This window comes from Thamnophis sirtalis, unplaced genomic scaffold (genome assembly GCF_051295495.1).
Source record: "Thamnophis sirtalis isolate CommonGarterSnake01/CBP01778 unplaced genomic scaffold, rThaSir2_p1.2 scaffold_11, whole genome shotgun sequence".
NCBI classification, from domain to species: Eukaryota; Metazoa; Chordata; class Lepidosauria; order Squamata; family Natricidae; genus Thamnophis; species Thamnophis sirtalis.
The window spans coordinates 69,863,266-69,992,130 of NW_028261391.1; the positions used below are offsets into that span (position 1 = coordinate 69,863,266).

General features: G+C 40.9%; 2 protein-coding genes and 1 long non-coding RNA gene across 5 annotated transcripts; 1 reads left to right on the forward strand and 2 right to left on the reverse strand.

Moving 5' to 3' along the window:
- Positions 1-35,695: 35,695 nt before the first annotated feature.
- Positions 35,696-70,639, reverse strand: LOC148043691 (uncharacterized). Its single transcript, XR_015698087.1, has 3 exons — positions 70,585-70,639; positions 68,777-68,989; positions 35,696-35,763 (listed from the first exon to the last, which is right to left on the reverse strand). It is a non-coding gene; the product is annotated as an uncharacterized LOC148043691 (long non-coding RNA).
- Positions 70,640-70,714: 75 nt separating this feature from the next.
- PPP2R2D (protein phosphatase 2 regulatory subunit Bdelta) lies at positions 70,715-104,476 on the forward strand. 3 transcript variants are annotated; one of them, XM_087725989.1, is made up of 10 exons: positions 70,715-71,214; positions 71,372-71,485; positions 88,990-89,087; positions 89,831-89,996; positions 92,353-92,465; positions 94,112-94,289; positions 96,046-96,210; positions 100,105-100,274; positions 100,363-100,454; positions 102,356-104,476. In XM_087725989.1, exons 1-10 carry the CDS (start codon positions 71,208-71,210, stop codon positions 102,633-102,635), a joined length of 1,383 nt encoding a protein of 460 aa, XP_087582115.1. In that variant the 5' UTR covers positions 70,715-71,207; the 3' UTR covers positions 102,636-104,476. The 3 variants fall into 3 exon arrangements, with proteins under 3 accessions (XP_087582115.1, XP_087582116.1, XP_087582117.1); XM_087725990.1 differs by having other exon boundaries at positions 70,716-71,214; positions 71,375-71,485; XM_087725991.1 differs by lacking the exons at positions 70,715-71,214; positions 71,372-71,485; positions 88,990-89,087; positions 89,831-89,996; positions 92,353-92,465 and adding an exon at positions 92,998-93,111 and having other exon boundaries at positions 94,110-94,289.
- Positions 104,477-108,467: 3,991 nt separating this feature from the next.
- Positions 108,468-120,294, reverse strand: BNIP3 (BCL2 interacting protein 3). The gene is made up of 6 exons (XM_087725992.1): positions 120,106-120,294; positions 115,485-115,662; positions 112,655-112,739; positions 110,917-111,023; positions 110,652-110,801; positions 108,468-108,887 (listed from the first exon to the last, which is right to left on the reverse strand). The coding sequence occupies exons 1-6, from the start codon at positions 120,131-120,133 to the stop codon at positions 108,836-108,838; spliced, it is 600 nt and encodes a 199-aa protein (XP_087582118.1). The 5' UTR covers positions 120,134-120,294; the 3' UTR covers positions 108,468-108,835.
- Between the last annotated feature and the right edge of the window lie 8,571 nt (positions 120,295-128,865).

A 128,865-nucleotide genomic window follows, 5' to 3' on the forward strand; every position in this document is an offset into this window, starting at 1 on the left:
AATAAATAATATGAGGTGGAGCTTGCAATGACGTTTTTTGCATTTGACCTCTCTCTCTGCAGATTCTGTACCGGTTCTGCCTTCCAATTTCCTTCTCTCTCCTTCCAAGTTTCCTTCTCCCACAAAAGCACTTTTCTATCCCATATCATTCCAGAACTTTCCTGGGATCTCCCACTTCCTGTTCTGACAGAGCCGCGTGGCATATCAGGGTTATAAGTCCAAAATGCAAATCTCTACGGTGACTGCAAATGTTTTACTTGCAAACCTGAGAATCGTTTTAGCTATCTCACACTGCACTCTGTTGCACTCTGGCAGCACTGCAGGCTGTTTCTCATATCAGATCTGAGGCAGTTTTCTTATCAATAGCTGTCATTTAAGTACAGGTTGAAAGTAAGCCCCCCCCAGGTGACATTGAGAAACCAATCCCTCCCCCCAATAATTTCCAACACAGGATACAGCTGATCGCTAGCTCTTTACAAATAGACTCGGTGCAGCATGAGATAGCAAAACCCCCACCTTTCTACAGCTAAACTTTTCTTCAAAGGGATAATTTTATTTAAGATCTATAGAGACAGAAATTGGGCCTGTGTAATTAATTGGATGAGATGCTTCTTTTGCTATCTGAGCATCCATCTCGAGAGGAGTTTGAAGTAGTTACGTCAAGCCTTCAAGTGATGGTGGCTGCTTCACAACTCAAGGAAGGGATCAAAAGATGTGCTTGGCTTGCAAGAGATGTGCGCTAATTGAACTCCATCGATAAGGAATTATCTACTTATCCAAGGTTCAAACAATCAGTAATTTAATTGTTAATACAAAGTATTCGTTTTACATTTCCTGCAATCGTTCATCTTTACATAGATGTCACTTCCATTTTAAAAACTACAATTTACATCTGTGATATAGTGGTGCTGGTTTCATTCTGTTCTAAATTTAATTTTCCAGTGGTGTCTGCTACTTTTAAATAATTATTTTTAAAGTCATTGATGAATCCAGAGGATAGGGTTTTTTAATGCATGTTATATAAATATGTTTTTAAAGAGGGCAACTGGGTCAATGTATTTATTAGTAAGGATTGCATTATTTTACTTATTTCACTGGTTAAAGGCAGTGACTTGCAAATATGCTGGTACTGGCTCCTCCCTTTGAGAAAAGTGATGTATGGGAATTAGCCATATATATTGCTTTGCTTCATTTCCAATCTTGGTAGGGAAACAAGCAGAATATAAAACAAATATACTCAGGGAATTTCATTTTGGTCCAAGTAAAAACCCAAGTAAATAGATGCTATAAACAAACATAACCAAGAATAAATCATATAAGCTTATTTCAGAGAACAACATTTATCACTATCTGATGATCCAATATGCATTCAAGGAAAACTTGGCAACTGTCAAAGTAATTTTATCCTATTAATCAGACAGAATGATATTCAGGCAGAAGAGACAGAGCTAGAGGTAGAAGTAAAGAGACAGATAGATACACACACCCACACAACCATTTTTCAAATTTAGCAAGTTTAACATATGTGAACTTTTACTCCAGAATTTCCCAGCTGTGAAATTATCTCTATCATTCATCCATCTGTCTGTCTGTCCGTCTGTCTGTCTGTCTATCTATATATCCATCCATCCATCCATCCATCCATCCATCCATCCATCCATCCATCCAACCAACCAACCAACCAACCAACCAACCAACCATATCTATCTATCTATCTATCTATCTATCTATCTATCTATCTATCTATCTATCTATCTATCTATCTATCTATCCATCCATCCATCCATCCATCCATCCATCCATCCATCCATCCATCCATCCATCCATCTATCTCCCAAACAAAATCCTAGTTACAACAGATTATAATACAGGTTGTAGTTTCTACTGCCGAACAATTAGACACAGCACCTCTGAATATGATTGTATATGTACGAGTGTGTGTATTTAAAACAAATATACTATATAAATATTCTCTCTCTCTTTCTCTCTCCCTCTCACACACACACATGCACACAGAGAGAGAAATTGTTGAATTAAGACATACTGATGATATCATACCGCAATATACTTTACTCACCCATTGACGTAAATCTGTGCAGACTATAGTCCTCCTAATTGTTAGATTGAAAGAGGAGTCATACTGGATCCATTTTTGTCTTAAAATATTTTTAGAATGATGAAAAAGACTTTCTAAAGTGAAGGTGCTTTAACTTGGAAAGTACTAATGTAATTGCAACCCACATGAAACATTCTTACATGTTGACTGATCTGATAATGGTTTGGAACTCTATCAGTACATTTGAGACTCAGCCAGGGGGCCTGAAAATGAGATTTAAAATTTGAGATGGATTGATTCCAGATAGGTAATTTTTTAAGATGGTTCCACTTGTGTTCCATATAACAGCTGGATATGAGAATAGGCTCCCTTCTCTCTTTTATTAGCAGGAGGTACAAATCTGGTCTTTTCATACTGGGGGGGAAAAATTGAATGGCAGCTGCAATCCTTTTACTATTTTACATAATGAAAATTAAATGTGCACTGCAAAATACTGGTGAGTGGAGGATAACATCAAAAACGTGGCTTATTTCAGCATTTGGTCATTTAAGATCTTATAGTTTAGCAAGTCCAATACTGCTATATAATTACTTAATTTTAAAAATAAACTATCAAACTTCAAGTGAAAATATTTCTCAGAGCTGCTTGGTATTCAAGTCAGTGTACTATAGTAAATTGGATTGGGTTATTTGAGAGACCGCCTACTGCCAATTACCTCCACTAGGCCGATACGATCCCATAGATTAGGCCTCCTCCGAATTCCATCAGCCGGCCAATGTCGGCTGGCAACTACCCAGAGGAGAGCCTTCTCGGTGGCTGCTCCAACCCTCTGGAACGAGCTCCCCGTGGAGATCTGGACCCTCACCACCCTCCAGGCCTTCCGCGTAGACCTTAAAACCTGGCTGTCCCAACAGGCCTGGGGCTAAAGATTTCAACCCCACTCGAATAGTATGACTGTTGTGTTTTTAATGATGTATTGTTTTCCATGTTTGTGACTCGTTTGTCCTCCCTCCCCTTGAGTTGTGAGCTGCCCTGAGTCGCCCCAGGGAAAAGGGCGGCATACAAATAAAGCATCTCTCTCTCTCTCTCTCTCTCTCAAAATTATGGCTAGAACAGTAATATTTGCATAGGGCAGGGATGTCAAACTCAAGACTAGGGGGGCAGATCTGGCCTCTGTGGTACTTAGGTCTGGCCCACTGGGCAGCCCAGGAAACAGTGAGGGACCAGCCTGCAGTTCCTCTGCCAGCGAGAATAGAGCTTCAGGTCACTCTTGCAAGCTCCGTTTTTGGTGACAGGGGGTTGCAGGAGGGCGTTGCAGCTGACAATGTTCAAACACAACCCTGATGTGGCCTTCTATAAAATCAAGTTTAACACCCCTGGCATAAGGCAACGCTCCATTCATTGCTAAGGGTCCTGTAATGCTCAAGGATTCCCACCAGCCATTTTACACCCAGGACTCACATTCACTGTCCCTTCAGCACTTCAGAATAACGCTATTCCCAACAAGAAATCTTCTTGTTGATCCACTAGCGCCACATATTCTAAAGTCATTATAGCTATGACAGAACAAAGAGGATTGATAGAGGGGGAAAGGGGAGGGATTATATGTATTAATTCTAAATTCCAATTTATTAATACTTTTTGCCTGTTCTTTTATGGCAGTCAAGCAGAAGTCTTACCACCCTACAAGCATTTTGGGACAGCTTTTTGTTTCTTTCTAAACTCCTGTGACCACAAGTTCTTTATTTGAAAAAAACAAACTCCTTTTTTCAGAAACCTGTCATTTAGATTTAACAATTAAAATAAATTATCACAATTAACCACTTTCAAATTTGCTCTTTTCAGATTTGTCCTTTGTTTTTTCCAAGAAAATATGGCCACCATTATCTAAGCAGACATCATCAGATTTCAGCTCTAGGAAGAATTTTGATTCTGAGTCTCAGCCCTTGGAAAAGGAACATTTTTTTATTGATGTTGTGTGCAAATTATTTCTTCTTTCTTTATTTCTTCAGAGTGAAAAATTATCTTTTTTTCCTGAATATTTTTTGTTTAGTTTTGTTGCTCTTTATGTGTATGATCTTAGTAATGTATTTATGAACTTTTTTTTATTTTATTATGAACTTTATTTTATTTTATTATGAACTTTATTTTATCAGCACTGTGTGTTCTTCATTGATTAAGTCTATATTCTATATTTCTTAATAATTATTACTGAGGAAAGAATATCACGTGTTCCCTAATGATGAAAGAAAAGATAATACCACTGCAGTGTAATATAACTTCAGGTAGCAGGGTGTTAAATAAAGTTAAGTTATGGGATGGTCAGTCTTAAACATTTGAGAGATTCAGAAGAAAAGAAAAAAAGGAGATATGGGATAAGTCAAGAAAAATCATTCCACTAGCATAAGTGGGGTTGATTGTGTGACAGGGAGTCTCAAATGAAGATAGATAGATAGATAGATAGATAGATAGATAGATAGATAGATAGATAGATAGATAGATAGATAGATAGATGATAGATAGATAGATTGATTGATAGATAGATAGATGATAGAGATATATAGATAGATATATGATAGATAGATAGATAGATAGATAGATAGATAGATAGATAGATAGATAGATGATAGATAGATATACATACATAGATAGATGATAGATAGATAGATAGATAGATAGATAGATAGATAGATAGATAGATAGATAGATAGATAGATAGATAGATAGATAGATAGATAGATAGATACTACCTAATTGCAAAACAATGAATGATTCTATGAAATATACTTTAGAGGGGTATCTTGAAAAACAAGGAATTAAACCTTTTTCTTCTCTTAAGTCACACCTATTTCTCTAGTTTGCACTAATAATTTGTTAGGAAGCGACTAAACTTTAAAAAAAAAAAAAATCAATTAATTCCCAGAAGAGGAGATAGCACAGAGTTGACTAAACATATAAGCAAAGAAGTTTCTAAATTATCTCCAAATATTATTTCTTTTTTGGGCCCGGCTTCAAGCAGCTGTCTGAAAGGTGCCTTTAAGAGTAGGGGGAAATTATTACTGTAAGTATCAATTTTAAGAATATCCACGTGGAACTCAGCCTTCCTGACTTCAGTGAGACTTTTTCTTAATTAAGCGGGTAGAGGCTTGCATCCCAATTTCAGAAATGTCAAGAAAGACTTGATAGCCAGTTCAGCCATATTCTTTGGCTCCAACAACACCTACTCTCTAGCAAGATCAGCGGATAAACAGTATTCCAGCCTGCTTTTCAAGACGGTCTGAAAAGAAAAAAGGAAGGCGTGTGCCAAATACCATAGTAACTAGTATAAATTGCTAGTGGATGACAACAAGCCATCTAAAGGGTATTGAATTGAATAGAAGACAGAATATTGAATATTTGCCAAGCAAAAATTGCTTCCAAAGTTCTGCTGACTCACAGAGGAAGGTGGATTTGCCAAGTATTTAATCTTGGTTGATTTTTCTGCCTCCGAATGATGCTCTTCCCCCAAAGGAATAAAATGGGAAGTAGATACATCATCCGCAGACTACTACTATGGTTGAGAGGCCTTCAGTAGAGGCCCTTAGCAAGGAAAAAGAGTCTGAAATAATTTCCTTTCCTGTCCAATTTGTGGTGATATAGTTAAGCTAAGACAATTTTCTAATCTCTGCCTCAGAGAAGGTATTTCCACACCATTTTACTTCCTGCTAGATGTCTTGAAGGTTCTTAGATTGCTTTCATAGCCCGTTGCTTTTCTTCTTTTCATTGACATGCTTCCTATACTGTTTATATGGAAGAAATTCACATTTCCTATCCCAAGTTTTTTTTAGTGAACTACAAAGAAAGATTGAAATTCTGTAGTTCCTTACACACACTTTGCTCTACGTAGTTTGTCTTTAGGAACCTAATGGAAAATTTTAACATCTACAATCATTTAGAACAGTGTTTCTCAACCTTGGCTACTTGAAGATGTCTGGACTTCAACTCCCAGAATTCCCCAGCCAGCGAATGCTGGCTGGGGAATTCTGGGAGTTGAAGTCCAGACATCTTCAAGTTGCCAAGGTTGAGAAACACTGATTTAGAAGATCCGTTTTATAAAGAAAGTACAATGCAGCATCTGAGCAATTATTAAGTGCAATCAAGGCTACATCTGCATAAAAAATATCCATAATCTCTCCTTGTGATTTGACTCTATTTTTAGACTTCGTTGTTTATTTAGATTTTCAAAATGCAAATATTTATATGCCTGTAAATGTTATGACCTTTCCTGAAATAAGAAAGAGCCAAATCGCACACAAAAATGGATGATCAATTTATACTTTGGATTCAGAGAAAGCTTTCAGGAAAGGGACTAATATATTCTTGAAGAGTTTTGATGCTGTTGCTGGGCTTCAGTCATTATGTTGTTTCCAGTTCTTTTGGCCCAGTGGACTTCATATCATCAGAATTGATTCCTAGTAAGTGCCTCTGAATTTTTGAAAGCCCATGTTAGTATTTTATTAGATTCAGAGGGCCCTGTCCGTAACTCTAAGCAGCTTACATCTATAAAAGTAGAAAAGAGTAAAATGCATGTATGTATGCGTGGCACGACATAACCGCGAACATCAAAAGCGCGCCGACAACAGCGCGGCGCTAAAACCACGATGTCAAAAGCGCGCCGTCAACAGCGCGCCGACAGAAGCACGGTTTAACTTAAGGTAAGGTTTAGGGTTAGGTTTAGGGTTATTTTTAGGGTTATGTTACAGTGCGCTTCTGTCGGCGCGCTGTTGTCGGCGTGCTGTTGTCACACGGTTTTGACGGTGCGGTTTTGTCACTGCGCTTTAGTCACACGTGCTTTAGTCTACCGCGGTTTTGTGGTGGAACCGTATGTATGTATGTCCAAAACAAATAATCCACTACAACAGGGGTGTCAAACTACTAATGGCCTGCTTGCGGGATGTGTCACACACTGGCCACACCCACCCCTGGTTTAGCGAAGGGGGGGGGGAGTCATGATACATAACGTGATGACTTCACACATAGGTTTGTGTTGTGACTCAGCAGACGTCTTCTGTGAGTCTTTTCGGGATGCAAGATTAACACTGCAGCTGGGGCTGGTTAGTGGCGTCTTCTGGGGATAAAAGGACGGATGGTGCCACACCCTGGTTGCAGGAGTCAACGTTCCTTCGTTCATTCATGCATTCAGTCATTCATCGGTCGTGGTTTGTTTGTGATTTGCTTTCTGTAACCCTGATTCAAGGAGACACTTGGAGAAGTGCATTGCGTTGGAAGAGTTTTGTTTTGTATTCTGTTATCTGGTCAGAGACTTTATTTCTGTTTATTTTGGGGCTCGCAGCCAGTCTGAGCCGAGGACTGATAAAGAGAGTTCCTTTTAAGTTTGTTGGCCTGTCGTCTGTTAATGAGCGGAGAAGGGGGGACAGGACAGGTTTGACATCCCTGCACTACAACAGCAGAAACTAACAGAGATTCAGCAACTCCATTAACCTCAGATGTAAAAGCAGAGTCAGGTTTTCGGAGATTTATGGAACAGCTGCAAGATAGGAGCAGTAGAGATCTCCAGAGAGCAGCTACTCCAGAGGGGAAGCACCAACCCCAGTGACGGAATTCAGTCACCTTGTCTTTCCTTGCCCTCGTTGACGTTTGCTTCAATTTTCTAAGCAACCAGGGCTTCTCCGTTGACTCTCACTTTGCCTGTACATGCCTAACACATTTAAGCTTCAGCTCTCTGACTAGTACTTCCAGGGAGCAGTCTAGCTTTATTTCTTCTAATATCATTTTTTTTCAAGTATTCCCTACAATTTTCTCCAGTACCCAATCAAAAGGCATTGATTTTTTTTTCCCCTTTGGCATTTCTGATGGCTCAGCTTTTTCCGCCTTCTGCTACAATTTCAAAAATTATAGCTTTGACAAGATATACCTTTGTTGTTAACGTGATGTCTAGATTTGTCTCAGTCGTTCTTCCAAGTAGCAGATGTCTCTATTTCATGGCTAGTGCCATCATTTCTTTAAACTTAGAAAGAGAGGGCACTTCAGCTTCTCCTCGGCTTCTCTGCACTGGGTGGCTATTACTGGCCGACATACTGTTTCTTTTTCAGTATTAAGCAACAGATTGGGTTTTCTGCTCTCTCCTCTTTCACCGCTGATAAGAGATTCCTTAAGTCTTCCTTGCCTCCAGCTATCATCTGCATATCTGATGCTGTTCCTCCCAGCAATTTTAATTCCATCTACTATGTGTTGTAGTCCAACGTTTCTCATTAAAAAAACAATATATATAACCATGGCACCCTCTTTTCCCACTTTTGACCCACTAATTTCTTTCTCACTCCATTCACATTTTTGCTTCCTGCTTATCAGATAAATAACTGGAAGAAGATTGTTATATGTTTTAATGACTGTCTTCAATACAAGCATTTGTATAATCAGTACAGGGAAAACAGACATCTTTTTGCAACTCTGCTACTTTTTCCATTTTTCAAGACACGTTAGCAATGCCCTCTCCCTTTCCTGAAATGCAAATTCAATGCCAGGCAGTTCCTATTCCAGATACTGTTGAAGGCTGGATTACAAAACAAAACCATTAACATCATGATGAATGTATCTTACTACTCATACACCTTTAAATAAAGAACAGTATTAATGTAACTTTTTTCCTATTTTTTTCAAATTGCGTCCATTTATTACCTCAGTAACTGTTAAAAAAGCTATTAAAAGAAAATTGAAATCGCATAACTCCATATCTCTTTCTTCTCTCTTAATGAGGTAAAATGTCATGCGATCAGACTACATAGTCAGTTGATTAACTTATCGTGTAAAGGACTTTATTTCTTAAATGTAAACTACAGAATGGAAGAATGTATCAGTAGAGATACCAGTGGCTAGTTTAGCTTATTATGAGTAGCTTCATCTCATAACTTGTGTCTACATCAAACACAGGGAACTGAAGAACAGGTGACTTTTTTGTGTGGAACACAAAACACCTGAGCTTGAATTGCTTCTCCAAAGCTCCAGATAGCTTTGGCTTCAGATTAGTTTTCCTTAAACCAATTCTTTTCCATAAAAGAAGAAGGAGGTGTTCAACATCTTTCCTCTGCTTTCGCATTTATTCTTTTCTTTTCAGGGGTGTGTGTGTGTCGATTTCCAGTTTTCTTTGTTATAATTTTTCACTAAATTTTTGGTTCTAAGTTCTGCTTTGCCACCACTGCACAACTTCCAGCTACTGAATAATAAGTGCCAAGATATTTCCCATTTTTTTTTTTTTAGTAACTGAAAATCTTGTTTTTCTTGCAGTTCTGGAGGTGAGCACCATCCCCTATAGTTAGGAATGATTAGTGGAGTAAAATCCTCAGGAGCTTCTTTCCTTCTGCTCCCTTTAGCTAAAATCATTTCACAATTAATTCTCCCAGTGGGCAAAGTGGACTTTAGAAGGATATTTCTGGCCCAAATAAAACATTGGTCAGAATTTCTAAGGAACATCCTGCCTAGAGAGCGGCTTTCTATAGCCAGTCAGAAGAATATTTCTGGCAAACGGTCTCTACGCCTCTTAAAGTCATGAGAGATGCATCCTATATTGCCTCTTTAGTGGTCAGTATATGCACGTGTTGTAATATATGGACTTTATAATGTTACATTATCCAGCTAGGAAAATTATAGATCAAGATCTAAATTAAATTTTTACTGGTCTTCCCATTCTGTTCACATGGGTGCCGAAAGAAAATGTTTCCCCAAAAATAAGACAGGGTCTTGTTTTCTTTTTAAACCCCTGCCCCCAAATAAGCACTTGGCCTTATTTTTGGGGAGGTCTTATTATTTTGGGGGTACAGGAGGCGATGAGCATGGACACTTCATGGCTGCTGCTGTGTTGCAATATTTTTTGGGAAGGCTTACTTTTGAGGAGGGCTTATTTTAGCACATGCGCTCAAAAGTCTGATTGGGAGGTCTTATTTTTAGGGAAACAGGGTACATACATAGAAAATTAATGGCAGAAAAAGACCTGGTGGTCCTATTGTGTCTCTCCTTTATTTTGTTGTTTTCGTTCGTTTGTTTTCTTTTTAATTAATTTATTTATTATTTTTATATTTTATTTTCAATTTTTGTTGCATGGTGGACATGTGTTTATCCCAACAATACTAAAACTCAGCTACTGATGCCTGACCCACTTCCCTACGCCAGAAGTTGGTTCCAAGCTCCCACGGCTCTTCCTGTGAAGTCATACTTTTTAGCAGACTTTTGAATTTCCCTTCTGTCATTTCAGCCTACACATAAGAATTACCTAGGTCCAAAGATAAGTTTCTGGAATTAAAAAAAGAGAAGGGTTTTACTATCTTCTGACTGTATACATACAAGAAATTCGTGGCAATATTGTTCAGGAAGAACAATAGGAGAAATATTTACAGTTTTGAGAACTAAATTTTGGTGGCTAGTAGAGTAATATTGATTACTCTGTGCTGGAGCTCTTTTCGCTCTTACAGAAATTATTTGAGCTGAAAATCTGATCATTAAGCAAATCTTGTTTTTTCTGCTATAAAAAAACAGAAATTCAGAAGTGGGATTCTTTTCCTATTAGTAGCAGATTTCCTTTGATTAAACCAGCTATGTCTACACCCTCTCTTAAAAGCCTTCAAAAAAGAAAGGTCATTCTTCTGATGCTTTACTTCACTGCATAAACACACTTACATTATTCTTCATAACAAATTGGCTCCATTTCTGGCTGAAGCCTTATATCTTTCCTTTTTTTTCATATAGCCTTCTTGTTATTTTCAGTATCACTGCAAGCCAGATTTTATTCTTTTATCTTCTTCGCTTCATCACACTATTTATTGTTGTGTCTTTACTTCACTACTATTTATTAACCTAACAGATGTCAACTCTAGACTGAACGCAAAACAAGATGTTTTCAATAAATAGTTCAATTTATTGTCGCAACTCTCTTACCATCATCACTCCTCACATGCTCTGCCTTATTTCTCCAAGTTTCCTGATATTCAACAAAGGAAATAAAACAAACCTCATCAGTGGTGGGGGGATTCAAAAAAAATTACTACTAATTCTGTGGGCATGGCATGGTGGGCGTGACGTGGCTTGGTGGGCATGGCAGGGGAAGGATGTTGTAAAATCTCCATTCCCTCCCTACTCCAGGGGAAGGTTACTGCAAAATCCCCATTTCCTTCCCATCAGCTGGGACTCAAAAGACAGAGAATAGATGGGGGCGGGGCCAGCCAGAGGTGGTATTTACCAGTTCTCTGAACTACTCAAAATTTCCGCTACCGGTTCTCCAGAAGTGGTCAGAACCTGTTGAATGCCACCTCTGAACCTCATGTATCTCAGTTTTGAAAGACATATATGCATACTATGAAACGCATCAATCCTGACTTTGCACAAAGAAAATGGGAAATGAAGGGAATCCCCATTTTACTCTATACCCAAGGTACATTAATCATGTGTTTGAATGTTGTTGAGATTTTTTAAGCAATTAAAGGAAATAGGAAACTGAATTAAGATCACTGTTGTACCAATTCTTCTCTCAAGGGCCTTTGGGTCCCTACACACACTTACACACAAAACCTCTAAATAGCATTTTTCACATTGTTGTGCAAAGCTAAGGGAATGTCCTCAACTTTGTCATCTTGATCTTCCCAACAACATCTTTAATCTGAGATATTACCCATCATACAGATGTCCTTTCTCTCTTCACAATGTTTTATAAGTATTGCCTTTCTGATCAGAAAGGATAGATTTTCAATATTTCTCTGTTACTTGCTTATAGTCATAATCAGATATTTCTTTCTTGGATGGAAAAAAAAAGACCATGAAAGAATTCATTGTGAATTTGCTTTATTTTCAATGAAATCACTTCATGATAACTGAATCTATATACTATTAAAAGTCTTGTGTCTGTTTGTAGTTATCAGTTGGGCAAAATGTTGCATCATAGGGCAACAATTTTAATCAACATACCTCAAATTGGCTAACTCAGAGAATGCCAAAATCCATTTTTCCCATTAGATTGAAATTTGGCAAATTTGTGGCTAATTCAATGCTGCAATGCTATTGGACTGCCGTGGTCTGATGTGGTCACATGATTGTCATTTCCGATGCTCCCTGACAGCTTCCCACAAGATGGATCAAGATTGCCTACATTCCCTGCTAGTTTCCCTAAACAAAACAAAAATTTTGCTCATATGGGAAGCTTGCAGGGAGAAATGACAATAAGAAAGTCACCAGGGAAGATTGCAAATTGCTTGGGTGAGTCTTCACTAGCCTCTCTGCACTCATAACTTGTGCAAGGAAGGGAGGGAGGAGGGAGGGAGGGAGGGAGGGAGGGAGGGAGGGAGGAAGGAAGGAAGGAAGGAAGGAAGGAAGGAAGGAAGGAAGGAAGGAAGGAAGGAAATGTTTCCAAGAAAAGTCAAGGTGAAAGCTGATGGAATAGCTGCCGGTACCAATTTTTTTTTTCCCTGCCTGTGATTTCTCCAGTAAAAAAATATCTCTGAAATAATGACCCAACAGATCATTAATTGCCTAAGACTATTCTATAAAGATACACTATCTGGTTTTGTATAATGATGAATCTTGGAGTTTCTATGTAATCAAATGTAACTTTTAGCAAATCAAACTGAATGAAAATTAAATTTAAAAGCATAACAATTTTTAATTCAAAATGGAGATTAGGAAAAAGTGCAAAATACTCATTTCTTGTCTGTATTATTGCTAGCAGGAAAGGAAAAGATAAAAAATGAAGTTTCATCAAATAATAAAATATATGGCAAGACTAATAGCCACGTGTGTGTGTATTTATTTCAAGATCAGCAGAAGTGGAAATTATCAATTTGTATACTCTACTATCGAATATGTAACCTGTAACAATAAAATGCAGAGAAAAATTATTTTCAGTAGCATATCGTATGAAAAGTTTGTTATAATGGCCAGGATGAAATACTAGCAGAAATATTATATTCTATTATGCTTTTATCACACATAAAGGTAAAATGTTACCTCTAACATTGTATTACTATTACCATTAATCTGGTACAGAAATAATACAATTTTCATTACAACATAATCTGACAGGATAAGCTTGATTCAGAGATATTAAGCTTATTAATGTGGCAACATTAGTAAATGATGTCATTTGGTTATTGCAACCAAATTCTTCCACAATTTCTGCGCTTTATTTATGTATTCATCAAATTTAGATATACGCAACTCTGCAAAGACTGGCATACAACATTAACAACAGAAGGAAGAAGAGAATAAAAAAAGAACAATGTCATTCTAAAAAATGGCTTGCCACCCACACAAGCAAAGATCTGAAGAAAAAGCCAGTTTTTTCAAATACTTTTTAAACATAATATCTGGAGATGATCCTGTTCAGGGAGGCAGGGTTGTGACAGCAACCTGCTTCCTAGATCCCATCAGATAAGATTGTTTAATCAATGAGATCTGGAACATACCCATCCTACTTGATCATGAGCAGAAATTATCAGGCAGTCTCTCAAATAAGTAGATTCTCTGCCATGTAGGACTGTATAGGTTGTAACTAGCCCCTTAAACTGCACTCAGAAGCCAACTGGCAAAAATTGCATCTCCTGGAGCAACCTTGATACAAGACATTGTGGTATGCTGTTTAATGCATACAGCTCTGCATTCTGGAAAAGCTGCAGCACCTGAGTGCTGCTTAAGACCATCTCCATGGTGTACGCATTGCAATAACCAACATACTGCCTAAAGAATTCTGCGAAGTGAAGCCCACTCATCTTAAAAGTTCCTAAATTTGAGAAACACGGATCTACAAGCATCTTCCACATTCACCTTTGTGTGAGAGCAGGTGGGTGGGAGAGAAATAAGCCCAATTCCTTTTCAGTCCCATGGAATGATAAACAGAACCCTAGAGATTGCTTCAGAAGTTACTGGGGTTAGGAAATACTAAGAGAAAAACTCATAATTTTTGCCTGGGCAAATATAAACTATGAAATACATAAAGAAATAAAAAGAAAATTATAATTTCTCTCTCTCTTTTTTTGCCATTCACTCTAATCTCCTGTTGACATTATGCATACAGGCTGTATAGCTGCATGTATCATACCCAAAAGTCCTGCTGAAATCAATAAAGATCAAGCTCATGTGGTGGTATTTCAATAAAGCCTCTGAATTGTGCCCAATAGTTCATACTTAGCAAAGTAATTACCTTTTCCTTGGTTATTTTCTTCTGAGTTATCTTAGCGTCTGAAAAAAAGAATAAGCCAATGACAAACACCAAAGGTGATGATAGATGTGATAAATTGATTTATAATTAGAAAGCTATAAGGAAAGAACAAATATGTCATTGTTGGCTCACAGTAAAAAATGCTCCGTTTTCTACTGCATAAAAGTTGGTTCTTTTAGCAGCTTTTCTTAAAGTAGGTGTTTCAGCAGTTAATAGATTGAGGCTTTGATCATATCAGAAGAATCCATTAAAACCCAGCATTGATGTTTTTCATTCAAAATATTTCAGTTCAATTTTTTCTCATGAGAACATAGATTGTGTTCATACTTTTGCAGTAATCTTGCTTAAAAGTTACAAAAATTGAGAGCTGCATTTTAAAAAAAAAGAAACAAAACAAAGATGTTGCAGTTCTTTAATCCAATGCCTGCCAAGGAGGGGAGTAAAATAATTGTGGTATGGAGATGTTTTATGTTGAAATGTGTGCTACCGTATCTTCATATCATTTGAGCCTTGGCCACATTGGGTTACTACTGTTCAACAGTCAATGATATGCAGATAGGATAGAATCTTGCATTCACTGCACACATCCTGACTATTGACAAAAGTCACTGATGATTTTTTGTAACAGACTGAATGAAACTTAAAATTGATTGTTTAGAGAGTAAAACCTGGACCAGTGACTAATTTCCCAATCCTTCTCCCCAATTATTGGTTTTATTTAAATTCGTGTTGCAAAGCTGTTTGAAAAGGAGAAAAATCCTAGCTCAAAATTTAAGCTGAAAAGTATTCTATGAGAGTCTTTTAGGCAAACACTGGCTTTGTTTAAGATTTAAGGCAGTTCTTTAATATCACTGGAATGTATAAATTAAAATGAGGTTAATGCATCACATGGTTTTACTGAGACCAAGATCATAAACTAGGATGTGCTGGCTTTGGAATTATACAAAATGCAAGTTTGCTAATTACAGTTTCATGGCTGAATCTCTCATCAGGTTTATTATGTACAAGATAAGATTATGTAAGAGTTGTTAATACTTTTTTAACTTCAGCATTAAAACCCTTGTATGTTCAGGGGAAGAAAATGATCCTTAAGATACTGTAATGGTAGTTAGGGAAGAAGGTAAAATTTAAGTGTGGGGGGAGAATCAACATTTATTATTTATTTAATGAGAAGATATCCATCTTAATCTAGAGGAGAAGGAGCAATTCAAGACAGATTATATAGAAGATGAATTTGCATATTTATTATTAAATTCCTGGAATATTTCATCTGAGTGTAATTGTTTTCTTTTAGATAGAACATTCTTTTTACATGTGCATAGTGTGGTAACATTAGCTTCATCCCAGCCCACTTGATCTGGAAGTAATAAAATTATTGATTTGGAATGGAACTGTCTTATTCCAGCACACATGAACTGAATTGCAATATGAAATAATTCTTAACATTCAAATACTCCACTTGTACATTCACAAACAGCATTCTTAAATAATTTACTTAGCAGTAAATCCATTGAACAAACTGGAACCTGATTGGGTAGGATGTTTTGAAAATATAAATTTAATCCCTGCAAACATAGCAAGGCAATGTTAGTAAAAAAAATTCTATTATATGCAATTTTTGTCACCTATGACCAGTGGTTGGAACGGGGCCGGCGGCATCCTCATGGATGTGTGCAGCATGTGCGCGCACACACGCAGCATGCGCGTGTGTCTTAGTGCCTCCACAATGCTCCAGCTGCTCCGCAGAACATCGCACAAGTGCTGTATGTGCCATGCACCTGCGTGGAAGCACAGAAGAACACTGGTAAGGAGGGCGCACGGGTGGGCCCTCCGGAGCACCGTACTGGAAGGGTATCCGGTGCTCCCGGCTGGCTCCGGTACACACGTACCAGGGCGTACCACCTGCAACCCACCACTGCCTATGACCCTATATATAACTTTCTCAGATGCACAGTTTTTATAGCAAATAACTTACTATACCTTCCATAGTACAAAAGCAATAGAACAGTTTTATCTTCCAAAAACAAAGCTTAAGAAGTTTTAATGAATGGCTAAAGAGCCTTTTGAATATTATTTTTTCCATGCTGGATAGGATATGCTGTATCTCTATATGTGATTGAGAAAGAGAAAAGAAATTCTGCACTTGCTTTACGGAAGTAATTTTATTTTTCCCTATATGCAATAAGAACATTCGAAAGCTAAAGCTGAATGGAGAATTAACCGTCCTCAAACTGAAATTCTGGATTGTAATTTGGGACCTGCATACAAATTACAGATATAAGAATAAGCACTTCACTTATTCTAAACTTCACTAAAGAGATACTTTAAAAAACCTTTGTAAGATGTAGTTTTAAGGAGTAAGTGTTCCATTTTCTTCCTCTGACATAGTATATATTAGTGCAAACCAGTCAGTATATTTATACTGGCAAAGGAAAGCATTTGGGGAAACATTTGTAAAAGGTTGTAAAAACCTGATATATAGAAGACTATATTTTGGCCTTGAATAGCCTCAAAGAATATAGGGATGCAATCGTTCAGTGGCTAAGACACTGAGCTTGTCAATCACAAATGTCAGCAGTTCGGCGGTTCAACCCCCTAGTGCTGTGTAACGGAGTGAGCTCCTGTTACTTGTCCCAGCTTCTGCTAACCTAGCAGTTTGAAAGCATGTTTTAAAAAAATGGACTTCTTCACCACACTCACTCCAGAAAAAGGACATAAAAAACATATCACATATGAAATGTCTTCTTCCAGCCTGGAGAGAAAGTACGCTTGGAATAAGTAGAAAAATAGGAACCACCTTTGGTGGGAAGGTAACAGCATTCCGTGCGCCTTTGGCATTTAGTCATGCCGGCCACGTGACCACGGAAATGTCTTCGGACGGCGCTGGCTCTTCAGCTTTGAAACGGAGATGAGCGCCACCCCCTAGAGTCAGGAACGACTAGCACATCTGTGTGAGGGGATCCTTTACCTTTAGCCTCAAAGAAGATGTGACTCCCTAAAAGTGAAAAACTTACGACTGCCTATTTGAGACATCGTTTCTTCCATGCCTGTCTTTAATACCACAACAAATAAGTGGTTTCTTTTTATTTTCAGGATAATATTAAAATACACCAACCGTCTCTCTTCACCAGGCTATGGCCATAAGCACAATTGCTATAGAATTGTGATGTTGAACTTCTTCACCACACTCACTCCAGAAAAAGGACATAAAAAGCATATCACGTATGAAATGTCTTTTTCCAGACTAAAGAGGAGGTGTGCTGGTTTATTCCATCCTTGGAATAACACAGAGCTGCTTTAAGGAAGTCTTGGCGTGAATGTTCCCTCTGTTCTGAAGGCTTCGCTTTTGTCGCATGGATTATTGCGTCGTCTTGTGCTTCTTTCCGAATTGTTTTCAGCGTAGCCCATACAGGGGCAGGGGGTCACTTCCATTTCTGCTGTGTTTGGCTGAGAATAGATGTGACTCAGATGCTGGGTGGAAACAGCACGTCACGAAGAGAGTCCCTTTCTTCTCTGCTCAGGAGAGGACCAGGAGGTGCCAAATGCAACGGGAATATGGTTGCTGGATCGCAGCCTTCGTCTCTTTTACTAAGCCAGCTTCATGCTTTCCTTTTATTAATAGCAATGAACTTCTGTTTTAGGTATAAAGCAGAGACTGGTAGGGAGAAAGGAGAACTCTCCACTCTCTCTTTTTCAGATGCTCAGTTCAGCTGCAATACGTGATCAGCCTGTTTTGTATTTTTTTTTTAAATCTTTGTTGTCTCAAGCTCTCCTGGTATGGAATGCTTATTTATTTGGGAATTAATTAATCAGTTTGCTTATTAGACTAATAGCAAAACTGCCAGCTATGCCACAGAAACAGATATTAAATACTTGTATGTATTACTTTGTCAAACATGTACGAGATAGCAGGTATAAATATAAACATGGATGTGAATGAAAGAAAATGAATACAAATAGATGGGGACAGTCGGACAGGGACCTTAGAGGGGGCTTATGCACGCCCCCTTTACGGACCTCTTAGGAATGGGGTGAGGTCCACGGTAGACAGTTTAAGGTTGAAGCTGTGGGGGTTAGAAGATGTAACAATGGAGTCAGGTAGACCTTTCCAGGCATTGACCACTATGTTGCGACTCTGAACCTTTATCAACCTTTAAAAAATTATTTTCCCTATGTAAATACTGAACTTAGCAGTCTTGTACTTATCTCAGTAGATTCCCCTTTAAAAAAGATGTACATGCTTGCCTTATTTATTATTTTCTTAAATAAAAGTTGCAATACACAAAGTTGCAATAAGGTAAACACTTATGTATTGCATAGGTAATTTTACACCATTCATGACAGCAAACTCATAAGGTCTTATGTTTTAAACATGATGGACAAACCTTAAACATCATTCCATTATCAAAAGTCCCAAAATCTGAATTAAATTTTGCAGGATTCATTAAGCCAGGGTGTCAAACTCACATCGTCACGGCAGAGTCACATGACATATTGGGACTTTTTTACTCTTCACTAAACTGGGCGTGGGTGTGGAAGTGACCAGAGCTTGACACATTCAGCCCACGGACTACGAGTTTGACAGCTCTGCATTAAACCATCAAATAATGTTGTAGTTAATATATAACAATGCAAATTTTAACCCTGTAGTATATATTTTCCTTTAAACTCACACGTAATGCAAAGAAAGTTGTAGAAAGAAAGAAAGAAAGAAAGAAAGAAAGAATATTTATTGATTCCAAAAATAATACAATAATACTATTTTTCAAAAAGGAAATTTGACAAAATATTTAGAGCCAGAATGGATTTTAAAAAATAAAGGAAGCCGCAACATCTCCCCTGTTCATATGTTTTGGCATGCCATTTGATTTAGTTTCATATATGAATTCTCTTGAAATAGAATTTAAACAGTCCAGCAGAGACTGGGATTTTGAATGCTCTTTTGGATCAATATCCTCTGTGTCTTATTTCTTTAGTGATATCTAATCTGAAGCACACCACCATCCAGCAGAAAATAACATTTTATTGTAAAATGACAGTTGGATTTAATTATAACTAATTTCTACTCGGATCCAATCCTTAAAACCAATTTTCACTTAAAATGATGCCATTTCCTTTCAAGCTGCTGTTTTGGTGGCTGCATATTAAGAAAGGTAATTACAATCAATATACAGAGAAATGAACAGAATGTTTAGAGGCGGGTAGAATCCTCTTCATTTTCAAGGCTAGCCTTGACAATCTGTATCTTTTCTTCTCAGGTTCTAACGTTTAAAGTGGGGAAAATTATTTATAGTGAATGAAAAGCTAACTTGTGCGTGAAATCAATACGGCAAACAGAATAAAGATGGAACATGAATGATATATAAGATAATCATAGAATTTAAGAGTTAGAAGAGATCTTAATCATTTTGTCCAATGTTTCCCAACCTTGCCATCTTTAGGATGCCTGGACTTCAATTCCCAGAATTTTCCAGCCAGCTGGGAATTCTGGAAGTTGAAGTCTACACTTCTTAAAGTGTGCCAAGGTTAAGAAATACTTATTTAGTCCCTTCCCTGTAGAATAACAGAGTTGAAAGGGACCTTGGAGGTCTTCTAGTCCAACTCCATGCTCAGGCAGGAAATGGTTGTACAATCTCTGCTTTAAAATTTCTCCCTTAGTTCTAGACAGCTTTTCTCCTTGATGAGTTTCCATCCATTGATTCTTGTCCTATCTTCAAGTACTTTGGAGAATAGCTTGACTCCCCTCTTCTTTGTGGCAATCCCTGAAATATTAGAATACTGCTATCATGTCACCCCTAGTCCTTCTTTTCATTAAACTAGACATACCCAGTTCCTGCAACTGTCCTTTTAGCCTTCAATCCCCTAATCATCTTTGTTGCTCGTCTCTGCACCCTTTCTAGTGTCTCAATATCCTTTTTACACCGTGGCGATCAAAACTGGATGCAGTATTCCAAGTATGGTCTTACCAAGGCATTGTAAAGTGATATTAATATTTCACAGGATCTTGAGTCTATCCCTCAATTAATGCCACATAGAACTATGTTAGCTTTTTTGCCAGCTGCAGTACACGGCTAACTCATTTTTAAGAGATTGTCCATTAGGACTCCAAGATCCATCCCTCAATTACCACTATTGAGCCAGGTACCACCTAAACTATACTTGTGCATTTTCTTGCCTAAATGTAGACCCTTACTTTTTCATCATTGAGTTTTATTTTGTTAGATAGTGTCCAATGTTCAAATCTGTCAAGATCCTTCTGTATCTTAAGCCTATCTTCTGGAGTATTGATTATTCCTGCCATCTGATGAGTTACCCATCTATCCACTCATCAAAATCATTGATGAAGATATTGAAGAGTACTGAGCTTAAAACAGAGCTTGGGGTACCCCACTGCATACTTCCCTCCATTTAGATGCAGTTCCACTGGGGACTACATGTTGAGTGCAATTGGTCAGCCAGTTATGAATCCATCTGGTAGTGAATGCTAGCTAACTCACATGTTTCTATTTTATCAAGTAGTATGTTGTGGTCTACTTTATCAAATGCCTTACTGAAGTCCAAGTACATTATAGCCACAGCATTCCTCTGGTATACTAATTTTATCACTTTGTCAAAGAATGCAATAAGATTTGTCCTGCATGATCTGTTTATGATAAACCTAAACTGGCTTTTGGTTATGACTCTGTTTGCTGATTTGTTGCTTGATTATCTTTTTCAGAATCTTCTAGGTGTTGCAGATAGGCAAATAGTAATCCACAACTCTACGATTCCAACTAATGGCCCTCCAGTTTGTTTAAACACCAGCAAAGGAGAGTTTACTATCTTCTAAGGAGCACTGATCCACTGTTGAACAACTAATACTTTTAAGCATTTTTTTTATGATGTTCAACCAAAGTCTGCAGTATTTCTTATTCATTTAAATGCCTTGTCTTCTGGAAGACATCTGAACAATTGTATACACTGTTCTGAATAAAGCCCTTAAAAACAGATTTTAGATCTCTGTATATAATCTCTAGTTCTTCTGACCATTTCTCTGAGGGCAATCCACAGCCTATAAAGTAAACATGGGTTTTCACCCTCATTAGTACCCACCAGCATTGTGTTGTTCAGAATTTGGGATAAATTCCAAGTACAGAACGTTTGTTTAGCAAGTCATAGAGTTTAACCCTTCTACAGTAAATGATAGATAATCTGCAAGTGCTTTTAATAACTGCTAGATATCTTGTAATAGACTTTCTCTTGGCCCTTTAAGCACAACTATGGTTAGTAAGTCTGTCTTTATTGTAAGGTTGTAAACAAACTCTTGCAAGAATCAAAGTATTTTTCCCCTTTTCCTTTTACTGACCGGAAAGAACAATGCACTTTGCAATGACACAATGGCTCAAAAGTAGCATCATCTTCTGACTTGTTTTCCTTCAGTTATGAAGTCAAAATCATTTAATATTAGAGGTATAAGGAGAAAAACATATTCAGTAGATGATTAAGAAATACAAACTTAGCAGTAAATAGAAAATATTGATTACTTTACACTCTGACTGAAAATGTTCCGTAAAATCTATCTTCCTTATTCTCTCATAATAATGTAACATGGCACTTTCAGAAATATAGAAATATAGAGGGAAGAAAGTAACCTTGAAGAGTGTAAAGATCTAAAGATTAAAGCTGATAAGGCCAAACTAAAGAGAACTATTATGTCAGAGTAGATCAGATCCTTTCCCAAGCCACCAAGAGAAAGGCCGTGTCTTCATGGACTCCGAAAATTAGGAGGAAAAAGCTTAGAATTTAAACCCTGAAATATTAGACCTACGATATAAACATTTTGACTTGTGGGCCATGCAGCAAGAAAATCATATGTCTATGTGTATGTCTGGCTTTATTCGTGTTTATATTAACGAGTCTAACCTAGCACAATTATGCCTAAGACTCTTGATACTGAATGTAGGCTATTTTTATATGCAAGGGCACAATGATGTGATTTGATAATTATGCAAGGTCACTATGAAGCATCTTACAATTATGTAGCAAAATCTATTAGTAATACTATTGGAATAAGTCTAATTTATTGCGAATCAGACTGCATACACATTTTATAATGAATATAAGTAAATAAAATATACTTCAATGCAGCAGTGCACAACCTTTATAGCTTGACAGCCTGGCTTGGGGGTGGAGAGGGGAATTGGGGCCCATGAGTGGCGGGCCGGTGCACATGCGCGCAGCTCAACTTGCACGAGAGAACAGCCAGCACATATGTGAATGCCTGCCAGTCCACGGTTTGCACAGGTTGATTTGCACATGCACACAAATGCATCCCAGCCAGCCTCTTGCACAGCCCAATTCTAAATAGGCCACAGCCTAGTAGTGGGCTGCTGCTCAGGGGCTGGGGACCCCGATTTAATGTACATGATGGCAAACATGATGGCAATGGCTAATTTCCATCCTATAAACCTTAAAGTGGTCCCAGAATTATATAAACAATCTGGAGCATTATTTAACTGATAGAAACACTCTTAACAGGATTTTTTTTCACCTAAATTTAAGACAGCAGCAATATGAATCATAGAAAATCTTAAGTAAACCAGCATTTGGACTGCACCTTAGATGCTGAGCCCCCCCCCAAACTCTAATTCCTAAGAGTGAGACTTTTAATAAAAACAGACCTATCACTGGGGTTCCAGTTGTGAAGAGTAATAGAGAAATTGGGCTCCAGAGTTAGCAAAAAACAAACAAAAAAATCTTCAAGCAGATTCTGCATAAAAAAAGAAAATACACCCCGAGAATCGAAACCTGGCCCTCCTCTGGGCCAGTTAGGAGAACCACCTGGTTCTTTGAGACTCACTTGAACGGTCTTCTCCAATAGTGACTCCTAGACTTGATGATTTACAAGATTACAGTTTCCTCAAAAGCTTCCAACAAACTTTGCATTTTCCCCCTCATTATGAGCCAAGAGACACGAAGAGGCTTGAAGCTTCTGTTTCATTTAACAGTGTGTGAGTGTGGGTGTGTGTGGGTGTGTGGATTGAGAAACAAATAACCTTAAAAAGATTTGCATCTCATCTGCCAATAATTTTCTGTTTTTTGGTCTGTGACACATGTTGTGTTTCTTTAATAAGTAAAACTGGCAGAGGTTTTATGTGCCGCCGGGGTCCACAGCCATATTTATAACTTCAGCTAAGCTAGGATATCTTCAGGCACATATTAAATTATTAATACACACAAATGCAACAGGAAATGCAATTTGCCATATATATATATGGCAAATTGTCTTTACTATTACATTAGTACACACAGACAGGGACTTCTGAATTTCATTATTTAAGTATTTTATTAAAGCCAGTTAATAAACATCTTTTGTGAGGAAATAACGTTTTTGTTTTTTTTTTTAATTTTTAACAAGTCAGAAACAAGTGAGACTTTAAAAAGACTTTAAACTTGGCAACTTTGAAACCTGTGGACTTCAAATCCCAGAATTCCCTCTTTTTACAAAGGACTGAATAATTCATTTCTGATATAAGCATTTAATGCTTTCTAACCTAAAAATGTTTTTCTTCATTTAAAAATAAAATCCTTAATGCTTGTAACAAATAATTATTGTATCTTTTGAATTCTGGGTACATTTAGTTAGAACGTATTACACATCAGCTTTGTCTTGCATATAATATCCATTTTTGTACTTGACAATTTTGTCTGTTACTATACTTTTACATTACAAATAAATATGGCAAGCAAATGAGCTTTGATAACGGTATTTAAAGTATCAACCAAATCTTTATTATGATCAAAGACCAATATAAGATGGGTTAGTCAAGATATTTGTGGATATTTTACTGAGTAAGGTCCTTATTTAATTTTCTGAAGGATTAAACGGAGTGCAGTGGTTAGAATGCAGTCCTACGACTAACTCTGCCCACAGTATGGATGTCGATCTGATTGGGCTCAAGGTTGACTCAGCCATCCTTTCCTCCAAAGGTGGTAAAATGAGGAACCAGATTGTTGGGGGAAAGATGCTGACTCTGTAAACCGCTTAGAGAGGGCTGTAAAATACTATGAATTGCAGGGGTGGTATTCACTCACTTTCCCTATGGGTTCGCAGATATGAGGAGCTGTTTGGATGAGAAGCAAAATGCCTTTAAAAGAGAAAAAAAACAAGAAGTCCAGTTGCCTCCAGAATTTGCACCTTTGGGGGCAAATGTGACCTGGATGACTGAGAATCTCTAGAGACTCTGAGCCCAAGGTCTTCCTAAGGGCCACCAGCACCTTGACATGTACTTGGTTGAAGACTCTTGAAGATTTAATGTTACCTCCAGGTTGGAAATATCAAATTGCAAATACCACTTTCAGGGAAATGATTGGGGGGGGGACGGACGGTTTTGCCGTAACATCCTTTTTAACCTGTGCACCAGCACCCAAAACCATCTGACCGATCACACTAACAACAGCACATTTCAGATGAATTGTACCCTGATTCACCAGAACTATCCATATGCTCTTATATTCTAAGAGCTTAAACCAGAGCTTGACGTTTTCACATGATTTTGGTTTGTTCTAAACCAGTAGTCCTCAACATTTCCAGCTTGGCGGCCCGGCCTGGCAGTTTGGGGGGGGGGTATGGGATTGGCGGGGTAGATGTCCGCATGCACAGCTCTATTTGTGCGAATGACATGTCCGTGTGCCCTCCACTCAGGCGAATGGCGCTTTGCACGCGAGTGCAACTTCATTCAGGCACACTTGCCAATTTCTTCAGTGGCCCGGTTTCGAACAGGCCATCATCCGGGGATTGGAGATCCCTGCTCTAAACCCTTTAACCAGATTTTCTGACTAAATGAGGAAATGTGGTTAGCTGAAGCTTTTTGAGTTTAAGTGGAGCATAATGAACCCGCAAAAAGGGAAAACGTTCCATATTTCGACATAAGGATACTCCACCTTATTAAGCCAAGATTAAGCCAGCATCTTATTGGCTTGTTTATATATTTATCACATTTATATCCAGCCATGCTCTTAGGCTCTCCAGCAATGACTCTTCCAGGCTTTCTTCATCTGTTTGTTTGTTTTATTACCATATTTTTCAGAGTATAAGATGCACCAAGGTTTTGAAGAGGCTTTTTTTTTTTTTAAAGGTTTTGCACTCTGCAAACCTCCCAAAAACGGCCTGGTTTTTTTTTTTTTTTTTTGCAAAAATGGGCCCGCTTTCCCCCCCCCCAAAAAAGGGCATGGATAGCCTTTAAGAGGCTTATAGAGTGCTCCTGGGGGCTGAGGGGCCCATTTTTGCTCATTTCTGCCCTCCCCAGCCCCCAGGAGCTCTCTGAAAACCTCCTATAGGCTCTGCACAGCCATTTTGGTGACAGGGGTGGAGTTTCACGAGGCAAAAATGCTGTATTCAGTGTATAAGACGCACCCAGATTTTCAGACCCTTTTTTGAGGGAAAAAGGTGCAGCTTATACTATGAAAAATACGGTAGCTTCTTGTAATCCTCTTGCAACTATAATTCATCAAGAGAAACAAATTGATGGTTGGTAACAAAATTACAGGTTTCTTGAAACTGGCAGTTCATGTTTGTGTTATCTGAAAAGCCAGTAAATATAAACCTTGTTCAGAATTCTCTACAGGAAACAAATTCAAGAGATAAGAGATTTATATTAATTCAGAGGTATTCCTGAAGTACACACTGCGTAGACAGACAAAGTTTAACAAAGTTTATAGGCATCGGAATTTAAATGTCCTTATTGGGAGCAATGCTTTCTTAGGGGAAAAATAGGATTACTCTCTCTAGATTATTACATTTATTAAACATATTTGCAAGAAATGTTTTATTTTTTTTCTTGGTAGCTTTTCCTGTGAGATGTGAAGTTGAGCAAGCTAAAATCTATTGTCCTTTAAAAAAAAAAAAAGAGTATGTGAATATTTGAAAATACAGTCTCATTATTGAAATGGCCTGGAGAATATCCATGATCCTGAATAATGTGAAATCCAATAAAATGGAGCTGAATGCATAATATTACTGGTATGGGGCCAAATGGAAACACACATGACTGAACATAAGTGATGAGTCCAGGAAAGAAATTGCTATTGTGAATTTTGTTTAACAGTAAATACCTGAGAATTGTAGGTTAGAAAACTGTATTTGATAACATTTGTGAGTAAGAAATAGCAGCATTTGCTGAACAATTTACTAGATCTCCTATGAAAATGACTGCAAATGCTGCATAGTGTAATTCAATAGGCAACATTTCCACCTTGCTTAAATTTTCTAGAAGAACAGCATCCAAACTCTTAGGCCATCTTTCTCTAGCGGCTATTTAAAAAAAAAACTATTATGTCAATGTACAATGGAAAATACATTTTTCTAAAAAAAACCGCTTTATGGGAAGTATACAAGTTATATATAATCCATATTGGGAAAAAAGTGAAACTGTGTATCTTATAATGAAAAAAAGGAGTTTTATATTTATTTTATTTATTTATTTGATTTGTCAATCATTTACAAAATAATAGGTATAAGAATAAACATGAGTAGGAATGAAATGGGTAGGAATAAATGAGGACAGTAGGACAGGGATGGTAGGCGTGATGGTGGGCTTATGCATGCCCCCTTACAGACCTCTTAGGACTGGGGTGAGGTCAATAGTAGACAGAGTAGGGTTAACGTTATGGGAATTTGAGGATGTAACAATAGGGTCAGGTGGTGCATTCCAGGCATTGACCACTCTTGTTGCTGAAGTCATATTTTCTGCAATCAAGTTTGGAGCGGTTCACATTGAGTTTGTATCTGTTGTGTCCTCTTGTATTATTGCGGTTGAAGCTGAAGTAGTCATTGACTGGTAGGACGTTGTAGCAGATAATTTTGTGTCCTACGCTTAAGACCAACCATAGATGGCATAGTTCTAGATTGCCCAAGCCAAAAGTTTCAAGCCTGGTGGCATAAGGTATTCTGTTGCGGGCAGAAGAGTGTAGTGCTCTTCTTGTGAAATACCTCTGGACTCGCTCAATGGTATTAATGTCCAATACTCAGTAACATAGCCCCAACATTAGCCAAACACTTCAAAAAAATGAATTCTATACCATGGTCACTTTTTATTTCAACATTGCATTAATCTTGTTTCATTTAGAAATTTAACTTTTCTAATTTTAATTTAGAAAATTAGAATATTAAATATTTAGAAAGCTGCAATCATTCCTGTTTTAGTGCTAGACTTTTTCCCTTTATCCATTTTATAAAGGTCCTTACAAGAATCTCCTTTCCACAGGAAAAAAAATATGGGATCTCCTCACATAAGAACCAATCACATTGTCTTTACTACAGAAATGACAGTGCAAAGAAATAACGAGCAATAAAGATCTGGGCACATATATTTTGGAGAGCGTGATTAATTATTAAACTTTCCAATATATTGATCAAAGCATACAGCCAAAATAGGAGTAATGGAAAGTATTGGACATTAGTAGCCAGATCTTGAAATGCCACACCAAACACAGTATACTGGAACCATTTACTCTCAGATAGCAACAAATATAAAACTTCCAGATCTCATCTGGCTCTTAATTAAGGGGATTGGTAAAACTTTTACTTTTAAGAAATTTCTTTTGGAGTTTAGGAGGTTGAAGAAACCTTATTAACTCTTTGAACCACTAAGTCTACAAGGGGTTGGAATTATTTCTGGCCTCCTCCTCTACCTCCTCCTCTTCCTCCTTGTCCTCTTTTGAGTGCAATCCTCAATAAGCTATGGACCTCAAATCAGTAAAAGTTATATATTTCTGAAGGAACAGGAACTCCTAATGAGCACTCAATTTCCTACATGGAAATTCAAGCTGTAAGTTTCAATGCTATAGTGTGACTAGCACCAATGAACGCATACCTAGTGTGCTTTATTTAATAATGTAACGTCAATGAATTAGAGCAGAAACATTAAATGTCAAATGAGGGGATGCTTTGTTGGACTGTCCCACATCTTATTTTGTTTCAGCACAAGAGAAAAGTGCAGAGTCAACAAAAATACATTTGCCTTCCTTGGAAACTTTTTCATTTCAATTGTTGCTTCCTTCTGAATTATCTGCATGAGTGATACCAGAATGGGAGCACCATCCAAAAATTACATAGCCAAATATGATTTGCAATGTGATGATATGATCCGTGAGAACAATTCAGACATAATCAGTAAATGTTCTCAAAGAGTGGCCAAAAGAAAAAAAATGGGGGAAAAGAAGCTCAAAAGTGCATCATTTTGAAAAATAATCCTGTTATTGTATAAAATATAATTTCATGTCATTAAGAATACAATAGAAAATGACACATACTAAATTTTTTTTGGGGGGGAAATACCATGAATATAGTAAGTAGCCTTGTGAAATCTTCCTGGAGAAAACTGAAAGCAGGATATTTGGGTGTAATGCAGTATATGCAGCTGCTGTATTAATGAACTACTTAGTATCCAGAAGGTATAATAACAAAGATACAATTCAGCTTGGAATCCTGAGATGAAAAGGTCTTAATTGTAGCATAGCAAGAACCAGGAAACAGTGTGTAGCATTACAATGAAAGAGAGGGCAGGATTGATTTTTTTTAGACGAAGAAGAAGGAGGAGGAGGAGGAGAAGGAGAAGAAGAGCAGAAAATGAAGCAAGGCTCTTGGGAGGCTGTGATGATTTCTGGCAAAGCCTTGACCCTATTTAGAAAGTGAAAACAACCTTTTGGAAACAGGTTGTGGAAAGCTTGGATTTAAGCTTTTCTTATTGTTAAGTCCCATCTCCCAAATAATCTATTATTGCAGTTAGTGCAAAAACGATTCCTGAATTTTCACAGCAAACCTTTCCTCTGGCCGGGCTGCATCTGCAGGATATGATGACTGAGACACAAGGGAGCTGGCAAGTACGGAAACCAGTAGTGACAACGTAGAGTATTTCTTGGTCTTAACACTGTTAGCAAAGAGTCTAATTAAAGTAGAGCTGCCATGTTTCATTATTGATATCCTCCTGGCTCAGAGGAGAGAGGCTCCACTGGGGAGTTGCAAGTCACATCCATGTAAGTCTTAAATAGAAAGGATGAATAGGAATACCCAGAATGTCTAACAATGAAACTCATCCTTCTTTCTTTGGACTCTCGTCTGCTATTCCTAACTTTCCCTGGGTTATTCACTGTCATATTAATGAATGTTCAATATCAGCATCCACAGGTGGGTGTTCATTAATGCAGCGGTTGATGCTACTGATAAATAGATCGAGCCAGGTGATTTCCTAGATTAAAACAAGTTTCTGCAAGCCCACAACAATGTTGAAGTTGGGATTAGGGACTGGGAAGGCAGGTTCCTACTCTCTGAACCACTCTGGCAGAGGAATGTTCATTGCGCTGCAGTGACACGACCACCTGTGGGCAAATTAGGTGCTGCCGTTCTTCTTCTCAGCTTTGATATTCAAGGGCAAAAGAGCTCAAATCGGACGGATGGTTTTATTCCTTGTTTTTAACATTTATTTTTGAATTGGTGGTATGTAGACATTAAGTTACAGCTTGAATCAATGGTTATGATAATCAAACCATGAAATGTGTGACGATATATATCATAGAATATATTAAAGAGATGACATGTGATTTTGCGTATGTGTGTGTTCCATGAAAGCAGTATTATAATGCTGTAGCTTGAGAATTACAATTCGATAGTTATTGTTCCCTATTCCAGGAAGCAAGCTTTGGATTTTCAGAGGATGAGTTACTTTCATTTACTAGTTAGTTGGTTGGTTAGTTAGTTAGTTAGTTAGTTAGTCATCTGAATTCTCATATAGTCCACATAATTTAGAAATTCTAGAATAGTAGCAAAAATAGTGAATTATAATAATTTTAGCAACAATAATGGACAAAATGTAAAGATGGGAAGCTATTGGGGTGTATATAATTTTAAAAAATTGACCATGACATAGAATATCTATTTGCCAAAAGCTACTTAAGGACTTTAATTTAAAGTATTAAATTTCTATTAAATTAAATTTCTAAGGTTCCAACTATTTATATATTTTTTGCACCTCTTATGGAACTTAACCCCCAGGTCAACTTGGGAAACACCTCCTTTTGCCCTTTGTTCTGGTTATTCTAATCATTCAAAATGATGGTTACTTCACTACTTGTTTTAGAATAGAGAATGGAGAAATGTATGTCTTTAATTCACTTGGGTGTCTAGTCCTCATTTATTTTCTTTCGCTTATAGTACTTCACTTGCAAAAAAAATCATGACAGGCAATCACTATACATTGATTTGTACACCCAACCACCTTTGGCATACTATAGATAAAGAAAGATTTAAATCAAGCTGAAGAATTTCTGCATCTAAAGAGAAGCAGACACATTTAAGAACCTGGTGTAAAATATTTGTAATTAACGGCCTGGATATTTAAGAGCAAGTTCAAGTACTCCAGATTAATGTTCTACTCCTTGTATGTAGTTTCCAAGATTGTTAGAACAGGAAAAAAAATCAGCTGAAAACAGAAGTGCGGTCATTCAAAATATCTCCCCCCTACACACACAATTACTATATATTCCTACAAGCTTACATCAGGGCCCATTTTAATCTCCCCTAATAAATCTGTTAAGAAATGGACCTTAAAGGACAATTCCACATATCACCTAGACCACGATGGAAGCAGCCTGTGCTTTAAAAGAGAATTGGATGAACTGTGGCTACCAGCCCTCCTGTTTCTGACCCCCGAACCCCCTGAACATGGCAAAACTGAAAAAGGACAACAGGGTTTCATGCCATTTAGGGATGGGAGACCCATGAGCATGTGAAACAATCATACGATTGTTTTCTTTTATTCTGAACCCATAATTCTTCATAGAATCTCAGCTGTCCACAAATGTTATTTGGTCTCATCCGTTTAACAGCTATATGTCTCTTTTAAAAAAAGGTTTATTGTTTTCACCTTTTTTAGAATCTTTTAGAATATACACACAACTGTAAAGCAGAGGTGTGGCAGATTTTAGAAGTGTTCCTTATTTCATCCAATACTTTGTTTTTATAAAGTAGACATTACCGTATTTTTCAGAGTATAAGACGTACCTTTTTCCCTCAAAAAAGGGTCTGAAAATCTGGGTGCATCTTATACACTGAATACAGCATTTTTGGCCTCCCAAAACCCCACCCCCTTCACCAAAATGGCTGTGCAGAGCCTTTAGGAGGCCCATTTTGCTCAATTCCCCCACCAGCCCCCAGGAGCACTCTATAAGCCTCTTAAAGGCTATCTATGCCCCTTTTTTGACAAAAAAACAGGCCCATTTTTGTGAAAAACGGGCCATTTTTGGGAGGATTGCAGAGTACAGAAACTTTTTTTTTAATTTGCCTCTTCAAAACCTTGGTGCGTCTTATACTCTGAAAAATATGGTAGTTAGCAGAAAAATGCAAATTGGTTCTAAGGTAGATTTCTAAGTTTGGTCACACTGTTATCAAGCTTTACTTCTCTAGAAATCAGAGCCTTTTCACTTTCATTTAATAATTGTTTCACCAGGAATAAAAGGGGGACCAATAGCTTCTAATTCCAGAGGGCTCTTTCCCACCAAAGCATAGTTCTCAGCTCTTTGATTCTGGAAATTTGTCCCAGTTTCAGATATTTCCATTTTTACACAGGGGAAAGAGAGCGCGAGGGAGGGAGGGAGGGAGGGAGGGAGGGAGGGAGGCCTGCTTAACCTGACTCTTTTCTTTTTAGCATTAACATTTTTGACTTAATCGCCAGACGGAGAAGACACAAACACAATTTATATGAATTGAACAATGAAAGTGAAATGAGGAAACAATTTTGGGAAAGCTGAGAGGGGACACACTGTTAGAGGAGTGCTGGAATTGTGTTCAGGTATACAGGTAATCCTTGACTTATGACCACAACTGAGCTCAAAATTTCTGTTACTAAGTGAAACGTTTGTTAAGTGAATTTTTCTCCATTTTGCAACCTTTCTTGCCACAGTCCTTAAGTAATTGACTGCGGTTGTTAAGTGAATCTGGCTCCCCCCCCACTGACTTTGCTCGTCAGAAGGTTGTAAAGGGTGATCTCATGATCCCGGGACTTTGCAACTGTCATAAGTATGAGTCAGTTGCCAAGCGTCTTGTAACAGTCATAACTGTGAAAAACGGCCATAAGTCACTTTTTTCAGTGCAGTTGTAACATTGAATGGTCACTAAATGAACTGCTGTAAGTCAAGGACTACCTGTATTCAAAACACACACACACAAACACACACACACACACACACACAGAGTATATACCAGTGATGGTGAACCTTTTGAGCACAGAGGGATGCGTGTGTGCCAGAGCACCAGAAACTCAACGACCAGCTGGCTGAGCTGGGCTGGTGGTGCACATGTGCACAGAGAGAGCTCTACGTGCCACCTCTGGCACACGTGTCATAGCTTCACCATCACGGGTATATACAGGGTATCTAGATACGTACGTACATACATACATACATACATACATACATACATAAATACATACATACATAGTGTGTGTGTGTGTGTGTGTGTGTGTGTGTGTGTGTGTGTGTGTGTAATGGTTTTCTCTTACTTTTGCTACTGGTTTGGAACCAAGAACATGCACATGTGTGGACAGAGCCTCCCACTGCCGCCACTATCGGTTCGTCCAAACTGGGGTGAACCAGCAGAATACCACCTCTCCTTTGTGTGTGTGTGTGTGTCTGTGTGTTGTGAATATAGATAGTCCTCAACTTACAACAGTTCATATCTGTTTGTCTCTGTGTGTGTGTGTTTGTGTGTGTGTGTGTGTGTGTGAATAGATAGATAGACAGACAGACAGACAGACAGACAAACACTCAGACACTTCCTTCTCACTGGAAGCAAGATAACTTCCTCTTTATTTCTAAATATGGGAAATCAACTAGCTAGCAAGAAATCAGATGAAAATACATATTTTAAGCCAAGGGCCACATGTGCTTTCCTGGCTGTGAACAATTCACTTCTATTCACTTCTATTCCAGAATCAGCATTTATTTTTAGACACGGAGATAATCTCTCCATGCATAAAGGCATAGGTGAGTATAACCTATGGACAGGGACTCATGCTCAGGAGAGCCTGCTGCACTCTTGCAAATGGAAACCCCTGTTTCTGGCAGCGGTTCCTCCACAGCCATTCAGGCCTTTTGACTTCCCTGCCTTCAGAGCTTTCGGGAGATTAGAAGTCCCATGTACTTTCACTACTTCCTATAGTGTGGCTAAAAACATTCGCCCCTATTTCACCCTCTCCTTTCAGTGCTGATAATAACTCACTGTGAATGGATTGGGTTCACAATGGCCATTAAAGGCCTGTTATGAATTTCGATTAGGGTCCTAAGGGCTCCTCTGAGTGATAAAGATTTTCCCAGAATCGTTCTATGAATGATGTTAGCTGCCCACAGCTGTTCTCTACTGATATCACCAAGCTGCTCCTTGTCTCAGCTGGGCAGGATGGCGCGTAATATCTGAGATGCAAAACAACTGGCTCCCCCCAAAAAATCTGCCTTCCCTTTCAAAACATGCAAATGTCAGCATTACGAACGCTTGGAAGATGGCAGGGAGGGAGCCCAGTACGGAGGGCGATCTTGCTTGGTGAAAAACACAGGAGCTTCTCTGGGACTTTCAAAGCTTACGAAAACAATATAGATTATGAAGAAACACACAAGAAGTATCTATAATTGGGCTAATGGATTTGAACTGCAGAATTCTGGGCAAAGAGAAGCAGGCAAGGGATACAGAAGGCTTGAGGTCTTAATGATCCTCCAGAATTTTGTAACGCAACTCAAACAATTTTGCTTCTTAAGATACAAACTTATGTTATTTTATTGCATCACAATATTGTAGACTAATAAAGAGTGGTGCGGTGGCCTAGAAGTGGAGCTCCCGCACCAGGAGGCTGTGAGTTCAATCCTAGGTAGAGGAAGATATTTCTCTCTAGGCTCAGTGAGAATTTATCTGCTGAACAAAACTCTGCATTGGTGACAGGAAGGGCATCCGGCCGGTAAACACTCAGCTCCATTCAGTTGCCCAGACTCCATCCCGCAAGGAATTACGGGGTCGTTCAGGGGTGGGTTTCAAAATTTTTTACTACAGGTTGGGTAGGTGTGGCTCGATGGTGGGAATGTGACTAAGTGGGCATGGCCAACCTGTCATCACTCATGCACACTCAGTCACATGGGCCTCTCACCAAGCCATGCCCAACAAAATGGTGGCGAAAGGTTTGTCTGGGGGGGGGGAACCTCCAGCCTTACCGGAGCTAAGGGCACACCTACAAACTAGAGTACTTGTGTCCTCCCTGGCCCCCAGGAACACTTGGCAGGCTTCAGCAGGGCTGGGAGAAGGGAAAACCGCCCCCATTTTTGTGAAAAACAGCACATTTTTTGCCTGTTTTTCACAAAAACGGGGGCGTTTTTCCCTTCCCGCAGCCCTGCTGAAGCCTGCCGAGTGCTGCCCACCCCTCACTCAACCTGCTGCTCAACTTCCTTCCTGCCGTCACCCAAAGCTGCACCAGGAGGCTGAATTTCTTCTCCCCGCTGTTGCATTCCTTGGCCACGGGGCTGTTTCTCTCTGCCTCCTTTTCCAGCCCAAAAACACGGCGACAACGGAAGTGGTGGCTGAGGGAACCAGTTAGGAGGCCTGGCCAGGCTGCCATTACTACCAGTTCGGAAAGCTACGCCAGATTTTTCCTACCTGTTCGGCCGAACCGGACCAAATAGGTATGAACCTTCCTCTGGGGCCATTCAAAGAAGATGATGACAATATTGCAGACTAATAATTTAACTGGAAAGGTGAACTCGCCTTCCATTCAACTGGGATTTACTCCCGTGTATTTTTTTTCCCTTTTTTTGCAACACTGGTAATAATCATTATGGAAGATGTAGGATTAAGATACGTACAATAAAATCCAACAGCCATTCCTGCCAACATAGATATATATATATATAGAGTGGAAGTGTGACCTTCCTCCCATATTTGGGCATACCAGGGGTTGTGACTTTAAATATATACCTTTCACCCTGGCCTGGCTGATAAGGAGTCAAGCTCTGTAGCTCAATGGTTAACACATCTGCCTAAGAGGCAATAGAGCACAGGTTCGATTCCCAGCAAGGGTATGGCTAGCTGATGAGAGCTAAATAGCTTGAAATAGATCTATACTAGTCTCCCTTTATTTATTTATCAGCATAAATATAACATATATAAAGGTGTGACACTATATATATATATATATAGTGTCACAACCCCTGGTATGCCCCAATTATGGGAGGAAGCTAATTGCTTCCATTCTCTGTCCATCGGCTCGTCACAAGAGACCATCCAGACAGAAAGCCCAATATTTTACTGTTGCCATTGTCTCCCTTTATTTGTTTATCAGCACAAATACAACACTATATATATATATATATAAAGTCGATTTCAGTGGATGAAAATACTGTCATAAGAAATCTTTCCTGATTTTCATGCTTACCTGATGAAGCAGGTGTCAGAATCCATTTCTTTGCTGAAACGTATTGGGCTGGAACTATTGTTTTGGAACTGAAAAATGAGCAGCAAAAATGCCAATTTTTAGAAGAAGTAAATTATGGGTGAAAAAATGCCCTTCGCCCACAGCTCGTTCTTAGAATATATGAGTTTACTCACAGGGGACAACCTTCTGCAGCTACCTCTTGGCCAGTGAAGGTCAGGTCACTCATTGCCATAGAGATATTTTATGTGAGAATACTTGGCAGTTATGCTGCCCTATGAAAAGTTCAAAGCAGTTCCCATATATCATCCAGCAGCCAGCCCTGCAGTCAGATTACTCGGGGAAAAGAGGGTTGCTGAAACTACATCATTGGGACAGCTGATATGGTCAATGCTCAGATCCAAAGGCAAGAGAAAAACACACGGCCTATTTGGCATTTCATTTCCCCACCGCTGACATTAGTCAAGTCAGATTTTGCATTCTTACAAGGGGGGGGGGGGACGGACTGAGAAAGGCATGAATTAATTATGTGCCATCAAATCATTAGTAACTCCTTGGATGTTCTCAATACTGATCTGTCCCTAGTGGGGGGGGGGGTCCTTGAGATCTTCCTAACCCAACCACCTTGCTACATGTCATCCCCTTCTCCTTTTCCCAGCCTTCTCCAGAGAGCTTGGTCTTTGCATAATGTGTCGAAAGAAGGATAATTTAAACCTGGTCATTTGTGCCTCAAGGGATAAGTCTAGGCTGAAGGAAAAAGTAATATTACTATTACTCTATGTCTGGATTGGGAGTTGGACTGGATAAAGAGTCTGTAGTTCGGTCTCCGGCAACTTTACAACTAGGAGCTTCTTCCAAAGGAAAGGGCCAGAGGTTGTAAGCAGGTATCCTTCCCCAGCTGCAGAAACAACTGGAGACTTCTTTCTACAGAGAGGATGTGGTAAATGTCTCCTTGATGGGAGGGTAAAAGCATGAATAAATCTATTTGTTCTTTAGAAAAGTGGTCAGACGCAATTTGTTCAGAATAAAAATATACAATTCTTAGTCTCTGTTCCTAAGAGATGACAATTATGTGTCTTTCTACTCTCACCTTCTGCTTCTATCCAGTTTCCTCCCAAAGGTTGAGAAAGATTGGTAACATTGAGGTAAACTTTAGACAACTTTAAGGGAGACATAATTCTGACAGTTTATGGAGCTGGCTAAGTAATCTTTCTGTTATTATTTTACAGAGAAATCCATTTTTTTAAAAAGATGAAACATTATACAGGTGGTCCTCCACTTACGATCACAATTGAGCCCAACATATCTGTTGCTAAGTGAGACGTTGCTTAAGTAAATTTTGCTCTGTTTTACAACCCGTCTTGCCACAGTTGCTAAGCGAATCACTTCAGTTGTTAAATTAGTAACACAATTGTTAAGTGAATCTGGCTTCATATCGTCATAAATATGCCAAGTATCTGAAATTTGATCACACGACCGTGAGGATGCTGCAACAGTCATAAGTGTGAAAAATGGTCATAAGTCAGAAATCAATTCACTGCAAATATCATATCTCCATTCATAAAGGTTGAAGACAATAAACATTTATTGACACTTTGTTGTTTCCTAAAAGGGAAGGGAAGGGAAGAGAAGAGAAGGGAAGGGAAGGGAAGAGAAATCATAGGACTGGAAGGGACCTTGGAGGTCTTCTAGTCCAAACCCTTGTCCATGGCAGGAGACCTGGATATCATCCAATCTTTTCTTGAAAACCTCCAGCGATGGAGTACCCATAACTCTGGGGGACAAGCTGTTCTGTCAGGCAATTTTTCCTTAATTCTAGATTGGATCTTTCTTTAACAAGCTTCTACACATTGCTTCTTGTCCTATTTTTAAGAGCATGGAGAATAAGTTGACAACCCCCCCCCCACCCCTGTGATAACTCCTGATATCCTGGAAGACAGCTATCATGTCACCCTTAATTCCTCTCTTTATTAAGCTAAACATACCCAGTTCCCTTAAGCACTCCTCATAAAATGTATCCTGCTTATCCCCTTATCAGCTTAGTCGCTCTCCTCTGTACACTTTCTAGGGACTCAGCATCATTTTTGCATTGTGATGACCACCACTGGACACAGTATTCCAAGTGTGGTCCTTGATGTAGGCAACAGCATATTGACTTGACTGTAGTCCATATATTATAGATGCCACCTTGCATAAATAGCATGATGCCCTCGGGGTAAAATTGCACTATATATCATGGACGTATGATAACACGGGGTGTTAGCTACACTATGGATACTGACCGAAATGTACCCCAGCCAGTATTGTAACCTTATTCTAAGCAAAGAATGCTGAATATGATGTGGGTGTAGCCAAGGTTAATGAATCTACTCTTTCTATCTTAGTAAAAGGTTTATGTGAAACGTCAATTCACCAAAGGCCCAGTGGACAGGATCACCATAGCAAACGGAAGATTTTATATTTGGAAGTTAAATGACTAGCAGGGAAGGGAAGGGAGTCTATGAAGCTAAGATAAAGGATAGGGTATAAAAGCTCTAAATGGAGATAATTTGATTTTGTGGAATAAAGTTGAATTCATGCATGTAAATGAAAGGTTAAAATGTATGTCAAAAAGTAGGAGGGATGTTATCTTCAGTGTGCATGTTATCCACAGGCTGGTGAGAGTGTCATCTTATCCTCTGGGGAATGGTGAAAATGGAAGAATCAAAATGTGCTTGGGGGAAAATTGTGCGACATCCTAACTGAATGCAATCTAGGAAAAATTATTCTCTTAGGTGATCTGAACAGCGAGATGAGAATGAGACGAGACGAGACAATATAGATAAAAATATTGGGCTATTCCGACAGCCATGAACAAAGGAGAATGATAATTCTTTAGGGGGCATCTGTTCCAAATACCTAATTCAAGAACAAGTGCATTCATGCACATAGTAAGGGGGTGAATATAAATCTAAAACCATGGTTAATTCAGTGTTTATGATTGGCTTAGACTGACCACCAGAAAGTACTATCTGGCCTGTTTCATCTTTTATCGGGACTCTTCAGAGACAGGTACTCTGAAGTTATTCAGTGGGCTTAAAATCCTCAATTGGGAATTGACTTAGCAGATCTGCACACTTTCGATTCCTACACGTAGTGGTTTAGTTTAGAAACTATTCAGATCCTGAAAAATACCACACACGTTTTTCACTATATCCAAAATAGAGTCATTTCTAACTGTCTTGTCCCCTCCAAAAGGAAGGTATGGAATTTGTGCCGAGGTGGCGCAGTGGTTAAATGCAGCACTGCAGGCTACTTCAGCTGACTGCAGTTCTGCAGTTCGGCTGTTCAAATCTCACCAACTCAGGGTTGACTCAGCCTTCCATCCTTCCGAGGTGGGTGAAATGAGGACCCGGATTGTTGTTGGGGGCGATATGCTGACTCTGTAAACCGCTTAGAGAGGGCTGAAAGCCCTATGAAGCGGTATATAAGTCTAACTGCTATTGCTATTGTGCAAAACAGGGTAGATGATAGCATGACATCTTATATCTGAATCTCTCTGCTCTGAGAGCTTAATGGAAGGTGAACTATACAGATACTCCTTGTACAGTGACAACCCATTCAGCAACCATTCAGAGCAAGGTTGGGTTACTGTCGGTATTACTGCCGGTTCGGTGCGGGAAATTGTTTTTGTGCATGCGCATTTCCACCTAAAAAGGTCTGAACATGCGCAAAGCATTTAAAAAGGGAAAAAACATTACTTTTCTGCAATGAAAATTGTTCTGCACAAAATCAAGATAGTGGTGCCGTAGGGGAACCGGTTCAGGGGGCGTGGTAGGCCTGCGTCGTTGCTGGTTCCAGTGACTCAGGCCACCAAGTTACTACTGGTTCAGCCGAACTGGTCCAAACTGGTAGGAACCCACCTCTGATTCAGAGTTACACCAGTGCTGAACAGACTTACAAACTGTTCCTTCTAGTTGTGGAAGTGTATGTCTGTAGAGGTGAGGAACACTTGTCTAAACAAAGCACCTCAGTGTTCTTATTTTCCAAGAATAGCAAAATCTATATAAGACCTAGAACAGTGTTTCTCAACCTTGGCGACTTTAAGTCCTGTGGACTTCAACAATAGCTGGCTGGGGGATTCTGGGAGTTGAAGTCCACAGGACTTAAAATCGCCAAGGTTGAGAAACACTGTCCTAGAATGAATGACTAAAGAGATTTCGTTGAAGCTGACTCATTTCATTTTACACCCTGACTATTTTACTTTATGATTTAAATTAAAACATTTTTAGAAACTGGAATTAAGTATACTGTAAAGTTTTATGAGAGTTGTAGGCATAGTGATGTCCATTGGCACAAGACTGGGGACTCAGGCCATGAACGTTTAAGTGGAAAGAAGCTTTGTTATGATAAGTACTGTAGATGTTCCAGCAGGACATGAGGCAATCCAGCACTGGAACTCTGTGCATCCCTACAATGTACACATTAAATGGAAATTGCTTTCAAATAAATTATTGCATAGCATTATTTTATGTTTAAATTATCTTCCTTCCCGATGAATTTAACATCAAACTTTTAATTCCACAAAGATCTTGGTTTTTTTTTTCTTTTTTCCTTTTTTTGAGGGGGAAGGATACAAAACTCTCCTCCAACCTTTTACACACATGCCACACACACACATCAGAATTTTGGCTTGGAATTAAAACATTTGCCTTCTCTTTGTAGAAGGATAACAATGTGCATATTCAGTCAGACCTAAATACTCTAAGACATGTTAAAATTAATAGGAGAGAGATTCGCGTGCATTAAAAAGTGTATTGTAAATAAATAGGATTAAAATGTGTTTAATCCTGACTGGATGTACTTGGTAATAAAGCCATTTCATTGCCCTCCCACAGCTCTGTTGTATGTAACATCACACAACAGCATTTAACAGCTGGTGAAGGAATAGAAGCATCCATGGGCAATAGTTTAAATAAGTCTCATGCTCGCCTGTACACTTTACACCTGGGCTTCCTTGGCAATCTGTTTGATTGCGGTACAGGAAATGCATAAGTTTGCATTCAATAACATAATTGGTGGTACAGCTTATCCAGTTGTGTTGGTTGCAAGCCCAGCCACAATGTCCATGAGCAGGTAAAGTTATGAGTACTTGATGAATATTTTATGGACATAATCTGCTCCTTCCTTCTTTCCTTCCTTCCTTCCTTCCTTCCTTCCTTCCTTCCTTCCTTCCTTCCCTCCTCCTTAGCTCTTCAAACACTCCAGTCAGAAAAGAAACAGTATGGGGAATAGCTAGATAGATAGAATTGGCCAAGTGTGATTGGACACACAGGGGATTAGTCTTTGGTGCAGATGCTTTCAGTGCACATAAAAAGACAAGATACATTCATCAAGAATCATAAGGTACAGCACTTAATGACAGTCATAGGGTACAAATTATGGAAGATTATGAATTACCTACTAAAATGAAGCACTCTTTTTGTCTAACAATGAACAAAAGGGACTTGTGGGGAAAAAAATAAGACAGAATCTAAACATGTTAAAAGCAAAACAAAGAAGACTTCCAAAACACCATTTCCACTAGAGAAGCTCCTTGTTATAAGAGACCGTCATTGTGCAGGGATTAGTGGGAGATTGACTGTATCTCATTTTCTTGGGTATGTATTGCTCATTCTAGAATAGATATGTTCCATAATAACATCTTCGTGAAGTATTGTGTTTTACTAAAAAGTCATCTGTTAGTTGTATGTGTACCTCGAAATAGAACGTATTTGGAACAATCAGGTGGCTGGGATTTTGAATGATAATTCCATTATGTGGCTTGCTTATGGTTTACCCATGGTTTTAAATATCTGAATGTTAATCTTTTCAAAGGAGCAAATTGCAAACTTGTAATTGCTCTTGGATGCTACAATACCCTTTGTTTATAAAGTAGTAATACCGAAGTAGTAAGATCAAAACATTAGAATACCAATTTTGAGAAGCTATTTTTAATTTTAAATAATGACTAAGCTTTAATAAAATGGCTACTAAATAAAAAAGATCATTAAATTAAAGGTAGCATCGGCGAATATTTCTTATTTTAATCTCTTTTTGGTGCCTTCTTTCTTTTGTAAACCACCTACATTATATTTTGAATTTTATGATGTGGCAGGATTTCTATGATTCTTCTCCTATTGGAATATTAGCCAAAAAACAGAAAAACAAAAAACCCACCACCTGCTTGCAAGCAAGATCCATGGGAACCACAAAGTAGGCATAGAAATAGGATCAAAGACGCTAAAGTGCTCTGGAACTTTGAAATTCATACAGACACTTGCCACATAACAGTCTTAACAATTATTGGTAAGATGATAGATAGAGATAGATAGATAGATAGATAGATAGATAGATAGATAGGTAGGTAGGTAGGTAGGTAGGTAGGTAGGTAGGTAGGTAGGTAGGTAGGTAGGTAGGTAGGTAGGTAGGTAGGTAGGTAGGTAGGTAGGTAGGTAGGTAGGTAGGTGGGTTGAGTGGGTGGGTGGGTGGATGGATGGATGGATGGATGGATGGATAGATAGATGATAGATAGATAGATAGATAGATAGATAGATAGATAGATAGATAGATAGATAGATAGATAGATAGATAGATAGATAGACAGACAGACAGACAGACAGACAGACAGATAGATATACATAGATAGATAGATGATAGGTAGGTAGGTAGGTAGGTAGGTAGGTAGGTAGGTAGGTAGGTAGATAGATGATAGATAGATAGATGGATGGATGGATGGATGGATGGATGGATGGATGGATGGATGGATGGATGGATGGACGGACGGACGGACGGACGGACGGACAGACAGATGATAGGTAGGTAGGTAGGTAGGTAGGTAGGTAGGTCGATAAGAGGTAGGTAGGTAGGTAGGTCGGTCGATAGACAGACAGACAGACAGACAGACAGACAGAGGATGTTGCAGAGTAAATGGGAAAACAACTGGAGAAAATCACAAAATATAAATACATGCAAATAGAAGTAGAACAACTATGGCAGAAGAGATACCCATCAAATAACATGTGCCTATCCCAGCTCCTCGGGAAGGACTCCATGGGTGGATAAAATTGCTAAATTGCTAAAATTGCTATCCTGTTTAGGATAACCCGCTCCCTGTTGAACAAAAGGGAGGCGGGGGAACCCTTGCAGGGCAGAGCTGAAGAATATGCCCAATTCTTAGCGGACAAAATTGCTCGGTTTCGGACGGACTTGGACTCCACACCTGCAGTTCCAGCCGAGACTCAGAGGGACCAAGTTCAACAGCTCTGGGTTGAGTTTCAGGAGGTTACCCCCGGGGATGTGGACAAGGCCATGAGAGCTGTGAGTTCCTCCACCTGTGCTTTGGATCCGTGTCCCTCATGGCTGGTTTCTAACTGCAGTGAGGTGACACGAGGCTGGATCCAGGCGGTAGTAACCGCCTCCCTTCGGGAGGGGAACTTCCCCGCCGCACTGAAGGCGGCGGTGGTGAGACCCCTCCTGAAGAAGTCATCCCTTGATCCAGCTGTCCTTAATAACTACCGCCCGGTCTCCAACCTCCCCTTTCTGGGGAAGGTTGTTGAGAAGGTGGTGGCCTTCCAGCTCCAACGGTCCTTGGAGGAAGCAGACTATCTAGACCCCTTCCAGTCAGGCTTCAGACCCGGTTACAGCACTGAAACCGCCTTGGTCGCATTGATGGATGATCTCTGGAGAGCCAGAGATGAAGGACATCCCTCCATCCTGGTCCTCCTTGACCTCTCAGCGGCTTTCGATACCATCGACCATGGTATCCTTCTGCGAAGACTGCGGGAGGTGGGAGTGGGAGGCACCGTGTTACGGTGGTTCTCCTCCTACCTCTCGGACAGGTCGCAGTCGGTGTTAGTAGGAGGGCAGAGATCGTCCCCAAGGCCCCTAAAATATGGGGTGCCGCAGGGTTCGGTCTTATCCCCCCTACTATTTAACATTTACATGAAACCGCTGGGAGAGATCATCCGTAGGCACGGGATTAGATACCATCAATATGCGGACGATACTCAATTGTATCTGTCCGCCCCGTGCCAAATCAATGAAGCGGTTGACGTAATGGACCGGGGACTCGAAGCCGTCATGGACTGGATGAGGATTAACAAGCTTGTGCTCAACCCAGAAAAGACCGAGTGGCTGTTGTGTTTTCCTCCCAAAAATTCGGCCATTAATCCAACACTCAGGCTGGGGGGTCAAATTCTACACCCCTCAGAGAGGGTTCGCAACTTGGGAGTCCTCCTGGATCCACAGCTGTCATTCGACCATCATATAGCAGCTGTGACCAGGGGGGCATTCGCCCAGGTACGCCTGGTGCGCCAGTTGCGACCCTACCTGAACCGGGAGGCTCTCACAACAGTCACTCGGGCCCTCGTGATCTCTAGGCTGGAATACTGCAATGTGCTCTACATGGGGCTGCCCTTGAGGAACATCCGGCGACTTCAGCTAGTACAGAACGCAGCCGCGCGAGTGATCGCGGGTGCACCCCGATTCACCCGCATTACACCTATCCTCCGCGAGCTGCGCTGGCTACCTGTCGATCTCCGGATGCGCTTCAAGGTGCTATTGACCACCCATAAAGCCCTACATGGCAGTGGATCTGGATACTTGAGAGACCGCCTTCTGCCAATTACCTCCCTACGGCCTATAAGATCTCATAGGTTGGGCCTCCTCCGCATTCCATCGGCCAGCCAATGTCGGCTGGCAACCACAAGGAGGAGGGCCTTCTCAGTAGCGGCCCCGACCCTTTGGAACGAACTCCCCGTAGAGATCCGTACCCTCACCACCGTCCAGGCCTTCCGCACAGCCTTGAAGAACTGGCTCGCCCGTCAGGCCTGGGGATAAGGACCATTACCCCGCCCGAATGTTGTATGCATGTTGCGTATTATTTTATTATGTGTTGTCGTCTTAGTACTGTATTGTATTGTATTCCCCTCTCCCTGGTTTCTGTGAGCCGCCCTGAGTCCCCTCAGGGAAAAGGGCGGCCTACAAATAAAATCAATTCCAATTCCAATTCCAATTCTAAATCCCATCTAAACATCTGGCTGACTCTATGACCAACTATAACAACAACAAGAAGTCACCCAACTTGCAAGGACTTTAATGATCTTTTTCTAACATTTCCTCCCTCTTAGCAATGAAATTGACTAGAAGTTGTACATGGCTATAATGGATGATAGTCAACAAAGCTATTATAGATAATAGCAGGACTGTGACCTTTTCTGATAATTATTACTGTGATGCATTTCGAGTAGTAGTTTGTGATGTAAAATGTCAGTTCAGAAGCAGCAAAGGAAAGGATGTACTAGGAAGAGATTTTAAAAAGCACATTTAAGCAGAAGCAAAAATCAAATATGATTGCCACAATACAATAATGGGGCCAACCCTGTTTGTATTATTAGTGTGTGTTGCCTTTTATAATTTGACTTAAACTTAGTTTAATTTTATAAAGGCATCATACAAACACCATTTTATCCTTTGCCGCTCAGTAACCCAGGAAACCAGCATTTTGATGATATTAGTCTTCTTTTTTTTAAAGGCAGGATTTGTAATTGTTTTCAGCTAGCATTCTTTGTTCATAAAGAACAGCTCCAAACCATGAGTCTGAAGGCAGAATATGAATATATTCCTGCATATGTAAGCACAGAATAGAAAATCAACTCGCTGTGCACAGGTACCTCAAGGCAACTGGATTTTATTCAGCATTTCAGGATAAAAGGCCATGTCTTTCAAAAGCATCTCATAAATTGCATTGTAAAGTTCCACGCTTAATTCTTCACACATACTTCACTGACAATGTGCCCTGAAAAGAGATTCTTAAGTACTGGCGTATGAAATTATGGCGGAGGGGGGGGGGATTAGGCCTACCTATACGTTTTAATAAGAAAATCCCTCAGCAGCCTTTTATCCATGACATGTTCTATCTCATGTCTTAATCTGACATTGCTTTGAATTAACTCCAATTTTTTTCCAGAGGCTACAGAGCTAACCAAAATATAAATGAAATAGCCAAACAAGATTCTTCATACATTTGGCACATTTATGAGACTATATGAAATGACATGTTTTACTTATGTGTGTATAACTCTGTGTGTGTGTGTGTGTGTGTGTGTGTGTTTGGGTCTAACCATCCGTGTACAGAAGAAAACTGCATTGCCTATTTCTCCCAGATATCGTGAGTTGAATAAGAAGTGGATCATCTTTGCAAACAAAAGGAAATTCCTCATTATTCCACCCACTGGAGTGTTCTAAACCTTCTCTTAAATCAGGCCTGGATCTATTCCGTGTGACCTAGGATTCTCATCAAAGGTGGGAGGGATATTGTCTATTCCTCCCACTTACTCCTTCCCCAAAGTATTTCTACTTATTATTATTTTATCTCCTTGCTCAGAATCCCGCTATTTTTCCTTCTTTTAAAACATCTGGGTAGCTGAGACCATCCCATCTCTTTTTTCCTTTATTCCGCTCTTAACCATTCCAGTTTTTCTTTTTCTAAGTCCACTCTCAATACAAGAATTTTAATAAAGATGTAAGTATGAATAAATTGTCAGCATTTCAGTGATACAGCCTTGGATGCAGTCATATGAAATTCAGCAACAATGAACATAAGCCCAGAGCAGAGGTGGGATTCTGCAGGTTCTGACCAGTTCTGGAGAACCAGTAGCGGAAATTTTGAGTAGTTCGGAGAACCGGTAAATACCACCTCTGACTGGCCCCACCCCCATCTATTCTCTGCCTCCCGAGTCCCAGCTGATCGGGAGGGAATGGGGATTTTGCAGAAACCTTGCCCTGGAGTGGGGAGGGAAGGGAGATTTTACAATATCCTTCCCCTGCCACCAAGCCACACCCACAGAACCAATAGTAAAAAAAATTGAATCCCCCTACTCTCTCTTCCAGAGACAGAGTACCAATTAGGTTTACTGTATGCATAAAGGACCAATATTATACAATTGAATAAAGAACATTTTTAAAAGAAAGGTCCGTTTCTGGATCATGTACAATCGTAGGGAATAGGTAAAGATAGGCAGCCTTTATATTACAACAAGGTTTCTTGCAAATCAGGGCTCTACGTTAAATGCAGATAAAATGATTGGTGCAGAAACCAAGTGATGGTGACTTTCCACTTCCGGCATGAAGGCCAGCTGAGTGGCCAGTCACTCTCTCTCTCTCTCAGCCCGGCCCACCTCACAAGGTCGTCGTTGGGGAGAAAATAGGAGGAGGAAGATTAGGAGTTACTTTTAAAGTAGGAAATAAAAATCTAATAGAGGTAGTCCTCGACTTACGACCACAATTGAGCCCAAAATGTAGGCTGTTAAGTGAAAAAAATTGTTAAGTGATTTTTTTTCCCATTTTACAACTTTTCTTGCCACATTCGCTGAGTGAATCATTGCAGTTGTTAAATTAGTAACATGGTTGTTAAGTGAACCTGGGTTCTCCATTCATTTGGCTGGTCGCGAAATGACTCTTGAACATTGTGACCGTTATAAATATGAGTCAGTTGTCAAGCATCCGAATGTAGATGACGCAATCATGGGGATTCTGGAATGGCCATATGTGTGAAAAACTGTCATAAATCATTCATTCAGTCATTCAAAGTCATTGTAAGTTTGAATGGCCACTAAATGAAGTGTTGTAAACCGAGGACTACCTGTAAAGGAATGAATAAATGACAGTCTTGTGCCACAGCAGTTGTAAAGTAAGAAAACATCCATTTGTTTTCCTTTCCTCTCCAGAATGTTTCTATCTCCATTCCTTCCTTCCTTCCTTCCTTCCTTCCTTCCTTCCTTCATTCATTCATTCATTCATTCATTCATTCATTCATAACATTTATTGGCTGCCCAGAAGAGCCGAGGTGGCGCAGTGGTTAGAGTGCAGCACTGCAGGCCACTTCAGCTGACTGTTATCTGCAGTTCAGCGGTTCTAATCTCACCGGCTCAGGGTTGACTCAGCCTTCCATCCTTCCGAGGTGGGTGAAATGAGGACCCGTATTGTTGTTGGGGGCAATATGCTGACTCTGTAAGCCCCTTAGAGAGGGCTGAAAGCCCCATGAAGCGGTATATAAGTCTAACTGCTATTGCTATTGCTATCTTATGATGGGGCACCTTTGCGCGGCTTACAGTTACGTCTAAGTTCAAACATAAAATGTTAAAATCAAACCTTACAGCCAAAAACACGTGGGGAGGGTGGGGGCAGACGGGGAAAAGGAGGCGGGACCTGTTATTACTCGATCAACCACCACCGTTGTGCTGTCCCCCCACTGGGAACCCACGTCTTTAGGCTCTTATGCAAATATGGGGGGGGGAATTGGGGCCAACCTCACAGGGGGGGGGTCAGATAAGATGTTCCAGAGTGCAGGAGCAGGAGAAGGGGAAGGTTTCGCTTGCCTGCATACCGCTTTTAAAAATTGCAGGTTCTTATGCAAATATGCATGTTGACCCACCATTTCCGCAGCCCAGTTCTGAATGGGCTGTGGCCTGGCTCAAGGCCACGGCCCAGGGATTGGGGCTCCCCTAATCTATACTACTATGACACAACCCTGGTTCTGTTCTACCACAAAGGCAATAACAGCAATTTCTCAAGCCTCTGGCAGATTGCAAGCCTCTAAGAGGTCCCAAGATTTAAAGCCCGAATTATCATATTTTTCGGAGTATAAGACGCACCCTTTTGCCCTCAGAAAGAGGATGAAAATCTGGGTGCATCTTATACACTGAATACAGCATTTTTGGCCTCCCTCAACCCCGCCCCCTTCACAAAAATGAAGATCCAGAGGGTTTGGGAGGCCTGCAAAGTGCTCCTGGGGGCCGGGGAGGGCAAAAACAATAAAAAATGGCCCGTTTTTTTTTTGCTTGTTTTTGCCCCCCTGCCCCACAGCCCCAGAAGCACTCTACAAGCCTCCTAAAGTCTATGTATGCCCTGTTTTTTTTGCAAAAAATGGGCCCATTTTCACAAAAAATGGGCTGTTCTTTGCTCGTTTTTGCCCCACCAACCCCCAGGAGTACTTTGCAGGCCTCTCAAACTCTCTGCAGACCTGTTTTTCACCCCCCCCCCAAAAAAAACCAGCCATGCAGAGGGTTTGGGAAGCCTGCAGAGTGCAAAAAACTTTTTTTTTTAAATTTACCTCTTCAAAATCTTGGTGCGTCTTATACTCCGGTGAGTCTTATAATCCAAATGTGGTATACGCATTGGGTCTGAGGCTGGTTGCAAGAGAAATTCCGCAGTATCTAATGCTGGCTCAGAATTAGCACTGCCAATCCTCCAGCTGAGCTGCCCTCGACTTGATGTAGGAGAAAAAAAAAACAGAAATGCTAATCAAAAGCATTCTTCAAAATTCATTTTGCACCAAGTTGCTTATCTGTATTCTTTATCGCAGACCTCCTGTGCTTGTAGTTACTAATCCATCACTGAGCTTTCCAAATTAGCAGGTAGCAATTGAGTGTGCCTTCTCACCAAGAGTAAAAACGAATCCTTAACCTTTTAACAGGTCAGCAAAGTTTCTCCATTCGAAGCGGAGGTGTTTCCACATTAGTATTCAGCTCGCTGGCTGGAACCTGTGACTAGGTGGAAATAGATGCAGTGATGTTTCTTGGTGTGTTATAGACCTTCTATCCCCCCCCACCCCCACTCTTTTAAAAGAAACCGAAGGGAAGAAGAAGAAAAAACCCAATGAAAAGAATCTAGACTGGAATGATGAATCTCCCCAATATTTTAAGCATTTAAGTTCTTTCGTGTCTGGGTGTTGATTCATCGGCTGACTCCGATTCTCTAAAAGACCTCAAAGTTCAAATAGCTCTTATACATTTCTAACACCAAAGAATTCTCCCTTTAGGAGGAAGGAAGGAACAAGAGCACCACCCGATGGCTCTTTGGAGTTAAAATACATATATATTAACAGCTGGTATAAATCTTGGGGGATTTTTAAAATGAAGTTTTTAAATTGAGATCACTTTAATAATTTCTTTTTCTTACTAGCCATTTATCTCATTGGTGGAATAAAATATGGTTGCTGGAATCCACCCCTGATTGTCACCCAATTCCAGGGGAAGGATACTGCAAAATCTCCCTTCCCTCCCCACTCCAGGGGAAGGTTACTGAAAAATGCCTCTTCCCTCCCCATCAGCTGGGACTCGGGAGGCAGAGAATAGATGGGGGGGGGCAGCCAGAGGTGGCATTTACCGGTTCTCCGAACTACTCAAAATTTCCACTACCAGTTCTCCAGAACTGGTCAGAACCTGCTGAATAGCCACCTCTGCTTGTGTTTTATGCCAATGCTCATTGGCTCTGGATCCAATCCAGAAGTACCAATCGCCTGGGCATCTGATCACTGCCCTAACAATTGACCTAGCAATGAGACAGTAATCAAAGAATATTTAATATTGAAGAATGCAATAAGGCAAAAAGGAAGGAAGGAAGGAAGGAAGGAAGAAAGGAAGGAAGGAAGGAAGGAAGGAAGGAAGGAAGGAAGGAAGGAAGGAAGGAAGGAAGGAAGGAAGAAAGAAAGAAAGAAAGAAAGAAAGAAAGAAAGAAAGAAAGAAAGAAAGAAAGAAAGAAAGAAAGAAAGAAAGGCTTTAGGTCTCTTCTGTCAGTCAGAGAATTCTGAAGAGATTACAGCAAGTGGATTTTCTTTCTTTTTTTTCATTTTTCACTAACTTGACTAGGCTCCTAACCACCATTATTCACAGCCCTTTTTGAAGGCCTCGTCACCCTGGAGTTTCCCAAGGACAAACTAATCTTATGCGCCTGGAATGCTCTGTCCAGTTCTACCAAAAGAGAGAGAGAGAGCAGAAGAAATATTAAAAGTTAAGAAACATTTGTTTTGGTCAGATGACAATAAAATCATTTCAAGGTTAAGAAATGTTTGTTTCCCAAGATTTTGGAATGGATAATAAGAAACATCATCCTAGTCTACACAGATGTCCCATCGAGGACAGAGCAAAAAAAAAGTGTAATCCAGGAATAGCCCTTTAGTATCTTAAATAAATGTTTGCTTAATTCTGTATTACCATATTTTTAGAGTATAAGACGCACCGGAGTATAAGACCCACCAGGATTTTGAAAAGGCAAATAAAAAAAAGTTTTTGCACTCTGCAGACCTCCCAAAAATGGCTGTGTTTCTGTGATTTTCATGGAAGCAGGCCCATTTTTGTCAAAAAAAATTGGCATGCATAGCCTTTAGGGGGTTTTAGGAGGCTTTTCACTCATTTCTGCCCTCCCCAGCCCCCAGGAGCACTCTGGAAGCCCCCTAAAGGCTATGCACAACGATTTTGATTAAGAGGGCGGAGTTTTGGGAGGCTAACAATGCTGCATTCAGTGTATAAAACACACCCAGATTTTCAGCCTCTTTTTTGGTTGGAAAAGTTGCGTCTTATACTCCGAAAAATACAGTGCATACTAAATTGCATGAAAATATAAAGTTCTCTGTCCATTGCTTTAAAAGGAAACAAATATATACCACCATCTAATTTCTTCTCATAAGTCTTCCAGTAAAACTACAGGTAGTCCTTGACTTAAAACAGTTCATTATGTGAACTATTCAAAGCTACAACACCACTGAACAAAGTAATTTATAACCATTTTTCACACTTATGGCCATTGCAGCATCCCCATGGTCACATGATCAAAATATAGACACTTGGCAACTGGTTCTTCTTTAGGATGTTTGCAGTGTCCTGACTGATGAAACCAATCAAACAGGCAGACGTGAAACTTTCCGGTCTCTTTCTATTAAAAGACTATTGGATACATCATATTGGCACAAATCGAAGCAACACACAACTCTAATTAATCCCCATGGGTCTTGTATAGTTAAAGAATCAAATTCCCCTCCCCTCATTAGTTCGAATCATATTGTCCAATTAGCAGTCCAAACTGTATTTGTATTTGTATTTAATGAATTTATAGGCCACCCAATCCCGGAGGAATATTGTTTTAGCATCAGTCCGGACCTTCGTAACACAGATGGCTGACAGATCTGGCTTCTTGTTGTTGTCTACTATCTGGAACCGGCCTTCTACAGGTAGCTCCCCCCTCCCCCCCGGTCTCTTTGGCGATGGAGAAGCAGCAACATTTGCTCATCAGCACCATTTTGCTTTGAGGTTGACAGATTCCCTTAACAGCTGCGGCAAGAAAGGTCGTCAAATGGGGCAAAACCTATTAAACAAGGGTCTTGCTTAGCAACAAAAATTTGTGGACTTTCTGACAGTGAAAACAATCAACCGATGGAACAGCTTGACGTCGGAAGTTGTGGGAGCTTCATCACTTGAGACTTTCAAGAAGAGATTTGGCGGCCATTTGTCAGAAATGGTGCAGGGTCTCCTGCTTGAGCGGGAGGTTGGAATAGATGATCTATAAGGTCCCCTTCGACTCCGTTAATCTGTTGATCTTCTGGGGGAGAGACAAATTGCAAAGATGCCACGGCAATGCATCTTTGTTTGTGCAGCATGATTCCACACACGCGCATGAAGGAACTAGTGCTCATTAGGACTAAGTTGCAGGCACCTGCAAAACAAGCACGCCATCATAATGCAAACTCCACCCCTTTTAAATATTGTGTCGGCACATATATCTACAAAAGGAGCAGAGCTTGCACCACATTAGTGCACCACATTGGTGCAATTGCCATGCTGTCATTTCGATGAACTAGCACATTCAGTGTCGGGACTCATGGGAAATAGAAATGGCATCGTGTGGTTTCAGCCCATAGCTTAGTAAGTATTTCCAAGCACCTACTAAAAAGGACAAACTGTCTTCTTCTGTTGGGAGAGAACAATCTGTTGTGAATGAAGTTCTACCGAGAGCATTTTGCATCCGTTTGCTTTCTAATCAATAATTGTTTGAGGATTGATCTCAGGTACACAATTCGCCGGAGACAATTATCCTCTTTGCCCTACTCTTACAGACTCAGTTCCCACACTCTCAATGTTGTCTAAACATGGCTTCCCATTTATAACCATGTTAACCCCAAAATGAGTAAATGGGCTATAAGACAACATAACGCAAGCTAACACCTTAGTGTACTTCCATCATATTTGGAATGAACGGAGTACTGTAACATTATATCTTTTGCCATTGGCTCCTTCCTATGCTCTCCCCAACCACCTCTCCACCATGGATGCATATGTGCCTGATTTCATGCTTTCACATCGATGCATTCTAGCGATGGGTTAGGGACTAGAGTGAGAGAGAGAGATGGATGTAGAAGGAATTCTGTTTTTTTTAATGATTTGCTGAAAAGAATCCCTGGGGTGGAATAATTTATGGGTCTATGTGACAGGCTCTGTGGTAGATAAACACCAACCTCCAGAGAGGAACCAACTACTGATATCAGATTGTAGTGGCTCATTGGTGTTCTGCATTGAGATAAGGCAAGAGCTACTGGGATACATAATATAAATAAATAAAATAAACATTCAACATTCAACATATAGAAGTTGGTCACAAATGTAGAGCCTGTTATATATTGGCAAAGGGTTTAGCAAAGAAGGAATTTCTTTATAACTGATAAGAAAGCAAGATAAACACACAGGAAAAGCAGCTGTGAAAACATTGCAGACATATTCCTAGAATGGCAACACACCGTAGTATCTTTGATATACAACGGGTGCCAAGCCTCTCATTGATATTCTGACAAATAGTCCATGAACTCCGCTGCAGAGAGAGATAAGGAAGCATAGCAGTACATATATTGCATCTTCTCAAGGCATGAACTGCGTAATCAATTGGTCACTAACAAAACTGGCACGGCAAGAAACTGCATTTGCAAAAGTGTTTCATGAGAGATGCAGAAGTCTCATACGGATGCAATATTTGTACAAGGAAACCCCTGATTGCATAATTACTTCACCTGAGTTCAAGTTCCAACTCTCCACAACGATCCAAAATGCATTCACACATGTAAGTGCACACCTCTTCCAAATGTCCTCTTTAGTCATTCGCATTTTGGTCGTTTAGTCCAGTGTTTCTCAACCTTGGTGACTTTAAGTCCTGTGGACTTCAACTCCCAGAATCCCCCAGCCAGCATAGCTGGCTGGGGAATTCTGGGAGTTGAAGTCCACAGGACTTAAAGTCACCAAGGTTGAGAAACACTGATTTAGTCACTTCCAACTCTTCCTCTAGAGAAGAAGCCTCAGGGACACCAGATCCTCAGGGCCACCTGTGAGTTATGGCTGCCTCGGGTTCAAGTAAGCACATGCTTGACTTTTTTGATGTGCCTCTCTTTGCTTAAAACCTTTCTTTTGTTTTCCATAATCGTTTTAAACAAATAGCTCGATAGTCTCTCTGCAGTATTATTTAGATATAATTCTTTGTCCTCTTGTGCTCTTCTCCAGAGCTCATATTTATATAGGCCAGTGTTTCTCAACCTTGGCAATCTGAAGATGTCCGGACTTCAACTCCTAGAATTCCCCAGCCAGCGAATGCTGGCTGGGGAATTCTGGGAGTTGAAGTCCGGACATCTTCAGATTGCCAAGGTTGGGAAACACTGGTATAGGCAGTCCTTAGCAACCATTCAAAGGTACAACGGCACTGAAAAAAGTGATTTATGACCATTTTTCACACTTATGACCCAGGGGTGAAATCCTCCCGGTTCGGCTGAACCAGTAGGGACGATTGTCCTTGGTTCTGCGAACTGGTGGTTAAAAAAAGAAGCTTTTGATGATCGCGCGGCTCAGCTGGGAGCTGCACGATCATCGGAAGCTTTCCCCCCCCCCGCCTTTTTAAAGCATTATTTCTCCTGTCTATTTGCCCCAAAAGGCAGGGAAAAAAATGCTTTTAAAAGTGAAAAAAAGGTGGCCACAGCCATCCAGTCATGCGACTTTTCCCACCAAGCCACGCAAATAGAATCAATGAGGGGGGGGGGGGAGTTAGATTTCACCACTGTTATGACCATTCCCGCATTCATATGACCATCATTCAGACCCCTGGCAAACTGACTCATATTTATGACTGCTGGAGTGTCCCAGAGTCACACGATTGTCTTTTGAGAACTTCTGACAAGCAACTTCAATGGGGAAGCCAGATTAATAACTTAAACCATTGCAGTGATTCACTTAACAACTGTGGCAAGAAAGGTCGAATGGGGCGAAACTCACTTAACAAATGTATGCGCTTAGCAACATAAATGTGGGGCTCAGTTGTGGTTTTAAGTTGAGGGCTACTGTATTTAACTTAAATCCTGGATCTGGCTTTGATTTTTGTTTCTTCCAAAATAGGATTGCTAACAACGAAGGCAATCAAAACTGAAAGAAACAGCAGAGAGTCTTCCCGAGTGCCTTTTCTTATCCAGCAATAATTAATTGTAGTTGTAGCTATGTAAGTTCACCCTCCTCCCTTCTAGATATTAACCTGACAAAGAAGCATTAGGTCCGGTTATTCTTAATTATAAGATATTGTGGAACGTGCTGGGATGCCAACTGTCGTAATATTATTACTCTGATAAGGTAAACGGAAGTATAAAGTATTCCATGTCGTATCTATAATAAGAGGTGTCATCTGGCGAGTGAGCATATAAATTGCTTTGTGGTCTCAGAAAAATATTGCCGTTCATGGATTAAGTCGACCTGTAAAAGCTTCTAGTGCAGTGTTTCTCAACCTTGGCAACTTGAAGATGTCTGGACTTCAACTCCCAGAATTCCCCAGCAGTGGTTAGGACAGTGTTTCTCAACCTTGGCAACTTGAAGATGTCCGGACTTCAACTCCCAGAATTCCCCAGCCAGCATTCGCTGGCTGGGGAATTCTGGGAGTTGAAGTCCGGACATCTTCAAGTTGCCAAGGTTGAGAAACACTGTTCTAGTGCCTACATCGGTAGACAGCAGATGGCACTATTATACATTTTAAATAAATGCTTGTCTCTACAACCGCCTCGATGTCTACAGTCGACTTTCAGCGTTTCAGAAGGTAGGCAAGAATGGGCTGGCCAAGGTCCTTTCAGTTCAAGAATGTCCCTGGGGAAACTTCAAGGCGCCTGAGATGATCTCACTGCAGTCCACACCAGAGGCAGCTTAGATGGTGAGCTTCCTCAGATAAGAGAATTATAACTTCTGTCCCACTGCAATTCCATGACTCCGTATTATGGTGTTTCTATCTCCTATCTCGTATCCTCCACATATGTAGGTCTGCCTGTGTCTTTGAGTACGTTTTATTTAAACTAAATTTGTATATCAGTGATTGCATGACCTCTGTAGAAGCCATAGGCTGAATAAATAAATAAATCCTTACACCTTTTCATCATCATCAAGAGCCAAGGTGGCGCAGTGGTTAAATGCAGCACTGCAGGCTACTGCTAGATCAGCAGGTCAGCGGTTCAAATCTCACCGGCTCAGGGTTGACTCAGCCTTCCATCCTTCCGAGGTGGGTAAAATGAGGACCCAGATTGTTGGGGGCAATATGCTGACTCTCTGTAAACCGCTTAGAGAGGCCTGAAAGGCCTATGAAGCGGTATATAAGTCTACTGCTATTGCTATTGCTATCTATGTTTGCAACATCAGAAGAACCCACTAAATCTGTGCAGATGCCTTTAACACAAAAAGTGGAACCAGTCCCTTATTTAAAGCCCAACTGCACTGGCTTCCTTCCTTCTGCTCCCTTAACAACAGTAGCGAAATTCAAAAATATTCCCTACCGGTTCTGTGGGCGTGGCTTGGTAGGGGTGTCTTGTGACTTTGTGGGCGTGGCCAACTCGACATCACCTTTGATGAGTTGAGCGGGCGAGGCGACTGGCGACGCGATTAGCTGGGTCCCGTGGTGAAGGCAACAAATATAGGAGTGGTCAGAAAGGGTGAGTGGTGATGGGACCAACCAGGGGTGATTTCTACCAGTTCAGCGACCTGATTCAAATCACCCCTACCGGTTCGCCTGAACTGGTCCAAACCGGTCGGATTTCACCCCTGCTTAACAATGTCATTCAACACACCTGGAGAAGAGATCCTTGGTGCTCTCTGAGCTTGTCTGTTTTCTTGCAGATGTTCCATTACCCAAAGCACCAAAGGCCCTTCATTTCAACCCTACAAATCTCTTCCTTTATTGACACCTGGAAAAGTTTGTAAACTTCCCCACTTCTCATGCTTATTCTCTCAATTATCAACTCCTTAAGGCAAGATTTCATCCCAGGTGCTCATCCCTTTAGAATCCTAGTAGTTCCTAACTCTTGAGTCTCAATTTATACACACACAAAAATCTCTTCCATAACTTTTAGACTGTATTAGAGAGCTCCAATCTCTCTCTCTGTCTCTCTGTCTCTCTCTCTGTCTCTCTCTCTGTCTCTCTCTGTCTCTCTCTCTCTCTCTCTCTCTCTCTCTCTCTCTCTCTCTCACACACACACACACACACACACACACACACACACACTTCTTGTATTTTGTGGGCAGCAGCTTTTGGGGGAACCAAAGTACAGAAACCTGCCTTCGTATTCCTAAGAGATACGGCTCCAAACACTCTCCTCCTTTGCTGAGAGGTTAGTGTGAGGCTGATCTAATCAGGCAGGAAAGCAAGGTTTGAATATGCTCCTATCCATATGCCATCTGTACCTTTGAAATATGAAAGCTGAAAAGAATGCCAAAAGGACAGATAAGAGTCTGGCCCAATTGCTAACAGTGATATAATTTAGGTTATACACCACCCCATAAGGCACAGCACTCTCTAGGTTTATAAATGTCAGCATATTGCCCTCAACTATCTGGGTCCTCATTTTATCTACCTTGGAAGGAGGGAAGGCTGAATCAATCTTGAGCTGATCAGAATCAAACTCCTGGCAGTGAGCAGTGACTTATATTTCAGTGGTAGGATTCTTTTTTTTTTACTACCGGTTCTGGGGGGGTGGCTTGGTGGGCGTGGCTTGGTGGGCGTGGTAGGAGAAGGATACTGCAAAATCTCCATTCCCACCCCACTCCAGGGGAGGGTTACTGCAAAATCCCCATTCCTTCCCGATCAGCTGGGACTCGAGAGGCAGAGAATAGATGGGGGCGGGGCCAGCCAGAGGTGGTATTGACCGGTTCTCCGAACTACTCAAAATTTCCACTACCGATTCTTCAGAAGTGGTCAGAACCTGCTGAATCCAACTTCTGTTATGCTGCATTCTAACCACTGCACCACAAGGCAGTGCAATTTGTTCAGGGTGCACCGGTGATTGTTCTGACTTCCTCATTTCAATGTGCTGGTAGGGTGATTCCATTCAGTGCAGAGGCAATGTGGCACAGAGAGAAAAACTCCATGGGCTGCCTCTTCTGATATAAAACAATTCAACAGAGCCTCACTCTATGGGCAATCTAATTTGGCCTGGGAGTTTTTCTACATGGGCTCCAGCTGACGTCTCTGCTTCAGAGTTCTGAGTTTTCCTGTAAATCAAGGGACAGTTTGATTTTATTAGAACATAAAGGGATCTTGGGTGCAGGAGTATTGATCACCCAGCTTGACGCAACATTCCACTCCTTCACTAAAATATTGACTGCATTACCAACAAATGATGTGGGAAATTTCACTCACTCAACAAATCATCTGGATCCATCCAACGTCTATGTCCATTTTAATTTACCCTCTGCCCCTTCATTTGTCTAAAACTAATTTCACTGACTTTTTACTTGTTTTTTATTTTATGGTTTGGACGTTTCTATCTCCGTTTTGTGCACCATCCAGATTAGCAGCTACAAAACGGGTGGCTCTATAGATCGTTTAAATTCTATTGATCTAAAACTTCAGAATGAGTGATCGGTCTATGACAACACAATTTTTTTTAATTGGATTTATATGCCGCCCTTCTCCCAAGGACTCAGGGCGGCGTACAACATTAAAAAAACACACATATTACAAAAGTTTTTTTAAAAATCGATAGAATATCCAAAAAACAAACCCAATTAAGATTAACAATAACATTTTTAAAAAATTGATTAAAATTAACAATAATCAATAATTGATTTTGTTTTGATTCAGGCCAGGCTGGCTTGCTGGAAAAGCCAACTTTTTAGGGTGCGTCAGAAGGACCGGAGGTCGGGGATTATACGAAGCTCCGGGGGCAGCTCATTCCAGAGGGAAGGCGCTCCCACAGAGAAGGCTCTCCCCCTGGGGGTCGCTAGCCGACACTGTCTGGCCGACGGCACCCTGAGGAGGCCAACCCTGTGGGATCACACTGGACGGTGGGAGGCTACTGGTGGCAGTAGGTGGTCTCGCAGGTACCCTGGGCCTAAGCCATGGAGCGCTTTAAAGGTCATAATTAGTACCTTGAATCGCACCCGGAAGACAACCGGCAGCCAGTGCAGGCTGCCTAAAAGGGGGTGGGAAAGAACCCCTCTCTCAACAAAGCATTGGTAATTGCCTGGAGCCAGCCTCATGTCACCTCCCGGGAAGCCGAGACTAACCAAGAGGGACAGAGGTCCAGCACACAAGTGGCACCACTGAGTCTCCCCATAATCCTCTCCATGCCCTCGGGGGTCACAGGGTCAAACTGATCCCAGATGGTCTCCACAAGATTCATCCCTGTCGACTCACCCGAATCTACCCAGTCAGAGTCCAAGCCTGTCCGGATCTGAGCGGTTTTATCCTGCAGATACTGAACAAATTCTTCAGCCCTACCCTGCAAGGGGTCTTTCCCAGCTCCTTGGTTATGTAAGGAGCGGGTCACCCTAAACAGGGCGGCTGGGCAGTTATCTGCGGACGCGATAAGAGCGGAAAAATGTTGCCGTTTTGCCACTTTTATCACCACTAAGTAGAATTTGATCGTATTCGGACTGGCTGGCCCTCCAACCACACTCTAGGCGTCTTTTCTGGCGTTTCATCTCCCGGAGCTCCTCGGTAAACCAGGAAGCTACCCAGGATCGACACCAGGTCAGAGGCCGCAAAGGCACAACGCGATCCAAGGCCCCAGTGGCCGCCCTATCCCAGGATTTCACTAGGGCTTCGGTCGAGTTGTGAGCAAGGGATTCAGGGAAAGTCCCAAGCTCCATCAGGAACCTTTCAGGGTCCATCAGGCGCCTGGGGCGGAACCATCTAGTCGGTTCCGCCTCCCTGCGATGAAAGGTAGCAGTATGGAAGTCAAGCCTGATGAGGAAATGATCCGACCATGACAAGGGTTGGATAGAAATATCCCCTAAATCTAGATCATTCATCCACTGCCCAGAGACAAAAATCAGGTCGAGCGTGTGTCCCCCATTATGGGTGGGGTCTTGAATTAACCGAGTTAGGTCCATAGCCGTCATGGAAGCCATGAACTCCCGAGCTGACTCAGATGTCTCGCCAATGGAAGGCAGATTGAAATCCCCCAGGATCAAAAGCCTGGGGAAATCAACCGCCAATCCAGCTAACATATCTAGCAGCTCCGGCAGGGCCGATGAAACGTAGCAGGGAGACAGGTACGTAACAAAAAGGCCCACCTGAACTCCAAGGCCCCATTTCACAAAAAGGGACTCACACCCGCCTATCTGAGGCACAGTGACCTCCTGGGATCCCAGACTTTCCCTACAATCACAGGCCCCTCTACTTTCAGAACATCAGGGAGCCTTTTTGCCACCAAATGTTAGCAATAGCATTTCATTTGTGTCTGTTAAGTGTGGAATTGGGAGAAACGTGTCTTTTAGAGACCTCTTATTTCCATTCCCACCATTAGTTGGTGAGGGGGGAGGAGATTTAAAATTAAATGAGAAAAACCTATTTTGCTGCTAAGTAGAATACGCTTAAAATTCAGTCATTTCCAAAGCTCTCCTCACCAGGATGAAGTCAATAGATTGTGTTTCCAAATTTCTTTCCTAGGTTTTTTTTTTTTAGCTTTTACAGGATATCCATTTTGGCCTTCAAAGAGAAGGGGATTTTTTCCCCCCTCTCCTACTATATGCATCCTATACATAAATCTGTGGGTTCTAATAACAACCCGATGATGATGGAAGTGAGTCATTGTGTAAAATCTTCAAATGCCTCCTATTTCCCTTCCAGCTGATATTCATTCTTTGTGCATTAAGTCCTTCCCACACCTTTTCTCATTATTCTCTCCAGATCTTTTCTTCCTATAACTTAATTTCCTTAGTCACTTTCCCAAGACATGTATTTTCTGTTGGGGGAAAATATCATCATGATTGGATGATCTCATCAAAATCCTGAACATCTCTAGCTTGAATCTGCTAATACCCAAACTGTTCCCAGAATCAAAAATACAAAAGGGGAATGCGGAGTCAGAACTAAAATACTATTTGTCTGAGCTTGCTTGTTTTCTTGCAAGTATTTCATTACCCAAACTACAGTAGTTAACATGATGTTGTTACATAGTTGGGTGTTATGACTCAGCAGATGTCTGCTGTGAGTTTTTTCGGGATACAAGATTGATTATGCAGCTGGGGCTTGTTAGGGGCAGGTTTGGAGATAAAAGGACGGATGCTGCCACGGCCTAGTCGCAGGAGTCAATGTTCCTTGGTTCGTACAACATTGCTTGATACACTTGGATAAGTGCTTTGTGTTTCCTGTAACCCTTATTCAAGGCTACACTTGGAGAAGTGCACTGCTTGTAAGAGTTGTTTTGTTTTCATTCCGTTATCTGGCCAGAGACTCTATTTATGTTATTTTTGGGCTCGAAGCCAGTCTGAGCCGAGAACTGATAGAGAAAGTTCCCTTTAAGTTTGTCTGCTCACTGTTTGTTAAGGAGCCGTGAAGAGGGGACAGAACAGTTGCGTAATGAAACATCGGCAAGAAAATAACCAAGCTGAGAGATCACCAAGGACCCCACACTTCAACCCTGAGCTACAAATATTCTTCTTTATTGGAACTATTTGTCCGTCTGTGCCTTCATCAGAGGAAGTACTTGTGACTACACGTTTTGATTCTGTCAAATTAAATGCAATAAAGATAACAGGAAATATTTTTTTCCATAACAACCACCCTGTGAAGTAAATTATCGGGAGGCAGAAAGATTGGTCCATGGTCAAAGTAATATGCAGGGAACTAGGAATTTTGAAAATTATTTACTTTAATAAAGCATAAATAGTAAAACAAAAATGAAAGGAGTGGAGTCTTACTACATCCAAGGCCAGAGATAAGTGATGCAATATAGAAGCTTCTTGCTACAACAGAGGTGAAAAACGTAGCATTTATTTACATAGATATATGCTAAATCTTTTCTGGGTAAACACCCTTTTATTTGGAAGTGAGAACAAAATAGAAGGTTAATTTTTTTGGGAGAAACACAGATTTTTAGACTGAAGAGGGAGGAGGAGAAGAAACCCTCCCTTTTGCACCGGCTTAGTATGACAAAAGATGTTTTTCATTTTGATAGAGAGGAGAATTACTCCTTCTATTCCCCTTCATTTCAGCATCTGAGCAGTCAAATGAGGCCGGCTTTTCCTTCTCTTTCTCAAGCAAAGGAAGGAAGATGTAAGATTTTTTTTCCAGCATCATAATCAGATAGTCAAACTGCTGTCAATCACTTTGACAAAAGGCCCTGCTGAAGAGATTGGTGAAAAAGCGAAGCAGCAGGATAGAACTTGAAAAGTAGGATTGTCAGTTATTCAGTGCTTCAGATTTTGGGTAGGGCGGTTGTTGTTTTTTCCACATTAAATACAGGATATTCTAGACTCTAGACCAGTGTTTCTCAACCTTGGCAACTTGAAGATGTCCGGACTTCAACTCCCAGAATTCCCCAGCCAGCATTCGCTGGCTGGGGAATTCTGGGACTTGAAGTCCGGACATCTTCAAGTTGCCAAGGTTGAGAAACACTGCTCTAATTATTAGTGATGACTGATTTTTCATTACATCATTCTTGAGCTCAGCAAATGTACACTATCGTACTGTCTCAGGCCTTGGGAAATTTCATACTAACAGAAAGGTGCAATAATAAATGGAAAACAAAATGCAATAGGAGGCTTTCAAAGCATTCTGCAGATTCAGCATATGTTGGCCCTCTCCAGCTGTCAACTAAGAGTACACAGGTATTAGATAAAATCATTATGAAGCTGTAACTGTAACCAATTGTAGAAATGCATTTATCTGAAATACAACACAAATGGGGCTGTGCCCTTCTGGCATGTTGGAATCAGGTCATCAGCTAGAAAACAAGACAAGTACTTTGCAAATCTCAAAGAAGGTCCTCTAAATAGACAACTCATGAGATCAATATAGCCTTGCCAAGATCTCATTCATCTCAACTTTGCCAAAAGGTTTTTAAACCTTTCCAAATATCACGTGCTTTGGAAATCATAGATCAAAATCACTCACAGAAAATTTTCAATTTCCAAATTTATCAGCCAGCTTTTTGTTCTGCCTACGTCATCCTACTAGTTCAGTAGTCAAAACTATTATAATTCCAAAGTCCTGATTTCTTTTAGATTTTTCACCTCTCTTTTCTTTGTTTTTTTTCCCCCCTTTGTTACTACTGAGTGCTCTCCACCCATCTTTGACTCAGCACCAAACAATGCCAGCCTAAAATCTGCCAATCCCCATCCTATCCCTATTGCCCATGTTTTGCATTATTGTATCTGGATTTGCAAATGTGCTGGTTGTTATAGGTAAAGCAACTGGTTTCTCCACTGGCTAAGCTGCTATTGCGAATGGGCTATGCATTTGTAGGTGGAAAGAAATTGTGCAGTGCTGAGCTTGGAAAACAGTTTGCACCAGCACGAGTAGAGGACCCCCGATCACTTCTCACATGCACGAAGACACGGTGTAACTCTCTATCTGGTTCCAACTCACTGGAAAGGCAACTTTCCCCCCCGCCTGCTTCTTGCTACACATGTAGTCTCTTCTGACTGGCACAAGGAATTGTGTCCAGTTGGCCCAGTGTGCTTCATTTCATTGCAAAAAAATCCATCTCTAGGCCAACTGGTTATTCCATACTGTGGTTATGTTGTCCTCACAGACACTTTTGTTTCTATGAATTTCACAGTTCACCAGTATGGTGGCATTTAATTTAAGAAATGTAGCATGCAAATAAACAAATACCTGATACCTATTGTTCTCATGAACATAAGTTATACGTGACAGGTTTAAGTAGTAGCTTATTTTCTACAATAGGGAGTTTCTAAGATCTTCTTACATAAAATGAACGATGAGATTTTATGAATAAGCTCAGATTCAAGAAACAACAGCTGTAACATTTTGAGAAAGTCCTTATTATACCAAATATACTACGTCACTATAGCATATATATTGCTGGAATGCTGAACGAAGGTATTTCAGGTGACACTGAATCATAAGCAATATTTAAAACAGCAGTAGAGAAGACTTTACAGCATACCTGATCACTTTAATGCCAGCCGTCGCCCTAGGAAGATGAACGTAGTTAAAAAATTCTTTTTAAATTGTTGTGCTTCTAGCACCATCTCATAACCTTTGAAGAATTCCTGGCAACAATTAGTCAGTAATGATGCCCTCACCTTTTATCTACTGTAGTGAGACAACTATATCAAATCTCGTAATTTATTTTATAGCAAATGTTATGTTTTCTTGATATATTAGCGGTGGGCTTTATATACAGAGCTTTGGCATAACAATGAATATGAGTTATACAGCCACCATTATATAAGCCTCACCACTAGGGAGAGGAAGGGAATGCCTGGGGCGGTTTCACACAAGCTATTTATAATGCCAGCGCGACAGCAAGCAGGGAAAATTGGGGTTTGATTTTATGCTTGCACCTATCTATTAGTGTACAGGAGACAATTTTCCTCCACGATAATACATTATATTTTAAACAGGAGCATGCTCTATCACATTCATGTACATTTTATTACCCTTGAGACACTATTAAAAATCTCCTGATCCAAGCAGGTCTATGATAGACTAATGAATATCATTTTCACCGAACATCAAGGGTTACCCTTCATTACATTAAAAGAAATGGTCTTGGTGTATAAGAATACATCCTAAATATATCTCTACTCGGTTCTTTCTACCACAAGGCACTTCACTAGGGATAGAGGTATTATTACGGGATTTTAAAAGGGCAACACTTTTATGGAAAAGTGCTATGGTTTAAATCCATTTGAGAGCTGTAACATCTGATCCACCTGAGAAGCCCTAATACTTCTGAACAGGCATGGGTTCTGTTCCGAGGTGGTGCAGTGGTTAGGGGTGCGGTACTGCAGGCCACTTCAGCTGACTGTTATCTGCAGTTCAGCGGTTCTAATCTCACCGGCTCAAGGTTGACTCAGCCTTCCATCCTTCCGAGGTGGGTGAAATGAGGACCCAGACTGTGGGGGCAATATGCTGACTCTGTAAACCGCTTAGAGAGGGCTGAAAGCCCTATGAAGCGGTATATAAGTCTAACTGCTATTGCTATTGCTATTGCTATTCTTTGCACATGCTCTGGAGTTATTCTCTTACTAATATCTCCATAATTTAAAATAATATGACCTGTGTTAAATCTCATTGTTTTCAACAGTTGGTTTGCTTAAGTTACAGCAAGTGGGGAACCGAGGTCCTGTCACCCCCCCCCCCTGCCCCCAAAGGCCATGCTGATTACGGCTGATGAGAATGAAAATGCAGTAGCAACTGGAAGCCAACTCATCTCTATCCTTAGGCTACAATCTCAGCCTCCTACAGTTCTTAAGGCACTGGAAACATATTTCCATGACATGCTGAAGCACAATCAAGGAAAACTTGTTTTCGGCTTAGTACCATTGTGCAAATTCAGTCCGTAAAAGTTCATTTGTGGTTCAACAAGTTGGGCAAAACCAGAAAATGAGGTTGCTTAAACCGTGGGTGTGGTATAGAAACATGTTTCTAATGTACCTCTGAGTCCCATTTCATCCGGAAAACGGAATATTTATTAATTCAAAGAGGAAACGTTCTCAAAAAAAGGATAATGTTATTTATTTCCCGCTTTTTAGTATTTTAACAAATAACTCAAGGCAGCCAACATACCTAATAATTCTGCCTCCTCCTATTTTCTCCACAAAAACAACGTGAGGTAGATTGGGCTGAGAGACAGCGACTAGATCAGTGTTTCTCAACCTTGGCAACTTGAAGATGTCCAGGACTTCAACTCCCAAAATTCCCCAGCCAGCGAATGCTGGCTGGGGAATTCTGGGAGTTGAAGTCCGGACATCTTCAAGTTGCCAAGGTTGAGAAACACTGATTTAGGCTATAGCAATGTGTATTTATACTCTATATAACTGTCATTGGCTAACTGGGAGTTGAAGTCCGGACATCTTCAAGTTGCCAAGGTTGAGAAACACTGATTTAGGCTATAGCAATGTGTATTTATACTCTATATAACTGTCATTGGCTAACTGGGAGTTGAAGTCCGGACATCTTCAAGTTGCCAAGGTTGAGAAACACTGATTTAGGCTATAGCAATGTGTATTTATACTCTATATAACTGTCATTGGCTAACTGGGAGTTGAAGTCCGGACATCTTCAAGTTGCCAAGGTTGAGAAACACTGGACTAGGTCAAAGTCATGGCGTTCATGGTGGGATTAGAACTCAGCATCCCACCTTGTTCAGGATAATTCCAATTCTGTGTGTCTAATAGCCTTTGCCATACAACTTTGCTTTTGCCTAACGCACCTCCCCACAACCCAACATTAATTTCTGGTTTTAAAACCTGTAAACAGGAGGTGGAAATTTTGATTCTCCTCACAGCATCTCTCAGTACTAACTGGGTATTATATCCAGCCATATTGAGGAGGACGTAGTTCTTCAGTTTTGCTTTTCTTCTCTCTTCTTAATCAGGAACCATTAAGTGTTAAACAAGAAGCAGATCTAGGTTATAGCTGGGGTATTTTTAAAAAATGAGGGATGATGGCGGTCTTTCTCCCTTTTGCTTCGTAATCCAGGATGTCATCTCACACCTATGACTAATTTATAAAAAAGATTCATCTTCATGACAAACTACAGAATTTAATGGCATAACATCTGGTCTACTTCTCTTTTCATTGGCATAGAACAGTGTTTCTCAACCTTGTCAACTTGAAGATGTCTGGACTTCAACTCCCAGAATTCCCCAGCCAGCATTCGCTGGCTGGGGAATTCTGGGAGTTAAAGTCCAGACATCTTCAAGTTGACAAGGTTGAGAAACACTGGCATAGAATGTAGTTGACCTTGAAAAAGCTAAGGTATAATCATCACCTTTACATCATCGTGTCTTTTAAATGCCTTGCAACACTTCAAATGTTGAAATAAGGAGGCAAGCATGGAGGTTTGGGTCCGGAAATCCATACTTAGTTCCAGATTATCTCTTTAGCAATAGAACTAGCCACTAATTGCTAGTGGATGTTACCAACGTGGAAGAAAACTTCAGAGGAAAAAAAAATGTTTAAATGGACTGCCGATTGACTTTGGGATAATAGGATATAGTCAGGTTAAAACTTCCATAAAAGAATGCAAAATGAACAGAGATTGATCAGAGGCCCAAACTGTCTTAAGAGTGTGAGTTGTAGATTTATAATAGTGTCTGCTTTCTAGCTAACCTTTTTTTTGGGGGGGGGGGGTGAGTGGTGGGGAGGTGAGTCAGTCTTGACTCCAGATACAATTTGTCCATACAGTTTTCTTAGCAGCATTTTTTTACAAGCAGTTAACCTCCTTTCTTGAGCTGAGAAAAAGTGACAGGCTGAAAGTCAACTATCTGGTTTCGTGGTTAAGGCAGGATTAGAATTACGGTTTCCTATGAACACCACACTAAAACTTACTGCAAAAGGGCCTGGATGTCAACACGTTTTAATGTCAACTTCTGAAGTTCTTTGAAGCAGCATATAAAATACAGAGGAACTAATAGCCAGGAACAATTACCATATTTTTCGAATTACAAGACGCTCCGGACTATAAGACGGACCTAGCTTTTGGGGAGGAAAACAAGAAAAAAAAACCTGCCTCCTTGGAGCAAAGAGAAAACAGCCTAGTCAGCTTCAGCACAGCCTGATTTAGCATGAGCAGCTGATTGATGGCTGGATCGGCCTCCCAGAATATCGCCTATCAGCTGTTACAGGTTGCGGGGATCTGCGCTATCTCCACTGGGTTTGAAAACAGGCAGTACCAAAACTGGTAGAAACCCGTGAGAGGCATAACAGAATAACACCCACAGTTACTACAACAATGGACTTCCAGTGTCCCCATCAATCTCTAGAGTGGGCCTGCAGAGGCACCTCCTTGTCAGATAAACTGCACAATAATGTGTGTCTTTCAAACCCAAAGGACTAACATATAGAGTTAAAGACCTATTTAGACAGATAGTCCTTGACTTACAACAGTTCACTTGTAAACAACAGCACTGAAAAAAACCTGACTAATGACCATTTTTCACACAACCATTGCCACTTCCCCATGATCAAAACTGAGTGCTTGGTAACTGGTTCATATTTATGACGATTGCAGTGTCCCCGGGTCATGTGATCACCTTCTGAGAAGCAAAGTCAATGGGAAGCCAGACTCACTTAACAACCATGTTACTAACTTATCTACCGCAGTGATTCACATAATTGTGGCAAGATTGATCATAAAATGGAGGAAAACTCACTTAACATTTGTCTCACTTTGCAAAATAAATTTTGAGCTCAGTTATGTTTGTACGTCAAGGACTACCTGAATATAGTTAGTTTTATAGCGGTATAGATGAACTTATCTGTAACTCTTAGTTTTATCAACTTTAAGCACATGGCTATTTTAGAATATAAATTTAATTAATAAGTCTATGAATATTAAATACTGTTTGTTTTTTTAGTTTACAGCTCTTAATGTCAGACATTTTCTGGTAAAGGCATTATGTGTACCTCGTACTTACTTCACAAATCTTAACCTACGATGTTTTGTAGCAAATGCTTAGCTCAGTTATTAGGAATGCCATTTTATAATAAAGAAATATAATTTTGTGATTAATTTTCCATTTTCAGCTTATGCTGCCCCAATGCTAAAGCAAGGTTGATTGAAATGTCTAAGCACTTGGATCCCAGAAGAATGCCAAAGCACTTCTGAACAGTGTTGCCAAAAAACCCACATGGACTTGGCCGCAAGATTCATGGACTAATTTGAAGACACACACATAGACAAAAGAAAAGATGTACAAGTAATAAAAAAAATGCCACAAGACCCTTTCATATTATTGCCCAGAAAACCCCACAGATGCAGCCCTGTGAAATCCCCGAGAACGGCAGCATTCGGATTGAAAGGATTACCTTTGAAGATCTTGCTTTTTTCAAGAGGCAACTAGACTTTCTTGTTTTTTTCTTTGAAGGCGCATCTTCAGCTCTGATCGGATGGTGAAGAATAGGAGGATTTATCCTCCTTGCAGACTGCTGGTCATTTGCATCCTTTTAGAGTCTTGGGGGGTTTACCTGTGTCCTCGGGATCACCTGGATAGTTCAAATGGGTGTGGAGCCTTCTTGGAACTGTTGAAAAGAAAGACTGCATTGTACACTGGAAATAGACGATGTCGTATCCTTCCTCTGGACGGGGAGATTCTATTAGCAATAAGCAGAATGTCTATGAAGATTTTCTCGGTCATCCAGGTCATCATCGTCTGTGCTGTGGTCTGTCCCCACCTTTGGGACAACTGTGACCTCAATGACCGAGTCTCTCCGGAGACATTTCTATTTTGTTTGTTGCTTTTTTAAGAAAGGCAGCCTCAGCAGATGGCAGCACCTGGCAAGCTTTAGTCCCAGGAGCGGAGCAAAATCAGAGATGATGGAAGAGATGAAGGGAACCATCAGGTTTTAGGTTGGGCTGGGAAGTTGGGGAAGGAAACACCCACAATCCCAAAGGTGTTCTTTTTTTTCCCCCCAAGAGGCAATTGGGCTTCCTTGGGTTTTTTTTTTCCTGAAGACGTTTCGCTTCTCACGCCAGAAGCTTCTTCAGCTCCGACTGGAGGGAATGGAAGGAGGGTTTACACCCCTTGCAGGCAGCTGAGCATTTGCGTTCTTTCTAAGGCCCCTTTGAGGTTTATCTGCGTGGTCAGGGCCACCTGAGCGGTGCAAACGGGCGTGGAGCCTTCTTGGAACCGTTGAAAAGACCCTGTTGGGGATTGGAGGGAGATGATTTGACCCCTTTTTCAAACCTCTCTGTCCAAAATAAGGACCCACCAGGGTTGCTAGGGAGAGGGAGGGGTTCGTGAAGTTACTCGGAATCGACTCATAAAGGCCATTCTCCAGCTCGGGGCGAGGCGATTTGTTCCCTCCCGGCAGCTTAGAAAGCCGAAGCCGCCTGTTGAACAGGGGAAAAGAAAGGGAGGGGGGGGACGCGGCTAATCCATAACAAGACGACCCTCCCCCCCTCCCCTCCGCCTCTTACGTAAGGTAACCAGACATCCCAATTTCGGCAGGACAGTCACAATTTATAACAATTTGTCCCGTGTCCTGGTGGTATAGTGACCAAAGTTACAATGGCATTGAAAAAAGTGACTGATGACCATTTTTCACACTTAGCGACCATTTTCACACTTAGCGACCGTTGCAGCATCCTCATGGTCACGCGATCAAAATTTTGATGTTTGGCAACAGATTCGTATTTATGATGGTTTCAGTGTCCTGGGGTCATATAATCACCTTTTGACAAAATCAAATGGGGAAACCAGATTCACTTATGCTACTAACTTATCAGCTGCAGTTATTCACTTAAGAACTGTGGCAAGAAAGGTGGTATCATGGGCTTAGTGACCAAAGTTACAATGGCATTGAAAAAAGTGACTGATGACCATTTTTCACACTTAGCGACCATTTTCACACTTAGCGACCATTTTCACACTTAGCGACCATTTTCACACTTAGCGACCATTGCAACATCCTCATGGTCACGAGATGAAAATTTTGATGTTTAGCAGCAATTGCAATTTATATTTGTCAATTGTAGTTATGTTGAAATAGAAAAAAAATATTACAATACTATTTTTGCGTTGTATGAACATTTTTGTTGCTCCGTATGAAATTTTTAATAAACAGTCCCCCCCCCCCGGGTCAAAGGTCTCCCCCTGTACTGAGAATCTGGTCACCTGACTCTGACGGCGGCGAGACCGGGTTGAGCTCCAGGGGGCGGGGCCAAAAGGAAGCCCCGCCCTCCCCGGCCGATCCCAAGTCCCGCGGGCTCTCGCGGGCGGGCGAGATTTGCGGGCGTGAGTTCGGCGTCCTCGAGGTTTGGCGAAAGGGCGCCTCAGCTTCCTTCCGTGGCTCCGCGGGGAAAACCCCCCTCAGCCCGCGCGGGACGGCAAGGCCGGCGGCCTCGAAGCCCCGAGCGCCTCTCCCTCTCCCGCCGCCCCCTTCGCCCGCCAGCCGCCCATCGAGGCCGGCCGGAGCCTCCCAGAGAGCGCGTCGTCCCGGGGCGCGTCGTCCTTTCCCGGCCGGCGGAGGCTGGCAGGAGGATGACGTCACCGGATCAGGCTGACCGGCAATGGGCGCCATTTTGAAACCCCCGAACCTCCGGCGGCCTCGGCGGCAGCGGCGCTGGCTGTGGCGGCGGCGGCCGCTCCTCCACCCGCGGCTCCACCGGCAGCAGCGGCAGCGGCAGCGGCTCCCCCGAAGGAGGCGCTTGTAGCGGGTTTCCCCTCCGTCCCCGTTGGCCCTTCCGCTCCGCGGGCTTTTGCAGCCGGCGGTCTCCGCCAGCCTCACGCCGCGCAACATGGCAGGTAAGGGACACGCGTGGCGGCGAAGGGAGGCCCGGGGCCTTTGGAGGGGGCCGAGCGGTTCCGAGGACGGCTGGCAAGGCCGGGCCGGCATCCGGGCCTCCTGGGCGGGCGGAGAGGCTGAGCTTTGGCCGGCGCTGACGGCGCTTCTCATCCCCAGCAGGGGTGGCCGGCGGCGGCGGAGGAAGCGTCGCCGGCAGCGGCGGCAGCGGCAACGATTTCCAGTGGTGCTTCTCGCAGGTGAAGGGGGCGATCGACGAGGACGTGGCGGAAGGTAAGAAGCGGCGGCGCCGCGAACGACCCCCGGCGCTTGCGGGGCCTTCGCTTCCCTTCTTCCCCCTCCGCCTCCCGCAGGATTTTCGGTCTGAAATAGCTCCTTTTCTTTATTTTAACCAACCCCCGAATCCCTTTTCCTTCCTTCCTTCCTTCCCCCTTTGGGCTTTAATCCCCGGCCACGTGACGGGGCTGAACGGTTCCTCCTTTCTCCAGCAAGCCAGAAAGACGCTTAACCAGCACTGATTATGTTACCTAGTTGGGTAATGAGACGTCTGCAAGGAAACAAGTCAGCTGGGAGGATCCCCTCGTGTCATTCCCCCCCCCAGCTGCCTTTATTAAGTATTGTTTGTATTTATTTATTAAGTATTTATTTATTAAGTATTTATTAAGTACTGCTTGTCAAGGGTGAAGATGCAGAAAGTCTTGGCTTTGATGACTGGGTGCCTTTAGGAACAGTGTTTCTCAACCTTGGCCACTTGAAGATGTCCGGACTTCAACTCCCAGAATTCCCCAGCCAGCATTCGCTGGCTGGGGGATTCTGGGAGTTGAAGTCCGGACATCTTCAAGTGGCCAAGGTTGAGAAACACTGCTTTAAGGACAAATGCAGCCTGATTTATACAACCCTAGTTGCAATAAAAGAAAAAAAAATCGCACCCAAGACATTTGCAGGGTATCGAGACCCCCGTTTTTCTCAATTACGAAGCCGGCAGGGATAATGAATGGGTGATGCTCTCCAGTAGCTTCCGTGATTTAGGTTGGAGGCCATGAAGTTTTCAAAGGTCACTTTAAGAAAACTTCATCAATCTGTCAGTACAGGTGTGCCTGCTTATTTTTTGTGTAATTCCTTCCCCCCCATATCTCTGGTCCTTGGGGAAAGAGTGGAGGGGGGTGCAGGGTCTGGCTAAGCTGTTGCCCCCTCTCTTCAAAAGAAAGCTTTTTTTTTTAATGTTCGGGAGAAACGACACTAGAATTGGATAATGGTAAGAAAGGGATGCAGGAATGATTAGAATAATAGCTGTCAGTATGCCTGGTTCTAACTGGTAATGCAGCTGTTCGGTTTTAATATAAACAATTAAAACACGAGACTCTCTTTCTGGCAATGCAGATTTTTTTACTCTTTAATATGTTGATTAAGCTGATCAGTTTAGAGCAACAAAAACCTTTACCAGTATTAATAGTTTAGCCTCTAACATAATTGAGACACATAAACTAAATTCACTGGTATTTATTACCTGACAAATTTACTTAGAATAGCAGGCAAATTACTGCCTTAGGTTCACAATTGCTGGTTTGCTTTCTTTGCATCACTTCTTGGAACTGTAATAGTTCAGGTTATCTTTATGATATATTCAAATGTATTTTTGAAAACAGGCAGCTTCTAAAATTATATTGTCTGAAAGATGTTGATTTTACTTGTACTTTGCTGGAGTTTAGACCTATTGCAGGAAAAGAGAGAATAATGCAGGGTGTGGTCTGGATGAAGTACTAGAATAACTTTAAATACTAACAATGAAAATAGTGTCCTTTTCAAATTACTGTATTTGATTTTTATCAAATAGAATTGAATTATTTAGTATTTATAAACAGGTATGTAGGGGTTTCCCTACTTCGTTGAACACTTATGCTTTGCAAAAGTGACCAGTTGTCCAGGAAAGTTTATTTGAACAATGCTTGATTTTTTTTCTTATTGTTTATGCATAATTTAAAAACTTGTTTCTATGAATCATTAGGGTGTGCATACTTCAATGGTGGTAAGTGTAGAAGAACTGTTCCCATTATCTATCTCTTGAGAGGAGAGAGCTTCATAGGAAAGTAATACAGCATTCCTATACAGGTATTGCTTTTAGACACTACAATGTCGTTTGATAGTCTTCACACAGTTCTGTAATTGAATAGCAGGTAGCCATGTAATGCTAGTAACAAGCTGTCTGCATGCTTTCCTATTGAGTATAGCTAATATTTATGTGGAGAGTAGTATTTGGAGTTCTATTTATAGCGGAAAAAAGCCCCACCCATATTTGTTCAATTCCAGCTATGTTGCATAAGAGGTCAGAATTACATGTATAATCACCTGGTCTTATTGTACTAGGAAGCCATACTATTAAGAATGTTAAGTGCTGTTGTGTTTTCTGTAGTAGTGGGGCCACAGAACCTGCTCTCTCTCCAGTTGTTCCTTGCATTTAAAGAAAGAGTCTAGCCTATTGAAACACACTGGGTTTTGAAGGTGGGTTGGAGAGAAGATGGTCAGCATTTTGAAGCTTCCCCCCCTCCCCCGGATTTGCTAATATTTCTGATTTATGGGTACTAGTTATGGGTTAAATGATAATAGATTGCAATGTAGGCTGTCTTTATGATATTTAGAAATGCACGTTTGGAAAGAAGTAACTTTTTACACTTTGCCTTGGGTGATGATTATGTAATTTTGAGGGAATATATTAAAAGTGATTGGTGCTTCTGTGTACTATATTAGACTTAGGTTCGTGTGTGATGCCTCTTGCTTATACATCTGGGAAGCAATAGACCTGCTTTCAGAATATACAGAGGTGCAGTTAAAGAGGCAAGCTGCAACTTGCAGTAAGAGGTGCGATTTGAACAAAAATGGCCTGTTGTGCATTTAATTGGAGTTTTAATCCCAAATTGTTCATATTTGAAAATATACAGTACAGATTGTCATCGACCTCAAACAGTTCATTTAGCGACCATTCAAAGTTACAATGGCATGACCATTTTTCACAGTTATAACTTTTGTAGCATCCCCATGGCCATGTGATCAAGGTTGAGATGCTGGTTCATACTTAAGACGGTTGCTGTGTCCCAAGGTCATGTGATCATCTTTTGCAACCTTTTGACAAAGAAAGTCAATGGGGAAGCCAGATTCATTTAACAACTGGATTAATAATTTATCAATTGCAGTGATTCATTTAACAAATGTGGCAAGAGAGGTAGTAATTAAATTATATATGGATACTTATGAAATTACTCTTTTGTTTTATTTCTGATTTGTGGATCACATCCAAGCTTCCTTATTCACACTGAAGTGCTGTCCTTCTTAAAGGAGTTTACACTGAAGTAGTAGTAGTGTTAAACTGCAGTTAATCTTGGGCTGTAGGAATGTAAGGACATTATGCGTGTTCAGACTGCAATAAATCCAGAGGAGTCCTAAGTGAAATTACGATAAGAATATAGAATAGTATCCTATGAAATATAAAATATTTTAAAGCGGGTCTTTACAAAATAGTTTATATTAGCTTTAACTGTTTTCATGAAACATAACTTCTGCAAAGCAGCCTACGGTGCTATCTCTGTGCCATAAATGCATGGTGTATTGAAAATTGCCCACTTGCTTAGTCTTGCTCTACTTATTTAATTGGTTTCGCTTATTTAGGCGTATGTAGTTTCCCAAGAATTTATCTTTCAAAAAATGTTAGTTTTTTTTCTGAAGTTTGTAATCTTCCATCTCTACTAAGTTTTGAATTTTTTTAATTTGTCTTTCCCATAAAGTGAGTTTGCAGTGGAATCTGTATGTATCTGATTCAGACTTCATGTAGGTGTTCTAATGTGGGAAAGAGAGGACAGCGACCACAAAGGCAAGTTTCAGTATGTCCACCAGGATTATTTTGCTTCTGCCAAACTAAGACGGACTTCCTTGACTTCTGATTGCTGTTCTATTATTTGAAGACATGCAACATTTGTTAGAGGGCAAAGAAGTCCTGTTATATTCTGCAGCAGAAATTCTCAGACGGTTTCCCCAACAGGTCAAAAGCCACTTAGAAAGATGTCAAAATGTTCGTTACCTGTTCAGACTTGTGCAGGTAAAGTTCAAGCACTGTTAAAACTCCCTATGGGCTTTGGCTTTGCAATCCGGGTGCGTGTTTGCCCAACCAGAACAGGGACAAGTTTTGACAACGCTCCTCCCTTGCAGGGCAAGCAGAGCTAGAGCATTGTCAAAAGTCACTTTGATCTTTGGCTGTCATTTTGTTTGTGCGAGCCTGCAAGGGACAGTTGCATTTTAAAGTGTGATAATCTCATGGAATATAGACTAAAATTAAAAAATAAAATTTTGCCCAATCCCAACACTACTATGATCAGTGATTTCATTTATTGAAGTAGTCATAAGAACTCAATTTCCATTTTAGGGTATTGCAGAGCTGCAAAGTTTAAGAGCCACTGTCTTATATACACTAATGATGCTATACTGTAATCTGCATATGGAATGAGATTGGTGGCTGTGCCAGGTGTACATATGTTAGAAAATATTGGCCACATGTGCATGTTGGTATTTTATGTATTGTGAAAATATTGTTTAACATAAACTATAAACCTTCCTATCAAATATGGAACTATCGTTATGATGGATACACAGGATAAGATAGTAAGACATTTTAGGCCACCCAGTGAAATGCCCTGTCCTGCTGTCACTTTACATTCTATAAATGTAAAGCCTGCTTGCTTTTGTGTATCTACCGATAGAAAGGAAAGGAGCAACTTATTCTAAGCAAACAACAGGTCTAATAATTATTTATATAAGTACATCATCTCTTACATAAAAATGCCCCATTATGAAATATTTTCTGATTAAAAAAATCTCATTTCTTTGGTAACAAAAGGTTCTCTAAGTTCTGTACCTCAGTTTATAGTTTATAAGAATTATTCCTCTTCCATTCCGTTATAAAGAAGCTTCCCAAATGCTTGGCAATCCATTATCTGGTTCACAGTCCAGCGGATATTTCATGCTGAAGGGCTCCATTTGCTCCCCCCACATCCACACGGAGGATGGTTGCTGCGTGCATCCCAGTCTCCTCACGTGGGGGCTGGGGGGTTAGGGGCTTTGGGGGGGAACATACATGCATGGCTTTGCCTACCCATGGCCTGAACAGAAATGACTTCCTAGCAAGACATTGTTTATTCCAGTGTTTCTCAACCTTGGTGACTTTAAGTCCTGTGGACTTTAACTCCCAGAATTCCCCAGCCAGCTCTGCTGGCTGGGGGATTCTGGGAGTTGAAGTCCATAGGACTTCAAGTCACCAAGGTTGGGAAACACTGGTTTATTCTAAGCAGTGCATCTTCTTCTGTATTTTGACAAACGGGCATCTAGGAGAAAGCCGCTTTTGTTTATCAAGCTGCTGAATAATTGAGTGCTTTGGGACGGGGATTTTTATTTTGCCACATATCTTTCTCATCTAGGGCCTACTTATCTAATGTGCTAATTGATTTCAACATATGCATTCAAAATAGATTTTATTGTATGTTTCTGTAAGTACCAGTAGCAGGGTGGTTATTTTGTTAAGTATCTATTGTACTGACTCACACACTTAACTTTACTTGAAATTAAAAATTCTAATAATTAAATTAGAATGCTCCAAAGTGCCATCTCAAGAATGCCCGTGGGTCCTACATAACCCCCAAGGAGATTAATAAAAATAAAACCAATTGTTCTTACTTGCCAGGAAATGCATAGATAAAACTGAAAGAATCCTGTGAATTTAGGAAAATATGTTAATTAATTTACGTAGCGGGTTTAGTTCGAACCATCATGCAGCCATTTTGTGAATATGTCACTCCTATAACAACCCTGATGTATCAATGTTCTCAACATTTCCTCAATATTCCAAGTGTGCCCACAAGCCCAAACAACTTACCTGCCTGCAATTTAGGACACAGAAATTAAAAACTAATGACTAGGCAGCCTGCACATTATACAAATAAATAAAATGTTACTAATGGGGTATAAATCTCTCTCGGATTCACAGAATAACAATACGAAAGTATATAACATCAGAAAAAGCCACCAATAGTAAAAAGACATCCTTTGCAAAGCTAAACAGCCACAATAATCCTGTTAAAACATTTGCAAGAAATAATAAAAAATAAGGCTAGTACTGGTGGCCTAAGCTGTTTACTATTCAGCATAGTGGTATGTGTTCTGTTTAAATGAAAGGGAGGGTTGGACTAAAGAACAGCATTGAAGCACTGATCCTAGCAGCACAAGAACAGGCACAACGTACCAGGTCCATAGAAACAGAATCCTACCACATTAGTCAGATCGAAGGTACAGACTGCAGGCCTCAGAGACAGCCCAATACACAGTGGCAGGGTGTAAGATACAGGCAGGAGCTACACATACTAAAAGACACAAGCAGTAGTTGGCATTGTTGATAGGAACAGCTGCACAGAATATGCACTAGATACTCCTACATCAGACAGGAGGCCCCACAGAAGGTGGTGTAGAATAGGAAAGCTAAGATCCTGTGGAACTTCCAGGTACAGGCAGACAAGCAGGTACTGGCCAATCAGCCAGACATCATAGTAGTTGACCATAATACCGTGTGGGTGATAGATGTAGCAGTGGCAAACGACAGAGCATCAAGAAGAGGGGGTAAGAAACTGGAGAAGTGCCAGAGCCTGAAGGAGAAACTGGGAAGGATGTGGAAAGTGAAAGGTGAAAGTGATCCCCAGTGGTTACAGGAGCACTTGGGTCTGTGGCTCCGGCAGATCCCAGGGACTCAATCAGAGCTCTGTCCAGAAGAGTGCTGTGCTGGGAACAGCTAATCCCAGGCCTCTGGGGGAGCACCCGAGATTGAGGAACACACACACACACACACACAAATGTATTTTAAAAACTTCACTTAAGGGCTTTACAAAGATAACAATAAAACATACAGCTGAAATTCAACACTATTGAATTGGTTTCTTTGAGACTAATGCAATAAGAGAAGATGCATGCTATCTGCAGAAATCCATAGTATGTAATCTCCATGTTATTACCCGCCTCTGTGCTTCTGTTGCTAGCCACTCCAATCCCTCATCCAGATGAAAGAGCTTCATCCACACCCTGAACTCCCCACCATCCTATCAGGTTGGTTCTTTTTGGACCCTCCCACCTACCAGTCCGTGCCCAAACTTAACAAGTAGCCGCTTCATCCATCTATCAAAAGCCACGCTATACAACCACCACTGTCCTTCCAGGTCTCCCCATGGTGGACAGAGATCAAATGAAGTAATTTTCAGGGAAACTAGAGGAAGCTTCCTTCTCCCTTTTCCTGGGGGCAGAGGAGAAAGTAAGCACCACCACCGCAGAAAATCCCAGACCAGCAACACCTGTCTACCAAAGTCGAAACCGAGCATAAATCCACTGTTTTCATCTCCATCTCTTGCTAACAGAGTTAATAAAAGCATCCTATGAAAAGGTATCAATTTGGCATCTCAGATTATTTAAGTTTATTAAATATTACGATTAAAAGGATAAAAACTAATACAAGCTAAAAGGTGAACTATATTAGTCAAATTTTGATTGAAATTAAATTAAATCTTTAATTAGAAACGAAAATTTTGGTTCTTTCTGGTTCCTTCTAGCGTCCAGCTTCCCGAGTCCATTCAATATTTTTTAAGAATTCCAAACAACAGCATTTTCTCATACAAAGAATTCTTCTAATTACTTTCTAAATCATATTTCAACTCCATCTGGATCTTTAATCCATTTATGACTTTCCAAACATATCCTAATCATCCTGTTTAATCCAGACAAAGACATTTATAAGTCGTTAAACTTGTATTTGCAACTTCTTTTTTGCCAAGGATTGACAAAAGGTCACCCAGTTTTTCCTGACTTGTCAATCCAAAAATCGTTAATAGCTAAAATCAGTTAAGTACCGTATTTTTCGGCGTATAAGACACACCTTTTTTCTTCAAAAAAGAGGCTGAAAATCTGGGTGCGTCTTATAAATCAAATACAGCATTTTTTGCCTCCCGAAGCCCCGCCCCTTCACCAAAATGGCCGTACATAGCCTTATGGAGGCTTTCAGAGAGCTCCTGGGGGCTGGCGAGGGCAGAAATGAGCAATAAATGGGCTGGATTTTGCCCCAGCCGCACTCTATAAGCCTCCATAAGGCTATGCATCCATTATTATTATTTTTGACAAAAAGGGCTGTTTTTTGCTCATTCCCCCCCCCCCCCCGCACTCTGCAAGCCCCCCCCCAAGGCTATTCATGCCTTTTTTTAAAAAATGGACATGTTTTCATGAAAAGCGGGCCATTTTTGAAAGGTTTGCAGTGCAAAAACTTTTTCCCCCCTTTTGGAAAGCTCTTTAACTGATTGATGGGAATTACATTGATCAAGTGCTGTGCCAGCAGGAACAAAGTCTTAGGTGCTGCAGATTGTCAGCGATTTCCTTCTCCAGCACATGGATAAATACACCTGGAAACATCTACCTACCTACCTACTCTTTCTCTCTACCTGCCTACCTACTGTATTTCTCTCTCTCTCCTTCTATATACCTACATACCTACTCTCTCCCTACCGATCTACTGTATTTCTCTCTATCCCTCTACCTACCACCTTCCTCTCTCTCTCTCTCTCTCCCTACCTGTCTACTGTATTTCTCTCCCTCTCTCTCTATTTCTCTCTCGATCTCTCTACCTACCAACCTACCTCCTCTCTCTCTCGATCCCTACCTATCTACTGTATTTCTCTTTCTATTTCTCTCTCTCGATCCCTCTAACTACCTACCTACACACTCTCTCCCTACCTACCTACTGTATTTCTCTATCTCTCTCTATTTCTCTATTTACCTACCTACTTTAAAAAAAAAAATTGCTCTTCTAAACCTTGGTGCATCTTGTACTCCGGTGCATCTTATATTCCCAAAAATATGGTAATCAAAAGTGATTAGTGAAGGAAATAGGCAAACCTAGTGTCCTTTTTAAAGGTGCTGACTATGATTTCAGCAAGATGGTTTTTCCTAATCTCTTAAGAATTCTAAACTTGCCAAGGACCACCCTCTTTCGGTCTCTTCATGAGGACCAACTGTCTGGAGCACTTGTGGGCGATCACAAGCCCTCTCCTTACCTGGAGAGGAATTACGAAGAGCCATTCTACTTTGCTTTCATTTTCAGTTTACCATTTCTTCCCTGGAAGTTCGGTATCTCAGATTATTCATAGAATAAATCTTAAATATAAGCAAACTACTAAGTAAACTTAACAAACTGAAAAGATTGTGCATTACCTAGCTTGGTAATGAAACGTCTGCGAAAAAACAGCCAAGCCCAGAGAGCACCAAGGACTCACAAATCGAAAAGAACTGTATTTGAAGAGCATACAGATAGTCGTCAAATGTAAATGATCATTGGAACTGGAATTTCCATTGGTAAGTGATGCAGTCACAAAGCATGGCATTACATCATCGCTTAGCAACTGCAACCATAGCAGTGTCCATTCTTCTTGTTAACTGAATCCTGCCAGTTGTTAGTCTTCTGAAGCTTCTGAATCCTACGACTTCACAGGCATTTCTTGGGCTTTGCGAAGCATTGTGAGAAACGGTATACGCAGTTTGGAGAATGGTGGGAGTGGCCTTCTTGCAAAGTTTCCGAAGGCCTCTGAAGCTTTATGAAACATCGCGGAAACGGAGTGCGGGATTTGGAGAACAATGTGAGGAGCATCGAGAAGGAAGGCTGACATGGTCAGCAGTTGGCTCACGTAGGGCCAGGCTGGGCACACCTTTTCAGTGGGATGGAGGAGACAGTGAAGGTCAGCTGGGCATAGTGGCGCTTGTGGAGTTTGACACTGTGGAATTGGGATGGATGGATGGATGCCACAGAGCTGATGGTGATGCTGTGCGATGGCCCTGAGGCGGCAGGAATAGAGGCCTGGGAGACTGGTGAAATCACTGGGCCTCTGGTTCAGTGCCACTGCTGCTAAGGAGTGCCAGTATGCAGGGCACCAAAAAGGGGGGGGGAGTGAGTGGGTGTAGCCAGTTGAAGTATCCCTGCGGTAGGTAAGTGCAAGCAGGCTGCCAAGCGCCCAAATTTTAAGCATGTGGCCATGGCGCTGCAACAGCTGTAACGGAGGTCCAGGTCTTAGTGCCGTTTGTTAAGCACCATAGCTTCAAATGGTTACTAAATGAATGATTGTTAAGCCAGGGCTAGTTAGTTTGCCATTGGAGTGCAACCTGTTTTTCTTAGTGCCTCACTGAACTTAGGCCAAAAGTACAGGTAATCCTCGACTTACAACAGTCCATTTATTGACCGTTCAAATTTACAACCGCACTGAAAAAAAGTGACTTAGGAGTATCGCATCCCCATGGTCATGATCAAAATTCAGAGGCAGCCGGCTTATATCTATGACAGTGGTAATGTCCCGTGGTCTCGTGATCCCTTCTGACAAGCAAGAAAGCTCATAAAAGGCGGCAAAATTCACTTAACAAATGTTTCACTTAGCAATAGAAATAAATGTTGGGCTCATTTGTGGTTGTAAGTTGAGGACTGCTTGTAGTTTGCATACCCTGCAGTGGAAGAATATACTTAAAGACGCAGTTTAAAAATATATTTCCTAAAACACGTTTCTAATCATATCTTACTGTTGGTCTAATTTATAAACAATTTGAAGATATTTAGTAATCAAAGTAATGTAAACTGCTATCTTTAGTATTACATCTAATGATGATTTTAGTTAATACTTATGGATAAAATTATTAATAGAATCTCTGAAGTATAGAAAGTATACTGTTAGTCTACTTTCAAGTACAGTTCAACCATGTTAAGACATCTCAGAGGCAAATCTTACCTGCTTGCCCATCACCTGTAGCAATTATTTTCACAATTTCTTGGCACATTCTATTATTTTCACAATTTCTTGGCACATTTTATATTTTCTTACAAATATCCTAGAAGCAAATTCATTCATATACAGAATTAGTTTTAAAATAAAATACCAAACAATATTCATAAATCTTTAAAGCTTGATATAGGAATTTTGGTGACAAGCATCATTCATCATCACTACAATTAAAAGTACATCTTTAACATACCAGTTAGCCCCCCCCTCCCCCTTTGGAACAACAGTATTACAGCTTTAAAGGTCATAGCTAGAATTAGATCGAGAATTTCACCTGGAAATGAATTGTAAAGCAGATCACCAGGCATTGAAATGATACTTGACTGGTAGCTGTCAAATTTTAGAATTAGTATTGTTGGTGGGGGGAAATGCAAGCATTCTGGGATTTTGAAATTTTTAATAATGGACAAAATGTGTACCACATAATATAGACAAAAATATACTTTAAAAATGATAGTTTTTAATATATAAAATCATAGTTCTTAATATATCAGTAGCATAAATTACATAGCTCTTAAATATCAACATACAGTGAAACAGGTATAAATCCTTTAAAAGTCTGCCCTTTATGAGGTAATTCTGCCAATCAAAATTCTTGTCAAATTATATTTACTGATTGCATTTATATTCTACCTGTTTCTGAGACTTAAAAAGCCACAGGCCCCTATAATTTTAGTCTCATGGCCATAACTCTTATTGAAAGAAGATTGTTAACCCTTTGAAACTATCTATAATCCTGCTGCAATTTACAATATGACCAGAGTTTCATTTAAGTGTTATTAATAGATATTGAAATTCTGATTAAATAGACAATACTCAAAAGATACGAGTCACATTGATTCAACACTTACTGCTTTTGTTGGGAAAAAATGTAAGGCCTCAAGAGTAATCAGCTCTCTCATATTTCAAGCATTGAGATAGATCAGTGATGGCAAAAAGGTTGTGCAGAAATGTCGCACATGTGCGCATTCATTGGGTCCATGCTCCGGAAAAGCCAAACTTCCGGGTTCTAGTATGTAGGCACGCCCAATGATCAACTGGTTATCACATGACCCTGGGACACGGCATCTGCCATAAATAATAAACTCAATACCAGGAAAGATTCTGGAAAAGATAATCAAGCAACAAATTAGTGAACACCTAGAAGTAAACAAAGTAATAGCTAAAAGCCAACAAGGGTTTGTCAAAAACAGATCATGCCAGATTAATCTTATTGCATTCTTTGATAAAGTGATAAAATTAGTGGACCATAGGAATGCCGTTGATATAATTTATTTGGACATCAGTAAGGCATTTGATAAGGTATACCATAACCTACTACTAGATAAAGTAGAAGAATGTGGGTTAGACAGCATCACCACCAGATGGATTCGTAACTGGCTGACCAACCGCACTCAACATGTAGTTTTCAATGGAACTGCATCTACATGGAGGAATGTATGCAGTGGAGTACCCCAATGCTCTGCTTTAGGCCCAGTACTCAATGATTTGGATGAGGGGATAAATGGGGAACTCATCAAATTTGCAGATGATACCAAGCTGGCAGGAATAGCCAACACTCCAGAAGACAGGCTTAAGAAGGATCTTGACAAACTTGAACATTGGGCACTATCTAATAAAATGAAATTCAGTGGTGAAAAGAGTAAGGTTCTACATTTAGGCAAGAAAAACGAAATGCACAGGTACGGTATAGGTGGTACCTTCCTCAATAGTAGTAACTGTGAGAGGGATCTTGGAGTCCTAGTGGACAACCATTTAAATATGAGCCAGCCGTGTGCAGCAGCTGCCAAAAAGGCCAACACAGTTCTAGGCTACATAAACAGAGGGATAGAATCAAGATCACGTTAAATGTTAATACCACTTTATAATGCCTTGGTAAGGCCACACTTGGTATACTGCATCCAGTTTTGGTCACCATTATGTAGAATAGCAATAGCAGTTAGACTTATATACCGCTTCAAAGGGCTTTCAGCCCTCTCTATGCGGTTTACAGAGTCAGCATATCGCCCCCAGAAAAGATGTGGAGACTCTAGAAAGAGTGCAGAGAAGAGCAACAAAGATGATTAGGGGACTGGAGACTAAAAGATATGAAGAACGATTGCAGGAAATGGGGATGTCTAGTTTAATGGAAAGAAGGACTAGGGGAGACATGATAGCAGTGTTCCAATATCTCAGGGGTTGCCACAAAGAAGAGGGAGTCCCAACTATTCTCCAAGGCACCTGAGGGTAGAATAAGAAGCAATGGGTGGAAACTAATCAAGGAGAGAAGCAACTTAGAACTGAGGAGAAATTTCCTGACAGTTAGAACAATTAATCAGTGGAACAGAAGTTGCCTCCAGAAGTTGTGAATGCCCCAACACTGGAAGTCTTTAAGAAGATGTTGGATAGCCATTTGTCTGAAATGGTATAGGGTTTCCTGCCTAGGCAGGGGGTTGGACTAGAAGACCTCCCAGGTCCCTTCCAACTCTGCTATTGTATTATTGTATAAATATGAACCAGTTTTCAAGCATCTGAATGTAAATCACGTAACCATGGGGATGGTGCAACAGTTTAAGTGTGAAAAATGATTATGTCCCTTTTTTGGTTCCGTTGTAAGTTCAAATGGTCACTAAATGAACTGTTGTAAGTCAAGGACTGCCTGTACTCTGACTGATTTGGTCTAGAGAAAAAAACAAAGCCTGTTTTGAGAAACTGGAAACCTGGATTTTTGTTGATAGAAGAATAGATCAAATTGGATGTTTTAGAAGTTAAAAGAATGAAGAGAATGGGGAAAAGATAAAGATCGTATCGTAGTTATTTGATAGAAAGAAGGGGGAAGGTAAATTGGATGTTTTTCCCACTTTTTCTTTACGTTCTGGTTTTTGTTTGTTTGGTCTGCTTTTACTGTACCCTGAGGAATAATTAGTGCAACCTTCTTCAAGGCGTCCTATTCAAGTCCATTTCAATTTTCAGATGCCTAAGACTTTAATGTGTAGTCCATTCATTTTAACTTTCTAGTTTGTTATATACAGGAGTTGAAAATTGTCTTAATGACAGTTGATTTAAGCTTTAGCTCTTTCCACCAGCGTTATCCTGTTCTTAGCAATTTTTCCCATTCCTTCGTTTACGAATCATTTATTCTATTGGGAGAGTGATCGATCAGTACTTTTTAACCTAGGACACACGCGCTCACTTCCTGAAGTCTTTCTAATATGCAGACCACACATATGGAGCAAGGAGGCAGAAATCGTATCCCGTCTTTATCCTATGAGGATGCAAAAAAAAAAGTATGATGAAGAAAAACATTATAGAGATAGTTGCAGATATTTAGATGATCCACCACAAAAAACCCATGCACCAGGGGAGTCAAACTCTGTTTCATTGAGGACTGCATCAGGATTGTGTTTGACCTGCAGGGGCGTGGCCAGCTCGACGTCACTCATGTTGGGGGCACCTGCAGTGATCAAGTGCTAAGGCAGGACTTCCCTCAGATCCTCCCTCCCTCTTATTATGATCTTCCTTCCTTCCTTCCTTTTCTTCTTTTTCCTTCCCTCCTCATTTTCCTTTCTTCTTCCTTCCCCCCTTTTCCTTATGTTTCCTTCCTTGCTGTCTTCCCATCTTTTTCTTTGTCTTTCCCTTTCTCCTTTCCTGTCCGAACTTGCATGCTCAAATGCAAAGGGTGAGAAACATTTCTCCTTTTGTTTTTGGTTTGTTTTGGTAAGTACCCTGCGGGCTGAATCTGGCCCTCAGGCCTTGAGTTTGACAGCCCTGCCATACACCGTTAACACTAAAAAAGGGTTAAAGAAAATGGAGGTAATTTTGATATATCAACATATTTACTGATTAGTTTGGATACTTACAGAAATATGTCCACAGAAGTTAAAACTGAAGGAGAGTGCTCTCTCTCTCTCCATCTCCTTCTCTTGTCTTTCTAAACAAGTTATAATTTGGTTGGCTGTCTACATATTATACGAATAAAGTCACTGAATAAACGTTGGTTTCTGTTAAGGTCATAAGCCACAATATAAAAACATGATTGTTTGTTAAATTACTGATTGGAAGCATGACTTAGCAAACGGGAAGTGGGGTTTTTTTTGTTTCTGGTGTATTGTGGTTAGTGTTTCTGCTCTATTCAAACCTTAATCAGAATTTCTCATTTGGGGCGGAAAATTCTGGGAGGAGTTAAAAGTCCACAGATCTTAAATTGACAAGATTGGGAAACATTGGTCTAAACATCCCCAGAAAAATAAGCCTCTTGATTTCTTGCCATAATTTGGTTTTGGTTTTTTAAGGCATAGGACATGCTGATTCTCTTTTGTTTTGCTGTTTGTTTGTTTGTTATCCAGAGTCATAGGATCTGGGTGATTTATAAATACTGTTAACTAAACACCTGGATAAGATGGGTAAGAAAAGAGAAATAGTGTCTGAATAAGCTGTCTGTCAAATGGGAAGAGCTAATCATTAACTGAAGCTAGTGAAGCAGCAAAGACGCGAATAGCATCATCTGAATCAAATCTGAGAGTCTGTTAGGCGAAACACAGAACCAATGGAGAAATGCTTTTCATGTGTTTACCATTTGCTGGGTGAACTTGGGTAACAGTTCTGTAATAATGATACCCCTCAGGGACATCGTTTTCCCCTTAATTAAGAGGCTACTTTATCTGGGCTGCCAAAATTCAGGTAACTCTGAGATGGTCGCAAGTTTTGCTACCCAGGTGTTGTATTGGTTGTTTTGATTGCTATTTAAAAGAAAGTCAGGTATCTAAAGATAGAAACTCTGAGGGGAAGGGAAAGGTTTTCTTTCTTGCAATCCTTTTATCTTTTATTTATTTATGTTCAATATAAGCACCTTAGTGTATCTAAGAAGTAGCTGTCTAGATCCCTGCTATAGATACAACATGATGATTTATGATTGGCAGAAATTTTGGCAAACTATTAACCATATCTGCAGTTAACATTGCTGTTTTTCTGAAACAATCAAGCATTTATTTCACAAATCCAGTATGTCTAGGTAGAATTTCAGTATTTTTGATACTAAGTCTTTCTTGGATTGAGTTGTCATTGGAAAATGCTTTTCTTATTGTTGCTGTGCTTTTCTTTGTGATAATAAAGCATAGCATTTTCTGTGAAATAGAAGATTTTGCATTTTGAGTATGCTAGTTTTGACCTTACTTTATCTGAGAGGTAATAAAACATAGATTAAGGAGGAGTGGAAATTGACTATGCAGAAGGAAAAAATTCAAGGCCAATCAGGAAGCAAAATCATAACTATAAAATCCTTGAACATTATCTAATCTCTGTGTATAATCCCTTCCTCTACCTCTCACCCTATTTCTTTATTATATTCTGTTAGATAAATAGGATCACAGTTATGCTGACAGTTCCAATATTACTAGCCTTTTAGCTAAAAATATTAAAGAATAATGGGTTAATAATAATCAACAAACCTTAAATGCTAGGGCAACAGCAGAATGATTAGAAATTGAGAATAGTTTTATTTTTCCTTGAAAATCTTTGTACATGAAGATTTTAGAGGATTTAAGCAAAGCACCAGTCAAACAAGAAAAAAAATGTAAGTGCTTTTAATTTTTTTCCCTTATACCGGTAAAATAATGTTACATTATCATTTCTTTTAATTCCCTTAATCTAGTGTTTCTCAATCTTGTTGACTTTAAGTCCTGTGGACTTCAACTCCTAGATTCTGGGAGTTGAAGTCCACAGGATTTAAAATTGCCATGGTTGAGAAACACTGTCTTAATCTGATATGTGCTGTCTACCTAAATTATAAAAATAATTTAAGCATCTTTGTGATGCTGCCATCCGTGTGTATATGTGGGTTCTCCCACCCCCCCTTCATTTTGTTCACTCTATAACACTCAAAGCATTAAGTTCATCAAGGTCTTTCCTGCTGCAATTCTTTCTCAACGAACATTAAAGAATTTTTTTCTAAGCATTCAGTCTTGTAACAACATTACAATTCTAGTGAAACTGTTAATCCTTACATCCATTCTTCTGTAGCATTCAGTGTTTAGAATCACTGCAAGGATCCAGTTGGGAATTTTATTTATTTATTTAGTGTATGGCATCTGCGGAAGTCATGCAAACACTGGTATATAAATTATATAAATACATAAAGGTATGTGAAGAATACAATCTAGGAGATAAAATATTAAATTAAGATAAAACTATAATGAAACCACCGTAGAATTGCAATGGGATAAATATTATAATTTGATATCTAAGGAAGTCAGCCATCTAACTGGTTCTGGTGTGACAGCAATTAGATCATCCCAGGTGCCTTGACATTTCCTGAGGAGACATTCTTGAGCTAGGTGTGTTGTGGTTTGTTCTGGAGCACCACAGTCACTCTACGGGCTGTCCGTCATTCTCCACTTAAAGAGGTTTGCCTTAGTTCTGGCACGGCCCGTATGATTCAATTCAGGTGGCTCCATATTTTTCAGGGCAACTAAAAATGAAAGCAGTTTTGTTGGAACTGCTTTCTAAAAACCACAAACGGAAAGTGGTTTTGTTGGATCTGTGTGATCTGTTCAGTTGTGGTTATTAAAAGTTGTCCATCTTAACAGAGCAGTTAAAAGTCGCTACGCACGGCAACTGAATTGGATATTGCATGCCTCACTGTCAAAACCTACAAAGGCAGCTATTAGGCTACAGCAGTAAAACTCATTGACAAAAAATATTTAACCCCAATTGGCACTGACTAAAGATGAATGTAGAGAACATAGAAACTCCAGAGTCACCAAGAAGTCTGTCTATGAGAAGGGACTGGAATAACAAGAAAATCAGAGTTTGAAAAAAGTTAAGAAAATCATTGATTTTCTTTCAAAACAATGTAGAAAGGTTATGATATATTAGTTTGTCCTCAATTATAAAATGATCTATATTTTATTTTTACAGCTGATATTATCTCAACGGTTGAATTTAGTTACTCTGGAGATCTTCTGGCAACAGGAGACAAAGGTGGCAGAGTGGTTATATTTCAAAGGGAACCAGAGGTCAGTAAAAAAGTGGTGTTTCAAACTTCTATAATGTAAAGATGTTACATCATGATCAAATGCCATTGTTTATGCTGACACATATCTTTAAGAATTTTAAAGGTATTTTTATTTAAAATTTAACTTGATAATGAACTAGGCAAACCAGTAACATTTTTTCTATGGATATAGTTTATACATATTTTTTTTTTCAGATTATTCTTTTTAAACAGGTATTGCATACATAGAATTTGTGTTTATTTGCAAATAGAAGACTGGGAATAATAGAGTAATTAAAATATATTAAAGAATAAGCATGCACATAGACTTCCTATAATGCCATATGTTGCAAGAAACGTTATAAAGAATAAGCATGCACAGTGGTTTTCTATAATGTCATATGATTGTGACAGTTATTACGTGTGCATTTGCCTTTGCCTCTATGTCATACAAGAAAACTTTCCTTTGCACATCACTGGAGCCAGAGGTGTGCAGTAACATTCAAGATACATCTTTATTACAGGATAAAAAAATATGTGGTCATCCAGATGTGCAACTGAAATATTGTTTTGACAGTATTTGCAATCACTACAGACTGTGGTGATATTGTTATAACTAGAAAAGCTTCAGTTCCCCGTCCCCAATTTATCTATTTATAACATGGAAATTAAGAATTAGAGGTTTTGTTCCATCTGATTCATTATAATGTTTAATTCATTAGAATGTATGCTTTTTTTTACGTTCATACACTTCTTTCCTTGCAGAATAAAAGCCGTCCTCATTCGAGGGGAGAATATAATGTTTACAGTACCTTTCAGAGTCATGAACCTGAGTTTGACTACTTGAAAAGTCTAGAAATTGAGGAAAAAATTAATAAAATTAGGTGGTTGCCACAACAGAATGCTGCTCACTTCTTATTATCTACAAATGGTAAATATATTCTATTTACATAATAGTGTTCTAGATACTTTAATTGCATATGATAACTTCCATATTAGTAGTTACCATATTCCTTGTGGGCTGTTCTTGATTGCTGGCTTTTATTTTTTCTCCTTAGTGGTTCATGAAGTCTCTTGCTCCCAGTCAAATTTCCACATGTGCTTAAATTGTTCTGATGGCTACCTTGTTTTGGTTTTGTGCCCTTCCCAAGCCATGGAATTTGAAAGAGAGCAACTAAAAAACTTACTTCAAGCTAATCTATTTTATTCTTTTTCTCAGAAGCCCCTTGTCCCTGGTAACAGTTTCATTTCCATACCAAATAGCATCGCCTCAGCAAAAGCAGAAGGGAATATCTAAATTTGAAATTTGCTAAATCAGATATTTGGTAGTAGAAGAGCACAAAGTCTGTAAGTTCCCTTTATTCCCAAATCCACACCTAAGGAAACACCTCACGAGGAAACCCATTGATTCCTTTCACAGAAAAAAGTCATGGCGTACAAAATCATTAAGGAAATCTAAAACCATCTGCCTCACGTCTGAAACAGATTACAAGCATATCTTTAAAAAAACCTCTGCCGTTAAACAAAGCACGACAGCATTAATGGAATGCATGCTTCTACAAATAACACAAACCAAAGCACTCTTTACAGCTGCTGGTGTATTTCTATCGTCATTTGAGAAGATGAGTTTGACCAAACCTTTATTATTTATGTTTTTTGTAATCTAATACCCCTCCATCCATAAAGTTTAGGTGCAAAGAAAAAGTCTTTGTGAGGGCAGGGCTTACCACGGACGGCCTCACCTCGGGCTTCCTGATTTTGTATGGTGCTAGAGAGTCCAGTTTGTGCCACCTGCAGTGGGGGGAGGGAGCCAGAGAGTTGGGGTGGTTGTGTCACTCAGTCCCTTGACCAGGACTTGCCGCCTTCTCTTCACCCTATATGAGCACCCTTGACTGATGCTAACATTCTTCTCATACTGCTGTTACTGGAGCAGCCCAGTCTGAGGTGGAGGAGGCCATGTACTCCACTTGTAACTTGCTCTAATGCTCCTATGGCTTCTCTGATGCTTCTTGGTTCCAATCCTCTTTTGTACGATGATTCTGTTTCATGTTTACAACCACTGCTGTTTTGTGCTTCTCAGTTGCATCAAAATTCTTCACCTTATACTATTGCAAAATTGTTATCGTTTAATTGGCGTGGTACTGGAGATTCTAGCTGCACATCACTTGTGCAACTAATTCTGGAACCCCTGACATCTCTCTCTTGTTTGTGGTTGCCAGTTCATCAACTTAATTTCCATTCCTAGTGCAGCCAGGAACCCACCTGGTTTTACAAAGCTTCTAACGTAGTGTTTCTCAAGCTTGGCAACTTGAAGGTGTCTGGACTTCAAGTCCCGGAATTCCCCAGCCAGCAAATGGGAATTCTGGGAGTTGAAGTCCAGACATCTTCAAGTTGCCCAGGTTGAGAAACACTGTTCTAACAGTTTGCTATCACTTGCTGATTACCCTGTCACTGGCCTGTATGGTTTAATTCCCAATTGTTCCTTTTACTCTGATAGAGGCATTCTTCCCCCTCATCCTCTTTAGCCACAAAATGGAAATGGTGTATACTATTCCTGTCTGCGTAAAGCTTTCTTTTGTCTATAATCTTCAATTGAATGAAATAATGCATCACAGGCCAGCAAATGGTAAAAAGTCGAGGATTACCTGAAGTCCTTTTCCCCTGTTGCTCTCTGGCAGCTGTCCTTTAAGTTACATTGTTTGTGCAGAGATTAGTGCCTATTGATAGCCCTGTTTTCCAGGAATCGTTTGTCCCTGCTGCATTTGAAATTGTATGTATGTTGCCAATCCCTATCTAACTTATCAAACTAAACTGTTTAGTTATTTTATTTAGCCAATATCGTATGCAATAATCTTGGACAAAAGCAGAGTTACAGATTTCACTCATCAAATAAACAACTTCTATAGCTATACCTATATATCTATATAGCTATAAACATGTGCTTGCAAACGTATGATTAATCACTGTTGAAATACAGTTATGCACAGATTGTAAGCAAACCTTCAATGTCCTCTATTTTTATAAAATCTAAAATAAATGTTGGACTGGAATCCAAACACACTCAGGTTTGCAATAGAAAGCCCTGTCCAACACCACCAACACCCCCCCCCCCAAGTTCTCAAAGAGGGCAAAGCATAGGTGGCAGTCCTGCAGAAAAGAAAACATCTCGCCCCTAAATTTGGGGAAGAGGCAAGAGGCACTTGCTCCAGATTGCAAAATACTGTGTTATTTGTAAGAAGAGATATTTTTAGTAATGTATTATTAGCTTGAAATCTTTCTCCTTTCAGATAAAACTATTAAATTATGGAAAATCAGTGAAAGGGATAAAAGAGCTGAAGGTTATAACTTGAAAGATGAAGATGGACGACTTCGGGATCCATTTAGAATCACAGCGCTACGGGTATTTCTTTAGCATTAGTAATAAAATCTGAATAATGTCCGAACCTGTCATGTTGCATTTAAGCCATGAAATATTCATTTCTGAGCCACAGTGCTAAAATACATTTTTTTTAATTTATTTCTGTGGCAGCTTTTTCTTAATATATTGTAAATGGTCACAGAATCAGTGCCCACAAACATAAATGTAAGAAAGCTGCTGTTTGGAGAATCATTATCAAGAAAATCAGCCATAGGCATTTTAAGCTCTCTGAGCTACACTTGACCCTTAAATCCTATCATATGGCCCTTTCCAACCAGAGGTAGAAATTGGCAACAGTTCTGTTCCTTTGGGTGGAAAACAAATGAAAGCATAAATCCTAAATCAGATTTAATAGTTTAAAAAGAAAATTCCACCATCCCCTCTCTGAGTCTAGGAGGAGAAGAAAAAACCTAGCTTCTCATTATTGCCTTATCTGTCCCCCAATCCCTGTATTGCATACATACACCCTGGTCTGATTTTGTTTTTCTATATTCCTTTAATGTAGAGCTTCTGAAATTCACTGTCCTGCTGCATAAAAAGACTAAAGAAAAACAGAATTTGAAATAATTGATCTTCTATATTGAATAACATCATCTGCTTGATGCAGAACATTTAAATGCTATATGAAGGTTAAGTTTCATTTTAGTTGTGAGTAGTGTATGTCAGTTAATGTAATTATTTTGGAAGATTTTTACTGTGTTAGCTAATTTTTCTACCATAAAGCAGTAAGCTATCACTATACTTTTTGCAGGATAGTTCCTTCCTTCCCTCCCTCCCTATTTTATGGAGCCCATCTCACCCATAAGGTGGTTCTGGGTGCCTTTCATTGGCAGGATATATTCTGATATGGTCTCTATCTGAAATAGCTCTGTCAGCCCCACCCCACCCCAATAATTTACCTGTAAAATGATAGGGATGTCTGGGATTCCCTGACAAGGTAAAGCAGGGGTGTCAAACTTTGCAACAAGGAGATAGTGAGGTAGATCATCTTAAATTCAGGATTGTCTTCTATTTATTATATCCCACAATGTTTTTGAGATGATGACACTTGTAATATTACACCAAGTTGGATGCTAGATGTTGAGCACGTGAAAAGCCCAGATGATGCAGTTTTACAAAGCATATTAATGTAATTACACAGTTATCTTTATAATTTTTAAAAATCACAACAAGCAGATACACTTTTTAGCAGAGTGTGTTAGCATGCTTGCTTCTTTCTAAATGCTATTGATACTTCAGACACTTGTTATTTGTTAATAAAAGGTTAACGTGAGGCATTTTATTCTGAAACTTCTCTAGAATGATAGCATTTGCTACTAGAACTCAGTGTTATACCAGGTAACCAGAATTCCCCCCCCCCCCAAAAAAAATATAACAATTATAATATGAATGAGGCAGCAGTAGTTTGTGGCAGTATCACCTTTGTAATCATAACCCAGGTTAAAATTGGATACTCACTTCCCTTGAAGTCATTCCATTGAATTTATCTCCATGGGGACATAGACTGGGCAGTTTGAGCAAGCTACCTTGTAATTAAAACTTTTTAAATGGTTTTTTGAAAAAAAATGCTTTAAATGCTATCAGACTAATTTGAAGTTTTAAATCAATATCTTTTTCTCAATTTTTAGGTGCCAATATTGAAACCTATGGATCTCATGGTAGAAGCAAGTCCCCGAAGGATATTTGCAAATGCACACACATATCACATAAACTCTATTTCAGTCAATAGTGATCATGAAACATACCTTTCTGCAGATGACCTAAGAATCAACCTGTGGCATTTAGAAATCACAGATAGAAGTTTTAGTATCCTTTTTATGTAAGAAAAAAATGTATAAATATATAGTAGAGTGAAATAGTTACTCTTTAATACTTGGATAAGTCTCAGTAGATGGCAGCACCTGACTGATCTGAGTAGAACTGGTTAGAATTTAACTTAAGTTAGACCACCAAAGAATCGGGATCCGTAGACTAGAGCAGAAAATTGAAGTACATCCTAAAAGGCAGTGGCATATCTTTTTCATGACCCTGGCAAGAAAAGTGACAATTCTTATTGACTTTGCTGGGTGTATTGCGTTTCTTCACAGCTGATGCACACTGGATCACTGGAAAAGCCAAAGAATACCAATGAGAAGTCAGTATTTGCCTCATTGGTTTTAGAAAGCCTTCCGTTGTATCAGTCATGTCAAGCTGTGGGATGTGCTTAGAAGAATGGAAATCTTGGGAGATCTTATGGTCCTCCTGAAAAAACTATGAACCGAGCATGCTGAAACAGCTTGAGGTTTGGCAAAGGAGTGAAACAAGGCTATATACTTTCCCCTGATCTTTTCAGCCTTTAGGCTGACTGTCCATTGAAGAAATTTGAATTAAAAGAACACGGTGGTTTTAAAATTGGAGAAAGAAACATCAGTAGCCTGCATTGTGCTTATGTCCTCCTCTGATAGCCGAAAATGCAAAGGACCTACAAGTTCTAGTAATGTCCAGGAATTTAATGAAAAAGATGGGACTAAAATTAAATATAAAGAAGAACAAACTTGACAGTGGCTACAAAAACTAACCTTACAGTTGACAATGAAGATATCAAAATGTTAGGAATCTTCTGCCTTTTTGGATTATTTGTAAAGGAAAAAATGAAGGATTGGGCCACTAACTAGAACTTGATATAGCAACCGTGAAGGCCTTGGAAAAGTTATTCAGATGATGTGATGTTTTATACCTAACAAAGATCAGAATTGTGCAGGTTTTCCTGTGACACTAGGGAAACTAAAGTTGGACTTTGAAGACAAAGGTTATTCATAGTTATGGAATTTGGAGAAAACTCATATGGATACCACAGAGAGCGAAGAAAACATGGATCATCAAACTAATCAATCTTGAGTTCTCACTTGAACATGACACACATGGCCAGAATTGAATCATCCTTTGACCATATCATGCCAAGACTTTCTGAGAAGGTTCTAATGTTGGAAGAAGAAAGAAGAGGATGACAAAAGCAAGATGGTTGGACTCAGGTACAGTAGCAACAAGTGGAAGGACCAGGAAGACCTGAAGGACCAGATTAGAGAGACATTGTGGTGAAATTAGTCTTTCTTTGTGATTGCTAATGGAGTCAACACTGACTGACAGCACATAATCAGGACTCTTTGAATGTGTTAATTCAATGGCTTGACTACATTCAAAGATAGTATGAATTCCTCTGACCCCTTGAATGTACAGTGCCTGTTGGCTTGTTCATAAATTACAAGCCTCATATAAAGTGCTAACTTCATCTAACGTAATTGTACAGCGAAAGTGAAATTACAGAACACCATAGTTTTGTTATGTTCTTGAATCCTACATATCTGAAATGCTAAATAGTTAAAATTATGTCAATAAATGGTAAACGTTTTCATAAAGCTGTTCTGAAATTTAAGTGACTGTTTTAGAAACCATTAAATGCCACAGATAAAGGTTCTGAATGTTGCAACAGAATTTTATTTAAAGATTTTGTAACATTTCTCCTGTATAAAGTTGGATTTTTGGGATAACCAAATCGGTATTAACCTTTACAAGCAACTTTCAGATATCGTAGACATAAAGCCTGCTAATATGGAGGAATTAACAGAGGTGATAACGGCAGCAGAATTTCATCCTCATCATTGTAACGTGTTTGTCTACAGCAGTAGCAAAGGAACTATTCGGCTCTGTGACATGCGTTCTTCTGCCCTTTGTGACAGGCATTCAAAATGTAAGTAGTTAGGCTTTACAAAGCACATTCGGAAATGGGTATGTTCATTTTTGTGAATAAGTACTAAACAAATTGCCAGTAAAGGACTTTTCAATATCATTCCTACGGTGAAAGAATTGCATTTTAAAGAATAGAAAATCAACCTATTGTTTTAGATCAGGGGTGTCAAACTGGCGGCCCACAGGCCGGATGTATCACATGCAGGCCACACCCACCCCAGCTCAGCAAATGGGAAAAACGTTGCAAAATGTCACGTGACAGTGATGTGACACGGTGAGTTTGACACCCGTGTTTTAGATAGTTCTTAAGCAAGGATAAGGTGTGAGACGTAACTAATATAATTTAGTTTGCCCATTTATAAAATATAGCTGCTCGATTTTTGGCAATCCTATCTTAACTAATTGGTTTTTTTTAAAGAATAACTTTTAAGAAGTTTCAGTATATTTTTGCTACATCAGTTGGGTTGGTAGAACATAACCTCTGTTAATAATGACTATAATTTATGTTGATAGAACAAAACCATCTATTACAAATCTATTTTTTAATGTGTTGGATTTGAAATAGTATGTAAACATTTCTAAACTCAAACATCCCACATTCTGAAAGGTTGTCTCAAGGTCATGGTCTTAGTTTTGAATCTGCTAATTTTTTTAAAAAAAATATTCAATTGGAACTCCCCCTAATATATTTTTTAAAAGAATTCAATTGTTAAAGCTGTAATTGTAGTTACGTTTGAGAAATGCTAATACTCTGTTGCAATTTGTAGTTAGATATTGAGAGAAAAAATAATTGTGATAGCCATTAGTTTTGAGGTTGGACTTTTTTTTCCCCCAGCTTAATGCTTATGCATAGTAAGTATTGTTGCTACTAATCTGGTGCCATTTAAAAAATGGAAATAGGCTCCTGAGAAGCTTGTACAAATATAGAACCATGAAGTAGCTTAATATGCATTCATCTCCCCCCCCCCCCCCCCAGGAACAGTACTCAAAGTGGCTAGGAATAAAATGCAAATTAAATTACAAAGCTGTTAACAATTACGATGTAAAATTATTTGACACGTGAACAGCCTGAGAAATTAGAAAAGCTTATCTATCTTTGGGATGATTTAGGCCAAATTCCGTGGTTTCATGGATGGGTAAAGGGAGATTTTGCACTAACCTTCCATTGACCTGTCATGGCGGCTTCTGCCGTAGGTTCTGGGGGCGTGTTAGGGCTGGGCTGGGGAAGGCTTTGGATCCCATTGTGATCCAAATTCCCTACATTTTCCAGGCATACTTCTGGAGTGAATGGGGAACTCTTTATCAGCCCCTGGAGCTGACGTCATTACTTGCTTTCCCTTGGGGAATGTAATGGGAAGAGGCGGGTTTTTTAAAATAAATTAAAAAAAAGACCAATTGGCGAGATAATATTTTTACAAAGGTAAAAGCTGCAACCCTCTCTTCTGCCCTAGCTGGCATGAGCACAGCAGAACTCAGGAAGTGGAGGATCCTCCGGGAAAGGTTCTCTTTTTTCCCCCACCTTATTGGATTGGTTTGCCAGGTAGTATCTCCAAGCCTTTTAAACTCTTTTCTTATTATTAGATAACTCTGCTTATGAAAGCCTGAAATGACTGCTTTCATAAATAAATAAATAGAAAGCTAGACTTCTCCTCAACCTGTGGTTCAATGTAGTTTCCAGAAATAAAATATTTCATGATTATACGTTGATCATTTTTAATAGGACTTTACCACTTAAAACGTTTAGGAGCTCATGTTTTGAAAATAATTTGTTTTCTGATTGCAACTGTTTCAGAATAAATGATGTGAGCAAACAGGAGGAGCTCTTAGGGTTTTATGCAGTTTCCCTGATTCTACTAGTTGATTTTCAGGTCCAAGATGCTTACACTGTACAAAGACTTTTGTACACTGATTGATAGAATTTTTCTTCCCATAAACTACACCCTGAGCTATTAGATTGTTAGCAGAGGAATTCTTGCAGATCCCATCTTGTAATATGTTTAATATCAAGAACTGTTAGTTTTCAAAATCATGGGGAATTATGATATGGAACAACATTTTAAATTAAATGTAAGCCCTTTTCCAGTTTAGAAGGGGACTTAAAATTTATAATTTTATCCCATCTATTTAGACCTGTCCTTTATTTCTGTTTCTATTTATATGGCTACCACCTCAACCTTGTGATTTAGGGTGGCAAACAACAATTTAAAAGAAAAAAGTAATATCACTGTTCTGTATTTATATTTGGCGAAATGTGTTTTACTGCTGATTAGTTTTACATTGTTCAAGAGCCTGAAGCCATTGATTGGGGAGAATATTGTTTGTTGAATATTTAAATATAAAGTTTATAAATTGAAGATCAGCGGAGATTAGCAAAAGCAACATTATTTCTGTATGACTTAAGGAAATGCTGATAAAACTCGGAGGTTAAGCTGCGTTAGCAAGGAGAAAGTTAAAACTTCCATTTCTTTACTTTTGTTGAGCACAAATAGTTCTTCATAAGCGCCTGCTGTGGTCCCTGCAGAGCCCCCTCCAAGTTGGTTGGCTTGGTGGTTTTAGGTTAATATAATCAAGAAACTGGAACATTGCAGATAATCAGATCTTTTATCTTTGAAGTATTTTTTCTGGTCTTAATATACATTGTTAGAAAACACAGGTATGGAAGAAGAGTGCCATCCTACTCAGAGGTTATGCCAGTCAACTTGTTATGATAGAGAGCAACCCATAGAGCAAGCCCCCCCCAACCCCCCCCCCTCCCAAGGCTGTGGCTTGTTCAAAACCAGGCCGTGCAAGTGGCGGGTGAGTGTGTGTGTGTGTGTGTGTGTGTAGCACCACTTTCGTGGGCAGGGGGCACTCATTAAGCTCCATTTGCACATGCACAACAGAACCTCTTTCCCCCGCCCCTCTGTCAGACAAGCCAGAAAGGTTGGGGGCCGCCACTGTAGAGCTGAGTTCCTTAAAATCTTTTTATCTTAGGACTCTTGGCCACTTTAAAAAATTATGGTGGATACAAAAGAGGTTTTCTTTCTACAGGTTACATTTTTCTCTATATATATTATATTAAAAGTTAAAATTGACACGGTTGCTGCTGCCACTTCTCACAATGATTTGACGGGATTTCAATATTGTATTATGTTCCCACTTAAGTTAGTAATTAATATTCATTTCATGAAACCCAGAGAGAGTCTTGAGGTACCCCCAGGATCTTAGGACCACATTTAAGGAATATTAATGTAGAGCAACGTGTAAGTGTATATGTGTATCCAAAGTCACCTTGGTACCCATTCTAACAGGCGGAGAAGAGACATTTCTTCAATGTATTAAATGTATATGCCACCGATCTCATTGTGAAGCTACTCTGGGCTTTCAAGCTCTATTTCAGTAACTCTCAAGGCATACTGTCTGGAAATACAGGTAGTCCTCGACTTATGACCACAATTGAATCCAAAATGTATGTTGTTGAATGACACATTTGTTAAGTGAGGTTTGCCCTGTTTACGACTTTTCTTGGCACGGTTGTTAAATGAATCACTGCGGTTGTTAAGTTAGTAATCCGGTTGTTAAGCGAATCTGGCTTTCCCATTGACTTTGCTTGTCAGTAGGTCAGAAAAGGGGATCGCATGACCTTGGGACACTACAAGAGTCATAAATATGAAGCAGTTGCCAAACATCTGAATTTTGATCACCTGACCATGGGGAAGCTGCAAAGGTCGTAACTCTGAAAAACAGTTACCTTGAACAGTAACCGTTCAACGGTAACAATGAACGGACGCTAAGTGAACTATTGTAAGTCAAGGACTACCTGTAGCTGCTTTAGCTAAGGTTAAATTTATTGAAAAGGTAACAATGTTCATCTGCATAATTATTAACCGTTTTCATCCTATCTTGTAATTCTCAGTCTTTGAGGAGCCTGAAGATCCCAGCAGCAGATCCTTCTTTTCAGAGATAATATCTTCAATATCTGATGTAAAATTCAGTCACAGTGGTCGATACATGATGACCCGAGACTACCTTTCAGTTAAAGTATGGGATCTAAATATGGAAAACAGGCCAGTAGAGACCTATCAGGTATAGTCTTCATGCTTTCAAAAAGGGGAAAACAGGCACTCTGCAGTGGAAAACCACCTCACACTCTTCTGCACTTGTATATTTTAAGGTTCATGAATATCTCCGGAGCAAACTCTGTTCGCTGTATGAGAATGACTGCATCTTTGACAAATTTGAATGCTGCTGGAATGGTTCGGATAGGTAGGTCTGCTTTATATAACTGAAAAGTTTTCCTGAATATTGAAAATGGTTAGATTGTCTTAACTGCGGCAAAAATAAAGAGGTACGGTTCACTTTAACATATTTGCAGTATAATAGTGGATTATCCAGAATTTGCTAGTCTGTTGAAAAGGCCAACATTTGCAAACCCTCCTCTGCCTCCAGATGGTGACAGGTGGTAGCAGGCATAATAGATTAATAAAGGTGCCCCCAGATGTGTATTCATAACTATGATCCACTTTGAAATTTTCATACCATTTGATTGGATCTGAATTCACCCTTTGAATTTGGAGGAGCCGAGGTGGCGCAGTGGTTAGGGTGCAGTACTGCAGGCCACTTCAGCTGACTGTTATCTGCAGTTCAGCGGTTCTAATCTCAGCGGCTCAAGGTTGACTCAGCCTTCCATCCTTCCGAGGTGGGTGAAATGAGGACCCAGACTGTGGGGGCGATATGCTGACTCTGTAAACCGCTTAGAGAGGGCTGAAAGCCCTATGAAGGATATTTAAAGGATATTCAATTTTATGCCTGTGTTTTCTTCAGTTTAAAATAGATTTTATGCAATTACCTAGATGCTGTCAATCCTTAATATATCACTGCCATATTTCCTGCTGTCTTCAGTTTATAGGCCATTTTACATGACAGCATTTTTTGATAATGTAGGCCAGAGAGTCCGGAGTCGACATTACAGTCATCTGATCTTCATTTTGAATGGATGGTGGTAGGTCTTAAAAAACTAAAATAAGGTCCAGAATCCCTTTAAAGGCTTATCGTTATTTTTCTTTATAAAACAGATCTGCGAAATCATGCCAGTTATCTAATGGTCTACTGTGGCATTTTTATAGTGCCAGTTTGGGTGTTGAGGCATTAAATGTATCTAGAATAAGGTGTTTAAAATGGAATGCATTGAATAAATGCTGTCATGTAAAATGGCCTATAAATTGAAGACAGCAGGAAATATGGCAGTGATATATTAAGGATTGACAGCATCTAGGTAATTGCATAAAATCCATTTTAAACTGAAGAAAAAACAGGCATAAAATTGAATATCCTTTAAAAACAAGAGCGGAATGTTTAAAGATTACAGCAGTATGACAAAAGAGCTGATTTTGAGAGAGAGAGAGTTCAGTTTACATTCAATCTCCCTGGAACTGGCATTCTACACTTAGGACCATGGGGGTCATCAGAGGGGTCCCTGCTAGCCAAAACTGCATTTTGAGGGGGGGGGGGAGAAGGATACCCTCAACTTATTCTATCTCAAAACACAGGTGAATGTTGCTAATTTTCTAATCCTGAGGTCTGTACCCATAAAATGCTCTTAAGAAGTTGTAATTAGCATAATTAGCTATGTTGATAGTATATATTTAAAGACTTACAGACTTCAGCTGTACATTTGGTGACACAAATGATGAGTGAATAACACCAATCTACAAATCTGATCTTTGAGTCAACAATCCATTTCTAGAGCAGATGCACTAATGCTTAGCTGAATAATTGAGCCAATCTTAAGAAAGTCCAACCCATTGCAATAGACAGGCACATTTTCATTGTCATTCCTGGATTTTGTGATATTCTATAAAATAATTGTATGTATGCTATTATTATAGTGCATTCATTAGCAAATTAGTGGCTATTAAGTATGAAATAAAAGATGTATTATTTTCTCTTAGCTTGTATATTGTTTGTGATTCTCTGGTCATTGCTTTAACTATTTAAAGAGTTCTATTACGTATGTATATTTTTTTAAAAAGTCCTTGTTTCAAAATAAGATTAAAAGTGTCAGTCCTGTAGTTCCCGTTATCTGAAACTGGGTGATTATTTAGGTGGGCCTCATGGCCCTTGTTTCCATCCGAGTCAAAGGTTCATCTCTTCTTTCTTCCCTGCAGTGCCATTATGACTGGCTCCTATAACAACTTCTTTCGGATGTTTGATCGGAATACGCGGAGAGATCTTACGTTAGAGGCCTCCAGAGAAAGTAGCAAACCTCGGGCGATCTTAAAGCCCCGGAAAGTCTGTACGGGGGGCAAAAGAAAGAAAGACGAAATAAGTGTTGACAGCCTGGACTTCAATAAGAAGATCCTCCACACAGCCTGGCACCCAGCGGAGAACATCATTGCTGTAGCTGCAACCAATAACTTGTATATATTCCAAGACAAAATTAATTAAAGACGGCTCATTTGAGGACAGCGTTGTCGTCTTGAATAGTTAAGCTCTGTTGTTTATCTGTCAGAGGCGGCCTTCTTGTCCTTCCCGTAAAGAACATGGATGCACTTATTCCCCCTTTAGAGGCAAAGGAGAGAAACCGGCCTGGACTTGAGTTCGTGGGGTGTTTCTGCCTTCAGTGAGGGGGGGACGGGGGGGACATGGAATTGGTTTTTGTAAACAAGGAAAGCCCACTGGAAGCAGAATTGATGGACAATACTTAATAAAAGTCACTATTAAAAAATGTATTTATTTAAGTCTGAGCCTTCCTTTCCAGTTGATAGACCAAAAATCTAACACCCAAGAAACAAATTGTCATAAAAAATGTAATTTCTATCTCACACGCTCTTTATCTGCTGTAATATTTGGGCCTTTCAGAACATATATCTATTTGTGCTTTCTGCCTGTGAACGCTCTTTCTCTGGCCTTCATCTAAGCTTTAGGTGTTTCTACCTTTGAGCATAGAGGTAAGTCTGGAGTTGGGTGTGTAGACAGGTTTTTCATGTGTATTTACTCACCAACTGTATCTATAACCACACCTTCTGGTGTAAACCACTTAATAAAAATAACAAACTATAAAAAAAGTGTTTTTAAATCTGAAAGTATGTATTCAGTCTTTTTTATTGCATGTATTGAGATTGTGCAAGATACCCGGTGGAAAGATTTGAAAAGTTGTCCCCTCAAAAATATTTATTATACAAAAAGAGCAGTTTTGGGTGGTGTCCTTACTGCTTCAAACTCTAAATTGAAATTTGTATCCAGCTGTCGTCTTTACCCTCGTTTGTATATTGCTTTTCTATGTTTAAAAGAAGATATACGGTATGCACACAAGAGGTGATGTGAAAAACAGCCCCTTTACTTACATGTAGCCTTAAAACACATAATGGGCCATGTACATCAGAACTTTCAATAATCATTGTTTTTGGTTAATAGTAAATATGCTTTACAATTAATGGTAATGTGCATTAATGTGCATTACATTTTTTTTACACTAGTTCAATGTTTTCAAGAAGATTTTTTTTAATACTAAACTAGGCATAAGCAGACGCAAGCATATTGCCCCTGAAGCTCAACCTTGTATGTTATTAAAATTAAATTATGCCAAACAGGAGCACATTTAGATGTATTTCAACTCTTAATCTGGGCCTGTGACACCAGGAGAGACCGACACCTGGCTGTCTGAAGGCTGATGTGGAAATGTATTTATACAATGCTAAATTTCCACTAGGAATGGGGGCAAAGAAAAATGCATCTCTTTGATGATATTTTTTTTCATAGAAGTAGGAATAACTCCCAGTATTTCACCGTAAACATCTCTGGGAGTAAAACTCAGAAATAGCAGTGGGCACAGTTTTGATAGATGACTTATCTTCCACTTTCTGTAAAGTTTAACTGCTGAATGTGCCTATGAAATCCCCCTTAAAATGCAGGCCCTTTGAGCTTCCTGGAGATAAGATAGGGTGATTTGTTAAAGCTCTAAATTAAATGAAGGTTTAATATGATTATTAAAAGTATGAGTAGGCAAGAGGAATGTGTCTCTGATCTTATCCTGTCAATGTTCACGGAGTGCCACTCATCCTCAGAATCTAACACCAATTGGGTGGATCTGAAAATAAAAATCATATACTGTATATCAGTTGTGACACTATTTGCAAATCTTGAAATGTGGAACCGATCGGTCACTTAACCCTTGGATTGACTTTGTTCCCTCCCTCCCTTCCTGCAAAACAAATACAATGGGTTTGTATATAATTGTTCTATTATTTTGATCAAAAAGTTTAATAAATTTTAAATGTTTACCTGAATTTGTACTGTGTACTTTAAAACTTTTTCAATGTTCTTTCCCTAAATTTGCATTAAATGCCTTTGAAATATATATATATTTAATACTCATTGTGCAGTACTGTGCTAGTTGATAGCAGATAGTGTTCAAAAATAAGTTAAATTTGATTCTTCCTAGACCTGGTTCTCATTTGTATTTTGGGAATACAAGTTCTGCTTTTTCCTCTTGTACTCTTGATTTTAAATCCTATTTTTAACATGTTTACGTGATTGTGCATATGAAATGTGTTCCATCCTAACAAAGATCATACATTTACAACGTTGATATTGCTTATATTCGATTGTTAATTATAAATTAGCAAATCAAAACTGCAGAGATGTTAACATTTTCAGTCTGAATGACTCCATCAATTTCTTCTATAGACATCAGTATTTAAGGAGTTCAGTGGATGAAAATTAAGCATTTACTATTGTATTGCAGCCATCCTCCCTTTCTTAAAGAAAGGCCTTTTTTGACATTGTTTGTAAAACGGAGCAGGTATTGCTGACTTCTGCACGTCTGATTGGATTAATTTTAACTATCTGGCTCCTCATTGTTTATGATACATTTTCTGCTCATGAGTATTCATAGCCTATGGAGACTTCGTGATTGCTTTTCCTCATTGCAAGTTTCAATTTATGTTCCCAGAAATTAAATTAAGGAATTGGATACTCTATAAAGTGAAACATCTTGCCATCAACCTCCACCATCACTTTATCAGTGAGATAGGTGGCATATATATTTAACAAATACAAATAAAACACTAGGGCTATAGATGTTTATAGGGTCAAAAATCAGGATTTTGGATGTGTACTCTGCTTACTAGGGAAAAAAATATGGTAAAAATCTGGAGAGAGATGCAACAAGCATCTTTCGTTTGTTTAAAGGGTTTTGTTATTGGCTGCAGCTAACTCCCTATTTTGACCAGGACAGTCTCTCTTGTCGGCCAATCATATAAAGTACCTTAAAAACTAAACATTTGAATTTGAAAATTGTTTGCTTAGGCTTCAACCCTTTATTTTCTAAGATGGGCACATATGACTTCAATTTCCAAAGAGGACATTTGAAAACAACCCCAGAATAACATTTATTTAGTTTCATCATACATTAGTGCACTAGAGAATTCAAAAGCAACATATAAATTTACACACTGCTTTTATTATTTTAGCACAGTAGCAACAAAAACATGGACGTTTGATGCACTATTTCACAGCTTACTGATTTGACAAAAAGCTGGAAAATAACCACTTTATATGCTCACCATTTATCTGACATGATGGCCAGTAGTGACATTGTCGTAGAACTATTGTACACGCTTTTTGATTCATTTAAAAAAAAAGTTAAATCAGCAGTACAAATGTGATCACACAGTAGCTAATTGAAGAACAAACAATTTTCGAATAATATTGACTAGTTTACTAGATCAAGGCAAACCCCCATTTCATAAGTCTATGAAGGCTTCCAGTAAATGAAAATTAAAAGGAAGCAAGTTTCATCAGATGGTGTATTTATTTAATTTGCAATCATCAAGATAATGGTCTACTAAACTATGGTCTTTAAAAAAAAAATCAACCGGTCTCTGAACCTGTTAAGTCAACCCATCTACACAGCTAACTATTTGAGCCTATGTGTCCTTTTTTCCCCAATCGAAGTGAATAAAGAATCTGTTCAAGACAAAACTTTCAAAACTTGTGGTGCTTCCACCATTATAAATATGTAGCAACTATATTAACGGCAAAATAAAATAAAGCCAAATTATTCAGTTGATCAAATAGCATTTACTACAAATGATGCAAGCTTGTGAAAGATGTGTGGGCTTCATTTCCCAGAATTCCCCAGCCAGTCCTGCATTCTGGAAATTGAAGGAGGACACACATTTAAAGTTGCCAAAGTTGAGAAGCATTGCAATAGGATGATCTATTCTACGGGGCACAGTATCAGTTACTCATTCCAGTTCTAACTCGAGCATAAAATAAATCATCTACCAAATAAGATCAAAATTGGTGCAAGAAAAATATATATACACCAATACTACAGAAAGAATAAAGGTAGATTCTAATCATGCCCCTTCTAGGGATCATGTGCCCCTCCCTCCCCCCCCCCCAAAAAAGAGCAAAACTGGATTCTAGAATGGCAGAATATTCAGGGGGTCAAAAATAAAAATAAAAATACAGCTGCTGCCACTGCGTGACTGAAATCCCACCTCCTTAATGTAGCGCAGATAAAAAGGGGGTGAGACCTCGTTTTGATGGGTAACAAGGCAGCCACCATCTCGACTTTTTAACTGATATTCTACCCCCTCAAACACTTTCCAACATGAAGGTTTAAGTTAAGCCCTCTTGAGAGACTAGCTATGAGAGGATTAAATCAAGCCAGCCTTTTTCCAATGCTGTGCGGGCTGCAACCCAGAGGCTGCCTTCACACAGAAAGCTAAGGCAGCTATTATTTTTAATGACACTTTATTTGAACAAGTTGCATCGTATTAATTGCTGAGCGAATTCTCATCCTTTATTGTGACCGATGAACAATAAGACCTTTAAATAAAAGCAACAGAGGCCACAATGCATTGTTTTCATTTATGTACGAGTAAATCTCAAGTCTTACTAGGTCAGAAGCCAGGCAACTAAAATGTGTAACCAGAGCCCTTAAAACTATTGTGGCCTTTGCTCAAAGCTTTCAGCGCAAGAATATTCTCTCTTCCTTAAAATATCATTTTCTTTTAGGGATTATTGAAACTCTGTCCAGAACCTCTAGCACAACAGCCCTGCTCATTTCACTCCCCTTTTTTTGTAGCCCGCAAGGAATGGGGAAGCCTGGCTGGGCCACACCACCCCTCCTACTTTGCAAGCCCTCTTGATGAACAGAACATGAAAATCACAGAAGACCCTTTTCAGACTAGAAATGAACCTTCCTTAACTTTTCTGCCAGATATTACGATTCAATGTTGAAGACGTGGAAAGAATGTGTGGGTAACATCAGAGCTCTATGCCTGGCCATTATGCTCATTGTGCTTCCATTCTTTATAACAGGGATCTGGCCTGCTGCACATCTAGAATAACACAGCAATGTGCAGGAGAGGGGAAAAGCCATGCTCTCTCTCTCTATTCCCAGCTCCTTGCACATCTACAGCAGAGAGAGAGAGAAAGAGAGAAAGGAAGAAAGAAAGAAAGAAAGAAAGAAAGAAAGAAAGAAAAAGAAAGAAAGAGAAGAAAGAAAGAAAGAAAGAAAGAAAGAAAGAAAGAAAGAAAGAAAGAAAGAAAGAAAGAAAGAAAGAAAGAGCCAACCAACATGGAAAAGGTAAGACAGCACCTGACAAACAGCTATTTCTTTGGTAACTGCCACCATTCACCCTGAGTACCTTCCTATATATTCACACAGACCGGACCAATGGCCAACAGCTACAGCGTTTGTGATTAAAAAGGCAGACCCACTATGACTCACTGGGGATGTCCTACGATATGAAGCAATGCCTTGCAAGTCAGAGATGAGAGATTTCTATTCACCAGTCAGAGGGGAAAATGGAATGGCTTAATGCTATTTTCCCACAAGGAGCTTCTTGGAAGAAATTCCTTTCTTACAAGTTTTCTGACTTTGAGAAAAATCACATTACGTATTTACTAAAACCGTTGTCTCAACAGCTGCATACAAACTTTTGCTGGAAAGAGAAAGAAAAGGTTCCATATTAAGACATACATATATCAAAACACTCTACTGATTCATTTTTTATATTTCAAAGCATCTCAGTAATTCATTTCATCTCAAATAGCAAAAACTTATTCTTAAGAAATTTAAGGCCATTCTACTTTTGTTGACCATAGCTTTCTTTCCAAAAAAAAAAAAAAAGTGGTGTCTTTTCCACAACTAATCATTACGAATCTTTTCAAAACTGGACAAAAACAAATTGTACATGGATCCCTTCCCAGATGTTCACAGTTCACAGAATATTTTCGTTTTGTTTGCTACACTGTTCATTCTTGCAATAATAGCAACAAAGAGAAATTGTCAAGCAGGGATAATGAAATGTGGGCCACTGCACATGCTGAACAACATCTCCCCAACGTCCTTTGCGACTGGCCCAAAGTTGGAGCTTCCTGGAAGTTTTGGTTCCTCACTCCTGTTCTAAGCTACGCTATATTAAATTGTGCAAATCAGAATTTATATATAAGAGCAGTTGGGGTAATTGGGTAATCTTCCTTTTCTTTTGCAAGATCCCTTTACGCAACAAAACATACATTGTCATATTATGATTATACATTTGGAGGTTTCTTCTGTTCGGTTCACCACTTTATAATGCCTGGATGAAGTTTGTCGTGATTTGCAAAAGAGATGAATTCATTTCGTTTTACAAGGAGCTGCTGGAAGCTGTGATTGTCAGCCGTTTCCCAATATAGATCCTGAAACACAAAAACAGCCAGTAAGAATTTCTGCTGAATTTGAACTGCATTTTCAACCTCACCTCTTTTCTCATGAATGTAAGTTAGTTTATCAGGCACAAATCACTCAAAAATGGACTACATCAGTGTTTTTTTCAATTTTGGTGGCTTTAAGATGTGTGGATTTCAACTATCAGAATTTCAACTGGCATTCCCAGACTCTAGATCAGTGTTTCTCAACCTTGGCAACTTGAAGATGTCCGGACTTCAACTCCCAGAATTCCCCAGCCAGCGGATGCTGGCTGGGGAATTCTGGGAGTTGAAGTCCGGACATCTTCAAGTTGCCAAGGTTGAGAAACACTGATCTAGATGTTATTTTCGAATGTAACTGTTCAAACATTTTCTTGACATACATTAGAATCCATATCAGCCCAGATAACACTAAAGGTATTCCTTGACTTATGACTGATCACTTAATGATGATAGATCCCCCCCAAAAGGTATACCTGACTTGGTTGAGAAGTTCTGATGGCCTCAGTCACATCATCCCATTTTGGATGCTGGGCTCCTGGCCTGCCTTTGCAGCCATTTGCGGTGCCTAGTGGTCACATCCCTGCAATGTATGGTTTTTAGCAGAAACAAGCATTTCTTTGTGTTTCCAGGAAAAAAAATGCCCCTTGGGTGCAATGGGTTTGCTTAACAACCATCGCATTTGTTAGTGATTGTGATGTCTGTTTAACAACCGTAGCAAAAAAGATCACAAAAGCAGGCATGGTCAGTCACATGGTGACCCGCTCAGTGACCTGCATGACTTACTATAAGGTGCAATTATGGTTGTAAGTCGAGGATTACTTGTACTGAAACATGTTTTCCACTGATTTCACATTCATCTCTATAATCTGTCTATCACAGGACCATTCCATTAACCAGTAGTTTAATTATATAACAAATTAGATTGTTTCATAAACCTGTGGATTTATGAGTAATAACCACTGTTTGCAAAACTGCAACAGTGTAATGGGGAAAAAAAAACCAATGATTTGGTCTTATGAACAATAACAGACACACCTGTGAAGTTGTACAATGCAGAAAATGATGTGGTTGATATCTGAGAAGAGTCACTAGGAAGACTCGGAGTGGATTCTCAACACACTTGAAGCTATCATGTAGTTAGGTTTTATGAACTTAAGACTACCTGTACATATGGAGTACATATGCAAAGCAGGGTATGGATTAGCTGCCAGCTAAATATTTTCTGCACATTAACACTTATAAAAGCAGGGTGTTTTTATAAAATACTTTTTTAAAAAAGGGGAAGGCAATATGCTGCAAATTTATAATACCAACATGTGGTCTACTCAGAAGGAGGCACCTGATGCCGTTCAGAGGTTGAGTACAATTCCCAGCCTCCTTCATCATCAATTTGGCTTCCTGTGGATGCTTGAAGTTGCATTTCAGCAACATCTGGACTACCAACCATGGAATCCTAAACTGGATTCCCCTCTTTTGGTCCACTCTGTAAACTACGGAATTTTAGTGACTGAGTTCCCAAGTGACCTCGTGGCTTCGAGCTTTCCAGGATTGTGAGCAGCAGCTTTTTCACTCCTACCTGGAATGGTCACGGAGTGAACACCGCATCTTTTGTAACATCTAAGTAACGTGTTGCGCTAGTGAGCGGTGGCCTCTCCCTCTCTCGGAGAGTCCTATGAGGAGTCCAGGAGGCCTTGCCGATACAGCCCACAAGATTTCTGGCTGTCAGAATAGAGGACCCGAGTGAATCCTTACCCTAATCCAATGGCGAGCAGATGGGAGAGCAAGAGAGATGGCAAGAAAATCTTCAAGAATTCTGCAGAAAATATGCCTCCCTTCTTCATGACGCTTGTGTTTCTCATGCTGAGTGTACCTGCGCGCTTAGGGTGTTTAAAGAGAAATTCCCTGGTTTAGGAGAAGACAAAAACATTTTTAATCCATAATTGTTTGCGGTCCCATTTATATATTTATCATAATGGAAAGAAACAAATCTGCATTGTCCATTATCAAGGTCACTCACTTGGGGGGAATATTCTCCGGCCGGCTCGACCAGTCCCACATCCAATCTGAATTTTTCTTCAAGAGCCGTTCAACTTCTCTCCTCCTTTCCAGAAAATCTTCCTCAGACTAAAACGAAGATAGGTAGAATCAAGTGAGCTGGCTCCCTTCTCAGAACAGAGGTCTATAAGTGGACAAGGGGACTTTGGATCCAGGATAGACAACCATTTGGCTGTTCCTTAAAGGTGTTGTGGCTTTTCCTAGAGTTTCATAGTAGAAATACAAGTACAGAGTTTGAATAAAGAAGGTATTAAACAGGCACAAAGTCTCAAAAGAGATGCAGCTGGAGAAGCCACAAATAAATAATAAAGAGTACGCCGCATGAATCCATCCATCCACCCATCCTGTCTGTCTGTCTATAACAGTGGTCTCCAACCTTGGCCACTTTAAGACCTGTGGACTTCAACTCCCAGAGTTCCTCAGCCAGCTTTGCTGGCTGAGGAACTCTGGGAGTTGAAGTCCACAGGTCTTAAAGTGGCCAAGGTTGGAGACCACTGGTCTATAATATCATCTATCTTCTATATCATCTATCTATCATCTATCTACTGCAAGGGTGTCAAACTTACATTGTCACAGCTGCATCACGTGATGTATCAGGACTTTTTCCCCCTTCGCTAAACCGGGAGTGGGCGTGGCCAGTGCATGGCGCATCCAGCCTGCAGGCTGGGAGTTTGACAGCCCTGATCTACAGCATCATCTATCAGTCTATTGATCTACCACCTGTCTTTCTATCATCTATTTATCCCTTTCTATCATCTACCTAAGAGACACGGCGGCGCAGTGGTTGGAGTGCAGTACTGAAGGCTATTTCTGCTCATCACCGGCTGCCAGCAGTTCAGCGGTTCAAATCTCACCAGGCTCAAGGTTGACTCAGCCTTCCATCCTTCCGAGGTGGGTAAAATGAGGACCCAGATTGTTGTTGGGGGCGATATGCTGACTCTGTAAACTGCTTAGAGAGGGCTGTAAAGCAATATATAAGTCTAAGTGCTATTGCTATCTTCTATCATCTATCTAATATCTTTCTCTTATCTATACAGACCTTCTCATCCATACAATGAGCTCACATTTTATATCTGATGTTAAATCATCATGAACTTGGAAGCCTGATTTCACAATCTGACAATACTCTACTGCTCTATAAAATTCAAATCAAGCCAAGCTAATTCAACCAAGTCTGAGGACAGATGAGGACAGATCTTGACAAGAGAGATTCTCTGGTGTCTGAATAAGGTAAACTAGTCACAACTGAGAAATAGCCAAATAATGACAAAGCCACCTCACAAATGGAAAGTTCTTCCAGCATGAAAGATTCCTTGTTAAAGAGGATCAATTGGCTTCCTCCATGCTAGCTAACTGGATCTCTCATAGCAACAGAAACGCTGCAGAGAAGCTCAAAGGGTATCGAGAGCAAATTTTGCTAAGCCGGAGTTACGTGCTTGGAGCAAACAAAATTCCAGCAGCTGCATTTCCCTCCAAGTAGCATCAGTGTGTAGATAGTTTCCAATATGACTGTGTCGTTCAGGCAGTGATTTTCCAAACTGTGTGCCAAAACTGAAATGGGTCTGCTAAAAACTACCAAGCACATTTCCCAGCTGTAAATGAGACTCTGCAGAAAATGCAATCTCCCAGGAAGAAGGGATTTTCCTCTCTTCAAAGAAAAACACGACACAGGCCAAAATCCATTTTTATTTAGACTTTACCTGAGAACTGTTCTTTTCTCCGCTGGCTCGACTCTCCGCTTCTGAAGTTCTGTGAACATCCTGGGGTGTCTGGGAACGTGGTGGGCTTGGGGGAGGGGGAGGAAAAATGAAAATAACCAAGAAACAAGATTGACTGATTCATGTTTTACCAGGACAAGATAACTTCACATCCCAATAAAGTTTACAAGGCTACTTAAGACCTTGCAGTCTAACCTGCCTTTTTATTGTGATAAGAACAGTAATAGGAATAAGGATGTTATGCATTCTGGAGCACCTTGGTAAAAGGGACAGATTTATTTTTTTAAAGGGACATCTTCCCAAGGTAAATGGGTAGCAATTCTGGTTTTGTGAAAAAGCAGTAGTTTTTCCCCCAAATCTTTAGTGTGTTCAACCTATACAAAGGGAGTCTGATTGAGCAAATACCACAAGTGGTTTGGTAATTGCTTATTTCTTTCATAAATAAAGTCATCTAAAATGCAAAAAATAATAATAATTAGTACTTAATTTTTCCTGGAATCCCTCATAGTGTCAATTGAGAATAGGTAGCTCCTACTTTCATCATACTACATAGGAAAGGCTTAAGCTTTCCCTTCACAATTATCATCCCTATTACAAAATAATCCTGTTTTGACTTGAAATGCATTTTGATTTACATGTAACTTTTAATATATAAAAGGCACTTCTGTTAAGTTTAGTCTGGTCCAGTTCTCCAATCCTGAATAGCTCCATCTTTTTGCGGCTGTGTTTGCAAAACACACAAACCAGCTAATCACCTTTAAACGTAACGCACTGTGGAAATTCAATTCCTGGGTCATTTTATGGTTCTGGGTGTTGAGCAATCCCTCTGCACCCAATTAACTTACACCAGAGTCCAATTAACCATGGATAAGTATCTTGCCCCATGGCAGATAAGTTGGCAGGTACATCACCACTACTGTTTATTGTGGTTGTGTGGTTAAATCTACGCTTCTACTCACAAGCTTTGGAATGCAAAGAGTTGTTTATCCGGGCTCCCTCTTTTTGTTAATTTATTTCAAGCGCTTTTATGTGGCCAGAAAGGCACCAAAAGCAACTCATGACTGACAGGCTACACTTTAGATCAGGGACGGCGAACCTTTTTGGCACCGAGTCCCCAAACCGGAATGTCTGTGTGTGCTTGCACACTTGCGTGCCAGAGCCCTGGAAGCTTAAAGAACAGCTGGCCAGTGTGCATGCGCGCTCCGGCCACCTGGTTTCTGGTACATGCATGTGTGCTGGCCAGGTGGTTTTCCCATGCGCCAGAGCACCGGAAATCCAAAGACCAGGTGGCCAGCATGCGCACGCACACCAGCCAGCTGGTCTTGGGGGTTCACGGGGCTCTGGCATGTGCGAAGGCCAGCTGGCAAGCATGCAAGGTGCTGTGATGGAAGTATAAAGTATAAAAGTATAAAGAAAAATATAGGAAACTTCCAAAGGCTTCTTAACCATTGTACTACCGTCCCTCTGTTATGCTTAACGTTCCCTAGCAGTTGTGAAGGCAAAATGAGAGCTTATAGGGAGAAGTTTTGCAACGTGGCATTTCCCCCCCCGATAAGCGTGGCCATAGTGTATGGGGCTGGACTGAGGTGGAGGCAGATTAGTCCCAGCCAATACCTAGCCCCCTCTTTGATGGGGATCGAGATGAGAATAAAAACTGGTTGTAGCTCAGGAAATGGAGCAAGACTCAAATTCCTCTGAACGCTGACAAAAGTTTCCCAAAAGAAGCTTTATTTAAAGTTTTTCTCAAAAGCCAACAACATCCCCAATGTCATCAGGTCTGGAGCTGGTCCCAAAGAGGCAGACAGCCCCAATCTAACATTTGCTTAGTTTCACAATATCCCTTCGTTCTCCGCAGCCGTGTCCCTTGTTAGCTTTGGAACCTCTCACTTAATAAGCGACCCCAGTTTTGTTTAAATAAAAAGTTGAACCTAAAAAGGGAAAAGTGGGCGAGATAACCTGGCCTCCAATCAGGAGGAAGGGCATCAGCTGCAAGACCAGGGACCATTTCATCATCCCCCTGACCAGACTTGTAATAGAGCCATTTAGAAGACTTCCCCCCCCCCCCCAGACAAATCAAAACAAAAGTTGGCCTTGCTTAAATTAAGACCCCACGGCTTTCAAGGACCTAAAGAGGCCGAGCATAACCTCAGGCCATACATTCACTTCCCCAGCTCGGTACCTTTCTACAACTACAACTCCCATTATCCTTGATGACACTCATGGAGAAGCATTGCCTATGACTGGTAAAAACACAATTGAAATATCTAGAGCAGCGAATGCTGGCTGGGGAATTCTGGGAGTTGAAGTCCGGACATCTTCAAGTGGCCAAGGTTGAGAAACACTGATCTAGAGGTTAGCCAGAAGGTTAAGGTAGTCCTCAACTTACAACAGTTCATTTAATAACCGTTCAAAGTTACAACGGCACTGGGAAAAGTGACTTATGGCTGTTTTTCACACTTAGGGCAAATGCAGCATCCCTAGGGTCACATGACCAGAATCCAGACACATTTTGCAACTGACTCGCATTTATGACGGTCACAGTGTCCTGGAGGTCACGTGACCACCGTTTGGCAACCTTCTGACAAGCAAAGTCAATTGCTAGTTTCACTTAACAACCGTGTTACTAACTTAGCAGCTGCAGGGATTCACTTAACAACGGTGGCAAGAAAGGTCTCAAAAGGGGGCGAAACTCATTTAACGAGTTTAAATGAGCTGAAATTTTGGGTTCAATAGTGGCCGTAGGTGGAGGACTACCTGTGCCTTCAGCCGAAAGGAGAGAGGATGCGCTGTGAGCATCCTGTGTCCGGAGTACCTGTCGCAGTGAGAGCTCTCTCGCGAGCTGCTTCTTCCAGACTCATGCTGGGCGTCCAGAAGGATCTTCTCCATGTCACCGTTATAAATAGAAACCGAAGCAGGAACTTGCTCCTGGCTGGCCGGCTGCCCACTCCCTCCGCTCCCATTGCTGCTGAAGTGCAATTCTACCCAGGACCCTGCTTGGTAAACATTGAGAAAGAACAAGAGCCACGAGGGTTTGTTAGGAAACCAAGCACTTTCCCTTGTTGACATTCCACTTCGTGCCCGACTTCACGGCCTCCTTCGCTGGCATTTTCAGGAGGTACAAAGAATACCCAGCTTGTTGCCTGTTAATAATAAAACTCTGTGTGGTGACTCCGTGCATAAGTATTTTAGATCCATCTCGTGCAATGCTGTGTTGCTCAGGACAAAAGCTGTGCTTCTATATTTACAAGACAAGCACTCTAATGGCTATACGGTATAAAATCTTTCTTTAAAGATTTTTTTTAACCTGCCTTTATTGCTTTTATAAATAGCTCGAAGGAGGGGAACGTATCTGACGCTTTCCCCCTCTATTTTCCCCACAACCAAACCCCCGTGAGGTGAGGTGAGTTGGGTTGAGAGGGGCTGCCTGGCCCAAGGTCACCCAGAACTCCCACGCCTGGTTTCTAACTCTGCAAAATAAACAGGTGATCCTTTTAACGTACAGCAAGCTGATTTCACAAGATGCGACCATTCTCATTTTAAATCTTTTCAAGTTAACTTAAAATGCTTGTGGGTTTTTAAAAAGCGGGATGGAACCACAACGGACTGGTATTAATTATCATTGTGAACAGTAATTGGCTATGCCACTAGTAGAAAAATCTGTATGGAACAGACCACACTTTAGTTGCTGGAAGCGCAACAATGATTTAAATGAGAATAAGCTAACTTTAAGGCAAGTGGGGTGAAATCACGCTGGAAAACGGGGTTTGTGGAACTATAATGAAATGACGAACTGAACTATCAGAAAACATTCTTACATCCAAACATCTGTCTTCCTTATTTTTTTTTGATGGACAGCTTTCTGTCCCAACTGTATATTTTACAGTTCTGTTCATTGGCCTATTTCTGTGGATTGCAATTCTCAGGATGCTCAGGAACAGAAGGGGAAAACAGGAAGTCAAATGGGCAGAAAGAAAGGAGAAGAGACCAGACAGCATGGAGCATCTTTGTTATCAGATCTTAAGACATAGATTGCATTCACACAACATATCCCATTTAATTTACTGCAGAACGTTAACAAAAAAAAATTCCTCCCTAGGCTAACCTGAAAAATAAACAGTCTGAGCCTTGGGAAACATTTCCTCACAAAACTCAACTGACATTATAAAAAGCTTCAGTTCAGCTCTTGCTCACAATGCTTAGGCAAATGAAAGCTACCCAGTACTTTGATCTAAATGTGGCAGGCTGCAAATTAACAGACAATGCTTTTTTCACTGGCATAATTTCATTTTGAAAAAAGCCACAGGCGCTGAATTTCTCTTCCAGCCTATTTTTGGAGCCTTAGGAGGAATTAGCTAACAAAACTGCAAGAGAGGAGAATGGAAAGTCAAGTACGGTATATCTATCCACTTAACTTGGAATAAGGAAATTGGAAAAGAGGATAATACATGCTCTTTGAATAACAGCATTCATTAAAAAAGAGATAATCCTTAAAAGCCAGATTCGGCCCTTATCTACTCTGTACACCAAAAAAACAAGGCTGAAACTGCAGACTTCACAAAATATAAAGTATGCCATGTGGTGGCAAAAAGTACTAGATTTTACATCTTATATAAACTCTGCATGTATAATTAATTTATTCTCTCATTTAAGTTTCTCTGGAGAATATACATTTGTTTCTATAGTCTTAAGTGTCCAGTAGCAAAGATTCAATTTAAATTTCTTCTAGTGGGAAGGGAGGGTGACATTGTGTGGATGTATCGTATCTAGTGTGCATGTATGCTCCCTGTATCCTTCCTGTGGAATACACATCAACCTGCCAAGACATTGTACCTGCCTATTCAAAAGTTCCAACCAAAATCCATTAGAATGATTCCCAAGGAAGTCTTTGTATCAAGTGACAGTAAGCAGCACCAAATATTTGGTGTTAAAATAGAATGATGGAAACCTGAAGTTTTTTTTATTAGGAATAATGACTGTGAAATATAAAAAATAAATTCAGTATTTAATATTACATATAATTACAGCAGCAAGGATTGCCTTTGCCCAGAAATGGAAAAACAAATTAATTCCAAGCAAAGAGGAAATAATAAGAAAGGTGATGGACTGTGCTGAAATGGACAAATTAACAAAAGAAATCCAGGGAAAAGGAGAAACAGAAAAGTACCAGATATGGGATAAATGGTGTAGGTGGATGGAGGAAAGAAACAAGGATCAATGAAGGGAGACAACAAAGCCCAAAAATAGTAGTTAAGGAGAATTAACACACATATAGATGTATCCAAGTGGTTTAAACTTACTAGAGGTAATAATCAGCCAATATAGCAGACAGGGGAGTAAGATAAGAGGGTTAAGAACAAATGAAACATAATAGAAGGGGAAACAATATAAGGTGAGGGATATCGATTGGCAATTGCTATTAGAAAGAAGGAAGGAATCTCCTGTTCGTATTGTATTGCGTTAAATGTGGTATACATATAAGTTTTGTGTGTGTGTATTTTACATGTTTGTAAATAAAATATAAAAATATACATTTGGAAAGCTCAAGAAAACTTCTCTCAAGTTGGACAATATCCTGATACTTTCCTTCACAAACAATGGCAATAAAACGTGAAAACAATAATTCTGTTCTGACTTTTTCTTTGGCACATTAAGTGACCAAACCCCAGGAGAAGATAACCTCTAACATTGTTTACAAACATGATCTAAAAATGGGGAAAAGTCCCTTGTATGTTGCAATCCGCTTCCAGGTTTTTCTGCGTGGGGCTGTAAATCCCATGATGTCAGCTCTGAACCAGCCCAGATGTGTCAATAAGTTCCAAGGCCAATTATTTACAACTCTGAAAGCTATTAAGGGCTGAGTCACACACCCAGGGATCCTGTAGCAGCACACAGCCACAGCTACCGAGTTACAACCACAGATCTGCCTTCTCTCCCCTTCCAATAAACTCCGGCTATTTTAAAACCTTCCCCTTTTGCTGGCTCCCAGCCGGCCAAGGCAAAAGCCAACTACTCAAAGGCAAGAAAGAGTCCCCAAAATCCAGAGTTTGGGAGCTCTGAGAAACAGAGGAAATCCTGAATGACACAAAGGTAACTCCGGGGCATTCAGAATTTCCTTTGTTTCTCCTGCCCTCCAGAAACAATCCTAGGGAAAGGTCAATTGTAGGTAGTCCTCGACTTATGACCACAAGGGAGCCCACAATTTATGCTGCCAAGCGAGGCATTCGTTAAGTGAGTTTTGACCCATTTTACGAGCCATTTCCTTGCCCTACTGTTAACTCAACCCCTGCAGTCGTTATATTAGTCACACGACGGTCGCTCAATGAATCCGGTTTCCTCCCCGTTGACTTTGTTCACCCAAAAGTTGCGCAAGGGGGAAAATTGCGGGATCCCGGGAAACGATGGCCGTCCTGAAAACGAATCAGCGGTCAAAGCATCCAAATCTAAATCACCTGAGCCATGGGGATGCTGCCACCGTCTTTAAGTATGGAAAACGGCCGTAAGTCCCCTTTTTTGGGTCGTAAGTGTGGAAAACGGCCGCAAGTCCCCTTTTTTTGGGTCGTAAGTGTGGAAAACGGCCGCAAGTCCCCTTTTTTGGGTCATAAGTGTGAGAAATGGCCGTAAGTCCCCTTTTTGGTCGTAAGTGTGGAAAACGGCCGCAAGTCCCCTTTTTTGGGTCGTAAGTGTGAGAAATGGCCGTAAGTCCCCTTTTTGGTCGTAAGTGTGAGAAACAGCCATAAGTCCCCCTTTTTTGGGTCGTAAGTGTGAGAAATGGCCGTAAGTCCCCTTTTTGGTCGTAAGTGTGAGAAATGGCCATAAGTCCCCCTTTTTTGGGTCGTAAGTGTGAGAAATGGCCGTAAGTCCCCTTTTTGGTCGTAAGTGTGAGAAACAGCCATAAGTCCCCCTTTTTTGGGTCGTAAGTGTGAGAAATGGCCGTAAGTCCCCTTTTTGGTCGTAAGTGTGAGAAATGGCCATAAGTCCCCTTTTTTGGTCGTAAGTGTGAGAAACAGCCATAAGTCCCCCTTTTTTGGGTCGTAAGTGTGAGAAATGGCCGTAAGTCCCCTTTTTGGTCGTAAGTGTGGAAAACGGCCGCAAGTCCCCTTTTTTGGGTCGTAAGTGTGAGAAATGGCCGTAAGTCCCCTTTTTGGTCGTAAGTGTGAGAAATGGCCATAAGTCCCCTTTTTTGGTCGTAAGTGTGAGAAACAGCCATAAGTCCCCCTTTTTTGGTCGTAAGTGTGGAAAACGGCCGTAAGTCCCTTTTTTCAGGGGAACGGTCACTAACCGAGACGTTGTAAGTCGAGGACCACCTGTCCTGGGGGGAATATTAGCATTGATCGGGGAGGGGGCTGGGGGGGGGCTGGGGAGCCTGGGAAAGAATAACTTATAAGAGGTCCCTCTGCGGAGGGTCCGGGGGGAGGGACGGGGGTCTCTCTTACCCTGCAGGTTCTCCTCCCCCGAGGACATCGCTGGCGGCGCAGAGGCGCTTCTATTCCGGGGTCTCTTCTTCTTCTCCCAAGTTGCTCTCCGGTTCCGGCCAGCAGCGAGCGGTCCCGCCGGAGACGCTCCAGGGGCTGTTTTGACGGCTGTCTCCGCTCGAGGCTCCTCCGCTCGGCCGCTCCGCTCCGGTCCTCCCTCCCCGCCCGCCGCTGCCGCTGTTGTGGCTCTGGGGGCTATGACGTCAGAGGGGAACGGGGCGCCCCGATTGGCTGCAGGAACCACTCTCCGGCACGCCCCCTCCCCCTCCCCGGGGTGGGCGGGGCGTCTTCTGAAGAGGCTGCGGAGACCGGCAATCGCTCGGATCGATACCGATCGATCGGTATACGCGATCGAGCCCCGAGAAGGATCGCGGTCTCTAGAAAGCAGCGCGACTTTCTCCGTCCCCGCCAGGCATTTAAAGTCGTTCGGTGGGGGGGGGGAGGGGAGGGGAGGAACCTCAGCTGAGGGATCTAACAAAAACAAAGAAGCGCCCGCCCACCACGCTGTTGTTCAGCGTCTTCTCGCTTTCCTCCGGATTGGCTGAAGTGGGGGGTTGGCGAAGGGGCGGGATTGGTCGGTGGTGGGTGGGTGAGCCGTCCTCGATTGGAGGAAGGCTAAAAGGGATCCCGCCTCGCCTCTGGCTAAACTTTGACTGTGTGTTCCACATCTCCCTCCCGCGCGCTGCTCTTTTCGGGCGGGCGCCTCAGTTGTTTACCCGTTTTGGCTCTCAAGGAACTTTAACCCTTTGTGAACTGCGGGCCCGCTTCCCCCCTTTTTTGGGGGGGCGTTGATTGACAGGCCAAACAGAGTTTGCCCTGATCCAAGATCTCTGGTGAAGCTTCTGAATTTGGAGTCAGCTCTGGTATTTGCGGATAGGGCGTACCGGAGATGATATAATAATAACAACAACAGCAACTTCAGAAGTTGCGGGAGCTTCATTACTGGAGTCTTTCAAGAAGAGGCTGGGCTGCCATCTGTCAGAAGCAGTGGAGGGTCTCCTGTTTTTTTTGGGGGGGGGCGATGGGGTTGGACTAGATCAGTGTTTCCCAACCTTGGCGACTTTAAGTCCTGTGGACTTCAACTCCCAGAATTCCCCAGCCAGCTATGCTGGCTGGGGGATTCTGGGAGTTGAAGTCCACAGGACTTAAAGTCACCAAGGTTGGGAAACACTGGACTAGATGACCTACAAGGTCCCTTCCAACATTGTTATTCTGTGACGAATGGATCATATGTACAATTCTCTGCTAAGCCGCGAAGATTGATAAGTTAAACAACTCAGATATCAGCAATTGGCCAAATCAGAGATTTTTATGACATTCTGAGGATTTCCATTTCCTGGCAGTTTCCATTCTGCAAAGTTGCTAAAGCTCCTGGGCTTTCCCAGGCCTTTCAAGACGAAAGATAAGAGACTCTACTCGCCCCATTTATGCTGGAGTTCATTAATCTCTTGGAAAAGCCACTCTGGGTGTGATTGTGTAGCAGTTCTTTACGGAAGACGACAAAGTTCAGACTGTCCCAATGCCTCTTTATAGCTAAACAGATAGTGCTCAACTTATGGCGATAGTTGACCCAGAATTACAGTTTGTTAAGCAGATCACCATGAGGCCGGACCCGATTTTACATTTTTTGTCATTAGGATAATATATTTTATCCAACGTGCATTTTCCCCCTGAAACTGGAAGTAAATGCTGGAAATGAGCAAAAAGTACTAAAAATTGCATCGTGTTTTTGGAAGAAACTTTTCTTCAGCTCCAAGTGCGGAAAAAGACACTGGAAACACGGAGGCTGCTTGGAAAGATGGTTTAATGGTGGACAGGATCACATGGCTTGAGCTCCTGGATAGAAAAGGGGGATCATCAGATGCTTCCAGATGTTGGGTAAAGAAGAAAAAAAGTGAGATGCTGAAAGCTCCTGGCTTTATACTCTCTGTTTCGGCCCCACCCCTCTGTTTCCTGTTCCTGTGTAAGAAATGTCTTCTGATTGGTTGTCAGACTCCCATGGGGCCATTCAGGGGCCACTCTCTAGGCTGCGTTTTGAGTTCAAGTTTGGTTGACTTCCCAGATGCCATGTGGTGAGTTTCTGTAGAAGGCTAACCCTATCTTTGTTGTGTAGAGTAGACTAGCTTAGGGCCCCTAGTGGCCCATTGAGAAAGGCGGGGGCTGTTAAGAGTGAGTCCGTTTTTCCTGCCTTAAAAACAGGTTTCTCCATTTCTGACCCAGGGGAATATAATATTCTGCCTTTTCAATATTTCCCAGGATGTTTCATTTTTCTAAGGGAGGGGAGGGGGCTGATTTCCTACAGTGTAACCACAGAATGTTGCCAAGGCCATAAAGTTAAAAACAGACAATGGGCTCCTATTTTTTGTGATGGTTGCAGTGTGGTGATCACCTTCTGTGAACTTCTGACAAGCAAAGTCGATGGGGAAGCGAGACTCACTTAACAACCGTGTTACTAACTTAACAACTTCAGTGATTCCCTTAACTCAGTGTTTCTGGGGAATTCTGGGAGTTGAGGTCCAGACATCTTCAAGTTGCCAAGGTTGAGAAACACTGCTTTAACTGGCGTAAAACGGGGCAAAATTCACTTAACACAACGGCCTTCCCCGGCCCTCCAGAAGACTGAAAATCACATATGGCTCTGTGTGCAGGCATTCCATAGGTCCGCCATCAAGGGGCCTAGCATGTTGGAGTTTTTAAAAATATTTTCTATTTATTTCTTTACACTTTGGCTGAATTTTAAGAAAGTTTTTCCCAAGCGAAAACAGAAAATGCCACTCATTGGTGGCCCACATATAAACAATCAGCTGCAGGGACGAAGCTTTCTGTCCGTCAGTAGCACCAAGAGAGTGAGTCACAAACCCTTGAAGATTTCCCAATGACCTGCTTGAACCAGCACAAACAATCAAGGAGGAAATTGGGCAATCTTTCCGGAACTGGTGCGGAGGGCTGGAGGCTAAAATAGCCTCTTGTTTATTGCAGGAGGGGGGGGATCTGCGCATAGCTTGCAAAGTAAGGCAATGCTATTTTGAGGTTAGCAGCCATTCTCGACGTCAGAGTAAAGAGTAAACCAGTCTGACAATAGCAGGAGTGACTGGATGCCTTTGGTAAAAGCTTTTCAGGAACATGCAGGATGGGATGTAGCAGAGATGGCTTGAGCAAACACAAAGAGCTTTGGCTGTTATTCTTTGTCGGAGTTCAATAATTGGTTTGGTTGGTTTATTGGTTTATTAGCATTTGTAGGCCGCCCTTTTCCCTGAGGGGACTCAGGGCGGCTCACAGGAAACCAGGGAGGGGGAAATACAACATTAAGACAACAACATATAATAAAATAGTAAACAACATACATTCATCATTCGGGCGGGGTAGTGATCCTTATCCCCAGGCCTGACGGGCGAGCCAGTTCTTCAAGGCTATGCGGAAGGCTTGGACGGTGGAGAGGGTACGAATCTCCACGGGGAGCTCGTTCCAAAGGGTCGGGGCTACTGCTGAGAAGGCCCTCCTCCTTGTAGTTGTCAGCCGACACTGGCTGGCCGATGGAATGCGGAGGAGGCCTAATCTATGAGATCGTATAGGTCGTAGGGAGGTAATTGGCAGAAGGCGGTCTCTCAAGTAGCCAGATCCACTGCCATGTAGGGCTTTATGGGTGATTAATAGCACCTTGAAGCGCATCCGGAGATCGACAGGTAGCCAGCGCAGCTCGCGGAGGATAGGTGTTATGCGGGTGAATCGAGGTGCACCCGCGATCACTCGCGCGGCTGCGTTCTGCACTAGCTGAAGTCGCCGGATGCTCCTCAAGGGCAGCCCCATGTAGAGCACATTGCAGTATTCCAGCCTAGAGGTCACAAGGGCCCGAGTGACTGTTGTGAGGGCCTCCCGATTCAGGTAGGGTCGCAACTGGCGCACCAGGCGTACCTGGGCGAATGCCCCCCTGGTCACAGCCGTTAAATGGTGGTCGAATGACAGCTGTGGGTCCAGGAGGACTCCCAAGTTGTGGACCCTCTCTGAGGGGTGTAAAATTTGACCCCCCAGCCTGAGTGTTGGAATATTGGCCAAATCTTTGGGAGGAAAACACAGCAGCCACTCGGTCTTTTCTGGGTTGAGCACAAGCTTGTTAACCCTCATCCAGTCCATAACGGCTTCAAGACCCCGGCCCATCACGTCAACCGCTTCATTGATTTGGCACGGGGCGGACAGATACAATTGAGTATCGTCCGCATATTGATGGTATCTAATCCCGTGCCTGCGGATGATCTCTCCCAGCGGTTTCATGTAGATGTTGAATAGTAGGGGGGATAAGACCGAACCCTGCGGCACCCCATAATTTAGGGGCCTTGGGGACGATCTCTGCCCTCCCACTAACACCGACTGCGACCTGTCCGAGAGGTAGGAGGAGAACCACCGTAGCACGGTGCCTCCCACTCCCACCTCCCGCAGTCGTCGCAGAAGGATACCATGGTCGATGGTATCGAAAGCCGCTGAGAGGTCAAGGAGGACCAGGATGGAGGAACGTCCTTCATCTCTGGCTCTCCAAAGATCATCCATCAATGCGACCAAAGCGGTTTCTGTGCTGTAACCGGGTCTGAAGCCTGACTGGAAGGGGTCTAGATAGTTTGCTTCCTCCAAGGACCGTTGGAGCTGGAAGGCCACCACCTTCTCAACAACCTTCCCCAGGAAGGGAAGGTTGGAGACCGGGCGATAGCTGTTAAGAACAGCTGGATCCAAGGATGGTTTCTTCAGGAGGGGTCTCACCACCGCCGCTTTCAGTGCGGCGGGGAAGTTCCCCTCCCGAAGGGAGGCGGTTACAACCGCCTGGATCCAGCCTCGTGTCACCTCACTGCAGTTAGCAACCAGCCATGAGGGACACGGATCCAGAACACAGGTGGAGGAACTTACAGCTCTCATGGCCTTGTCCACATCCCCGGGGGTAACGTCCTGAAACTCAACCCAGAGCTGTTCTACTTGGTCCCCTTGTGCCTCGGCTGGAACTGCGGGGGTGGAGTCCAAGTCCGACCGAAACCGAGCAATTTTGTCCGCTAAGAATTGGGCATACTCTTCAGCTCTGCCCTGCAAGGGTTCCCCCGCCTCCCTTTTGTTCAATAGGGAGCGGGTTATCCTAAACAGGGCGGCTGTTTGGGATAATGTTGGGGGGCGGTGAATGGTTTAAGTCTTCTCTTCCCAGAGATAGAGAGATGGAGGGATCGGCCTGGACAAAGGAGCTTTAGTGATGATGGCCCGGCTGCTAAAATAAAGCAGGGTCATGGGACACACTTGAAGGTAAATCAGGAAGACTGTAATTGGGGGCAGGGGGGGGGGCTCTGTCTGCCCAGGTACAAAGGATGCTTATCAACAGGAAATATGCATATGTGAAAAGCTTGTAGCAATTCTGGGTAGCTAGAAAGCTGATGAAAGGTAACAAGGATTAGACAAAAGTTAGCAAAAGTTCTGCAGCCAATGAAATGTCTCTTAGAGAACTCCTGGAGCATTCATTGGCCAAGGCTTAGGAATAGGAAAGCTATGGACCAGTGTTTCTCAACCTTGGCCACTTGAAGATGTCCGGACTTCAACTCCCAGAATTCCCCAGCCAGCGAATGCTGGCTGGGGAATTCTGGGAATTGAAGTCCGGACATCTTCAAGTCGCCAAGGTTGAGAAACACTGCTATAGACCAATAGAACCAATTGTAGAATCCTTGCTAAAACGTTTATTAGAGAGGATATTTCTCATTGTTTCACCTTCTCCCGCCTTCTCCTTTAGTGGAAATGCATAAAGCTTCCTTAATCCTTTGTTGTGGGTTTTTCTTGGCCGTTGGCCAGCAACCCTTGGAGTCCTCCAATAAAAAGCAATCAGAAAATATGCGTCTCGTGCCTGGCCTCCATCATTGGCTTCGCCACCAGGCTCAGACCTGAATTTGTCTCTTGCAAACTCAGCCAGAATACTTTAAATATCTGCAATATCCACGCTCAGAAGCCTCTTGCAGGAGAGTGTGATGCGCAAAGCCTCTGAAGCTGCTTCCCAGGGCCTGTTTTAACTCCAGATGTGATCAAAGCCACGTGGCTCAGTGTTAAACTAAAATCACTGTAAGGTGCGGATTATAAAGATGAAAACTTAATCAAAATAGAGCTGGAAGGGACCTTAGAGGTCGTCTAGTCCAGCCCCATGCTCAAGCAAGATATGCTATACCTGTGATGGTGAACCTATGGCACAGGTAGCCATGTGTGAGCCCTCTCTGCGGGCACGTGCGACATCCCCAGATGCTCTTCTGGTTTACGGAGTGCACTTGTACATTGGCTGGCTGGTCTTCACGGGTGGCAGAGCGCTGGAAAACACCTTGAAAAATGGCCCAAAAATCAGCCTAACAACAGCCGGAAAAATGGCCCAAAAGCCCCCAAAACAGGCCTGTGCCTGTCAGCCGGCTGGTCTTCAGGTTTCCGGTGCTCCGGCATGCAAGAAGATCAGCTGTCCAAGCATGCCAGAAATTGAAGACCGGCTAGCCCAGTGTTTTTCAACCTTGGCCACTTGAAGATGTCCGGACTTCAACTCCCAGAATTCCCCAGCAGTGGTTAGGACAGTGTTTCTCAACCTTGTCAACTTGAAGATGTCCGGACTTCAACTCCCAGAATTCCCCAGCAGTGGTTAGGACAGTGTTTCTCAACCTTGTCAACTTGAAGATGTCCGGACTTCAACTCCCAGAATTCCCCAGCCAGCATTCGCTGGCTGGGGAATTCTGGGAGTTGAAGTCCGGACATCTTCAAGTTGACAAGGTTGAGAAACACTGGGCTAGTTGGTGTTTGGGTTTCCAGCCCTCTGTCACGCATGCACATGGGCCCTCGGTGCTGAAAAGGTTAGCCACCACTTCCCTCTACCATTTCGGGCAAGGGACCCTTCAGCCTCTTCTTAAAAACCTCCTGTGATGAAGCCCCCCACCACGTCCGGAGGCAACTTCTGTTCCCACCGGTTAATTGTCCCCACTGTTCGGAAGTTTCTCCTTAATTCCAGGTTGCCTCTCTCCTTGATTAGTTTCCATCCATTGCTTCTTGTGTCCTGCCTTCTGGTGTTTTGGGAAATAGGTTGACCCTCCCCTCCTCTGTGGCAACTTCTCAAATCCTGGGAGACTGCTATCATGCCCCCCCGCCAGTCCTTTTTTTTCTCCAGACGACCCCGTTCTCTGTTCTCGCAATCATTCTTCGCGTGTTCTTAAAGCACAGAATGAATTTATGTCCCTCAAAAGGACTGAGAAGATTCTCGGGTGATTGAATGGAGCAGACAAATGAAAAAATGGCTTTTTCAGGTGGGCATTTTGTCCGTATGCATAGGCAATAAGTGTATGATCTCAACCAGGGGTTTAGCTCAATATGAAAGCTGCATTCCGATCGTATTTCTGCTCCCAGGATGAGGATTTATGGGTGCAGCCAGCCAGGGTTATTGAACGGTGGGTCTCAGCAGGTCTTCTTTGCTGATAATATAATCCAGCCGCATTTGATGAGCCACAAGCTCCTTACGCCCCTCCAGAGCACCTTTTCGAGGAAAGCCTCCGCAGAGTCTGGGGAGGGTGAAAAATGGGCGTATCAGAAGTCCAAAAAGGGGGCCTGTTTCTGGCCTTTGGAGCTCGGGGGAGGCCCTTTTCACCCTCCTGGAGGCTTGAGAAAAAGCACTGGAGCCTGGGGAGGGCGAAAACGCCCCCCCCCCCCGTGGTACAGGAGGCCAAGTAGGCCGTGCCTGGGGGTGGGGGTGGGTGTCACACATGCATGCACAAGGGGTGGTTGTGCCACATGTGCAGGGGGTCGTACACGCATGTACGGAGGGAGAGTGCATTGCATTGTAGATGTGGGCACACGCACACGATTTTGGCACACGAGAAAAAAGGTTAAGCCATCACAGGTATATGTAATGAAATGGTACCTACATATTAGCATTAGCGCTGTGTGTGTGTGTAAATGATACAGGTCATCTTTGATGTAAACCATTTAGTGACTGAAGTTAGAACTGCACTGAAAAAAAGTGACTTATGACCAATTTTCACACATACAACCACCATTACAGTATCCCCATGGCATGTATTTACGACAATTTCAGTTCCTGGGGTCATGTCACCCTCATTTGTAATCTTCCCAGCCAGCTTCCAACAAGCAAAGTCAATGGAGAAACTAGATTCACTTAACGACCACATGATTTACTTCACAATTGCAGTTAATTGCTTAACAATCACGGCAAAAATGGGCGCGAGAAAGAGAGAGAAGATAGATAGATAGATAGATGCATGATAGATAGAGATAGATGATAGAGATAGGTAGATAGATGATAGAGAGAGAGAGAGAGAGAGAGAGAGATGATAGACAGACAGACAGACATGACATACTGATTGGTAGAGAAAGATGATATAGATAGATAAGATAGATTGATAGATGCATGAGAGAGACAGAGACAGAGGGACCCAGAGGTGGGTTCTTACCAGTTGGGACTGGTTCAGCCGAGTAGTAGTAACTCAGCCGGACATGCACCCAAACCAGTTCTCTCCTCAGGGACCACCATTTTGATTTCTGTTCTGCGCATCTGCAGAACGATCTTCATTGAAAAAAATGTATTTTTTTCTTGTTTAAATGTGTGCATGTGCAAATCTCTTTAGGTGAAAATGCGCACGCGTGCGGAGTGCAATTTTTTTTGCACTCCGAATTGGTAGTAATGCTGGCAGGAACTCACCCCTGGGTTGATGATAGGTAGGTAGG

Coding starts and splice junctions, on each gene's coding strand:
- PPP2R2D (XM_087725989.1), top strand. Junction 92,466..94,111: donor TTAGAATCACAGCGCTACGG/GTATTTCTTTAG, acceptor CTCAATTTTTAG/GTGCCAATATTGAAACCTAT. Junction 100,455..102,355: donor TGCTGGAATGGTTCGGATAG/GTAGGTCTGCTT, acceptor TCTTCCCTGCAG/TGCCATTATGACTGGCTCCT.
- BNIP3 (XM_087725992.1), bottom strand. CDS start 120,133: ATGTCCTCGGGGGAGGAGAACCTGCAGG. Junction 115,663..120,105: donor GGGGGAGGAGAACCTGCAGG/GTAAGAGAGACC, acceptor TTTACCAAGCAG/GGTCCTGGGTAGAATTGCAC. Junction 111,024..112,654: donor GAGAAAAGAACAGTTCTCAG/GTAAAGTCTAAA, acceptor TCTTCGTTTTAG/TCTGAGGAAGATTTTCTGGA.